The following is a 144,179-nucleotide window of genomic DNA, read 5'->3' as shown; positions in this document are numbered from 1 at the left end:
GAAAAAAAGCACTTCGCTCCGTGTGTGCGCTGCTGATAGGCTGACAGATTGCACCTCCCCACTGTAAATGCGGGAAAGAGAAAAAAAAATGGAGATCTTCATTGTTCCTGCAGAGATCCATCCCCTGCCCCTCCCCCCACCCCGCTGTACACTCAAACTGCGTATTAACATTAATTTTCATCATTACTGAGAAAAAATCCAGTTATGATTTTGGTGCACGAACAGTTATCGAACATAACCTCGAACAGCCGAATTTTTCTCAAATTGTTCGTGTTCGCCGAACGGCTCGAACACCGCCCAAAACAGCTCGAATTTGAGATTGGCGAACAGTTCGAGTAGAACAACGCTCATCTCTAGTAAGGATCATCCCAGAGGCTTACTCACCCACAGGGGTGTTAACCCCACGGGTGCATGTCACCTTCAGCGATGGTCAGTAAGGATCACCCTAGAGGTTGATTCACCCACAGGGGTGTCATCCCCATGGGTGCAAGTCACCTGCAGCGCTGCTCAATAAGGAACACCCCAGAGATTGTCTCACCCACAGGGGTGAAATCCCCATGGGTGCATGTCACCTGTAGCGATGCTTAGTAAGGATCACCCCAAAGAATGACTCGCTCACAGGGGTGTCATCCCCACGGGTGCATGTCACCTGCAGCGATGGTCAGTATGGCTCACCGCTGAGGCTGACTCACCCACAGGGGTGTCATCCCCAAGGGTGCATGTCACCTTCACCGATGGTCAGTAAGGATCACCCCAGAGGCTGACTCACTAACAGAGGTGTCATCCCCAGGTGTGCATGTCACCTGCAGCGGTGCTCAGTAAGGATCACCCCAGAGGCTGACTCACTCACAGGGGTGTCATCCCCATGGGTGCATGTCACCTGCAGCAGAGCTGAGTAAAGATCACCCCAGAGGCTGACTCACCCACAGGTGTGTCATCCCCATGTGTGCATGTCACCTGCAGCAGTGCTCAGTAAGGATCACCCCAGAGGCTAATTCACCCACAGAGGTGTCATCCCCATGGGTGCATGTCACCTGCACCGATGGTCAGTAAGGATCACCCCAGAGGCTGACTCACCCACAGAGGTGTCATCTCCACGGGTGCATGTCACATGCAGCGATGGTCAGTAAGGATCACCCCAGAGGCTGACTCACCCACAGAGGTGTCATCCCCACGGGTGCATGTCACCTTCAGCGATGGTCAGTAAGGATCAACCCAGAGGCTTACTCACCCACAGGGGTTTTATCCCCACGGGTGCATGTCACCTTCAGCGATGGTCAGTAAAGATCACCCCAGAGGCTGACTCACCCACAGTGGTGTCATTCCCATGGGTGCATGTCACCTGCTGCGGTGCTCAAATAGGATCACCCTAGAGGCTGACTCACCCACAGTGTTGTCATTCCCATGGGTGCATGTCACCTGCAGCGGTGCTCAGTTAGGATCACCCCAGAGGCTGACTCACCCACAGGGGTGTCATCCCCAAGGGTGCATGTCACATGCAGCAGTGCTCAGTAAGGTTCACCCCAGAGGCTATGCAGCGTCGGCGTCCCTGCCCTCTGCTAGGCAGGGACGCTGTTCCCCTCACTTCTCCGCTCCGAGTCCGGCGTCCTCCTCCCGCTCTGCTGGCAGCGCGCGCTCCTTCCCGGCCACGGTGCTTAGGGCGTGAGCGCGCGCGCTCCCCCTCTCTTAAAGGGGCCGTGCGCGCCGTCCTAGGAGTCCCCGGCCAATGGCCAGAGGACTTCACCATATATAAGGCACCTCCTCCAAAATGGAGGTGCCCGAGCAATGTTGTTGCACTGTTCACTACTCTGCTTCAGCCCTCAGGTCCCGTTTCCAGTTACCTGCCAGTTACCTGCCAGTTTCCTGCCAGTGTGCTGTCTGATTCCTGCCTGTTATCCGCTTACCTGCTTGCTACCCTGAGGTCCGACGGTCTGCCTTCCAACACCTGTCAGTCTGTCTATGGACCAGCTTGCCCGCTCACCTGGGAGCGCTCACCTGCTACCTGTCTGCTAGCCTACCTGGAGGCTCCTCCGTCACATGCTGTGACCACCTGCCAGTCCAGAGACTCTTGCCCACTCACCTGGGAGCGCTCATCTGCTACCCGCCTGTTAGCCTACCTGGAGGCTCCGCCGTCACGTGCTGTGACCACCTGCCAGTCCAGAGACTCTCGCCTGCTCATCTGGGAGCACACTTCTGCCATCTGCCTGCTAGCCTACCTGGAGGCTCAGCCGTCACAGGTCGTACCTACCCTTTACCCAGAGACTGTCCCGGTCACGTGCCGTGACCTCTTGCCCGTTTACCCAGAGACTGTCCCGGTCACTTGCCGTGACCTCCTGCCCGTTCACCCAGAGACTGCCCCGGTCACCTGCTGTGACTACCTGCCTGTCTTCCCTGGTCGCCACCCGCTTCCTTACAAGGACCGCCCCTTGTATAAGTTGCTCAGAGGTTCCGCCTCCCAGACCCGTTACAGTTTGCTCGGGCCATGGAACCCGGTGGCACCCAAGCTCCCTCGCTCTCGGACCTTTGTCATGAACTGTCCCATCAGAGGTCCCAACAGGAGTCCATCCTGAGTCACCTGCGGAATGTCAATTCTCGCCTGGACACTCTGACTGCTCCACCAGCAACCACCGCTAGTGTCATGACTCGCAACCCGGCAGCTCCGCTGCCCACCAATACTATGGTATCCTGCTCCGGACCCCGGCTTTCTGCACCTCCTCGCTTCGGAGGCGACTCCGCTCAGGCTCGGGGCTTCATAAACCAGTGCACCCTGCACTTTGAACTCCTGTCCCACCAGTTTAACTTCGACCGGGCCAAAGTAGCCTTCGTCATGTCCCATATCACGGGGGATGCACTGGCTTGGCTGAATCCTCTATGGGAGAGAGGAGACCCCCTGGTGTCCGACTTGCCTGCCTTTCTCACGGCTTTCTGGAAAGTCTTCGACGAACCCGGACGGAAGACCTCATCCGCATCGTCTGTGCTATGCCTCCATCAGGGAAGTCTCACCGTGGGCCAATATGCCATACGATTCCGTACCCTTGCCTCGGAGCTGTCCTGGGATAACGACGCTCTGGTATCTGTCTTCTGGTAGGGCCTGTCCGGCCGTATTAAAGATGAACTCGCCGGTCGGGACATTCCTACCACTCTCGATGACTTAATAACTCTTGCCACCCGGATTGACCTACGGTTCCAGGAGCGTGCCAAAGAGGTCACCCGTGAGAGGAGGTTTCCACGTCTAGCTCCTACTTTCCAGAAACCCGTCACTCCCTCCGTTTCTCCCCAGGTACACTCTCCTGAGCCTATGCAGGTCGACCAGACCAAGATGGTCAAAACCCGTCAGGACTTACGCCGTGCCGAGGGGAGCTGCTTCTACTGTGGCAGCAAGGAGCACCGGATCTGTACCTGCCCGGAGAGGTCGGGAAACGCTTGTGTCTAGGTTCGCTCAGAGAGGTCGACTTAGACAAGAATAAATCCTCTCCATCTCTGCTGCTGTCAGTCTCAATTATCTGCGGGGAGAACCGTTATTTCGAACTAGCCCAACTTGACTCTGGAGCAGCCGGGAATCTTATTTCACAGTCCCTGGTAGAAAAATACCGCATTCCCACCAAACCTCTGGCTGTACCCTTATCTGTCGCTGCCGTGGATGGGGGCCTCTTACCACGTCCCATCCAACTCATCACCGAGTCCATTACTCTGCAGGTGGGAATGCTGCATTCTGAGAGCATCTCTTTTCATGTTCTGCCTGGACTCTCTCACGCCCTCTTACTAGGCCTACCTTGGCTCCAGAAACATGCTCCCGTGCTTGACTGGCAGACCGGAGAGGTCCTTCGCTGGGGACAGGACTGCCATAAGACTTGTTTGGTTCCCGTTCATCCCGTCCGTCCTTCTCCTACCCCAACTAATCTACCTGGACTTCCGATTCCTTATTGGTCATTTGCTGATGTCTTTAATAAAAAGGAGGCAGAGACATTACCCCCTCATAGACCATACGACTGTCCTATCGACCTGTTACCCTGTACTACGCCTCCCCGTGGGCGTATTTACCCATTGTCCGCTGCTGAGACCCGGTCGATGTCCGAATATATTGAGGAGAATCTGGCCCGGGGATTCATCCGGAAATCTACCTCCCCGGCGGGAGCAGGCTTCTTTTTCGTTAAAAAGAAGGACGGCTCTCTCCGTCCCTGTATAGACTATAGAGGCCTTAACCAGATCACGGTGAAGAATAAGTACCCCCTTCCGCTCATTCCGGAGTTATTTGATCATCTGAGGGGGGCTAGAATCTTCACCAAACTGGACCTCCGTGGGGCGTACAACCTGGTCCGTATCCGTCAGGGGGATGAATGGAAGACTGCATTCAACACCCGGGACGGCCACTATGAATATCTGGTAATACCCTTTGGTCTCTGTAATGCTCCTGCCGTCTTTCAAGAGTTGGTCAATGACATCTTCCGGGACCTTCTCTACTCCTGCGTAGTGGTGTACCTGGACGACATCTTGGTCTTCTCTCCGGATCTCCAGACTCACCGGAGGGATGTTCGTCAGGTCCTGCTCAGGCTCAGGCAGAATCATCTCTTCGCTAAATATGAGAAGTGCCTCTTTGAGCAGACCTCGCTTCCGTTTTTGGGCTACATTATTTCTCAGACCGGCCTCCGAATGGATCCAGAGAAACTGTCTGCCATCGAGAAATGGCCTCGACCGGAGGGGTTGAAGGCTATTCAGCGGTTCCTGGGCTTCGCCAACTACTACCGCCTCTTCATACCGCACTTCTCTTCCCGGACTGCCCCAATTTCCGCGCTCACCCGTAAGGGCACTAATCCCAGAGAGTGGCCGCCCGAAGCAGAGGAGGCCTTTCTTTCCTTAAAACAGGCCTTCTCTTCCGCCCCGGTGCTGCATCGCCCGGACGGCAACAAGCAGTTCTTCCTGGAAGTTGACGCCTCCTCCTCTGGAGCCGGAGCGGTACTTACCCAAAAATCGTCTTCCGGGAGAATGGTAACTTGTGGCTTCTTCTCCAAACTCTTCTCCTCTTCTGAGCGCAACTATTCCATAGGAGACCGAGAGTTATTGGCCATCAAGCTGGCATTGGAGGAGTGGCGCTACCTACTCGAGGGGGCTCTTCACCCGGTAATAATTTACACTGACCACAAGAACTTGGCTTACCTCCAGCATGCCCAGAGACTTAACCCGCGCCAAGCCCGGTGGTCCTTGTTTTTTGCTCGCTTTGATTTTGCTCTTCATTTTCGCCCGGCTGACAAAAACATCAAAGCAGACGCCTTGTCCCGATCCTTTCTGGTGTCCGATCTCGAGGAAGAACCTAAACATATCATCGATCCCGCCAGAGTAATGCAGGTGGTTTCCGTGAGTCTAAATCGTCTCCCTCCTGGTAAGACGTTCGTTTCAGTAGCTGATCGGGAGAAGATCCTACACTGGGGCCATTCGTCTAAACTAGCTGGCCACGCCGGTCAGAAAAAGACCCTCCAGCTTATTACCCGGCACTACTGGTGGCCTACCCTGCACAAGGACGTAATAGACTTTGTTTCTGCCTGTGTGTCCTGCGCCCGCAACAAAGTCCCGAGACACCTGCCAGCCGGTCGCCTCCTTCCGCTTCCTGTGCCTGCTGCCCCCTGGCAGCATATTGCTATGGACTTCATAACTGATCTCCCCGTCTCTGCCGGTTGTACGGTCATTTGAGTGGTCGCTGACCGCTTTTCCAAGATGGCTCACTTTATTCCCCTGCCAGGCCTCCCGTCTGCACCCGAGCTGGCTAAAGACTTTATCCGCCACATCTTCCGTCTTCATGGCCTGCCCCTCCACATCGTGTCGGATCGTGGGGTACAGTTCACCTCACGTTTCTGGAGAGCCACTTGTAAATTGCTAGACGTCACCCTGGACTTCTCCTCCGCTTACCACCCACAGTCTAATGGTTAAGTGGAGCGGATCAATCAGATCCTGACCAGCTACCTCCGGCACTTCGTTAATGCCCACCATTCTGACTGGGTGGATCTCCTGCCATGGGCCGAATTCTCTTACAACAATCACCTCGGTGGATAATCCGGCTGCGGAATCTCTTGTTAACAAATTTTCCTCCATGTGGGAGAGTACCCGGTCCGCACTCCTTCAGTCGTCCGAGCGTATGAAAAGACATGCTGACAAAAAACGTCTGGATCCTCCTCAATTCCGTCCAGGGGATAAGGTCTGGCTCTCGTCCAAGTATGTCCGGCTCAAGATTCCTTCCTATAAGTTAGGGCCTCGGTTCATCGGTCCTCTGGAGGTCATCAGTCAGATCAACCCGGTGGCCTATAAATTGAAACTCCCGGCCAACTTGCGGATCCCTAACTCCTTCCATGTATCTCTCCTCAAACCCGTGGTACTTAACTCTTTTTCCAAGTCTACAGGTACGCCTCCTGCTCCGGTTTCCGCTGAAAACGAGTTTGAGGTAGAGAACATTCTGGCCACAAAAAGGGTAAGAGGAAAGACCTTTTTTCTAGTAGATTGGAGGGGGTTTGGTCCTGAAGAGAGAACGTGGGAGCCCCGGGAGAACATCCATGCCCCTCTCATCCTTGCTAAATTTCTGTCTGGCCTAAAAAAAGGGGGGCCTAAAGGGGGGGGTACTGTAGCGTCGGCGTCCCTGCCCTCTGCTAGGCAGGGACGCTGTTCCCCTCACCTCTCCGCTCCGAGCCCGGCGTCCTCCTCCCGCTCTGCTGGCAGCGCGCGCTCCTTCCCGGCCACGGTGCTTAGGGCGTGCGCGCGCGCGCTCCCCCCCACTTAGAGGGGCTGCGCGCGCCGTCCTAGGAGTCCCCGGCCAATGGCCGGAGGACTTCACCATATATAAGGCACCTCCTCCAAAATGGAGGTGCCCGAGCAATGTTGTTGCACTGTTCACTACTCTGCTTCAGCCCTCAGGTCCCGTTTCCAGTTACCTGCCAGTTACCTGCCAGTTTCCTGCCAGTGTGCTGTCTGATTCCTGCCTGTTATCCGCTTACCTGCTTGCTACCCTGAGGTCCGACGGTCTGCCTTCCAACACCTGTCAGTCTGTCTATGGACCAGCTTGCCCGCTCACCTGGGAGCACTCACCTGCTACCTGTCTGCTAGCCTACCTGCAGGCTCCGCCGTCACGTGCTGTGACCACCTGCCAGTCCAGAGACTCTTGCCTGCTCACCTGGGAGCGCTCACCTGCTACCTGTCTGCTAGCCTACCTGGAGGCTCCGCCGTCACGTGCTGTGACCACCTGCCAGTCCAGAGACTCTTGCCCGCTCACCTGGGAGCGCTCACCTGCTACTCGCCTGTTAGCCTACCTGGAGGCTCCACCGTCACGTGCTGTGACCACCTGCCAGTCCAGAGACTCTCGCCTGCTCATCTGGGAGCACACTTCTGCCATCTGCCTGCTAGCCTACCTGGAGGCTCAGCCGTCACAGGTCGTACCTACCCTTTACCCAGAGACTGTCCCGGTCACGTGCCGTGACCTCCTGCCCGTTTACCCAGAGACTGTCCCGGTCACTTGCCGTGACCTCCTGTCCGTTCACCCAGAGACTGCCCCGGTCACTTGCTGTGACCTCCTGCCCGTTTACCCAGAGACTGTCCCGGTCACCTGCTGTGACTACCTGCCTGTCTTCCCTGGTCGCCACCCGCTTCCTTACAAGGACCGCCCCCTTGTATAAGTTGCTCAGAGGATCCGCCTCCCAGACCCGTTACAGGCTACTTCACCCACAGAGTTGTCATCCCCATGGGTGCATGTCACCTGCAGCAGTGCTCAGAAAGGATCACCACAGAGGCTAATTCACCCACAGGGGTGTCATCCCCATGGGTGCATGTCACCTGTAGCAGTGCTCAGTAAGTATCACCGCAGAGGGTGACTCACTCACAGGGTTGTCATCCCCACGGGTGCATGTCACCTGCAGCGATGGTCAATAAGGATCACCCCAGAGATTGTCTCACCCACAGGGGTGAAATCCGCATGGGTGCATGTCACCTGTAGCGATGCTTAGTAAGAATCACCCCAGAGGCTGACTCACTCACAGGGGTGTCATCCCCATGGGTGCATGTCAGCGGCAGCGATGTTCAGTAAGGATCACCCCAGAGGTTGACTCACCCACAGGGGTGTCATCCTCAAGAGTGCATGTCACCTTCAGCGATGGTTAGTAAGGATCACCCCAGAGGCTTACTCACTCACAGGGGTGTCATCCCCACAGGTTCATGTCACCTGCAGTGGTGCTCAGTAATGATCACCCCAGAGGCTGACTCACCCACAGAGGTGTCATCCCCATAGGTGCATGTCACCTGCAGCTGTGCTCAGTAAGGATCACCCCATAGGCTGACTCACTCACAGGGGTGTCATCCCCATAGGTGCATGTGTCCTGCAGCGGCGGTGCTCAGTAAGGATCACCCCAGAGGCTGACTCACCCACAGAGGTGTCATCCCCATGGTTGCATGTCTCCTGCAGCGGTGCTCAGTAAGGATCACCCCATAGGCTGATCCACCCACAGAGGTGTCATCCCCATGGGTGCATGTCACCTGCAGCGATGGTCAGTAGGGATCACCCCAGAGGCTGACTCACCTACAGAGGTGTCATCCCCTCGGGTGCATGTCACCTGCAGAGATGGTCAGTAAGGATCACCCCAGAGGCTGACTCACCCACAGAGGTGTCATCCCCACGGGTGCATGTCACCTTCAGCGATGGTCAGTAAGGATCATCCCAGAGGCTGACTCACTCACAGGGGTGTTTATCCCCACAGGTGCATGTCACCTTCAGCGATGGTCAGTAAGGATCACCCCAGAGGATGACTCACCCACACTGGTGTCATCCCCATGTGTGCATGTCATCTGCAGCAGTGCTCAGTTAGGATCACCCCAGAGATTGACTCACCCACAGGGGTGTCATACCCATCGGTGCAGGTCACCTGCAGCAGTGCTCAGGAAGGATCACCCCAGAGATTGACTCACCCACAGGGTTGAACTCCCCATGGGTGCATGTTACCTGCAGCGGTGCTTAGTAAGGATCACCCCAGAGGCTGACTCACCCACAGAGGTATCATCCCCATGGGTGCATGTCACCTGCAGCGGTGCTCAGTTAGGATCACCCCAGAGGCTGACTCACTCAGTGAAGTTTCATCCCCATGGGTGCATGTCTCCTGCAGCGGTGCTCAGTAACGATCACCCCAGAGGCTGTCTCACTCACAGGGGTGTCATCCCCAAGGGTGCATGTCACCTGCAGCAGTCCTCAGTAAGGATTACCCCAGAGATTGTCTCACCCACAGGGTTGAAATCCCCATGGGTGCAAGTCACCTACAGCGCTGCTCAATAAGGATCACCCCAGAGATTGTCTCACCCACAGGGGTGAAATCCGCATGGGTGCATGTCACCTGTAGCGATGCTTAGTAAGGATCACCCCAGAGATTGTCTCACCCACAGGGTTGAAATCCCCATGGGTTCATGTTACCTGCAGCGGTGCTCAGTAAGTATCACCCAAGAGGCTGACTCACCCACAGGGGTGTCATCCCCATGGGTGCAAGTCACCTACAGCGCTGCTCAATAAGGATCACCCCTGAGATTGTCTCACCCACAGTGATGAAATCCGCATGGGTGCATGTCACCTGTAGCGATGCTTAGTAAGGATCACCCCAGAGGCTGGCTCACTCACAGGGGTTTCATCCCCACGGTTGCATGTCAGCCAGCGGCAGAGATTCTCATTAAGGATCATCCCAGACGTTGACTCACCCACAGTGGTGTCATCCTCAAGGGTGCATGTCACCTTCAGCGATGGTTAGTAAGGATCACCCCAGAGTCTTACTCACCAACAGGCGTGTCATCCCCACAGGTTCATGTCACCTGCAGTGGTGCTCAGTAATGAACACCCCAGAGTCTGACTCACCCACAGAAGTGTCATCCCCATGGGTGCATGTCACCTGCAGCGGTGCTCAGTAAGGATCACCCCAGAGGCTGACTCACTCACAGGGGTGTCATCCCCATGGGAGCATGTCTACTGCAGCGGCCGTGCTCAGTAAGGATCAACCCAGAGGCTGACTCACCCACAGAGTTGTCATCCACATGGGTGCAGGTGTCCTGCAGCGGTGCTCGGTAAGGATCACCCCATAGGCTGACTCACCCACAGAGGTGTCATCCCCATGGGTGCATGTCACCTGCAGCGATGGTCAGTAAGGATCACCCCAGAGGATGACTCACTTACAGAGGTGTCATCCCCTCGGGTGCATGTTACCTGCAGCGATGGTCAGTAAGGATCACCCCAGAGGCTGACTCACCCACAGAGGTGTTATCCCCACGGGTGCATGTCACCTGCAGCAGTGCTCAGTAAGGATCACCCCAGAGGCTGACTCAATCACAGAGGTGTCATTCCCATGGGTGCATGTCACCTGCAGCGATGGTCAGTAAGGATCACCCCAGAGGTTGACTCACCCACAGAGGTGTCATCCCCACGCTTGCATGTCACCTGCAGCGATGGTCAGTAAGGATCACCCCAGAGGCTGATTCACCCACAGGGGTGTCATCCCCATGGGTGCAAGTCACCTGCAGCAGTGCTCAGTAAGGATCACCCAAGAGATTGTCTCACCCACATGGGTGAAATCCCCATGGGTGCATGTCACCTGCAGCGGTGCTCAGTAAGGATCACCCCATAGGCTGTCTTACGCACAGGGGTGTCATCCCCATGGGTGCAAGTCACCTGCAGCGCTGCTCAATAAGGATCACCCCAGAGATTGTCTCACCCACAGGGGTGAAACCCCCATGGTTGCATGTCACCTGTAGCGATGCTTAGTAAGGATCACCCCAAAGGCTGACTCGCTTAAAGGTGTGTCATCCGCACGGGTGCATGTCACCTGCAGCGATGGTCAGTAAGGATGACAGCAGAGGCTGAGTCACCCACAGGGGAGTCATCCCCAAGGGTGCATGTCACCTTCACCGATGGTCAGTAAGGATCACCCCAGAGGCTTACTCACCCACAGGGGGATCATCCCGAAGGGTGCATGTCGCCTTCAGCGATGGTCAGTAAGGATCACCCCAGAGGCTTACTCACCAACAGGGGTGTCATCCCCAAGGGTTCATGTCACCTGCAGCGGTGCTCAGTAAGTATCACCCCAGAGGCTGACTCACCCACAGAGGTGTCATCCCCATGGGTGCATGTCACCTGCAGCGGTGCTCAGTAAGGATCACCCCAGATGCTGACTCACCCACAGGGGTGTCATCCCCATGGATGCATGTCACCTGCAGCGGTGCTCAGTAAGGATCACCCCAGAGGTTGACTCACCCACAGAGGTGTCATCTCCATGGGTGCATGTCTCCTGCAGCGGTGCTCAGTAAGCATCACCCCAGAGGCTGACTCACCCACAGAAGTGTCATCCCCACGGGTGCATGTCACCTGCAGCGGTGCTCAGTAAGGATCACACCAGAGGCTTACTCAACCACAGGGTGTTATCCCCAAGGGTGCATGTCACCTTCAGCGATGGTCACTAAGGATCACCCCAGAGGCTTACTCACCCAAAGAGGTGTCATCCCCACGGGTACATGTCACCTGCAGCGTTGCTCAGTAATGATCACCCCAGAGGCTGACTCACCCACAGAGGTGTCATCCCCATGGGTGCATGTCACCTGCAGCGGTGCTCAGTAAGGATCACGCCAGAGGCTGACTCACCCACATGGGTGTCATCCCCATGGGTGCATGTCTCCTGCAGCGGTGCTCAGTAAGCATCAGCCCAGAGGCTGACTCACACAGAGAGGTGTCATCCCCATGGGTGCATGTCACCTGCAGCACTGCTCGGTAAGGATCACACCAGAGCATAACTCACCCACAGGGGTGTCATCCCCACGGTTGCATGTCACCTTCAGTGATTGTCAGTAAGGATCACCCCAGAGGCTGACTCACCCACAGGGGTGTCATCCCTATGGGTGCATGTCACCTGCAGCAGTGCTCAGTAAGGATCACCCCAGAGATTCACTCACCCACAGGGGTGTCATCGCCATGGGTGCAAGTCACCTGCAGCAGTTCTCAGTAAGGATCACCCCAGAGATTTTCTCAGCCACAGGGGTGAAATCCCCATGGGTGCATGTCACCTGTAGTGATACTCAGTAAGGATCACCCCAGAGGCTTACTCACCTACAGAGGTGTTATCCCCATGTCACCTGCAGCGGTGCTCAGTAAGGATTACCCCAGAGGCTGACTCACTCACAGAGGTGTCACCTCCATGGGTGCATGTCACCTGCAGCGGTGCTCAGTAAGGATTACCCCAGAGGCTGACTCACTCACAGAGGTGTCACCTCCATGGGTGCATGTCACCTGCAGCGGTGCACAGTAAGGATCACCCCAGAGGCTGACTCACCCACAGAGGTGTCATCCTCATGGGTGCATGTCTCCTCCAGCGGTGCTCAGTAAGGATCACCCCAGAGGTTGACTCACCCAAAGAGGTGTCATCCCCATGGGTGCATGTCACCTGCAGCGGTGCTCAGTAAGAAGCACGCCAGAGGCTGACTCACCCACAGGGGTGTTATCCCTATGGGTGCATGTCTCCTCCAGCGGTACTCAGTAAGGATCACCCCAGAGGCTGACTCACTCAAAGAGGTGTCATCCCCATGGGTGCATGTCAGCTGCAGCACTGCTGATTAAGGATGACCTCAGAGGCTTACTCACCCACAGGGATGTCATCCCCACAGGTTCATGTCACCTGCAGTGGTGCTCAGTAATGATCACCCCAAAGGCTGACTCACCCACAGAGGTGTCATCCCCATGGGTGCATGTCACCTGCAGCTGTGCTCAGTAACGATTACCCCAGAGGCTGACTCACTCACAGGGGTGTCATCCCCATGGGTGCATGTCTCCTGCAGGGTCGGTGCTCAGTAAGGATCACCCCAGAGGCTGACTCACCCACAGAGGTGTCATCCCCACGGGTGCATATCTCCTGCAGCGGTGCTCAGTAAGGATCACCCCATAGGCTGACTCACCCACAGAGGTGTCATCCCCATGGGTGCATGTCACCTGCAGCGATGGTCAGTAGGGATCACCCCAGAGGCTGACTCACCTACAGAGGTGTCATCCCCTCGGGTGCATGTCACCTGCAGCGATGGTCAGTTAGGATCACCCCAGAGGCTGACTCACCCACAGTGGTGTCATTCCCATGGGTGCATATCACCTGCAGCGGTGCTCAGTTAGGATCACCCCAAAGGCTGACTCACCCACAGGGATGTTATCCACACGGGTGCATGTCACCTTCAGCGATGGTCAGTAAGGATCACTCCAGAGGCTGACTCACCCAAAGTGGTGTTCTCCCCATGGGTGCATGTCACCGGCAGCTGTGCTCAGTTAGGATCACCCCAGTGGCTGCCTCACCCACAGTGGTGTCATCCCCATGGGTGCATGTCACCTGCAGCGGTGCTCAGTTAGGATCACCCCAGATTCTGGCTCACCCACAGGGGTGTCATCCCCATGGGTGCATGTCACCTGCAGCATTGCTCCGTAATGATCACCCCAGAGGCTGACTCACTCACAGAGGTGTCATCCCCATGGGTGCATGTCACCTGCAGCGGTGCTCAGTAAGGATCACCCCAGAGGCTGACTCACTCACAGAGATGTCATCCCCATGGGTGTATGTCATCTGCAGCGGTGCTCAGTAAGGATCACCAAAGAGGCTGACAAACTCACAGAGGTGTCATCTCCATGGGTGCATGTCACCTGCAGCGGTGCTCAGTAATGATCACCCCAGAGGCTGAATCACTCATAGAGGTGTCATCACCATGGGTGCATGTCACCTGCAGCAGTGCTCAGTAAGGATCACCCCAGAGGCTGACTCACTAACAGAGGTGTCATCCCCATGGGTGCATGTCACCTGCAGCGATGCTCAGTAAGGATCACCCCAGAGGCTGACTCACTCTCAGAGGTGTCATCCCCATGGGTGCATGTCACCTGCAGCGATGCTCAGCATTGATCACCCCAGAGGCTGGATCACCCACAGGGGAATCATCCCCATGGGTCCATGTCACCTGCAGCTGTGCTCAGTAAGGATCACCCCAGAGGATGACTCACCCACAGATGTGTCATCCTCATGGGTGCATGTCACATGTGTGACACCCCAGGGGTCTGGTTGCCACAGTAATAGAGATATTATGTTTGAGAACAAGTGGGAGGTTTCTCTGGTCATGATCCCTAAACATGCAACACGGTCCGCCCAGACCTGGGAGGGGAGGAATCTGCCCTTTTAAACTGGGTCTGGGGCGGGATTAGAGCAGACAGAGTCAGAGCCTGGAGAGGGAAAGGAAGAACTAGGAGCTCTGTAGGAGCAGTAGCAGAAGTCCAGGGGCTGGAACTGAGCAGAGCTCGCCCTGGACAAGGACACTAAAACCGGACACAGGAGTCCGAGGCTGTGGGGACTGATATACACCCAGCAGCAGAAACCAGCCGGCAGGGGATTCCAGGTCCTCTGGCCATAGAAGCCCGGAGGCTCAGTCACAGAGAAGGGACCAGCGCCGCCATCCAGGAGCGGAGGCTAACAGAAGGCCCCAAGTCACCAGCCATACGGGTGAGCACCACACGGTATACTCAGGGACGTGGGCTACTTGTAACCGCTGACAGCAAGGTAGCCAGGAAGAGTGCAGATAAACGGGGAGGCCTACAACTCCACCTGGCCAGGGGAACTCCTGCTTGCTCCCAGACTGACCAGGCCCCTTATAATAGCCAGTACTCCCGGGAGGGTCTGCCTTGTACCATCAGTAAAGACCCTGAACTGCACCACACGTCTCTGTGATTCCTTGCCGCACCAGCACCATTAGTACTGGGACGCTCACACCATCACTCCCATCATCTCTCACATTAGCTGCCCTGAGGCAATACTCCTCCCGTGGGGAGTTATCCCATACTCGGCTGCGCAACCAACATCAGCCTCAGCGGTCGGCAGCGCAGCGGCGGTCCCCACTGACCGCAATCCACGGGTGGCGTAGTCGGACACTTATTACAACATTTAGACTGCCACTGGTTTGACCACCCTGGGCACGGACCGGGTCACCGCCACGGAGAACTACAACCCCAGCGATCCGGCTCCGGGTATTCCCCCTGCACAGCAGCAGCAGCACAGGCCCAGGGGGCTCGTCAACTTTGGTGTAGTCGGCAGGATTTCGTGCCCGCAACCACCGGGTACTGCGTGCCTGAAAAAGAGACTTTTATACTTACCTGTGGTGAAGTTTCCCGCCGTCCGGAGTCGTTTCCCGCCGTCCGGAGCCGTTTCCCGCCATTAGACGCCATCTTGGATCGTTTCCCGCCGTCTTCTGCCTTCTTCCCGCCATCCGCAGCTGCTTCCCGCCTTCGGACGCCATCTTCGGGACTCCGCACGGGAAGAAGAGGGGCGTGGACGCCGAAAGCGCGCAAGATCCGAAGCTCCGCCCCACGCTCTGACGCTGCGCAAGGTCCTGGAAGGGAAGAAGAGCGACGCTGACGTCATCGGAGCGCGACGCCAGGTCCTCAACCCCGACGATCGACTGCGGAGCCGCGGCCTACGGAAGAAGAGCATCACAAGGTAGGCCACGGTCCACTAGGGGGGAGGAGGATGCCGGACACCGAGGGGAGCTCCACTGCCACAGCCACCGCCAGCGCAGCCGCTGCAGCAGTCATGCCATTCACCATGCCCTATATCCCGGGGGCAACCTGGCTACCCCAGTACTCAGGGGAGTCACATACTCTAAATGACTTTAGAGAAAGACTGGATAGCCTCTTCCAGGTGTACCCCCTCACAGAAGAGCAAAAAGTGAGCATCCTGGTGGCCCAATTAATCGGGGCAGCCCAAAGGGAGGTAAAGTCCTGGCCACCTGGGAGGAAGAGGACTGTCAGAGACATACTAACCCGGCTGAAAGACACATTTGACACCCGCACCTCAGCTGAAATAAAGCTCAGATTTTACGGGTGCAAACAGCGAGCACATGAGAGTATAAGAGACTATGCTTTAAACCTACAAGAGGCCCTGAGAGCCATTAAGCAGGCAGACCCTGACAGCGTGGGAAATGAAGATAAGCTGTTGACTGAACAATTTATTGAGGGTCTACTGTGCAATGCCCACCGAACCCAGTTGCGGGCAATGGCCTTACAGGACCCTGACCTGGACTTTGCACAGTTCAAGGACAGAGCCATCCGGGTGCTCCGAGAACCGGCACCAGGTGGCGCTGTGACCCACAGGCACTCTGCTATCACTTACCACCAGGAGACAGCGCCCTTGTCTGCAGGGCCTGTGGGAGCTGATGCGCAGGCTTTAAACAGTGACCCGGCTACAGACCTGCACCATCAGGTCCAAGAGCTGACTAAGAGCGTTGCCGCGCTAACCAGAACTGTGCAGTCTTTACAGGTCTCTTCTCCAGGAAAGATCCAGCTGGCATCCGGACCGGAGGACGTCCCGTGGCACCGAATGAGGAGGACCCCACCGGCCAGAGGAAGACCCAGCGACAGATACAACGAGGACGGACGACCCATCTGCCGCCGCTGCAATCAACCCGAACATGTGGCAAGGTACTGTCATTTAAACGGGCACAACCTGGGGTAGAGGGCCAACCCCCAGGCATAAGACCATCAGGCCCATCAAACTGGCGTGATAAATACGTAGGGGGACGTCCAATCTTGCCTGTGGTACTGGATGGCATTCCTATGAGTGCCCTACTAGACACTGGGTCACAGGTGACCACCATTCCGTACGTGCTCTTTAAGCAGTACTGGAATGACTCGTACATAACCCGCTACCCAGATGACGACCTGAGTATCATCGCCAGCAATGGTCAGCCCGTGCCGCAGGTGGGATTCAAGGAGGTGACCATTAAGATCGGTAAAGTCGAACTGGCGGCACAAGGACTGATTATAGTGGACATAGACCGTCATGAGAGTCACCCTAGAATAACCTTGGAAACTAATGTGATTGAAAATTGTCTTGCAGAGGTGATTCTCATTTTACAGCAGGTTGCCAAGAACGCCAGTTCTGGCCAGCAGCGTGTGCTCCAAAAAGAGATCCGGGCACTGATGAAGCGGCAACAGGTGGAACTATCTGGTGGTGAGATAGGTAGCGTGAGAATGTGTGACCCGTTCCCTATTGCCATGCCCCCAAAAAGTGAGATGATGATTTGGTATCGGGCAGCTATTGGTCTAAGAGGTAGAGACTACCAAGCAATGGTAGAACCCGTCTACTCAGACAGTAGGCCCACCATTTTGACAGCACGGGGGGTGGTCGATGTACGCCATGGGAGGGTGCCCGTTCGCATCATAAATATTGGGGAGAGAGAAGTACACCTGCCCCGGTATGCCACGCTAGCCAAATTGTTCACCATAAACCAGAATTCTGTACAGGCCGTGGAACCCTTGCCTCCATCTCAACCAGAGGAAGGTAACGGCTCTAAGAAACCAATGGAGGACTGGTGTCAGCAACTACATTTGGGTACTGACTCCACTCCCTCACACCAGAAACAGGGAGTCTATCTGGTGGTTGAAGAGTACGAGAGAGTGTTTAGTAAACACCCGTTAGACTTCGGGGGAGTAAAGGGGGTAGAACACCACATCCCCACGGGAGACCATCCTCCCATAAAGGAGAGATACCGACCCGTACCCCCGGCACACTACCAACACGCCAAGGGGATGCTTAGAGACATGAAGGAGGCTGGGGTAATCAGGGACAGCTGTAGCCCCTTGGCAGCTCCACTAGTCTTAGTGAAAAAGAAAGACAACACCATGAGAATGTGTGTAGACTACAGGAAGGTCAACAGTATCACACACAAAGATGCGTACCCGTTACCAAGGATAGAAGAGTCCTTAGCTGCATTAAAATCTGCTAACTTCTTCTCTACTTTGGATCTCACTAGCGGGTACTGGCAGGTTCCTGTAGCAGAGGCGGACCGGGAGAAGACCGCATTAACCACCCCGATGGGTCTCAGCGAATTTAACTGTATGCCGTTCGGGCTCTGCAACGCACCAGGAACCTTCCAACGGTTGATGGAATGCTGTCTGGGACACCGGAACTTCGAGACGGTCCTGTTATACCTGGACGATGTCATCGTCTATTCCAAGACCTACGAGGACCACCTGAAACACCTGGCAGAAGTGTTCGAAGCTCTGGCGAATTACGGCCTAAAGGTGAAACCCTCCAAGTGTCACCTCCTGAAACCAAAGGTGCAGTACCTGGGACACGTGGTGAGTGCTGACGGATTGGCTCCCGACCCTGATAAGATCACTGTGATTAAGGACTGGCCAAGACCCTCCAGCATAAAGGAAGTGCGGCAGTTCCTCGGGTTGGTAGGCTACTACCGAAGATTCATTCCCGGTTTCACCAAAATGGCAGCCCCTATGCAGGACCTCCTGATAGGTCAATCTCGGAAAGCCAAAAACCAGAAGCCGCCCTTCAGGTGGGAAAAGCTGGAAGAGGAGTCCTTCTGCCAGCTGAAGATGGCCCTCACGGGGGATGAAATTCTGGCATATCCAGACTACAGCCAGCCCTTTATCCTCCACACGGACGCAAGCAACATCGGGCTAGGAGCCGTACTGTCCCAGATCCAGCAAGGGAAAGAACGGGTAATCGCTTACGCCAGCCGAAAGCTACGGCCCACGGAGAGGAACCCTGAGAATTATAGCTCATTCAAGCTGGAGTTCCTGGCAGTAGTGTGGGCAGTGACCGAACGTTTCAAGCATTACCTTGCCTCCTCCAAATTCACCGTGTACACGGATAACAACCCGTTGACACACCTGGACACTGCAAGGCTAGGTGCCCTGGAACAGAGATTGATGGCCCGCCTGTCCAACTTTGAATTCACCATCAAATACCGGGCAGGACGATCAAATGCCAACGCGGATGCCCTGTCTAGAATGCCGAACTTACCGGACGTAGGGGAAGATCCAGAAGATCTGGAAGAAGTTGAGCTCCCTGCATTCCACCGTCATGGGATTACCCTGTATTCCCACCATGTGAAGGACAGGCGCTCCGTGACGTTCAATCCCTTGCCCCACTACAACTGGGCGGAGACGCAAGACAGTGATCCCGCAGTCCATTTGGTGAAGGAAATGCTGACCCAGGCCGATGCCCGTCTTGACCCAGATGCTCCGGAAGAGACCAAGCAACTGTGGAAGGAGAAAAGTAAGCTGTTCCTCTAGAGGGAGAAGCTGTGCCGGAGAATGGTTAACTCTCGAACGCATGAGTTGACCTGGCAGGTAGTGGTCCCAAGACGAGACGCGGCTATGGTTCTGGAGGCATACCACAACGGAGCAGGGCATTTCGGATGGAAGAAGCTGGAGTTCTTGTTGCGTGAACGGTTCTACTGGGTAGGCATGAGAGGAGCCATCGAGAGGTGGTGCAGAGACTGTGGCCCGTGCCACCTGAGAAGAAAGGACCGTGCTAGCCAGAAGACTCCCTTGCAGCCCATCATCACCAGACAGCCACTGGAACTGGTAGCCCTGGACCATGTGAAACTGGCTCCAAGCAGATCTGGGTATGTCTACGCCCTCACAATCGTAGATCATTACTCCCGGTTTCTGGTGGTGGTCCCGGTCAAGGACTTAACGGCTCAAACAGCAGCTAGAGCCTTCCAGCAGCAATTCTGCCGTCCACACGGGTACCCGGACCAAGTGTTGACAGACCAAGGACCAGCCTTCGAAGCGGAGGTCTTCCAGGAGTTCTGCAACCTGTATGGCTGCAAGAAGATAAGAACAACGCCCTATCACCCTCAAACCAATGGACTCTGCGAGAAGATGAACCAGGTGGTGATAGATCTGCTAAAAACATTGCCCCTGGAAGAACGCAGTCTGTGGCCTGAGAAACTGCCCGATCTGGTGGACCTGTATAACCACATCCCTGTAGGTTCCACCAACTGTACCCCGGCTTACCTAATGAGAGCAAGACCTGGTAAGCTGCCTATTGACCTGGATATGGGAGTCCTGACGCCTGAGGGCACCTCGCCAGAGGCAGAATGGGATACAGAATGGCAGCAGCAGTATCGGAAAGTACAGGAAAGCGTCGAGCGAAGTCTGTCTCAAGCTAGAGAAAGGCAAGAGAAGGCTTATAACCAGTATGCTCCTGCTGTTCCCCTGGTACCTGGAGAGCAGGTCTTGAAGAGGAAGAGGCGGCTCCACAAGTTGGACGACCAGTGGGAGAAGGACCCGTACACCGTACTGCCATCAAGCCATGAGAACCCAAAAATCTGCGTAATCAGTAAGGATGGAGGAGAAACCACAGCCATTGTCTCCAGAGACCACCTGAAGAAGTGTCCCGAGCAGCTGCAAAGCCCTGAAGAAGATCAAGGAAACCCTCAACCCGCAGAGGAAAGGGAAGAAATGATCAGTACCGTACTCGGAGATTTCCCCCGGTCTTGGACACAAGTAAACGGCGCTGTCGTGGTACCCGTCCTCACCTTTCTCCAGCCAGCCCCGCAAGTGCCTACAGAGGAACCGGTAGAGCTGGAAGAGCAGCCAGCCCAAGGGGCAGAAGAGTCCACACCAGCAGTACAGGAGGATCAACCCTCTGCTAGTAGTGAGCCTGCTGTGCCCCTAGTGAGCCAAAGAGTGCGCAGAAAGCTGCCCAGCTTGCCCATAACACCTCCTACACCCTGTAGTGCAGAACCAGTTAGTGAGCTCCGTAGGTCCACTAGAGTCACTAGAGGTCAGATGCCCGCTCGCTGGAAAATCTAAATCAGTGCACTGTAAAGTTGACTGTTTATTGAAAAATGTTTATGGTTTATGTTTGTTGCCTGTTACTAATTATGTTTCTCAGTTACCCTGCAGATTTATTTGGACTAACAGGTTATGGACACTGGATAACCGGAACAGTTTTGTAGATAGTTGCACCTTGGTGCCTCTTGCGAAGACGGCCGCGGAAGAGAAAACCTGTCTGGCGTGGCCTCCTTGCGGCCCAAAGTAGTTAGTCTACCCTTGCAGCCACACCCAAGGACAATGCAAGGGGTTTGCTTTGGACAGGTCCCCTATTCTGTGCCAAGAATTCGCCTTGTTGGGTGACATGGACACCCCCTTTGTTTCATAAACTTCACCTTGGGTGATATGGACACCCGGTCACGGAAACGCCGTGACCTCTACAGACTAAAGCTTCTTGTAAATATGTTATTGTATTATTGTTATACCTTGTATTTATGTTTCTTTAAAAATGTGTTTAGTCCCGGAGTACTAAAATTTACTAGGGGGGAATGTGACACCCCAGGGGTCTGGTTGCCACAGTAATAGAGATATTATGTTTGAGAGCAAGTGGGAGGTTTCTCTGGTCAGGATCCCTAAACATGCAACACGGTCCGCCCAGACCTGGGAGGGGAAGAATCTGCCCTTTTAAACTGGGTCTGGGGCGGGATTAGAGCAGACAGAGTCAGAGCCTGGAGAGGGAAAGGAAGAACTAGGAGCTCTGTAGGAGCAGTAGCAGAAGTCCAGGGGCTGGAGCTGAGCAGAGCTCGCCCTGGACAAGGACACTAAAACCGGACACAGGAGTCCGAGGCTGTGGGGACTGATATACACCCAGCAGCAGAAACCAGCCGGCAGGGGATTCCAGGTCCTCTGGCCATAGAAGCCCGGAGGCTCAGTCACAGAGAAGGGACCAGCGCCGCCATCCAGGAGCGGAGGCTAACAGAAGGCCCCAAGTCACCAGCCATACGGGTGAGCACCACCCGGTATACTCAGGGACGTGGGCTACTTGTAACCGCTGACAGCAAGGTAGCCAGGAAGAGTGCAGATAAACGGGGAGGCCTACAACTCCACCTGGCCAGGGGAACTCCTGCTTGCTCGCAGACTGACCAGGCCCCTTTACTAGCCAGTACTCCCGGGAGGGTCTGCCTTGTACCATCAGTAAAGACCCTGAACTGCACCACACGTCTCTGTGATTCCTTGCCGCACCAGCACCATTAGTACTGGGACGCTCACACCATCACTCCCATCATCTCTCACATTAGCTGCCCTGAGGCAATACTCCTCCCGTGCGGAGTTATCCCATACTCGGCTGCGCAACCAACATCAGCCTCAGCGGTCGGCAGCGCAGCGGCGGTCCCCACTGACCGCAATCCACGGGTGGCGTAGTCGGACACTTATTACAACATTTAGACTGCCACTGGTTTGACCACCCTGGGCACGGACCGGGTCACCGCCACGGAGAACTACAACCCCCAGCGATCCAGCTCCGGGTATTCCCCCTGCACAGCAGCAGCAGCACAGGCCCAGGGGGCGCGTCACATGCAGCAGTGCTCAGTAAGGTTCTCCCCAGAGGATGACTCACCCATAGAGGTGTCATCCCCATGGGTACATGTCACCTGCAGCTGTGCTCAGTTAGGATCACCCCAGAGGCTGACTCACTCACAGGGGTGTCCTCCCCATAGGTACATGTCACCTGCAGCGGTGCTCAGTTAGGAACACCTCAGAGGCTGACTCACTCACAGGGGTGTCATCCCCATGGGTGCATGTAACCTGCAGCATTGCTCAGTAATGATCACCCCAGAGGCTGACTGACTCACAGAGGTATCATCCCCATGGGTGCATGTCACCTGCAGCAGTGCTCAGTAAGGATCACCCCAGAGGCTGACTGACTCAAAGAGGTGTTATCCCCATGGGTGCATGTCACCTGCAGCATTGCTCCTTAATGATCACCCCAGAGGCTGACTCACTCACAGAGGTGTCATCCCCATGGGTGCATGTCACCTGCAGCGGTGCTCAGTAAGGATCACCCCAGAGGCTGACTCACTCACAGAGATGTCATCCCCATGGGTGCATGTCATCTGCAGCGGTGCTCAGTAAGGATCACCAAAGAGGCTGACACACTCACAGAGGTGTCATCTCCATGGGTGCATGTCACCTGCAGCGGTGCTCAGTAAGGATCACCCCAGAGGCAGGCTCACCCACAGGGGAGTAATCCCCATGGGTGCATGTCACCTGCAGCTGTGCTCAGAAAGGATCAGCCCAGAGGCTGTCTCACTCTCAGAGGTGTCATCCCCATGGGTGCATGTCACCTGCAGCAGTGCTCAGTAAGGTTCTCCCCAGAGGATGACTCACCCACAGAGGTGTCATCCCCATGGGTACATAACACCTGCAGCTGTGCTCAGTTAGGATAACCCCAGAGGCGGACTCCCTCACTGAAGTATCAACCCCATGGGGGCATGTCACCTGCAGCAGTGCTCAGTAAGGATCACCCCAGAGGCTGACTCACTCACAGGGGTGTCATCCCCATAGGTACATGTCACCTGCAGCGGTGCTCAGTTAGGAACACCTCAGAGGCTGACTCACTCACAGGGGTGTCATTCCCATGGGTGCATGTAACCTGCAGCGATGCTCAGTAAGGATCACCCCAGAGTCTGACTCACTCACATATGTGTCATCCCCATGGGTGCATGTCCCCTGCAGCATTGCTCAGTAATGATCACCCCAGAGTCTGACTCACTCACAGAGGTATCATCCCCATGGGTGCATGTCACCTGCAGCGGTGCTCAGTAATGATCATCCCAGAGGCTGACTCACTCACAGAGGTGTCATCACCATGGGTGCATGTCACCTGCAGCGGTGCTCAGTAAGGTTCACCCCAGTGGCTGACTCACTCACAGAGGTGTCATCTCCATGGGTGCATGTCACCTGCAGCGGTGCTCAGTAATGATCACCCCAGAGGCTGAATCACTCACAGAGGTGTCATCACCATGGGTGCATGTTACCTGCAGCGATGCTCAGTAAGGATCACCCCAGAGGCTGACTCACCCACAGAGGTGTCATCCTCATGGGTGCATGTCACCTGCAGCGGTGCTCAGTAAGGAGCACCCCAGAGGCTGACTCACTCATAGAGGTGTCATCCCCATGGGTGCATGTCACCTGCAGCGGTGCACAGTAATGATCACCCCAGAGGCTGAATCACTCACAGAGGTGTCATCACCATGGATGCATGTCACCTGCAGTGGTGCTCAGTAAGGATCACCAAAGAGGCTGACTCACTCAACGAGGTATCATCCCCATGGGTGCATGTCACTTGCCGCGGTGCTCAGTTAGGATCACCCCAGAGGTTGTCTCACTCACAGGGGTGTCATCTCCATGGGTGCATGTCACCTGCAGCGGTGCTCAGTAAGGGTCACCCCAGAGGCTGACTCACTCACAGGAGTGTCATCAATCACCACGGGTGCATGTCACCAGCAGCGGTGCTCAGTAAGGATCACCAAAGAGGCTGACTCACTCACTGAGGTTTCATCCCCATGGGTGCATGTCACCTACAGCAGTTTTCAGTAAGGATCACCCCAGAGGCAGAATCACTCCCTGAAGTGTCATCCCCATCGGTGCATGTCACCTGCCACGGTGCTCAGTAAGGATCACCCCAGAGGCTGACTCACTCACAGAGGTGTCATCCTCGTGAGTGCATTTCATCTGCAGCTCTGCTGAGTAAGGATCACCCCAGAGGCTGACTCACTCACAGGGGTGTCATTCCCATAGGTGCATGTCACCTGCAGCAGTGCTCAGTAAGGATCACCCCAGAGGCTGACTCACTCACAGAGGTGTCATCCCCATGGATGCATGTCACCTGCAGCGATGCTCAGTAAGGAACACCCCAGAGGCTGACTCACTCACAGAGATGTCATCCCCATGGTTATGTGGCACCCCAGGGGTCTGGTTTCCACAGTAACAGCCATGTTATGTCTGAGAGCAGGTGGGAGGTCTCTTGGTCAGGGATCCTATGCATGCCACACCTCCTGCCCAGTCCTGGGAGGGGAAGAACTTCCCCTATAAAAACCTAGGGCTGAGGCAGGGTGAGTGAGTAGAGAAAAAGCAGAGAAAAGAAGCAAATATAGGAAGAAACAACAGGAGCTCTGTGGGAGCAGTGTTACAAGGAGTCAGGGGCTGGCAGCTGCATTGCTCGCCCTGACTGAGAAGTTATCACCGGACCCGGAGTCCGAGGCTGTGGGGACTAACTCCTATCCAGCAGCAGAAACCGACCGGCAGGGGATTGCAGGTCCTCTGGCCCAGAAACATGAAGGCCCCGAGTCACCGGCCATACGGGTGAGCACCACACAGTACACTCAGGGACGTGGTCTACTTATACCCGCCTCTAGCAAGGTAGCCAGAAGAGTATCGTTAGTTTGGGAGGCCTACAACTCCGCCTGGCCAGGGGAGATCCCATCTGCTCAAGGACTGACCAGGCCCCAATCGCTAGCCAGTACTCCGGGAGGGTCTATCTTTGTCACCAGTAAAGACCCTGAACTACACAGTACCGTCTCCGAGTGGTTCCTGCTACCCCCATCATCCACGTCGGCTGCCCTGAGGCCATACCCCTCCCGTTGGGGGTTATACTATCACGCTGCACATTCCTACCACCGGCCTCAGCGGTCTGCCCTGCAGCAGCAGCTCCCTGGCTGCACTCAACGGGTGGCGTAGTCGTCCAACATCTACCGCTAAAACAGTGCCACTTAGTCTGACTCCCTGGGCACGGACCGGATCACCGCCACGAGACTACAACCCTCAACAGATCCGGCTCCGGGTAAGCTCCCGCGTGCGCAACGCAGCGCGACACAGGCCCAGGGGCGCGTCAACTTTTGGCGTAGTCGGCAGGATTTCGTGCCCGCAACCACAGGGTACTGCGTGCCTGAAAAAGAGATTTTTAAAACTTACCTGTGGTGAAGATTCCCGCCATCCGGCGCCATCTTCAGCCTTCTTCCCGCCATCGCTGAAGATTCCCGCCATCCGGCGCCATCTTCAGCCTTCTTCCCGCCATCCGTGGAGTTTTCCCGCCGTTGGACGCCATCTTGGGGACGCCGCGCGGGAAGAAGAGGGGCGTGGACTCCGAAAACGCGCGAGAACTGAAGTCCCGCCTCACGTCCGGACGTTGCGTAAGGTCCTGGAAGGAGCCCAGCAGACGCCGACGTCACAGGAGCGCGACGGAAGGTCCTCAACCCTGACGATCCACTGCGGAGCCACGGCCTACGGAAGAGGATCATCGCAAGGTAGGCCACGGTCCACTAGGGGGGAGAAGGATGTCGGATACGGAGGAGAGCTTCACCGCTCCAACCCCCGCCAGCACCACCGCTGTTGCGGTCATGCCTTTCACCATGCCCTATATCCCGGGGGCAGCCTGGCTACCCCAGTACTCAGGGGAGTCACATACCCTGCAGGACTTTAGAGAAAAACTGGATAGCCTCTTCCAGGTGTACCCCCTCACAGAAGAGCAAAAAGTAAGCATCCTGGTGGCCCAATTAACCGGGGCAGCCCAAAGGGAGGTAAAGTCCTGGCCACCTGGGGGGAGGACTGTCGCAGGGATACTAACCCGGCTGGGGGACACCTTTGATACCCGCACCTCAGCCGAGATCAAGCTTAGATTCTACGGGTGCAAACAGCGGGCACATGAGAGTATAAGGGACTATGCCCTGAACTTACAAGAGGCCCTGAGAGCCATTAAGCAGACCGACCCTGACGGCGTGGGAGACGAGGACAGGCTGTTAACTGAACAATTTATAGAGGGTTTATATTGCAATGCCCACCGAACCCAGTTGCGGGCAATGGCCTTACAGGACCCTCATCTGGGATTTGCACAGTTCAAGGACAGAGCCATCCGGGTGCTCCGAGAACCGGCACCAGGTGGTGTTGTGACCCACAGACGCCCCACTACCACCTACCACCAGGAGGCGGCGCCCTTGTCGGCAGGGCCTGTGGGAGCTGATGCGCAGGCTTTGAATAATGACTCGGCTCCAGACCTGCACCATCAGGTCCAAGAGCTAGCTAAAAGCGTTGCTGCGCTAACCCGAACTGTGCAGTCTTTACAGGTTTCCACTCCAAGGAAGATCCAGCTGGCATCCGGACCGGAGGACATCCCGTGGCGTCGACCAAGGAGGACCCCACCGGCCAGAGGAAGACCCAGCGACCGATACAACGAGGACGGACGACCCATCTGCCGCCGCTGTAATCAACCCGGACATATGGCAAGGTACTGTCCTTTAAACTGGCACAACCTAGGGTAGAGGGCCAACCCCTAGGAAAAAGATCATCAGGCCCATCGAACTGGCGCGACAAATATGTGGGAGGACGTCCAGTCTTGCCTGTGGTACTGGATGGCATTCCTATGAGTGCCCTACTGGACACCGGGTCACAGGTCACCACCATCCCGTACGTGCTCTTCAAGCAGTACTGGAATGACTCTGATATTACCCGCTACCCTGACGACGACTTGAGTATCATCGCCAGCAATGGTCAGCCCGTGCCACAGATCGGATTTAAAGAGGTGACCATTAAAATTGGTAGAGTTGAACTGGCAGCACAGGGACTGATCATTGTAGACATTGACAAACACGAGAGTCACCCAAAGATAACTCTAGGAACTAATGTAATTGAAAATTGTCTTGCAGAGGTGATTTTCCTTTTACAGCAGGTTGCCAAGAACGCCAGCTCCGGCGAGCAGCGAGTGCTCCAAAAAGAGATCCGGGCACTGATGCGACGGCAACAGGTGGAACTCTCCGGCGGTGAGATTGGTAGCGTGAGAATGTGTGACCCTTTCCCTATTGCCATGCCCCCAAAAAGTGAAATGATGATTTGGTGCCGGGCAGCTATTGGTCTGAGAGGTAGAGATTACCAGGCAATGGTAGAACCAGTTTACTCAGAAAGTAGGCCCACCATCTTGACAGCACGGGGGGTGGTTAGTACGCCATGGGAGGGTGCCCGTTCGCATTATCAATATCGGGAAGAGGGAAGTGTACCTGCCCCGGTATGCCACGCTAGCCAAATTATATACCATTAACCAAAATGCTATACAATCTGTGGAACCCTTGCCTCCATCTCACCCGGAGGAAGGTAACGGCTCTAAGAAAACAATGGAGGACTGGTGTCAGCAACTACATTTGGGTACTGACTCCACTCCCTCACATCAGAAACAGGGAGTCTATCGGGTGGTTCAAGAGTACGAGAGAGTGTTTAGTAAACACCCGTTAGACTTCGGGCGAGTCAAGGGGGTAGAACACCACATCCCCACGGGAGACCATCCTCCCATAAAAGAGAGGTATCGACCCGTACCCCCTGCACACTACCAACACGCCAAGGGGATGCTTAGAGACATGAAGGAGGCTGGGGTGATCAGGGATAGCTGTAGCCCCTGGGCAGCTCCACTAGTCTTAGTCAAAAAGAAAGACAACACCATGAGGATGTGTGTAGATTACCGGAAAATCAACCGTATCACACACAAGGATGCGTACCCCTTACCAAGGATAGAGGAGTCTTTGGCTGCTTTAAGATCTGCTAACTTCTTCTCTACCTTGGATCTCACTAGTGGGTACTGGCAGGTTCCTGTAGCAGAGGCGGACCGGGAGAAGACCGCATTCACCACCCCGATGGGACTTAGCGAGTTTACCTGCATGCCGTTCGGACTCTGCAACGCACCAGGAACCTTCCAACGATTAATGGAGTGCTGTCTGGGCCATAGAAACTTCGAGACGGTCCTGTTGTACCTGGACGATGTCATCGTATATTCTAAGACTTATGAGGACCACCTGAAACACCTGGCGGAAGTGTTCGAAGCTCTGGCAAGCTGCGGCCTAAAGGTGAAACTCTCCAAGTGTCACCTCCTGAAACCAAAGGTGCAGTACCTGGGACACGTGGTGAGCGCTGACGGAGTGGCTCCCGACCCTGATAAGATCACCGCAATTAAGGAATGGCCAAGTCCCTCCAGTGTAAAGGAAGTGCGGCAGTTCCTCGGGTTGGTAGGCAATACCGCAGGTTCATCCCCGGTTTCACCAAAAAGGCAGCTCCTATGCAGGACCTCCTGATAGGCCAGTCCCGGAAGGCCAAGAACCAGAAGCCGCCCTTCAGATGGGAGAAGTTGGAAGAGGAGTCCTTCCGCCAGCTGAAGATGGCCCTCACGGGGGATGAAATCCTGGCGTACCCGGATTACAGCCAGCCCTTTATCCTCTACACCGACGCAAGTAACATCGGGCTAGGAGCCGTGCTGTCCCAGATCCAGCAGGGGAAAGAACGAGTAATCGCTTACGCCAGCCGAAAACTGCGACCCACCGAGAGAAACCCTGAGAATTACAGCTCATTTAAGCTAGAGTTCCTGGCAGTGGTGTGGGCAGTCACCGAACGCTTTAAGCACTACCTCGCTTCTTCCCGGTTCGTCGTGTACACGGATAACAACCCGTTGACACACCTGGACACGGCAAGACTCGGTGCCCTAGAGCAGAGATGGATGGCCCGCCTGTCCAACTACGAGTTCACCATCAAATACCGGGCAGGACGCTCCAATACCAACGCGGACGCCCTGTCCAGGATGCCAAACCTACCGGACGTAGGAGAAGATCCAGAGGGACTGGAAGAAGTTGAACTCCCCGCGTTTCACCGTCATGGGACTATCCAGTATTCCCATCGGGTAAGGAGTGAGCAAGGCGCTACGCTTAACCCCTTACCTCACTACAACTGGGCGGAAACGCAAGACAGTGACCCTGCCGTCCGGCTGGTGAAGGAGATGCTGACTCGGCCAGAGGCTCGCCTTGACCCAGACGCTCCGGAGGAAGCCAAGCAACTGTGGGCTGAGAAGAGTCGACTGTTCCTTTACAAGGGGAAGTTGTGCCGCAGAATGGTTAACTCCCGGACGCATGAACTAATCTGGCAAGTAGTGGTGCCACGAAGAGACGCAGCCATGGTGATGGAGGCATACCACGACGGGGCTGGACACTTCGGATGGAAGAAGCTGGAGTTCCTGCTGCGCGAGCGGTTCCACTGGGTAGGCATGAGGGGAACCATCGAGAGGTGGTGCAGAGACTGTGGCCCGTGCAACCTAAGAAGGAAGGACCGTGCCAGCCAGAAGACTCCCCTGCAGTCCATTGTCACCCGGCAGCCGTTGGAACTGGTAGCCTTGGATCATGTAAAACTGACCCCAAGCAGAAGTGGCTACGTCTACGCACTAACCATCGTGGATCACTACTCCCGGTTCTTGGTTGTCGTCCCCGTCAAGGACCTAACAGCTCGAACAGCAGCGAGAGCCTTCCAGCAGCATTTCTGCCGTCCACACGGGTACCCGGACCAAGTGTTGACAGACCAGGGACCTGCCTTTGAAGCGGAGGTCTTCCAAGAATTCTGCACTCTGTATGGCTGCCGGAAGATAAGGATGACACCCTATCATCCGCAAACTAATGGACTTTGTGAGAAAATGAACCAGGTGGTAATGGATCTTCTGAAAACGTTGCCCCTGGAAGAACGCGGTCTGTGGCCTGAGAAGCTGCCCGATCTGGTGGACCTATACAACCACATCCCGGTAGGTTCCACCAACTGTACCCCGGCTTACCTAATGAGGGCGAGACCTGGTAAGTTACCTGTTGACCTGGAAATGGGAGTCCTGACACCCGAGGACACTTCACCAGAAGCAGACTGGGACACAGAGAGGCAGCAGCAGTACCGGAGAGTACAGGAGAGCGTGGAGCGAAGTCTCTGTCAGGCTAGGGAAAGACAAGAGAAAACTTACAACCAGTATGCTCCCGCTGTTCCCCTGGTACCCGGAGAGCAGGTCTTGAAGAGAAAAAGACGGCTCCACAAGTTGGACGACCAGTGGGAGAAGGACCCGTACACCGTACTGCCCTCAAGCCACGACAACCCAAAGGTCTGTACCATCAGTAAATACGGAGGGGAAACCACAACCATTGTATCCCGGGATCACCTGAAGAAGTGTCCCGAACAGCTACGGAACCCTGAAGAGGAACAAGAAGACCCTCGACCCGTAGAGGAAAGGGAAGAAATGGTTAGTACTGTGCTCGGAGACTTCCCTCGGTCTTGGACTCAAGTCAATGGCGCAGTTGTGGTACCCGTACTCACCTTCCTCCAACCAGCATCCCAAGTACCTACGGAGCAACAGGTAGAGCTGGAAGAACAGCCGGTCCAGGAGGCAGAAGACTCCACACAAGCAGAACAGGAGGATCAACCCTCTGCTTATAGTGAGCCTGCCGTACCCCTAGTGAGTCAAAGAGCTGGTAGACAGCTGCCCAGTTTACCCTTGACAGCTCCTACACCCTGTAGTTCAGGGCTAGGCAGTCAGCTCCGTAGGTCCACTAGGGCCACTAGGGGCCAGTTACCCGCACGTTGGAGGATTTGAAGTGTATAAATTGTTTTATTTATGGTTACCTGTTTTTCTTGTTGCTTGTGTATAATTATGTGTTTCTAGTTGTTTATAGGAGTCTTTGGTGGATTTACCGGGAATCCTGTGTACATAGTTGGAGCGTAACCCAGGACGGACTAAAGACTGTTAAGGACTCGGGGCAGGACAGACCCCTACCTGGTTACGTCTCCCTGTTTTGGTGAAATGGACACCTTGCTTTCTTCAAAGACTGCACCCGGTTACGGACATGCCGTGACCACCTTTATGTGTTTCTTTATTGTATTGTTATTGTTATATCTTGTTATGTTTTTCTAAAATATGTTTAGTCCCGGAGTACTAAATTTCACTAGGGGGGAATGTGGCACCCCAGGGGTCTGGTTTCCACAGTAACAGCCATGTTATGTCTGAGAGCAGGTGGGAGGTCTCTTGGTCAGGGATCCTATGCATGCCACACCTCCTGCCCAGTCCTGGGAGGGGAAGAACTTCCCCTATAAAAACTAGGGCTGAGGCAGGGTGAGTGAGTAGAGAAGAAGCAGAGAAAAGAAGCAAATATAGGAAGAAACAACAGGAGCTCTGTGGGAGCAGTGTTACAAGGAGTCAGGGGCTGGCAGCTGCAGAGCTCGCCCTGACTGAGAAGTTATCACCGGACCCGGAGTCCGAGGCTGTGGGGACTAACTCCTATCCAGCAGCAGAAACCGACCGGCAGGGGATTGCAGGTCCTCTGGCCCAGAAACCCGAAGGCCCCGAGTCACCGGCCATACGGGTGAGCACCACACGGTACACTCAGGGACGTGGGCTACTTATACCCACCTCTAGCAAGGTAGCCAGAAGAGTATCGTTAGTTTGGGAGGCCTTCAACTCCGCCTGGCCAGGGGAGATCCCATCTGCTCAAGGACTGACCAGGCCCCAATCGCTAGCCAGTACTCCGGGAGGGTCTATCTTTGTCACGAGTAAAGACCCTGAACTACACAGTACCGTCTCCGAGTGGTTCCTGCTACCCCCATCATCCACGTCGGCTGCCCTGAGGCCATACAACTCCCGTTGGGGGTTATACTATCACGCTGCACAATCCTACCACCGCCCTCAGCGGTCTGCCCTGCAGGAGCAGCTCCCTGGCTGCACTCAACGGGTGGCGTAGTCGTCCAACATCTACCGCTAAAACAGTGCCACTTAGTCTGACTCCCTGGGCACGGACCGGATCACCGCCACGAGACTACAACCCTCAACAGATCCGGCTCCGGGTAAGCTCCCGCGTGTGCAACGCAGCGCGACACAGGCCCAGGGGCGCGTCAGTTACATGTCACTTGCAGCGGTGCTCAGTAAGAATCACCCCAGAGGCAGGCTCACTCACAGAGGTGTCATCCCCATGGGTGCATGTCACCTGCAGCAGTGCTCAGTAAGGATCTCCCCAGAGGCTGACTCACTCACAGGGGTGTCATCCCCATGGGTGCATGTCACCGGCAGCTGTGCTCAGTAATGATCTCCCCAGAGGCTGACTCACCCACAGGGGTGTCATCCCCACGGGTGCATGTCAACTGCAGCGGTGCTCAGTAAGGATCTCCCCAGAGGCTGACTCACTCACAGGGGTGTCATCCCCACGGGTGCATGCCACCTGCAGCGGTGTTCAGTAAGGATCTCCCCAGAGGCTGACTCACTCACAGGTGTGTCATCCCCACGGCTGCATGTCACCTGCAGCGGTGCTCAGTAAGGATCTCCCCAGAGGATGGCTCACTCACAGGGGTGGCATCCCTATGGGTGCATGTCACCTGCAGCGGTGCTCAGTTAGGATAACCCCGGAGGCTGACTCACCAACAGAGGTGTCATCCCCATGGGTGCATGTCACCTGCAGCGATGACCAGTAAGGATCACCCCAGAGGCTGACTCACCCACAGAGGGGTCATCACCATGGGTGCATGTCACCTGCAGCGTTGCTCAGTAAGAATCACCTCACAGGCTGACTCACTCACAGGGGTGTCATCCCCATGGGTGCTTGTCACCTGCAGCTGTGCTCAGTTATTATCACCCCAGAGGCTGACTCACTCACAGAGGTGTCATCCCCACGGGTGCATGTCACCTGCAGCAGTGCTCAATAAGGATCACCCCAGAGGCTGACTCACTCACAGAGGTGTCATCACCATGGGTGCATGTCACCTGCAGCGTTGCTCAGTAAGAATCACCTCACAGGCTGACTCACTCACAGGGGTGTCATCCCCATGGGTGCTTGTCACCTGCAGCTGTGCTCAGTTAGGATCACCCCAGAGGCTGACTCACTCACAGAGGTGTCATCCCCACGGGTGCATGTCACCTGCAGCAGTGCTCAGTAAGGATCACCCCAGAGGCTGACTCACCCACAGGGGTGTCATCCCCATGAGTGCATGTCACCTGCAGCATTGCTCAGTAAGGATCAGCCCAGAGGCTAATTCACCCACAGGGGTGTCATCCCCATGGGTGCAAGTCACCTGTAGCAGTGCTCAGTAAGGATCACCCCAGAGGCTGACTTACTCATAGGGGTGTCATACCCACGGGTGCATGTCACCTGCAGCGATGGTCAGTAAGGATCACCCCAGAGGCTGACTCACCTACAGAGGTGTTATCCCCACGGTTGCATGTCACCTGCAGCAGTGCTCAGTAAGGATCACCCCAGAGGCTAATTCACCCACAGGGATGTCATCCCCATGGGTGCAAGTCACCTGTAGCAGTGCTCAGTAAGGATCACCCCAGAGGCTGACTCACTCACAGGGGTGTCATCCCCATGGGTGCATGTCACCTGCAGCGATGGTCAGTAAGGATCACCCAAGAGTCTAACTCACCTAGACAGGTGTTATCCCCACGGTTGCATATCACCTGCAGCGGTGCTCAGTAAGGATCACCCCAGAGGCTGACTCACCCACAGAGGTGTCATCCCCATGGGTGCATGTCACCTGCAGCGATGGTCAGTAAGGATCACCCCAGTAGCTGACTCACATACAGAGGTGTCATCCCCACGGGTGCATGCCACCTTCAGCGATGGTCAGTAAGGATCACCCCAGAGGCTGACTCAACCACAATGGTGTCATCCCCATGGGTGCATGTCACCTGCAATGGTGCTCAGTTAGGATCACCCAGAGGCTGACTCACCCACAGTGGTGTCATTCCCATGGGTGCATGTCACCTGCAGCGGTGCTCAGTTAGCATCACCCAAGAGGCTAACTCACCCACAGGGATGTCATCCTCATGGGTGCATGTCACCCTCAGCAGTGCTCAGTAAGGATCACCCCAGAGGCTGACTCAGTCACAGGGGTGTCATCCCCTTGGGTGCATGTCACCTGCAGCAGTGCTCAGTAAGGATCACCCCAGAGGCTGAGTCACCCACAGGGGTGTCAAAACCATGGGTGCATGTCACCTGTAGCAGTGCTCAGTAAGGATCACCCCAGATGCTAATTCACCCACAGAGGTGTCATACCAATGGGTGCATGTCACCTGCAACGATGGACAGTAAGGATCACCCCAGAGGCTGACTCACCTACAGAGGCGTCATCCCCACGGGTGCATGTCACCTGCAGCGATGGTCAGTAAGGATCACCCCAGAGGCTGACTCACCCACAGAGGTGTCATCCCCACGGCTGCTTGTCATCTGCAGCTGTGATCAGTTAGGATCACCCCAGAGGCTGACTCACTCATAGAGGTGTCATCACCACGGGTGCATGTCACCTGCAGCGGTGCTCAGTAAGAATCAGCCCAGAGGCTTACTCACTCACAGGGGTGTCATCCCCATGGGTGCTTGTCATCTGCAGCTGTGATCAGTTAGGATCACCACAGAGGCTGACTCACTCACAGGGGTGTCATCCCCATGGGTGCATGTCACCTGCAGCGGCAGTGCTTAGTAAGGATCACCCCAGAGGCTGACTCACCCACAGAGGTGTCATCCCCATGGGTGCATGTCACCTGCAGCACTGCTTAGTAAGGATCACCCCAGAGGCTGACTCACCCACAGAGGTGTCATCCCCATGGGTGCATGTCACCTGCAGCAGTGCTCAGTAAGTATCAACCCACTGGCTAACTCACCCAAAGGGGTGTCATCCCCATGGGTGCATGTCACCTGCAGCAGTACTCAGTAAGGATCACCCCAGAGGCTGACTCACTCACAGAGGTGTCATCCCCAGGTGTGCATGTCACCTGCAGCGGTGCTCAGTAAGGATCACCCCAGAGGCTGACTCACTCACAGGGGTGTCATCCCCATGTGTGCATGTCACCTGCAGCGGCAGTGCTCAGTAAGGTTCAACCCAGAGGCTAACTCACCCACAGTGGTGTCATTCCCATGAATTTATGTCACCTGCAGCGGTGCTCAGTAAGGATCACCCCAGAGGCTGACTCACCCACAGAGGTGTCATCCCCATGGGTGCATGTCACCTGCAGCAGTGCTCAGTAAGTATCACCCCAGAGGCTAACTCACCCAAAGGGGTGTCATCCCCATGGGTGCATGTCACTTGCAGCAGTACTCAGTAAGGATCACCCCAGAGGCTGACTCACTCACAGACGTGTCATTCCCGTGGGTGCATGTCACCTGCAGCGATGGTTAGTAAGGATCACCCCAGAGGCTGACTCACCCACAAAGGTGTCATCCCCACGGGTGCATGTCACCTGCAGCGATGGTCAGTAAGGATCATCCCAGAGGCTTACTCACCCACAGGGGTGTTAACCCCACGGGTGCATGTCACCTTCAGCGATGGTCAGTAAGGATCACCCCAGAGGTTGATTCACCCACAGGGGTGTCATCCCCATGGGTGCAAGTCATCTGCAGCGCTGCTCAATAAGGATCACCCCAGAGATTGTCTCACCCACAGGGGTGAAATGCCCATGGGTGCATGTCACCTTTAGCGATGCTTAGTAAGGATCACCCCAAAGAATGACTCGCTCACAGGGGTGTCATCCCCACGGGTGCATGTCACCTGCAGCGATGGTCAGTAAGGATCACCGCAGAGGCTGACTCACCCACAGGGTTGTCATCCCCAAGGGTGCATGTCACCTTCACCGATGGTCAGTAAGGATCACCCCAGAGGCTTACTCACCCACAGGGGTGTCATCACGTAGGGTGCATGTCACCTTCAGCGATGGTCAGTATGGATCACCCCAGAGGCTTACTCACTCACAGGGGTGTCATCCCCACGGGTGCATGTCACCTTCAGCGTTGCTCAGTAAGTATCACCCCAAAGGCTGACTCACCCAAAGAGGTGTCATCCCCATGGGTGCATGTCACCTGCAGCGGTGCTCAGTAAGGATCACCCCAGAGGCTTACTCACCCACAGAGGTGTCATCCCCACGAGTGCATGTCACCTGCAGAGGTGCTCAGTAAGGATCACCCCAGAGGCTGACTCACCCACAGAGGTGTCATCCCCTCGGGTACATGTCACCTGCAGCGGTGCTCAGTAAGGTTCACCCCAGAGGCTGACTCTCACACAGAGGTGTCATCCCCATGGGTGCATGTCTCCTGCAGCGGTGCTCAATAAGGGTCACCCCAGAGCCTGACTCACCAATAGGGGTGTCATCCCCATGGGTGCATGTCACCTGCAGCGGTGCTCAGTAGGGATCAGCCCAGAGGCTGACTCACCCACAGAGGTGTCATCCCCATGGGTGCATGTCTCCTGCAGCGGTGCTCAGTAAGGATCACCCCAGAGGCTGACTCACCCTCAGAGGTGTCATCCCCATGGGTGCATGTCACCTGCAGCGGTGCTCAGTAAGGATCACACCAGAGGCTGACTCACCCACAGAGGTGTCATCCCCACGCGTGCATGTCACCTGCAGTGGTGCTCAGTAAGGATCACCCTAGAGGAAGACTCACCCACAGAGGTGTCATCCCCATGAGTGCAAGTCACCTGCAGCTCTGCTCATTAAGGATCACCCCAGAGATTGTCTCACCCACAGGGGTGAAATCCCCATGAGTGCATGTCACCTGTAGCGATGCTTAGTAAGGATCACCCCAAAGGCTGACTCGCTCACAGGGGTGTCATCCCCACGGGTGCATGTCACCTGCAGCGATGGTCAGTAAGGATCACCGCAGAGGCTGACTCACTCACAGGGGTGTCATCCCCATGGGTGCATGTCACCTTCACCGATGGTCAGTAAGGATCATCCCAGAGGCTTACTCACTCACAAGGGTGTCATCCCCACGGGTTCATGTCACCTGCAGCGGTGTTCAGTAAGGATCACCCCAGAGGCTGACTCACCCACAGAGGTATCATCCCCACGGGTGCATGTCACCTGCAGCGGTGCTCAGTAAGGATCACCCCAGAGGCTGACTCACCCACAGAGGTGTCATCCCCATGGGTGCCTGTCTCCTGCAGCGGTGCTCAGTAAGGATCACCCCAGAAGCTGACTCACCCACAGAGGTGTCATCCCCATGGGTGCATGTCACCTGCAGCGGTGCTCAGTAAGGATCACCCCAGAGGCTGACTCACCCACAGAGTTGTCATCCCCACGGGTGCATGTCACCTGCAGCGGTGCTCAATAAGGATCACCCCAGAGGCTGACTCACCCACAGAGGTGTCATCCCCACGGGTGCATGTCACCTTCTGCGATGGTCAGTAAGGATCACCCCAGAGGCTTACTCACCCAAAGAGGTGTCATCCCCACGGGTACATGTCACCTGCAGCGGTGCTCAGTAAAGACCACCCCAAAGGCAGACTCACCCACAGTTGTGTCATCCCCATGGGTGCATGTCACCTGCAGCGGTGCTCAGTTAGGATCACCCCAGAGGCTGACTCACCCACAGTGGTGTCATTCCCATGGATGTATGTCACCTGCAGCGATGCTCAGTTAGGATCACCCCAGAGGCTGGCTCACCCACAGGGGTGTCTTCCCCATGGGAGCATGACACCTGCAGTAGTGCTCAGTAAGGATCACCCCAGAGGCTAATTCACCCACAGGGGTGTCATCCCCATGGGTGCAAGTTACCTGTAGCAGTGCTCAGTAAGAATCACCCCAGAGGCTGACTCACTCACAGTAGTGTCACCCCCTTGGGTGCATGTCACCTGCAGCAGTTCTCAGTAAGGATCACCCCAGAGGCTAACTTACTCACTGAAGTGTCATCCCCATGGGTGCATGTCACCTGTAGCAGAGCTCAGTAAGGATCACCCCAGAGACTGACTCACCTACAGAGGTGTTATCCCCACGGGTGCATGTCACCTTCACCATTGCTCAATAAGGATCACCCCAGAGGCTGACTCACCCACAGGGGTGTCATCCCCATGGGTGCATGTCACCTGCAGCAGTTCTCAGTAAGGATCACCCCCGAGGCTAATTCACCCACCGGGGTGTCATCCCCATGGGTGCATATCACCTGTATCAGTGCTCAGTAAGGATCACCCCAGAGGCTGACTTACTCACAGAGGTGTCATCCCCACGGGTGCATGTCACCTGCAGCGGTGCTCAGTAAGAATCACCCCAGAGGCTGACTCACACACAGTAGTGTCAACCCCATGGGTGCATGTCTCCTGCAGCGGTGCTTAGTAAGGATCACCCCAGAGGCTGACTTAATCACAGTAGTGTCACCCCCATGGGTGCATGTCTCCTGCAGCGGTGCTTAGTAAGGATCACCCCAGAGGCTGACTCACTCACAGTAGTGTCACCCCCATGGGTGCATGTCACCTGCAGCGGTGCTTAGTAAGGATCACCCCAGAGGCTGATTCACTCACAGTAGTGTCACCCCCATGGGTGCATGTCACCTGCAGCGGTGCTTAGTAAGGATCACCCCAGAGGCTGACTCACTCACAGTAGTGTCACCCCCATGGTTGCATGTCACCTGCAGCGGTGCTTAGTAAGGATCACCCCAGTGGCTGCCTCACCCACAGAGGTGTCATCCCCATGGGTTCATGTCACCTGCAGCAGTGCTCAATACGGATCACCCCAGAGGCTGCCTCACCCACAGGGATGTCATCCCCATGGGTGCATGTCACCTGCAGCAGTGCTCAGTAAGAATCACCCCAGAGGCTGACTCACCCACAGGGATGTTATCCCCATGGGTGCATTTCACGTGCAGCAGTGCTCAGTAAGGATCACCGCAGAGGCTAACTCACCCACAGGAGTGTCATCCCCATGGGTGCATGTCACCTGCAGCAGTGCTCAGTAAGGATTACCCCAGAGGCTGACTCACTCACAGGTGTGTTATCCCCATGGGTGCATGTTACCTGCAGCAGAGCTCAGTAAAGATCACCCCAGAGGCTGACTCACCCACAGGTGTGTCATCCCCATGTGTGCATGTCACCTGCAGCAGTGCTCAGTAAGGGTCACCCCAGAGGCTAATTCACCCACAGAGGTGTCATCCCCATGGGTGCATGTCACCTGCAGCGATGGTCAGTAAGGATCACCCCAGAGGCTGACTCACCCACAGAGGTGTCATCTCCACGGGTGCATGTCACATGCAGCGATGGTCAGTAAGGATCACCCCAGAGGCTGACTCACCCACAGAGGTGTCATCCCCACGGGTGCATGTCACCTTCAGCGATGGTCAGTAAGGATCAACGCAGAGGCTTACTCACCCACAGGGGTTTTATCCCCACGGGTGCATGTCACCTTCAGCGATGGTCAGTAAAGATCACCCCAGAGACTGACTCACACATAGTGGTGTCATCCCCATGGGTACATGTCACCTGCTGCGGTGCTCAGTTAGGATCACCCTAGGGGCTGACTCACCCACAGTGTTGTCATTCCCATGGGTGCATGTCACCTGCAGCGGTGATCAGTTAGGATCACCCCAGAGGCTGACTCACCCACAGGGGTGTCATCCCCAAGGGTGCATGTCACATGCAGCACTGCTCAGTAAGGTTCACCCAGAGGCTACTTCACCCACAGAGGTGTCATCCCCATGGGTGCATGTCACCTAGAGCAGTGCTCAGAAAGGATCACCCCAGAGGCTAATTCACCCACAGGTGTGTCATCCCCATGGGTGCATGTCACCTGTAGCAGTGCTCAGTAAGGATCACCCCAGAGGGTGACTCACTCACAGGGGTGTCATCCCCACGGGTGCATGTCACCTGCAGCGATGGTCAATAAGGATCACCCCAGAGGCTGACTCACCTACAGAGGTGTTATCCCCACGGGTGCATGTCACCTGAAGCGGTGGTCAGTAATTATCACCCCAGAGGCTGACTCACCTACAGAGGTGTCATCCCCATGGATGCTTGTTACCTGCAGCGATGGTCAGTAAGGATCACCCCAGAGGCTTACTCACCCACAAAGGTGTCATCCCCACGGGTGCATGTCACCTTCGGCGATGGTCAGTAAGAATCATCCCAGAGGCTCACTCACCCACAGGGGTTTTATCCCCACGGGTGCATGTCATCTTCAGCGATGGTCAGTAAGGATCACCCCAGAGGCTGACTCACCCTCACTGGTGTCATCCCCATGGGTTCATGTCACCTGCAGCGGTGCTCAGTTAGGATCACCATAGAGTCTTACTCACCCACAGTGGTGTCATTCCCATGGGTGCATGTCACCTGCAGTGGTGCTCAGTTAGAATCACCCCAAAGGCTGACTCACCCACAGAGGTGTTATCCCCACGGGTGCATGTCACCTTCAGCGATGGTCAGTAAGGATCACTCCAGAGGCTGACTCACCCACAGTGGTGTCATCCCCATGGGTGCATGTCACCTGCAGCGGTGCTCAGTTAGGATCACCCCAGAGGCTGACTCACCCATAGTGGTGTCATTCCTATGGGTGCACGTCACCTGCAGCGGTGCTCAGTTAAGATCACCCCAGAGGCTGACTCACACACAGTGGTGTCATCCCCATGGGTGCATGTCACCTGCAGCGGTGCTCAGTTAGGATCACCCCAGAGGCTGACTTACCCACAGGGGTGTCATCCCCATGGGTGCATGTCACCTGCAGCAGTGCTCAGTAAGGATCACCCCAGAGATTGTCTCACCCACAGGGGTGTCATCCCCATGGGTGCAAGTCACCTGCAACGCTGCTCAATAAGAATCACCCCAGAGATTGTCTCACCCAAAGGGGTGAAAACCCCATGGGTGAATGTCACCTGTAGCGATGCTTAGTAAGGATCACCCCAGAGGCTGACTCACTCACAGGGGTGTCATCCCCACTGGTGCATGTCACCTGCAGCGATGGTCAGTAAGGATCACCCCAGAGGCTGACTCACCTATAGAGATGTCATCCCCACGGGTGCAGGTCACCTGCAGCGATGGTCAGTAAGGATCACCCCAGAGGCTGACTCACCCCCAGAGGTATCATCCCCACGGGTGCATGTCACCTTCAGCGATGGTCAGTAAGGATCATCCCAGAGGCTTACTCACCCACAGGGGTGTTATCCTCACGGGTGCATGTCACCTTCAGCGATGGTCAGTAAGGATCACCCCAGAGGCTGACTCACCCACAGTGGTGTCATCCCCATGGGTGCATGTCACCTGCAGCTGTGCTCGGTAAGGATCACCCCAGAGATTGACTCACCCACAGGGGTGTCATACCCATCGGTGCAGGTCACCTGCCGCAGTGCTCAGAAAGGATCACCCCAGAGATTGTCTCACCCACAGGGTTGAAATCCCCATGGGTGCATGTTACCTGCAGCGGTGCTCAGTAAAGATCACCCAAGAGGCTGACTCACCCACAGGGGTGTCATCCCCATGGGTGCAAGTCACCTACAGCGCTGCTCAATAAGGATCACCCCTGAGATTGTCTCACCCACAGGGATGAAATCCGCATGGGTGCATGTCACCTGTAGCGATGCTTAGTAAGGATCACCCCAGAGGCTGACTCACTCACAGTAGTGTCACCCCCATGGGTGCATGTCACCTGCAGCGGTGCTTAGTAAGGATCACCCCAGAGGCTGCCTCACCCACAGAGGTGTCATCCCCATGGGTTCATGTCACCTGCAGCAGTGCTCAATACAGATCACCGCAGAGGCTGCCTCACCCACAGGGATGTCATCCCCATGGGTGCATGTCACCTGCAGCAGTGCTCAGTAAGAATCACCCCAGAGGCTGACTCACCCACAGGGGTGTTATCCCCATGGGTGCATTTCACTTGCAGCAGTGCTCAGTAAGGATCACCGCAGAGGCTAACTCACCCACAGGAGTGTCATCCTCACGGGTGCATGTCACCTTCAGCGATGGTCAGTAAGGATCACCCCAGAGGCTGACTCACCCACAGTGGTGTCATCCCCATGGGTGCATGTCACCTGCAGCTGTGCTCAGTAAGGATCACCCCAGAGATTGACTCACCCACAGGGGTGTCATACCCATCGGTGCAGGTCACCTGCAGCAGTGCTCAGGAAGGATCACCCCAGAGATTGTCTCACCCACAGGGTTGAAATCCCCATGGGTGCATGTTAACTGCAGCGGTGCTTAGTAAGGATCACCCCAGAGGCTGACTCACCCACAGAGGTGTCATCCCCATGGGTGCATGTCACCTGCAGCGGTGCTCAGTTAGGATCACCCCAGAGGCTGACTCACTCAGTGAAGTTTCATCCCCATGGGTGCATTTCACCTGCAGCGGTGCTCAGTAACGATCACCCCAGAGGCTGTCTCACTCACAGGGGTGTCATCCCCAAGGGTGCATGTCACCTGCAGCAGTCCTCAGTAAGGATTACCCCAGAGATTGTCTCACCCACAGGGTTGAAATCCCGATGGGTGCAAGTCACCTACAGCGCTGCTCAATAAGGATCACCCCAGAGATTGTCTCACCCACAGGGGTGAAATCCGCATGGGTGCATGTCACCTGAAGCGATGCTTAGTAAGAATCACCCCAGAGGCTGACTCACTCACAGAGGTGTCATCCCCACGGGTGCATGTCAGCGGCAGCGATGTTCAGTAAGGATCACCCCAGAGGTTGACTCACCCACAGGGGGTCATCCTCAAGGGTGCATGTCACCTTCAGCGATGGTTAGTAAGGATCACCCCAGAGGCTGACTCACCCACAGAGGTGTCATCCCCATGGGTGCATGTCTCCTGCAGCGGTGCTCAGTAAGGATCACCCCAGAGGCTGACTCACCCACAGAGGTGTCATCCCCATGGGTGCATGTCTCCTGCAGCGGTGCTCAGTAAGGATCACCCCATAGGCTGACTCACCCACAGAGGTGTCATCCCCACGGGTGCATGTCACCTGCAGCTGCGCTCAGTAAAGATCACCCCAGAGATTGACTCACCCACAGGGGTGTCATCCCCATGTGTGCAAGTCACCTGCAGCAGTACTCAGTAAGGATAACCCCAGAGATTGTCTCATCCACACGGGTGAAATCCCCATGGGTGTATGTCACCTGCAGAGGTGCTCAGTAAGGATCACCCCAGAGGCTGTCTCACCCACAGGGGTGTCATCCCCATGGGTGCATGTCACCTGCAGCGGTGCTCAGTTAGGATCACCCCAGTGGCTGACTCACCCACAGTGGTGTCATCCCCATGGGTGCATGTCACCTGCAGCGGTGCTCAGTTAGGATCACCTCAGATTCTGGCTCACCCACAGGGGTGTCATCCCCATGGGTGCATGTCACCTGCAGCGGTGCTCAGTTAGGATCTCCTCAGATTCTGGCTCACCCTCAGGGGTGTCATCCCCATGGGTGCATGTCACCTGCAGCTGCGCTCAGTAAAGATCACCCCAGAGATTGACTCACCCACAGGGGTGTCATCCCCATGTGTGCAAGTTACCTGCAGCAGTGCTCAGTAAGGATAACCCCAGAGATTGTCTCATCCACAGGGGTGAAATCCCCATGGGTGTATGTCACCTGCAGAGGTGCTCAGTAAGGATCACCCCAGAGGCTGTCTCACCCACAGGGGTGTCATCCCCATGGGTGCATGTCACCTGCAGCAGTGCTCAGTAAGGATCACCTCAGTGGCTGACTTACCCACAATGGTGTCATCCCCATGGGTGCATGTCACCTGTAGCGATGCTTAGTAAGGATCACCCCAGAGGATGACTCACTCACAGGGTGTCATCCCCACTGGTGCATGTCACCTGCAGCGTTGGTCAGTAAGGATCACCCCAGAGGCTGACTCACCTACAGAGGTGTCATCCCCACGGGTGCAGGTCACCTGCAGCGATGGTCAGTAAGGATCACCCCAGAGGCTGACTCACCCCCAGAGGTGTCATCACCACGGGTGCATGTCTCCTTCAGCGATGGTCAGTAAGGATCTTCCCAGAGGCTTACTCACCCACAGGGGTGTTATCCTCACGGGTGCATGTCACCTTCAGCGATGGTCAGTAAGGATCACCCCAGAGGCTGACTCACCCACAGTGGTGTCATCCCCATGGGTGCATGTCACCTGCAGCTGTGCTCAGTAAGGATCACCCCAGAGATTGACTCACCCACAGGGGTGTCATACCCATCGGTGCAGGTCACCTGCAGCAGTGCTCAGAAAGGATCACCCCAGAGATTGTCTCACCCACAGGGTTGAAATCCCCATGGGTGCATGTTACCTGTAGCGGTGCTCAGTAAGGATCACCCAAGAGGCTGACTCACCCACAGGGGGGTCATCCCCATAGGTGCAAGTCACCTACAGCGCTGCTCAATAAGGATCACCCCTGAGATTGTCTCACCCACAGGGATGAAATCCGCATGGGTGCATGTCACCTGTAGCGATGCTTAGTAAGGATCACCCTAGAGGCTGGCTAACTCACAGGGGTGTCATCCCCACGGTTGCATGTGAGCGGCAGCGATTGTCATTAAGGATCATCCCAGAGGTTGACTCACCCACAGTGGTGTCATCCTCAAGGGTGCATGTCATCTTCAGCGATGGTTAGTAAGGATCACCCCAGAGTCTTACTCACCAACAGGGGTGTCATCCCCACAGGTTCATGTCACCTGCAGTGGTGCTCAGTAATGATCACCCCAGAAGCTGACTCACCCACAGAAGTGTCATCCCCATGGGTGCATGTCACCTGCAGCGGTGCTCAGTAAGGAACACCCTAGAGGCTGACTCACTCACAGGGGTGTCATCCAATTGGGTGCATGTCTACTGCAGCGGCGGTGCTCAGTAAGGATCACCCCAGAGGCTGACTCACCCACAGAGGAGTCATCCCCATGGGTGCAGGTGTCCTGCAGCGGTGCTCGATAAGGATCACCCCATAGGCTGACTCACCCACAGAGGTGTCATCCCCATGGGTGCATGTCACCTGCAGCGATGTTCAGTAAGGATCACCCCAGAGGCTGACTCACTTACAGAGGTGTCATCCCCTCGGGTGCATGTCACCTGTAGCGATCGTCAGTAAGGATCACCCCAGAGGCTGACTCACCCACAGAGGTGTCATCCCCACTGGTGCATGTCACCTTCAGCGATGGTCAGTAAGGATCATCCCAGAGGCTGACTCACCCACAGGGGTGTTATCCCCACGAGTGCATGTCACCTTCAGCGATGGTCAGTAAAGATCACTCCAGAGGCTGACTCACCCACAGTGGTGTCATCCCCATGGGTGTATGTCACCTGCAGCGGTGCTCAGTAAGGATCACCCCAGAGGCTGACTCAACCACAGTGGTGTCATTCCCATGGGTGCAAGTCACCTGCAGCGGTGCTCAGTTAGGATCACCCCAGTGGCTGACTCACCCACAGGGGTGTCATCCCCATGGGTGCATGTCACCTGCAGCGGTGCTCAGTTAGGATCACCCCAGATTCTGACTAACCCACAGGGGTGTCATCCCTATGTGTGCATGTGACCTGCAGCTGTGCTCAGTTAGGATCACCCCAGAGGTTGACTCACTCACAGTGGTGTCACCCCCATGGGTGCATGTCACCTGCAGCGGTGCTTAGTAAGGATCACCCCAGAGACTGACTCACCCACAGAGGTGTCATCCCCATGGGTGCAAGTCACCTGCAGCGCTGCTCAATAAGAATCACCCCAGAGATTGTCTCACCCAAAGGGGTGAAATCCCCATGGGTGCATGTCACCTGTAGCAATGCTTAGTAAGGATCACCCCAGAGGATGACTCACTCACAGGGGTGTCATCCCCACTGGTGCATGTCACCTGCAGCGTTGGTCAGTAAGGATCACCCCAGAGGCTGACTCACCTACAGAGGTGTCATCCCCACGGGTGCATGTCACCTTCAGCGATGGTCAGTAAGGATCATCCCAGAGGCTTTCTCACCCAAAGGGGTGTTATCCTCACGGGTGCATGTCACCTTCAGCGATGGTCAGTAAGGATCACCCCAGAGGCTGACTCACCCACAGTGGTGTCATTCTCATGGGTGCATGTCACCTGCAGCTGTGCTCAGTAAGGATCACCCCAGAGATTGACTCACCCACAGGGGTGTCATACCCATCGGTGCAGGTCACCTGCAGCAGTGCTCAGAAAGGATCACCCCAGAGATTGTCTCACCCACAGGGTTGAAATCCCCATGGGTGCAGGTTACCTGCAGCGGTGCTCAGTAAGGATCACCCAAGAGGCTGACTCACCCACAGGGGTGTCATCCCCATGGGTGCTAGTCACCTACAGCGCTGCTCAATAAGGATCACCCCTGAGATTGTCTCACCCACAGGGATGAAATCCGCATGGGTACATGTCACCTGTAGCGATGGTTAGTAAGGATCACCCCAGAGGCTGACTCACTCACAGGGGTGTCATCCCCAAGGTTGCATGTGAGCGGCAGCGATTGTCATTAAGGATCATCCCAGAGGTTGACTCACCCACAGTGGTGTCATCCTCAAGGGTGCATGTCACCTTCAGCGATGGTTAGTAAGGATCACCCCAGAGGCTGACTTAATCACAGTAGTGTCACCCCCAGGGGTGCATGTCACCTGCAGCGGTGCTTAGTAAGGATCACCCCAGAGGCTGACTCACTCACAGTAGTCTCACCCCCATGGGTGCATGTCACCTGCAGCGGTGCTTAGTAAGGATCACCCCAGAGGCTGACTCACTCACAGTAGTGTCACCCCCATGGTTGCATGTCAACTGCAGCGGTGCTTAGTATGGATCACCCCAGTGGCTGCCTCACCCACAGAGGTGTCATCCCCACGGGTGCATGTCACCTGCAGCTGCGCTCAGTAAAGATCACCCCAGAGATTGACTCACCCACAGGGGTGTCATCCCCATGTGTGCAAGTCACCTGCAGCAGTGCTCAGTAAGGATAACCCCAGAGATTGTCTCATCCACAGGGGTGAAATCCCCATGGGTGTATGTCACCTGCAGAGGTGCTCAGTAAGGATCAGTCCAGAGGCTGTCTCACCCACAGGGGTGTCATCCCCATGGGTGCATGTCACCTGCAGCGGTGCTCAGTTAGGATCACCCCAGTGGCTGACTCACCCACAGTGGTGTCATCCCCATGGGTGCATGTCACCTGCAGCGGTGCTCAGTTAGGATCACCTCAGATTCTGGCTCACCCACAGGGGTGTCATCCCCATGGGTGCATGTCACCTGCAGCGGTGCTCAGTTAGGATCACCTCAGATTCTGGCTCACCCTCAGGGGTGTCATCCCCATGGGTGCATGTCACCTGCAGCTGCGCTCAGTAAAGATCACCCCAGAGATTGACTCACCCACAGGGGTGTCATCCCCATGTGTGCAAGTCACCTGCAGCAGTGCTCAGTAAGGATAACCCCAGAGATTGTCTCATCCACAGGGGTGAAATCCCCATGGGTGTATGTCACCTGCAGAGGTGCTCAGTAAGGATCACCCCAGAGGCTGTCTCACCCACAGGGGTGTCATCCCCATGGGTGCATGTCACCTGCAGCAGTGCTCAGTAAGGATCACCTCAGTGGCTGACTTACCCACAATGGTGTCATCCCCATGGGTGCATGTCACCTGTAGCGATGCTTAGTAAGGATCACCCCAGAGGATGACTCACTCACAGGGTGTCATCCCCACTGGTGCATGTCACCTGCAGCGTTGGTCAGTAAGGATCACCCCAGAGGCTGACTCACCTACAGAGGTGTCATCCCCACGGGTGCATGTCACCTTCAGCGATGGTCAGTAAGGATCATCCCAGAGGCTTTCTCACAGGGGTGTTATCCTCACGGGTGCATGTCACCTTCAGCGATGGTCAGTAAGGATCACCCCAGAGGCTGACTCACCCACAGTGGTGTCATCCTCATGGGTGCATGTCACCTGCAGCTGTGCTCAGTAAGGATCACCCCAGAGATTGACTCACCCAGAGGGGTGTCATACCCATCGGTGCAGGTCACCTGCAGCAGTGCTCAGAAAGGATCACCCCAGAGATTGTCTCACCCACAGGGTTGAAATCCCCATGGGTGCAGGTTACCTGCAGCGGTGCTCAGTAAGGATCACCCAAGAGGCTGACTCACCCACAGGGGTGTCATCCCCATGGGTGCAAGTCACCTACAGCGCTGCTCAATAAGGATCACCCCTGAGATTGTCTCACCCACAGGGATGAAATCCGCATGGGTACATGTCACCTGTAGCGATGGTTAGTAAGGATCACCCCAGAGGCTGACTCACTCACAGGGGTGTCATCCCCAAGGTTGCATGTGAGCGGCAGCGATTGTCTTTAAGGATCATCCCAGAGGTTGACTCACCCACAGTGGTGTCATCCTCAAGGGTGCATGTCACCTTCAGCGATGGTTAGTAAGGATCACCCCAGAGGCTGACTCACCCACAGAGGTGTCATCCCCATGGGTGCATGTCACCTGCAGCTGTGCTCAGTAAGGATCTCCCCATAGGCTGACTCACTCAGAGGGGTGTCATCCCCATGGGTGCATGTCTCCTGCAGCGGTGCTCAGTAAGGATCACCCCATAGGCTGACTCACCCACAGAGGTGTCATCCCCATGGGTGCATGTCACCTGCAGCGATGGTCAGTAGGGATCACCCCAGAGGCTGACTCACCTACAGAGGTGTCATCCCCTCGGGAGCATGTCACCTGCAGAGATGGTCAGTAAGGATAACCCCAGAGGCTGACTCACCCACAGAGGTGTCATCCCCACGGGTGCATGTCACCTGCAGCTGTGCTCAGTAAGGATAACCCCAGAGATTGTCTCATCCACAGGGGTGAAATCCCCATGGGTGTATGTCACCTGCAGAGGTGCTCAGTAAGGATCACCCCAGAGGCTGTCTCACCCACAGGGGTGTCATCCCCATGGGTGCATGTCACCTGCAGCGGTGCTCAGTTAGGATCACCCCAGTGGCTGACTCACCCACAGTGGTGTCATCCCCATGGGTGCATGTCACCTGCAGCGGTGCTCAGTTAGGATCACCTCAGATTCTGGCTCACCCACAGGGGTGTCATCCCCATGGGTGCATGTCACCTGCAGCGGTGCTCAGTAAGGATCACCCCAGAGGCTGACTCACTTACAGAGGTGTCATCCCCTCGGGTGCATGTCACCTGAAGCGATCGTCAGTAAGGATCACCCCAGAGGCTGACTCACCCACAGAGGTGTCATCCCCACTGGTGCATGTCACCTTCAGCGATGGTCAGTAAGGATCATCCCAGAGGCTGACTCACCCACAGGGGTGTTATCCCCACGAGTGCATGTCACCTTCAGCGATGGTCAGTAAAGATCACTCCAGAGGCTGACTCACCCACAGTGGTGTCATCCCCATGGGTGCATGTCACCTGCAGCGGTGCTCAGTTAGGATCACCCCAGAGGCTGACTCAACCACAGTGGTGTCATTCCCATGGGTGCAAGTCACCTGCAGCGGTGCTCAGTTAGGATCACCCCAGTGGCTGACTCACCCACAGGGGTGTCATCCCCATGGGTGCATGTCACCTGCAGCGGTGCTCAGTTACGATCACCCCAGATTCTGACTAACCCACAGGGGTGTCATCCCTATGTGTGCATGTGACCTGCAGCTGTGCTCAGTTAGGATCACCCCAGAGGCTGACTCAACCACAGTGGTGTCATTCCCATGGGTGCATGTCACCTGCAGCGGTGCTTAGTAAGGATCACCCCAGAGACTGACTCACCCACAGAGGTGTCATCCCCATGGGTGCAAGTCACCTGCAGCGCTGCTCAATAAGAATCACCCCAGAGATTGTCTCACCCAAAGGGGTGAAATCCCCATGGGTGCATGTCACCTGTAGCGATGCTTAGTAAGGATCACCCCAGAGGATGACTCACTCACAGGGGTGTCATCCCCACTGGTGCATGTCACCTGCAGCGTTGGTCAGTAAGGATCACCCCAGAGGCTGACTCACCTACAGAGGTGTCATCCCCACGGGTGCATGTCACCTTCAGCGATGGTCAGTAAGGATCATCCCAGAGCTTTCTCACCCACAGGGGTGTTATCCTCACGGGTGCATGTCACCTTCAGCGATGGTCAGTAAGGATCACCCCAGAGGCTGACTCACCCACAGTGGTGTCATCCTCATGGGTGCATGTCACCTGCAGCTGTGCTCAGTAAGGATCACCCCAGAGATTGACTCACCCACAGGGGTGTCATACCCATCGGTGCAGGTCACCTGCAGCAGTGCTCAGAAAGGATCACCCCAGAGATTGTCTCACCCACAGGGTTGAAATCCCCATGGGTGCAGGTTACCTGCAGCGGTGCTCAGTAAGGATCACCCAAGAGGCTGACTCACCCACAGGGGTGTCATCCCCATGGGTGCAAGTCACCTACAGTGCTGCTCAATAAGGATCACCCCTGAGATTGTCTCACCCACAGGGATGAAATCCGCATGGGTACATGTCACCTGTAGCGATGGTTAGTAAGGATCACCCCAGAGGCTGACTCACTCACAGGGGTGTCATCCCCAAGGTTGCATGTGAGCGGCAGCGATTGTCATTAAGGATCATCCCAGAGGTTGACTCACTCACAGTGGTGCCATCCTCAAGGGTGCATGTCACCTTCAGCGATGGTTAGTAAGGATCACCCCAGAGGCTGACTTAATCACAGTAGTGTCACCCCCAGGGGTGCATGTCACCTGCAGCGGTGCTTAGTAAGGATCACCCCAAGGGCTGACTCACTCACAGTACTTTCACCCCCATGGGTGCATGTCACCTGCAGCGGTGCTTAGTAAGGATCACCCCAGAGGCTGACTCACTCACAGTAGTGTCACCCCCATGGTTGCATGTCAACTGCAGCGGTGCTTAGTATGGATCACCCCAGTGGCTGCCTCACCCACAGAGGTGTCATCCCCATGGGTTCATGTCACCTGCAGCAGTGCTCAATAATGATCACCCCAGAGGCTGCCTCACCCACAGGGATGTCATCCCCATGGGTGCATGTCACCTGCAGCAGTGCTCAGTAAGAATCACCCCAGAGGCTGACTCACCCACAGGGGTGTTATCCCCATGGGTGCATTTCACGTGCAGCAGTGCTCAGTAAGGATCACCGCAGAGGCAAACTCACCCACAGGAGTGTCATCCCCATGGGTGCATGTCACCTGCAGCAGTGCTCAGTAAGGATCACCCCAGAGGCTGACTCACTCACAGGTGTGTCATCCCCATGGGTGCATGTCACCTGCAGCAGAGCTCAGTAAAGATCACCCCAGAGGCTGACTCACCCACAGGTGTGTCATCCCTATGTGTGCATGTCACCTGCAGCAGTGCTCAGTAAGGGTCACCCCAGAGGCTAATTCACCCACAGAGGTGTCATCCCCAATGGGTGCATGTCACCTGCAGCGATGGTCAGTAAGGATCACCCCAGAGGCTGACTCACCCACAGAGGTGTCATCTCCACGGGTGCATGTCACATGCAGCGATGGTCAGTAAGGATCACCCCAGAGGCTGACTCACCCACAGAGGTGTCATCCCCACGGGTGCATGTCACCTTCAGCGATGGTCAGTAAGGATCAACGCAGAGGCTTACTCACCCACAGGGGTTTTATCCCCACGGGTGCATGTCACCTTCAGCGATGGTCAGTAAAGATCACCCCAGAGGCTGACTCACACACAGTGGTGTCATCCCCATGGGTACATGTCACCTGCTGCGGTGCTCAGTTAGGATCACCCTAGAGGCTGACTCACCCACAGTGTTGTCATTCCCATGGGTGCATGTCACCTGCAGCTGTGCTCAATAAGGATCACCCCAGAGATTGACTCACCCACAGGGGTGTCATACCCATCGGTGCAGGTCACCTGCAGCAGTGCTCAGAAAGGATCACCCCAGAGATTGTCTCACCCACAGGGTTGAAATCCCCATGGGTGCATGTTACCTGCAGCGGTGCTCAGTAAGGATCACCCAAGAGGCTGACTCACCCACAGGGGTGTCATCCCCATAGGTGCAAGTCACCTACAGCGCTGCTCAATAAGGATCACCCCTGAGATTGTCTCACCCACAGGGATGAAATCCGCATGGGTGCATGTCACCTGTAGCGATGCTTAGTAAGGATCACCCTAGAGGCTGACTAACTCACAGGGGTGTCAAAACCACGGTTGCATGTGAGCGGCAGCGATTGTCATTAAGGATCATCCCAGAGGTTGACTCACCCACAGTGGTGTCATCCTCAAGGGTGCATGTCACCTTCAGCGATGGTTAGTAAGGATCACCCCAGAGTCTTACTCGCCAAAAGGGGTGTCATCCCCACAGGTTCATGTCACCTGCAGTGGTGCTCAGTAATGATCACCCCAGAAGCTGACTCACCCACAGAAGTGTCATCCCCATGGGTGCATGTCACCTGCAGCGGTGCTCAGTAAGGAACACCCCAGAGGCTGACTCACTCACAGGGGTGTCATCCCCTTGGGTGCATGTCTACTGCAGCGGCGGTGCTCAGTAAGGATCACCCCAGAGGCTGACTCACCCACAGAGATGTCATCCCCATGGGTGCAGGTGTCCTGCAGCGGTGCTCGGTAAGTATCACCCCATAGGCTGACTCACCCACAGAGGTGTCATCCACATGGGTGCATGTCACCTGCAGCGATGTTCAGTAAGGATGACCCCAGAGGCTGACTCACTTACAGAGGTGTCATCCCCTCGGGTGCATGTCACCTGCAGCGATCGTCAGTAAGGATCACCCCAGAGGCTGACTCACTCACAGAGGTGTCATCCCCACTGGTGCATGTCACCTTCAGCGATGGTCAGTAAGGATCATCCCAGAGGCTGACTCACCCACAGGGGTGTTATCCCCACGAGTGCATGTCACCTTCAGCGATGGTCAGTAAGGATCACTCCAGAGGCTGACTCACCCACAGTGGTGTCATCCCCATGGGTGCATGTCACCTGCAGCGGTGCTCAGTTAGGATCACCCCAGAGGCTGACTCAACCACAGTGGTGTCATTCCCATGGGTGCAAGTCACATGCAGCGGTGCTCAGTTAGGATCACCCCAGTGGCTGACTCACCCACAGTGGTGTCATCCCCATGGGTGCATGTCACCTGCAGCGGTGCTCAGTTAGGATCACCCCAGATTCTGACTCACCCACAGGGGTGTCATCCCTATGTGTGCATGTGACCTGCAGCTGTGCTCAGTTATGATCACCCCAGAGGTTGACTCACTCACAGTGGTGTCACCCCCATGGGTGCATGTCACCTGCAGCGGTGCTTAGTAACGATCACCCCAGAGACTGACTCACCCACAGAGGTGTCATCCCCATGGGTGCAAGTCACCTGCAGCGCTGGTCAATAAGAATCACCCCAGAGATTGTCTCACCCAAAGGGGTGAAATCCCCATGGGTGCATGTCACCTGTAGCGATGCTTAGTAATTATCACCCCAGAGGATGACTCACTCACAGGGGTGTCATCCCCACTGGTGCATGTCACCTGCAGCGTTGGTCAGTAAGGATCACCCCAGAGGCTGACTCACCTACAGAGGTGTCATCCCCACGGGTGCATGTCACCTTCAGCGATGGTCAGTAAGGATCATCCCAGAGGCTTTCTCACCCACAGGGGTGTTATCCTCACGGGTGCATGTCACCTTCAGCGATGGTCAGTAAGGATCACCCCAGAGGCTGACTCACCCACAGTGGTGTCATCCCCATGGGTGCATGTCACCTGCAGCTGTGCTCAGTAAGGATCACCCCAGAGATTGACTCACCCACAGGGGTGTCATACCCATCGGTGCAGGTCACCTGCAGCAGTGCTCAGAAAGGATCACCCCAGAGATTGTCTCACCCACAGGGTTGAAATCCCCATGGGTGCAGGTTACCTGCAGCGGTGCTCAGTAAGGATCACCCAAGAGGCTGACTCACCCACAGGGGTGTCATCCCCATGGGTGCAAGTCACCTACAGCGCTGCTCAATAAGGATCACCCCTGAGATTGTCTCACCCACAGGGATGAAATCCGCATGGGTACATGTCACCTGTAGCGATGGTTAGTAAGGATCACCCCAGAGGCTGACTCACTCACAGGGGTGTCATCCCCACGGTTGTATGTGAGCGGCAGCGATTGTCATTAAGGATCATCCCAGAGGTTGACTCACCCACAGTGGTGTCATCCTCAAGGGTGCATGTCACCTTCAGCGATGGTTAGTAAGGATCACCCCAGAGGCTGACTTAATCACAGTAGTGTCACCCCCAGGGGTGCATGTCACCTGCAGCGGTGCTTAGTAAGGATCACCCCAGAGGCTGACTCACTCACAGTAGTGTCACCCCCATGGGTGCATGTCACCTGCAGCGGTGCTTAGTAAGGATCACCCCAGAGGCTGATTCACTCACAGTAGTGTCACCCCCATGGGTGCACATCACCTGCAGCGGTGCTTAGTAAGGATCACCCCAGAGGCTGACTCACTCACAGTAGTGTCACCCCCATGGTTGCATGTCACCTGCAGCGGTGGTTAGTATGGATCACCCCAGTGGCTGCCTCACCCACAGAGGTGTCATCCCCATTGGTGCATGTCACCTGCAGCAGAGCTCAGTAAAGATCACCCCAGAGGCTGACTCACCCACAGGTGTGTCATCCCCATGTGTGCATGTTACCTGCAGCAGTGCTCAGTAAGGGTCACCCCAGAGGCTAATTCACCCACAGAGGTGTCATCCCCATGGGTGCATGTCACCTGCAGCGATGGTCAGTAAGGATCACCCCAGAGGCTGACTCACCCACAGAGGTGTCATCTCCACGGGTGCATGTCACATGCAGCGATGGTCAGTAAGGATCACCCCAGAGGCTGACTCACCCACAGAGGTGTCATCCCCACGGGTGCATGTCACCTTCAGCGATGGTCAGTAAGGATCAACGCAGAGGCTTACTCACCCACAGGGGTTTTATCCCCACGGGTGCATGTCACCTTCAGCGATGGTCAGTAAAGATCACCCCAGAGGCTGACTCACACACAGTGGTGTCATCCCCATGGGTACATGTCACCTGCTGCGGTGCTCAGTTAGGATCACCCTAGAGGCTGACTCACCCACAGTGTTGTCATTCCCATGGGTGCATGTCACCTGCAGCGGTGCTCAGTTAGGATCACCCCAGAGGCTGACTCACCCACAGGGGTGTCTTCCCCAAGGGTGCATGTCACATGCAGCAGTGCTCAGTAAGGTTCACCCCAGAGGCTACTTCACCCACAGAGGTGTCATCCCCATGGGTGCATGTCACCTAGAGCAGTGCTCAGAAAGGATCACCCCAGAGGCTAATTCACCCACAGGTGTGTTATCCCCATGGGTGCATGTCACCTGTAGCAGTGCTCAGTAAGGATCACCCCAGAGGGTGACTCACTCACAGGGGTGTCATCCCCACGGGTGCATGTCACCTGCAGCGATGGTCAATAAGGATCACCCCAGAGGCTGACTCACCTACAGAGGTGTTATCCCCACGGGTGCATGTCACCTGAAGCGGTGCTCAGTAACTATCACCCCAGAGGCTGACTCACCCACAGAGGTGTCATCCACATGGGTGCATGTCACCTGCAGCGACGATCAGTAAGGAACACCCCAGAGGCTGACTCACCTACAGAGGTGTCATCCCCATGGGTGCTTGTTACCTGCAGCGATGGTCAGTAAGGATCACCCCAGAGGCTTACTCACCCACAAAGGTGTCATCCCCACGGGTGCATGTCACCTTCAGCGATGGTCAGTAAGGATCATCCCAGAGGCTGACTCACCCACAGGGGTTTTATCAACACGGGTGCATGTCACCTTAAGCGATGGTCAGTAAGGATCACCCCAGAGGCTGACTCACCCTCACTGGTGTCATCCCCATGGGTTCATGTCACCTGCAGCGGTGCTCAGTTAGGATCACCATAGAGTCTTACTCACCCACAGTGGTGTCATTCCCATGGGTGCATGTCCCCTGCAGCGGTGCTCAGTTAGAATCACCCCAAAGGCTGACTCACCCACAGAGGTGTTATCCCCACGGGTGCATGTCACCTTCAGCGATGGTCAGTAAGGATCACTCCAGAGGCTGACTCACCCACAGTGGTGTCATCCCCATGGGTGCATGTCACCTGCAGCGGTGCTCAGTTAGGATCACCCCAGAGGCTGACTCACCCATAGTGGTGTCATTCCCATGGGTGCACGTCACCTGCAGCGGTGCTCAGTTAGGATCACCCCAGAGGCTGACTCACACACACTGGTGTCATCCCCATGGGTGCATGTCACCTGCAGCGGTGCTCAGTTAGGATCACCCCAGAGGCTGACTTACCCACAGGGGTGTCATCCCCATGGGTGCATGTCACCTGCAGCAGTGCTCAGTAAGGATCACCCCAGAGATTGTCTCACCCACAGGGGTGTCATCCCCATGGGTGCAAGTCACCTGCAGCGCTGCTCAATAAGAATCACCCCAGAGATTGTCTCACCCAAAGGGGTGAAATCCCCATGGGTGCATGTCAGCTGTAGCGATGCTTAGTAAGGATCACCCCAGAGGCTGACTCACTCACAGGGGTGTCATCCCCACTGGTGCATGTCACCTGCAGCGATGGTCAGTAAGGATCACCCCAGAGGCTGACTCACCTACAGAGGTGTCATCCCCACGGGTGCAGGTCAACTGCAGCGATGGTCAGTAAGGATCACCCCAGAGGCTGACTCACCCCCAGAGGTATCATCCCCACGGGTGCATGTCACCTTCAGCGATGGTCAGTAAGGATCATCCCAGAGGCTTACTCACCCACAGGGGTGTTATCCTCACGGGTGCATGTCACATTCAGCGATGGTCAGTAAGGATCACCCCAGAGGCTGACTCACCCACATTGGTGTCATCCCCATGGGTGCATGTCACCTGCAGCTGTGCTCGGTAAGGATCACCCCAGAGATTGACTCACCCACAGGGGTGTCATACCCATCGTTGCAGGTCACCTGCCGCATTGCACAGAAAGGATCACCCCAGAGATTGTCTCACCCACAGGGTTGAAATACCCATGGGTGCATGTTACCTGCAGCGGTGCTCAGTAAGGATCACCCAAGAGGCTGACTCACCCACACGGGTGTCATCCCCATGGGTGCAAGTCACCTACAGCGCTGCTCAATAAGGATCACCCCTGAGATTGTCTCACCCACAGGGATGAAATCCGCATGGGTGCATGTCACCTGCAGCAGTGCTCAGTAAGAATCACCCCAGAGGCTGACTCACTCACAGAGGTGTCATCCCCATGGGTTCATGTCACCTGCAGCAGTGCTCAATACGGATCACCCCAGAGGCTGCCTCACCCACAGGGATGTCATCCCCATGGGTGCATGTCACCTGCAGCAGTGCTCAGTAAGAATCACCCCAGAGGCTGACTCACCCACAGGGGTGTTATCCCCATGGGTGCATTTCACTTGCAGCAGTGCTCAGTAAGGATCACCGCAGAGGCTAACTCACCCACAGGAGTGTCATCCTCACGGGTGCATGTCACCTTCAGCGATGGTCAGTAAGGATCACCCCAGAGGCTGACTCACCCACAGTGGTGTCATGCCCATGGGTGCAAGTCACCTGCAGCGGTGCTCAGTTAGGATCACCCCAGAGGCTGACTCAACCACAGTGGTGTCATTCCCATGGGTGCAAGTCACCTGCAGCGGTGCTCAGTTAGGATCACCCCAGTGGCTGACTCACCCACAGTGGTGTCATCCCCATGGGTGCATGTCACCTGCAGCGGTGCTCAGTTAGGATCACCCCAGATTCTGACTCACCCACAGGGGTGTCATCCCTATGTGTGCATGTGACCTGCAGCTGTGCTCAGTTATGATCACCCCAGAGGTTGACTCACTCACAGTGGTGTCACCCCCATGGGTGCATGTCACCTGCAGCGGTGCTTAGTAAGGATCACCCCAGAGACTGACTCACCCACAGAGGTGTCATCCCCATGGGTGCAAGTCACCTGCAGCGCTGGTCAATAAGAATCACCCCAGAGATTGTCTCACCCAAAGGGGTGAAATCCCCATGGGTGCATGTCACCTGTAGCGATGCTTAGTAATTATCACCCCAGAGGATGACTCACTCACAGGGGTGTCATCCCCACTGGTGCATGTCACCTGCAGCGTTGGTCAGTAAGGATCACCCCAGAGGCTGACTCACCTACAGAGGTGTCATCCCTACGGGTGCATGTCACCTTCAGCGATGGTCAGTAAGGATCATCCCAGAGGCTTTCTCACCCACAGGGGTGTTATCCTCACGGGTGCATGTCACCTTCAGCGATGGTCAGTAAGGATCACCCCAGAGGCTGACTCACCCACAGTGGTGTCATCCCCATGGGTGCATGTCACCTGCAGCTGTGCTCAGTAAGGATCACCCCAGAGATTGACTCACCCACAGGGGTGTCATACCCATCGGTGCAGGTCACCTGCAGCAGTGCTCAGAAAGGATCACCCCAGAGATTGTCTCACCCACAGGGTTGAAATCCCCATGGGTGCAGGTTACCTGTAGCGGTGCTCAGTAAGGATCACCCAAGAGGCTGACTCACCCACAGGGGTGTCATCCCCATGGGTGAAAGTCACCTACAGCGCTGCTCAATAAGGATCACCCCTGAGATTGTCTCACCCACAGGGATGAAATCCGCATGGGTACATGTCACCTGTAGCGATGGTTAGTAAGGATCACCCCAGAGGCTGACTCACTCACAGGGGGGTCATCCCCACGGTTGTATGTGAGCGGCAGCGATTGTCATTAAGGATCATCCCAGAGGTTGACTCACCCACAGTGGTGTCATCCTCAAGGGTGCATGTCACCTTCAGCGATGGTTAGTAAGGATCACCCCAGAGGCTGACTTAATCAGAGTAGTGTCACCCCCAGGGGTGCATGTCACCTGCAGCGGTGCTTAGTAAGGATCACCCCAGAGGCTGACTCACTCACAGTAGTGTCACCCCCATGGGTGCATGTCACCTGCAGCGGTGCTTAGTAAGTATCACCCCAGAGGCTGATTCACTCACAGTAGTGTCACCACCATGGGTGCATGTCACCTGCAGCGGTGCTTAGTAAGGATCACCCCAGAGGCTGACTCACTCACAGTAGTGTCACCCCCATGGTTGCATGTCACCTGCAGTGGTGGTTAGTATGGATCACCCCAGTGGCTGCCTCACCCACAGAGGTGTCATCCCCATGGGTGCATGTCACCTGCAGCAGTGCTCAGTAAGAATCACCACAGAAGTTGACTCAACCACATGGGTGTTATCCCCATGGGTGCATGTCACCTGCAGCAGTGCTCAGTAAGGATCACCCCAGAGGCTGACTCACTCATAGGTGTGTCATCCCCATGGGTGCATGTCACCTGCAGCAGAGCTCAGTAAAGATCACCCCAGAGGCTGACTCACCCACAGGTGTGTCATCCCCATGTGTGCATGTCACCTGCAGCAGTGCTCAGTAAGGGTCACCCCAGAGGCTAATTCACCCACAGAGGTGTCATCCCCATGGGTGCATGTCACCTGCAGCGATGGTCAGTAAGGATCACCCCAGAGGCTGACTCACCCACAGAGGTGTCATCTCCACGGGTGCATGTCACATGCAGCGATGGTCAGTAAGGATCACCCCAGAGGCTGACTCACCCACAGAGGTGTCATCCCCACGGGTGCATGTCACCTTCAGCGATGGTCAGTAAGGATCAACGCAGAGGCTTACTCACCCACAGGGGTTTTATCCCCACGGGTGCATGTCACCTTCAGCGATGGTCAGTAAAGATCACCCCAGAGGCTGACTCACACACAGTGGTGTCATCCCCATGGGTACATGTCACCTGCTGCGGTGCTCAGTTAGGATCACCCTAGAGGCTGACTCACCCACAGTGTTGTCATTCCCATGGGTGCATGTCACCTGCAGCGGTGCTCAGTTAGGATCACCCCAGAGGCTGACTCACCCACAGGGGTGTCTTCCCCAAGGGTGCATGTCACATGCAGCAGTGCTCAGTAAGGTTCACCCCAGAGGCTACTTCACCCACAGAGGTGTCATCCCCATGGGTGCATGTCACCTAGAGCAGTGCTCAGAAAGGATCACCCCAGAGGCTAATTCACCCACAGGTGTGTCATCCCCATGGGTGCATGTCACCTGTAGCAGTGCTCAGTAAGGATCACCCCAGAGGGTGACTCACTCACAGGGGTGTCATCCCCACGGGTGCATGTCACCTGCAGCGATGGTCAATAAGGATCACCCCAGAGGCTGACTCACCTACAGAGGTGTTATCCCCACGGGTGCATGTCACCTGAAGCGGTGCTCAGTAACTATCACCCCAGAGGCTGACTCACCCACAGAGGTGTCATCCACATGGGTGCATGTCACCTGCAGCGACGATCAGTAAGGAACACCCCAGAGGCTGACTCACCTACAGAGGTGTCATCCCCATGGGTGCTTGTTACCTGCAGCGATGGTCAGTAAGGATCACCCCAGAGGCTTACTCACCCACAAAGGTGTCATCCCCACGGGTGCATGTCACCTTCAGCGATGGTCAGTAAGGATCATCCCAGAGGCTGACTCACCCACAGGGGTTTTATCAACACGGGTGCATGTCATCTTAAGCGATGGTCAGTAAGGATCACCCCAGAGGCTGACTCACCCTCACTGGTGTCATCCCCATGGGTTCATGTCACCTGCAGCGGTGCTCAGTTAGGATCACCATAGAGTCTTACTCACCCACAGTGGTGTCATTCCCATGGGTGCATGTCCCCTGCAGCGGTGCTCAGTTAGAATCACCCCAAAGGCTGACTCACCCACAGAGGTGTTATCCCCACGGGTGCATGTCACCTTCAGCGATGGTCAGTAAGGATCACTCCAGAGGCTGACTCACCCACAGTGGTGTCATCCCCATGGGTGCATGTCACCTGCAGCGGTGCTCAGTTAGGATCACCCCAGAGGCTGACTCACCCATAGTGGTGTCATTCCCATGGGTGCACGTCACCTGCAGCGGTGCTCAGTTAGGATCACCCCAGAGGCTGACTCACACACAGTGGTGTCATCCCCATGGGTGCATGTCACCTACAGCGGTGCTCAGTTAGGATCACCCCAGAGGCTGACTTACCCACAGGGTTGAAATCCCCATGGGAGCATGTTACCTGCAGCGGTGCTCAGTAAGGATCACCCAAGAGGCTGACTCACCCACAGGGGTGTCATCCCCATGGGTGCAAGTCACCTACAGCGCTGCTCAATAAGGATCACCCCTGAGATTGTCTCACCCACAGGGATGAAATCCGCATGGGTGCATGTCACCTGCAGCAGTGCTCAGTAAGAATAACCCCAGAGGCTGACTCACTCACAGAGGTGTCATCCCCATGGGTTCATGTCACCTGCAGCAGTGCTCAATACGGATCACCCCAGAGGCTGCCTCACCTACAGGGATGTCATCCCCATGGGTGCATGTCACCTGCAGCAGTGCTCAGTAAGAATCACCCCAGAGGCTGACTCACCCACAGGGGTGTTATCCCCATGGGTGCATTTCACTTGCAGCAGTGCTCAGTAAGGATCACCGCAGAGGCTAACTCACCCACAGGAGTGTCATCCTCACGGGTGCATGTCACCTTCAGCGATGGTCAGTAAGGATCACCCCAGAGGCTGACTCACCCACAGTGGTGTCATGCCCACGGGTGCATGTCACCTGCAGCTGTGCTCAGTAAGGATCACCCCAGAAATTGACTCACCCACAGGGGTGTCATACCCATCGGTGCAGGTCACCTGCAGCAGTGCTCAGGAAGGATCACCCCAGAGATTGTCTCACCCACAGGGTTGAAATCCCCATGGGTGCATGTAAACTGCAGCGGTGCTTAGTAAGGATCACCCCAGAGGCTGACTCACCCACAGAGGTGTCATCCCCATGGGTGCATGTCACCTGCAGCGGTGCTCAGTTAGGATCACCCCAGAGGCTGACTCACTCAGTGAAGTTTCATCCCCATGGGTGCATGTCACCTGCAGCGGTGCTCAGTAACGATCACCCCAGAGGCTGTCTCACTCACAGGGGTGTCATCCCCAAGGGTGCATGTCACCTGCAGCAGTCCTCAGTAAGGATTACCCCAGAGATTGTCTCACCCACAGGGTTGAAATCCCCATGGGTGCAAGTCACCTACAGCGCTGCTCAATAAGGATCACCCCAGAGATTGTCTCACCCACAGGGGTGAAATCCGCATGGGTGCATGTCACCTGTAGCGATGCTTAGTAAGAATCACCCCAGCGGCTGACTCACTCACAGAGGTGTCATTCCCACGGGTGCAAGTCAGCGGCAGCGATGTTCAGTAAGGATCACCCCAGAGGTTGACTCACCCACAGGGGTGTCATCCTCAAGGGTGCATGTCACCTTCAGCGATGGTTAGTAAGGATCACCCCAGAGGCTGACTCACCCACAGAGGTGTCATCCCCATGGGTGCATGTCACCTGCAGCTGTGCTCATGAAGGATCACCCCATAGGCTGACTCACTCACAGGGGTGTCATCCCCATGGGTGCATGTCTCCTGCAGCGTCGGTGCTCAGTAAAGATCACCCCAGAGGCTGACTCACCCACAGAGGTGTCATCCCCATGGTTGCATGTCTCCTGCAGCGGTGCTCAGTAAGGATCACCCCATAGGCTGACTCACCCACAGAGGTGTCATCCCCATGGGTGCATGTCACCTGCAGCGATGGTCAGTAGGGATCACCCCAGAGGCTGACTCACCTACAGAGGTGTCATCCCCTCGGGAGCATGTCACCTACAGAGATGGTCAGTAAGGATAACCCCAGAGGCTGACTCACCCACAGAGGTGTCATCCCCACGGGTGCATGTCACCTGCAGCTGCGCTCAGTAAAGATCACCCCAGAGATTGACTCACCCACAGGGGTGTCATCCCCATGTGTGCAAGTCACCTGCAGCAGTGCTCAGTAAGGATAACCCCAGAGATTGTCTCATCCACAGTGGTGTCATTCCAATGGGTGCATGTCACCTGCAGCGGTGCTCAGTTAGGATCACCCCAGTGGCTGACTCACCCACAGTGGTGTCATCCCCATGGGTGCATGTCACCGGCAGCGGTGCTCAGTTATGATCACCTTAGATTCTGGCTCACCCACAGGGGTGTCATCCCCATGGGTGCATGTCACCTGCAGCGGTGCTCAGTTAGGATCACCTCAGATTCTGGCTCACCCACAGGGGTGTCATCCCCATGGGTGCATGTCACCTGCAGCAGTGCTCAGTAAGGATCACCTCAGTGGCTGACTCACTCACAGTGGTGTCATCCCCATGGGTGTATGTCACCTGCAGCTGCGCTCAGTAAAGATCACCCCAGAGATTGACTCACCCACAGGGGTGTCATCCCCATGTGTGCAAGTCACCTGCAGCAGTGCTCAGTAAGGAAAACCCCAGAGATTGTCTCATCCACAGGGGTGAAATCCCCATGGGTGTATGTCACCTGCAGAGGTGCTCAGTAAGGATCACCCCAGAGGCTGTCTCACCCACAGGGGTGTCATCCCCATGGGTGCAAGTCACCTGCAGCGCTGCTCAATAAGAATCACCCCAGAGATTGTCTCACCCAAAGGGGTGAAATCTCCATGGGTGCATGTCACCTGTAGCGATGCTTAGTAAGGATCACCCCAGAGGATGACTCACTCACAGGGTGTCATCCCCACTGGTGCATGTCACCTGCAGCGTTGGTCAGTAAGGATCACCCCAGAGGCTGACTCACCTACAGAGGTGTCATCCCCACGGGTGCAGGTCACCTGCAGCGATGGTCAGTAAAGATCACCCCAGAGGCTGACTCACCCCCAGATCTGTCATCCCCACGGGTGCATGTCTCCTTCAGCGATGGTCAGTAAGGATCATCCCAGAGGCTTACTCAACCACAGGGGTGTTATCCTCACGGGTGCATGTCACCTTCAGCGATGGTCAGTAAGGATCACCCCAGAGGCTGACTCACCCACAGTGGTGTCATCCCCATGGGTGCATGTCACCTGCAGCTGTGCTCAGTAAGGATCACCCCAGAGATTGACTCACCCACAGGGGTGTCATACCCATCGGTGCAGGTCACCTGCAGCAGTGATCAGAAAGGATCACCCCAGAGATTGTCTCACCCACAGGGTTGAAATCCCCATGGGTGCATGTTACCTGCAGCGGTGCTCAGTAAGGATCACCCCAGATTGTGACTCACCCACAGGGGTGTCATCCCTATGTGTGCATGTGACCTGCAGCTGTGCTCAGTTAGGATCACCCCAGAGGTTGACTCACTCACAGTGGTGTCACCCCCATGGGTGCATGTCACCTGCAGCGGTGCTTAGTAAGGATCACCCCAGAGACTAACTCACCCACAGAGGTGTCATCCCCATGGGTGCAAGTCACCTGCAGCGCTGCTCAATAAGAATCACCCCAGAGATTGTCTCACCCAAAGGGGTGAAATCCCCATGGGTGCATGTCACCTGTAGCGATGCTTAGCAAGGATCACCCCAGAGGATGACTCACTCACAGGGGTGTCAACCCCACTGGTGCATGTCACCTGCAGCGTTGGTCAGTAAGGATCACCCCAGAGGCTGACTCACCTACAGAGGTGTCTTCCCCACGGGTGCAGGTCACCTGCAGCGATGGTCAGTAAGGATCACCCCAGAAGCTGACTCACCCCCAGAGGTGTCATCCCCACGGGTGCATGTCACCTTCAGCGATGGTCAGTAAGGATCATCCCAGAGGCTTACTCACCAACAGGGGTGTTATCCTCACGGGTGCATGTCACCTTCAGCGATGGTCAGTAAGGATCACCCCAGAGGCTGACTCACCCACAGTGGTGTCATCCCCATGTGTGCATGTCACCTGCAGCTGTGCTCAGTAAGGATCACCCCAGAGATTGACTCACCCACAGGGGTGTCATACCCATCGGTGCAGGTCACCTGCAGCAGTGCTCAGAAAGGATCACCCCAGAGATTGTCTCACCCACAGGGTTGAAATCCCCATGGGTGCAGGTTACCTGCAGCGGTGCTCAGTAAGGATCACCCAAGATGCTGACTCACCCACAGGGGTGTCATCCCCATGGGTGCAAGTCACCTACAGTGCTGCTCAATAAGGATCACCCCTGAGATTGTCTCACCCACAGGGATGAAATCCGCATGGGTACATGACACCTGTAGCGATGTTTAGTAAGGATCACCCCAGAGGCTGACTCACTCACAGGGGTGTCATCCCCACGGTTGCATGTGAGCGGCAGCGATTGTCATTAAGAATCATCCCAGAGGTTGACTCGCCCACAGTGGTGTCATCCTCAAGGGTACATGTCACCTTCAGCGATGGTTAGTAAGGATGACCCCAGAGTCTTACTCACCAACAGGGGTGTCATCCCCACAGGTTCATGTCACCTGCAGTGGTGCTCAGTAATGATCACCCCAGAGGCTGACTCACCCACAGAAGTGTCATCCCCATGGGTGCATGTCACCTGCAGCGGTGCTCAGTAAGGATCACCCCAGAGGCTGACTCACTCACAGGGGTGTCATCCCCTTGGGTGCATGTCTACTGCAGCGGCGGTGCTCAGTAAGGATCACCCCAGAGGCTGACTCACCCACAGAGGTGTCATCCCCATGGGTGCAGGTGTCCTGCAGCGGTGCTCGGTAAGGATCACCCCATAGGCTGAATCACTTACAGAGGTGTCATCCCCACGGGTGCATGTCACCTTCAGCGATGGTCAGTAAGGATCATCCCAGAGGCTGACTCACCCACAGGGGTGTTATCCCCACGGGTGCATGTCACCCACAGAGGTGTCATCTCCACGGGTGCATGTCACATGCAGCGATGGTCAGTAAGGATCACCCCAGAGGCTGACTCACCCACAGAGGTGTCATCCCCACGGGTGCATGTCACCTTCAGCGATGGTCAGTAAGGATCAACGCAGAGGCTTACTCACCCACAGGGGTTTTATCCCCACGGGTGCATGTCACCTTCAGCGATGGTCAGTAAAGATCCCCCCAGAGGCTGACTCACACACAGTGGTGTCATCCCCATGGGTGCATGTCACCTGCAGCGGTGCTCAGTTAGGATCACCCCAGAGGTTGACTCACCCACAGGGGTGTCATCCCCAAGGGTGCATGTCACATGCAGCAGTGCTCAGTAAGGTTCACCCCAGAGGCTACTTCACCCACAGAGGTGTCATCCCCATGGGTGCATGTCACCTAGAGCAGTGCTCAGAAAGGATCACCCCAGAGGCTAATTCGCCCACAGGTGTGTCATCCCCATGGGTGCATGTCACCTGTAGCAGTGCTCAGTAAGGATCACCCCAGAGGGTGACTCACTCACAGGGGTGTCATCCCCACGGGTGCATGTCACCTGCAGCGATGGTCAATAAGGATCACCCCAGAGGCTGACTCACCTACAGAGTTGTCATCCCCATGGGTGCTTGTTACCTGCAGCGATGGTCAGTAAGGATCACCCCAGAGGCTTACTCACCCACAAAGGTGTCATCCCCACGGGTGCATGTCACCTTCAGCGATGGTCAGTAAGGATCATCCCAGAGGCTGACTCACCCACAGGGGTTTTATCAACACGGGTGCATGTCACCTTAAGCGATGGTCAGTAAGGATCACCCCAGAGGCTGACTCACCCTCACTGGTGTCATCCCCATGGGTTCATGTCACCTGCAGCGGTGCTCAGTTAGGAGCACCATAGAGTCTTACTCACCCACAGTGGTGTCATTCCCATGGGTGCATGTCACCTGCAGCGGTGCTCAGTTAGAATCACCCCAAAGGCTGACTCACCCATAGAGGTGTTATCCCCACGGGTGCATGTCACCTTCAGCGATGGTCAGTAAGGATCACTCCAGAGGCTGACTCACCCACAGTGGTGTCATCCCCATGGGTGCATGTCACCTGCAGCGGTGCTCAGTTAGGATCACCCCAGAGGCTGACTCACCCATAGTGGTGTCATTCCCATGGGTGCACGTCACCTGCAGCGGTGCTCAGTTAGGATCACCCCAGAGGCTGACTCACACACAGTGGTGTCATCCCCATGGGTGCATGTCACCTGCAGCAGTGCTCAGTTAGGATCACCCCAGAGGCTGACTTACCCACAGGGGTGTCATCCCCATGGGTGCATGTCACCTGCAGCAGTGCTCAGTAAGGATCACCCCAGAGATTGTCTCACCCACAGGGGTGTCATCCCCATGGGTGCAAGTCACCTGCAGCGCTGCTCAATAAGAATCACCCCAGAGATTGTCTCACCCAAAGGGGTGAAATCCCCATGGGTGCATGTCAGCTGTAGCGATGCTTAGTAAGGATCACCTCAGAGGCTGACTCACTCACAGGGGTGTCATCCCCACTGGTGCATGTCACCTGCAGCGATGGTCAGTAAGGATCACCCCAGAGGCTGACTCACCTACAGAGGTGTCATCCCCACGGGTGCAGGTCAACTGCAGCGATGGTCAGTAAGGATCACCCCAGAGGCTGACTCACCCCCAGAGGTATCATCCCCACGGGTGCATGTCACCTTCAGCGATGGTCAGTAAGGATCATCCCAGAGGCTTACTCACCCACAGGGGTGTTATCCTCACGGGTGCATGTCACCTTCAGCGATGGTCAGTAAGGATCACCCCAGAGGCTGACTCACCCACAGTGGTGTCATCCCCATGGGTGCATGTCACCTGCAGCTGTGCTCGGTAAGGATCACCCCAGAGATTTACTCACCCACAGGGGTGTCATACCCATCGTTGCAGGTCACCTGCCGCATTGCACAGAAAGGATCACCCCAGAGATTGTCTCACCCACAGGGTTGAAATCCCCATGGGTGCATGTTACCTGCAGCGGTGCTCAGTAAGGATCACCCAAGAGGCTGACTCACCCACAGGGGTGTCATCCCCATGGGTGCAAGTCACCTACAGCGCTGCTCAATAAGGATCAACCCTGAGATTGTCTCACCCACAGGGATGAAATCCGCATGGGTGCATGTCACCTGTAGCGTTGCTTAGTAAGGATCACCCCAGAGGCTGACTCACTCACAGTAGTGTCACCCCCATGGGTGCATGTCACCTGCAGCGGTGCTTAGTAAGAATCACCCCAGAGGCTGACTCACTCACAGAGGTGTCATCCCCATGGGTTCATGTCACCTGCAGCAGTGCTCAATACGGATCACCCCAGAGGCTGCCTCACCCACAGGGATGTCGTCCCCATGGGTGCATGTCTCCTGCAGCAGTGCTCAGTAAGAATCACCCCAGAGGCTGACTCACCCACAGGGGTATTATCCCCATGGGTGCATTTCACTTGCAGCAGTGCTCAGTAAGGATCACCGCAGAGGCTAACTCACCCACAGGAGTGTCATCCTCACGGGTGCATGTCACCTTCAGCGATGGTCAGTAAGGATCACCCCAGAGGCTGACTCACCCACAGTGGTGTCATGCCCATGGGTGCATGTCACCTGCAGCTGTGCTCAGTAAGGATCACCCCAGAGATTGACTCACCCACAGGGGTGTCATACCCATCGGTGCAGGTCACCTGCAGCAGTGCTCAGGAAGGATCACCCCAGAGATTGTCTCACCCACAGGGTTGAAATCCCCATGGGTGCATGTAAACTGCAGCGGTGCTTATTAAGGATCACCCCAGAGGCTGACTCACCCACAGAGGTGTCATCCCCATGGGTGCATGTCACCTGCAGCGGTGCTCAGTTAGGATCACCCCAGAGGCTGACTCACTCAGTGAAGTTTCATCCCCATGGGTGCATGTCACCTGCAGCGGTGCTCAGTAACGATCACCCCAGAGGCTGTCTCACTCACAGGGTTGTCATCCCCAAGGGTGCATGTCACCTGCAGCAGTCCTCAGTAAGGATTACCCCAGAGATTGTTTCACCCACAGGGTTGAAATCCCCATGGGTGCAAGTCACCTACAGCGCTGCTCAATAAGGATCACCCAGAGATTGTCTCACCCACAGGGGTGAAATCCGCATGGGTGCATGTCACCTGTAGCGATGCTTAGTAAGAATCATCCCAGAGGCTGACTCACTCACAGAGGTGTCATCCCCACGGGTGCAAGTCAGCGGCAGCGATGTTCAGTAAGGATCACCCCAGAGGTTGACTCACCCACAGAGGTGTCATCCTCAAGGGTGCATGTCACCTTCAGCGATGGTTAGTAAGGATCACCCCAGAGGCTGACTCACCCACAGAGGTGTCATCCCCATGGGTGCATGTCACCTGCAGCTGTGCTCAGTAAGGATCTCCCCATAGGCTGACTCACTCACAGGGGTGTCATCCCCATGGGTGCATGTCTCCTGCAGCGTCGGTGCTCAGTAAGGATCACCCCAGAGGCTGACTCACCCACAGAGGTGTCATCCCCATGGTTGCATGTCTCCTGCAGCGGTGCTCAGTAAGGATCACCCCATAGGCTGACTCACCCACAGAGGTGTCATCCCCATGGGTGCATGTCACCTGCAGCGATGGTCAGTAGGGATCACCCCAGAGGCTGACTCACCTACAGAGGTGTCATCCCCTCGGGAGCATGTCACCTGCAGAGATGGTCAGTAAGGATAACCCCAGAGGCTGACTCACCCACAGAGGTGTCATCCCCACGGGTGCATGTCACCTGCAGCTGCGCTCAGTAAAGATCACCCCAGAGATTGACTCACCCACAGGGGTGTCATCCCCATGTGTGCAAGTCACCTGCAGCAGTGCTCAGTAAGGATAACCCCAGAGATTTTCTCATCCACAGGGGTGTCATTCCAATGGGTGCATGTCACCTGCAGCGGTGCTCAGTTAGGATCACCCCAGTGGCTGACTCACCCACAGTGGTGTCATCCCCATGGGTGCATGTCACCTGCAGCGGTGATCAGTTATGATCACCTCAGATTCTGGCTCACCCACAGGGGTGTCATCCCCATGGGTGCATGTCACCTGCAGCGGTGCTCAGTTAGGATCACCTCAGATTCTGGCTCACCCACAGGGGTGTCATCCCCATGGGTGCATGTCATCTGCAGCAGTGCTCAGTAAGGATCACCTCAGTGGCTGACTCACTCACAGTGGTGTCATCCCCATGGGTGTATGTCACCTGCAGCTGCGCTCAGTAAAGATCACCCCAGAGATTGACTCACCCACAGGGGTGTCATCCCCATGTGTGCAAGTCACCTGCAGCAGTGCTCAGTAAGGATAACCCCAGAGATTGTCTCATCCACAGGGGTGAAATCCCCATGGGTGTATGTCACCTGCAGAGGTGCTCAGTAAGGATCACCCCAGAGGCTGTCTCACCCACAGGGGTGTCATCCCCATGGGTGCATGTCACCTGCAGCAGTGCTCAGTAAGGATCACCTCAGTGGCTGACTCACCCACAGTGGTGTCATCCCCATGGGTGCATGTCACCTGCAGCAGTGCTCAGTAAGGATCACCCCAGAGATTGTATCACCCACAGGGGTGTCATCCCCATGGGTGCAAGTCACCTGCAGCGCTGCTCAATAAGAATCACCCCAGAGATTGTCTCACCCAAAGGGGTGAAATCCCCATGGGTGCATGTCACCTGTAGCGATGCTTAGTAAGGATCACCCCAGAGGATGACTCACTCACAGGGTGTCATCCCCACTGGTGCATGTCACCTGCAGCGTTGGTCAGTAAGGATCACCCCAGAGGCTGACTCAACTACAGAGGTGTCATCCCCACGGGTGCAGGTCACCTGCAGCGATGGTCAGTAAGGATCACCCCAGAGGCTGACTCACCCCCAGATGTGTCATCCCAACGGGTGCATGTCTCCTTCAGCGATGGTCAGTAAGGATCATCCCAGAGGCTTACTCACCCACAGGGGTGTTATCCTCACGAGTGCATGTCACCTTCAGCGATGGTCAGTAAGGATCACCCCAGAGGCTGACTCACCCACAGTGGTGTCATCCCCATGGGTGCATGTCACCTGCAGGTGTGCTCAGTAAGGATCACCCCAGAGATTGACTCACCCACAGGGGTGTCATACCCATCGGTGCAGGTCACCTGCAGCAGTGCTCAGAAAGGATCACCCCAGAGATTGTCTCACCCACAGGGTTGAAATCCCCATGGGTGCATGTTACCTGCAGCGGTGCTCAGTAAGGATCACCCCAGATTCTGACTCACCCACAGGGGTGTCATCCCTATGTGTGCATGTGACCTGCAGCTGTGCTCAGTTAGGATCACCCCAGAGGTTGACTCACTCACAGTGGTGTCACCCCCATGGGTGCATGTCACCTGCAGCGGTGCTTAGTAAGGATCACCCCAGAGACTAACTCACCCACAGAGGTGTCATCCCCATGGGTGCAAGTCACCTGCAGCGCTGCTCAATAACAATCACCCCAGAGATTGTCTCACCCAAAGGGGTGAAATCCCCATGGGTGCATGTCACCTGTAGCGATGCTTAGTAAGGATCACCCCAGAGGATGACTCACTCACAGGGGTGTCATCCCCACTGGTGCATGTCACCTGCAGCGTTGGTCAGTAAGGATCACCCCAGAGGCTGACTCACCTACAGAGGTGTCATCCCCACGGGTGCAGGTCACCTGCAGTGATGGTCAGTAAGGATCACCCCAGAAGCTGACTCACCCCCATATGTGTCATCCCCACGGGTGCATGTCACCTTCAGCGATGGTCAGTAAGGATCATCCCAGAGGCTTACTCACCCACAGGGGTGTTATCCTCACGGGTGCATGTCACCTTCAGCGATGGTCAGTAAGGATCACCCCAGAGGCTGACTCACCCACAGTGGTGTCATCCCCATGGGTGCATGTCACCTGCAGCTGTGCTCAGTAAGGATCACCCCAGAGATTGACTCACCCACAGGGGTGTCATACCCATCGGTGCAGGTCACCTGCAGCAGTGCTCAGAAAGGATCACCCCAGAGATTGTCTCACCCACAGGGTTGAAATCCCCATGGGTGCAGGTTACCTGCAGCGGTGCTCAGTAAGGATCACCCAAGAGGCTGACTCACCCACAGGGGTGTCATCCCCATGGGTGCAAGTCACCTACAGCGCTGCTCAATAAGGATCACCCCTGAGATTGTCTCACCCACAGGGATGAAATCCGCATGGGTACATGACACCTGTAGCGATGGTTAGTAAGGATCACCCCAGAGGCTGACTCACTCACAGGGGTGTCATCCCCACGGTTGCATGTGAGCGGCAGCGATTGTCATTAAGAATCATCCCAGAGGTTGACTCACCCACAGTGGTGTCATCCTCAAGGGTGCATGTCACCTTCAGCGATGGTTAGTAAGGATCACCCCAGAGTCTTACTCACCAACAGGGGTGTCATCCCCACAGGTTCATGTCACCTGCAGTGGTGCTCAGTAATGATCACCCCAGAGGCTGACTCACCCACAGAAGTGTCATCCCCATGGGTGCATGTCACCTGCAGCGGTGCTCAGTAAGGATCACCCCAGAGGCTGACTCACTCACAGGGGTGTCATCCCCTTGGGTGCATGTCTAATGCAGTGCCGGTGCTCAGTAAGGATCACCCCAGAGGCTGACTCACCCACAGAGGTGTCATCCCCATGGGTGCAGGTGTCCTGCAGCGGTGCTCGGTAAGGATCACCCCATAGGCTGACTCACCCACAGAGGTGTCATCCCCATGGGTGCATGTCACCTGCAGCGATGGTCAGTAAGGATTACCCCAGAGGCTGACTCACTTACAGAGGTGTCATCCCCTCGGTTGCATTTCACCTGCAGTGATCGTCAGTAAGGATCACCCCAGAGGCTGACTCACCCACAGAGGTGTCATCCCCACGGGTGCATGTCACCTTCAGCGATGGTCAGTAAGGATCATCCCAGAGGCTGACTCACCCACAGGGGTGTTATCCCCACGGGTGCATGTCACCTTCAGCGATGGTCAGTAAGGATCCCTCCAGAGGCTGACTCACCCACAGTGGTGTCATCCCCATGGGTGCATGTCACCTGCAGCGGTGCTCAGTTAGGATCACCCCAGAGGCTGACTCAACCACAGTGGTGTCATTCCCATGGGTGCAAGTCACCTGCAGCGGTGCTCAGTTAGGATCACCCCAGTGGCTGACTCACCCACAGTGGTGTCATCCCCATGGGTGCATGTCACCTGCAGCGGTGCTCAGTTAGGATCACCCCAGATTCTGACTCACCCACAGGGGTGTCATCCCTATGTGTGCATGTGACCTGCAGCTGTGCTTAGTTAGGATCACCCCAGAGGTTGACTCACTCACAGTGGTGTCACCCCCATGGGTGCATGTCACCTGCAGCGGTGCTTAGTAAGGATCACCCCAGAGACTGACACACCCACAGAGGTGTCATCCCCATGGGTGCATGTCACCTGCAGCTGTGCTCAGTTAGGATCACCCCAGAGGCTGACTCACTCACAGTGGTGTCATCCCCATGAGTGCATGTCACCTGCAGCTGTGTTCAGTAACGATCACCCCAGAGGCTGTCTCACTCACAGGGGTGTCATCCCCAAGGGTGCATGTCACTTGCAGCAGTCCTCAGTAAGAATCACCCCAGAGGCTGACTCACTCACAGAGGTGTCATCCCCATGGGTGCATGTCACCTGCAGCAGTGCTCAGTAAGGATCACCCCAGAGGCTTACTCACTCACAGAGGTGTGATCCCCATGGGTGTATGTCACTTGCAGGGGTGCTCAGTAGGATCACCCCAGAGGCTGACTCACCCTCAGAGGTGTCATCCCCATGGGTGCATGTCACCTGCAGCGGTGCTCTGTAAGGATCACCCCAGAGGCTGACTCACTCACTGAGTTGTCATCCCCATGGGTGCATGCCACCTGCAGCAGTGCTCAGTAAGGATCACCCCTGAGGCTGACTCACTCACAGAGGTGTCATCACCATAGGTGCATGTCACCTGCAGCTGTGCTCAGTAAGGATCACCAAAGAGGCTGACTCACTCACTGAGGTGTCATCCCCATGGGTGCATGTCACCTGCAGCGCTGCTCAATAAGGATAACCCCAGAGATTGTCTCACCCACAGGGGTGAAATCCCCATGGGTGCATGTCACCTGTAGCGATGCTTAGTAAGGATCACCCTAGAGGCTGACTCACTCACAGTGGTGTCATCCCTACGGGTGCATGTCACCGGCAGCGATGGTCAGTAAGGATCACCCCAGAAGCTGACTCGTCCACAGAGGTGTCATCCCCATGGGTGTATGTCTCCTGCAGCGGTGCTCAGTAAGCAACACCCCAGAGGCTGACTCACCCACAGAGGTGTCATCCCCACGGGTGCATGTCACCTGCAGCGGTGCTCAGTAAGGATCACCCCAGAAGCTGACTCACCCACAGAGGTGTCATCCCCACGGGTGCATGTCAGCTTCAGCGATGGTCAGTAAGGATCACCCCAGCGGCTTACTCTCCCACAGGGTGTGATCCCCATGGTTGTATGTCACCTTCAGCGATGGTCACTAAGGATCACCCCAGAGGCTTACTCACCCAAAGAGGTGTCATCCCCACGGGTACATGTCACCTGCAGCGGTGCTCAATAATGATCACCCCATAGGGTGACTCACTCACAAAGGTGTCATCCCCACGGGTGCATGTCACCTGCAGCGGTGCTCAGTAAGGATCACGCCAGAGGCTGACTCACCCACAGGGGTGTCATCCCCATGGGTGCATGTCTCCTGCAGCGGTGCTCAGTAATCATCAGCCCAGAGGCTGACTCACCCCGAGAGGTGTCATCCCCATGGGTGCATGTCACCTGCAGCACTGCTCAGTAAGTATCACCCCAGAGCATAAATCACCCACAGGGGTGTCATCCCCACTGTAACGGGTCCGGGAGGCGGAACCTCTGAGCTACTATACAAGGGGGCGGCCCTTGTAAGGGAGCGGGTGGCAGTCTCTGGGTGAACGGACAGGGAGTTACGGCAAGTGATCAGGGCAGTCTCTGGATAAGGGGTAGGTACGACCTGTGATGGCAGAGCCTCCGGGTAGGCTAGCAGGCAGATGGTAGATGTGTGCTCCCAGGTGAGCAAGCGAGAGTCTCTGGAATAGCAGGTGGTCACGGCACGTGACGGCGGAACCTCCGGGCTGGCAGGCAGGTAGGTAACGGAGAAGCGCTCCCAGGTGAGCGGGCAAGAGTCTCTGGAATAGCTGGTGGTCACCGCACGTGACAACGGGACCTCCGGGCTGGCAAGCAGGCAGGTAACGGAGATGCGCTCCCAGGTGAGCGGGCAAGAGTCTCTGAGATAGCTGGTGGTCACAGCACGTGACAACGGAGCCTCCGGGCTGGCAAGCAGGCAGATAACGGAGAAGCGCTCCCAGGTGAGCGGGCAAGCTGGTCCATAGACAGACTGACCGGAGTAGTAAGGCAGACCGTCGGACCTCAGGCAAGCAGACAGGTAACAAGTATTCAGGCAGGAATCAGGCAGGTAACTAGCAGGAAACTGGCAGGAAACTGGCAGGAAACTGGCAACGGGACCTGAGGGCTGAAGCACAGGTGAGACACAGGTGCAAACAACATTGCTCGGGCACCTCCATTTTGGAGGAGGTGCCTTATATATGATGAAGTCCTCCGGCCATTGGCCGGGGACTCCTTAGGACGGCGCGCGCGGCCCCTTTAAGAGGAGGGGAGCGCGCGCGCGCGCGCCCTAAGCACAGGGGCCGGGAAGGAGCGCGCGCTGAGAGCAGAGCGGGAGGAGGACGCCGGGAAGGAGCGCGCGCTGACAGCAGAGCGGGGAGAGGACGCCGGGCACGGAGCAGAGCGGTGAGGGGAGCAGCGTCCCTGCCTAGCAGAGGGCAGGGACGCCAGCGCTACACCCACGGTTGGATGTCACCTTCAGTGATGGTCAGTAAGGATCAACCCAGAGGCCGACTCACCCACAGGGGTGTCATCGCCATGGGTGCAAGTCACCTGCAGCAGATCTCAGTAAGGATCACCCCAGAGATTTTCTCAGCCACAGGGGTGAAATCCCCGTGGGTGCATGTCACCTGAAGAGATGCTCAGTAAGGATCACCCCAGAGGCTGACTCACCCACAGAGGTGTCACCCCCATGGGTGCATGTCTCCTCCAGCGGTGCTCAGTAAGGATCACCCCAGATGCTGACTCACCCACAGAGGTGTCATCCCCATGGATGCATGTCACCTGCAGCGGTGCTCAGTAAGAAGCACGCCAGAGGCTGACTCACCCACAGGGGTGTCATTCCCATGGGTGCATGTCTCCTGCAGCGGTGCTCAGTAAGCATCAGCCCAGAGGCTGACTCACCCGCAGAGGTGTCATCCCCATGGGTGCATGTCAGCTGCAGCACTGCTCAGTAAGGATCACCCCAGAGGCTGACTCACCCACAGGGGTGTCATCCCCACGGGTGCATGTCACCTTCAGTGACGGTCAGTAAGGATCATCCCAGAGGCTTACTCACTCACAGAGGTGTCATCCCCATGGGTGCATGTCACCTGCAGCAGTGCTCAGTAACTATCACCCCAGAGGCTGACTATCTCACAGGGGTGTCATCCCTATGGGTGCATGTCACCTGCATCGGTGCTCAGTTAGGATCACCCCAGAGGCTGACTCACCCAAAGAGGTGTCATCCCCATGGGTGCAAGTCACCTGCAGTGATGATCAGTAAGGATCACCCCAGAGGCTGACTCACTCACAGTGGTGTCATCCCCATGGGTGCATGTCACCTGCAGCAGTGCTCAGTAAGGATCACCTCAGTGGCTGACTCACCCACAGTGGTGTCGTCCCCATGGGTGCATGTCACCTGCAGCTGTGCTCAGTAAAGATCACCCCAGAGATTGACTCACCCACAGGGGTGTCATCCCCATGTGTGCAAGTCACCTGCAGCAGTGCTCAGTAAGGATAACCCCAGAGATTGTCTCATCCACAGGGGTGAAATCCCCATGGGTGCATGTCATCTGCAGCGGTGCTCAGTAAGGATCACCCCAGAGGCTGTCTCACCCACAGGGGTGTCATCCCCATGGGTGCATGTCACCTGCAGCGCTGCTCAATAAGGATAACCCCAGAAATTGTCTCACCCACAGGGGTGAAATCCCCATAGGTGCATGTCACCTGTAGCGATGCTTAGTAAGGATCACCCCAGAGGCTGACTCACTCACAGGGGTGTCATCCCCACGGGTGCATGTCACCGGCAGCGATGGTCAGTAAGGATCACCCCAGAAGCTGACTCACTCACAGGGGTGTCATCCCCACCTCTTCATGTCACCTGCATCGGCGTTGCTCAGTAAGGATCACCCCAGAGGCTGACTCGTCCACAGAGGTGTCATCCCCATGGGTGCATGTCTCCTGCAGCGGTGCTCAGTAAGCATCACCCCAGAGGCTGACTCACCCACAGAGGTGTCATCCCCACGGGTGCATGTCACCTGCAGCGGTGCTCAGTAAGGATCACCCCAGAAGCTGACTCACCCACAGAGGTATCATCCCCACGGGTGCATGTCACCTTCAGCGATGGTCAGTAAGGATCACCCCAGTGGCTTACTCACCCACAGGGTGTGATCCCCACGGTTGTATGTCACCTTCAGCGATGGTCATTAAGGATCACCCCAGAGGCTTACTCACCCAAAGAGGTGTCATCCCCATGGGTACATGTCACCTGCAGCGGTGCTCAATAATGATCACCCCATAGGGTGACTCACCCACAGACGTGTCATCCCCACGGGTGCATGTCACCTGCAGCGGTGCTCAGTAAGGATCACCCCAGAAGCTGACTCACCCACAGAGGTGTCATCCCCACGGGTGCATGTCACCTTCAGCGATGGTCACTAAGGATCACCACAGAGGCTTACTCACCCACAGGGTGTGATCCCCACGTTTGTATGTCACCTTCAGCGATGGTCACTAAGGATCACCACAGAGGCTTACTCACCCAAAGAGGTGTCATCCCCACGGGTACATGTCAACTGCAGCGGTGCTCAATATTGATCACCCCATAGGGTGTCTCACTCACAGAGGTGTCATCCCCACGGGTGCATGTCACCTGCAGCGGTGCTCAGTAAGGATCACGCCAGAGGCTGACTCACCCACAGGGGTGTCATCCCCATGGGTGCATGTCACCTGCAGCACTGCTCAGTAAGGATCACCCCAGAGCATAACTCACCCACAGGGGTGTCATCCCCACGGTTAGATGTCACCTTCAGTGATGGTCAGTAGGGATCACCCCAGAGGCTGACTCACCCACAGGGGGGTCATCGCCATGGGTGCAAGTCACCTGCAGCAGTTCTCAGTAAGGATCACCCCAGAGATTTTCTCAGCCACAGGGGTGAAATCCCCATGGGTGCATGTCACCTGAAGAGATGCTCAGTAAGGATCACCCCAGAGGCTGACTCATCTACAGAGGTGTCATCCCCATGGGTGCATGTCACCTGCAGCGGTGCTCAGTAAGGATCACCCCAGAGGCTGACTCACTCACAGAGGTGTCACCCCCATGGGTGCATGTCACCTGCAGTGGTGCACAGTAAGGATCACCCCAGAGGCTGACTCACCCACAGAGGTGTCATCCCCATGGGTGCATGTCTCCTCCAGCGGTGCTCAGTAAGGATCACCCCAGAGGCTGACTCACCCACAGCGGTGTCATCCCCATGGGTGCATGTCACCTGCAGCGGTGCTCAGTAAGAAGCACGCCAGAGGCTGACTCACCCACAGGGGTGTCATTCCCATGGGTGCATGTCTCCTGCAGCGGTGCTCAGTAAGCATCAGCCCAGAGGCTGACTCACCCACAGAGGTGTCATCCCCATGGGTGCATGTCAGCTGCAGCACTGCTCAGTAAGGATCACCCCAGAGGCTGACTCACCCACAGGGTTGTCATCCCCACGGGTGCATGTCACCTTCAGTGATGGTCAGTAAGGATCATCCCAGAGGCTTACTCACTCACAGAGGTGTCATCCCCATGGGTGCATGTCACCTGCAGCAGTGCTCAGTAAGGATCACCCCAGAGGCTGACTATCTCACAGGGGTGTCATCCCTATGGGTGCATGTCACCTGCATCGGTGCTCAGTTAGGATCACCCAGAGGCTGACTCACCCAAAGAGGTGTCATCCCCATGGGTGCATGTCACCTGCAGTGATGATCAGTAAGGATCACCCCAGAGGCTGACACACTCACAGGGGTGTTATCCCCATGGGTGCATGTCACCTGCAGCTTTGCTCAGTAAGGATCACCTCAGAGACTGACTCACTCACAGGGGTGTCATCCCCATGCGTGCTTGTCATCTGCAGCTGTGATCAGTAAGGATCACCCCAGAGGCTGACTCACTCACAGAGGTGTCATCACCACGGGTGCATGTCACCTGCAGCGGTGCTCTGTAAGAATCAGCCCAGAGGCTGACTCACTCACTGTATTGTCATCCCCATGGGTTCATGTCACCTGCAGCTGTGCTCAGTAAGGATCACCCCAGAGGCTGACTCACTCACAGGGGTTTCAGCCCCATGGGTGCATGTCACCTGCAGCACTGCTCAGTAACGATCACCCCAGAGGCTGACTCACCCACAGGGGTGTCATCCCCACGGGTGCATGTCACCTGCAGCGATGGTCTGTAAGGATCACAACAGAGGCTGACTCTCTCACAGGGGTGTCTTCCCCATGGGTGCTTGTCACCTGCATCTGTGCTCAGTTAGGATCACCCCAGAGGCTGACTCACCCACTGGGGTGTCATCCCCAGGTGTGCATGTCACCTGCAGCAGTGCTCAGTAAGGATCACCCCAGAGATTGACTCACTCACAGAGGTGTCTTCCCCATGGGTTCATGTCACCTGCAGCGGTGCTCAGTAAGGATCACCCCAGAGGCTGACTCACTCACAGGGGTGTCATCCCCATGGGTGCATGTCACCTGCAGCGGAAGTGCTCAGTAAGGTTCAACCCAGAGGCTAACTCACCCACAGTGGTGTCATTCCCATGAATGCATGTCACCTGCAGGGGTGCTCAGTAAGGATCACCCCAGAGGATGACTCACCCACAGGGGTGTCATCCCCATGGTTGCATGTCACCTGCAGCAGTGCTCAGTAAGTATCACCCCAGAGGCTAACTCACCTTATGGGGTGTTATCCCCATGGGTGCATGTCACCTGCAGCAGTACTCAGTAAGGATCACCTCAGAGGCTGACTCACCTATAGAGGTGTCATTCCCATGGGTGCATGTCACCTGCAGCAGTGCTCAGTAAAGATCACCCCAGAGGCTGACTCACTCACAGAGGTGTCATTCCCATGGGTGCATGTCACCTGCAGCGATGGTCAGTAAGAATCACCCCAGAGGTTGACTCACCCAGAGAGGTGTCATCCCTACGGGTGCATGTCACCTGCAGCGATGGTCAGTAAGGATCATCCCAGAGGCTTACTCACCCACAGGGGTGTTATCCCCACGGGTGCATGTTACCTTCAGCGATGGTCAGTAAGGATCACCCCAGAGGCTGATTCACCCACAGGGGTGTCATCCCCATGGGTGCAAGTAACCTGCAGCAGTGCTCAGTAAGGATCACCCCAGAGATTGTCTCACCCACAGGGGTGTCATCCCCATGGGTGTAAGTCACCTGCAGCGCTGCTCAATAAGGATCACCCCAGAGATTGTCTCACCCACAGGGGTGAATTCCCCATGGGTGCATGTCACCTGTAGCGATGCTTAGTAAGGATCACCCCAAAGGCTGACTCGCTCACAGTGGTGTCATCCCCACGGGTGCATGTCACCTGCAGAGATGGTCAGTAAGGATCACCGCAGAGGCTGACTCACCCACAGAGGTGTCATTCCCATGAATGCATGTCACCTGCAGGGATGCTCAGTAAGGATCACTCCAGAGGATGACTCACCCACAGGGGTGTCATCCCCATGGGTGCATGTCACCTGCAGCAGTGCTCAGTAAGTGTCACCCCAGAGGGTAACTCACCTTATGCGGTGTCATCCCCATGGGTGCATGTCACCTGGAGCAGTACTCAGTAAGGATCACCCCAGAGGCTGACTCACCTATAGAGGTGTCATTCCCATGGGTGCATGTCACCTGCAGCAGTGCTCAGTAAAGATCACCCCAGAGGCTGACTCACTCACAGAGTTGTCATTCCCATGGGTGCATGTCACCTGCAGCGATGGTCAGTAAGAATCACCCCAGAGGTTGACTCACCCACACAGGTGTCATCCCTACGGGTGCATGTCACCTGCAGCGATGATCAGTAAGGATCATCCCAGAGGGTTACTCACCCACAGGGGTGTTATCCCCACGGGTGCATGTTACCTTCAGCGATGGTCAGTAAGTATCACCCCAGAGGCTGATTCACCCACAGGGGTGTCATCCCCATGGGTGCAAGTAACCTGCAGCAGTGCTCAGTAAGGATCACCCCAGAGATTGTCTCACCCACGGGGGTGAATTCCCCATGGGTGCATGTCACCTGTAGCGATGCTTAGTAAGGATCACCCCAAAGGCTGACTCGCTCACAGGGGTGTCATCCCCACGGGTGCATGTCACCTGCAGAGATGGTCAGTAAGGATCACCGCAGGGGCTGACTCACCCACAGGGGTGTCATCCCGAAGGGTGTATGTCACGTTCAGCGATGGTCAGTAAGGATCACCCCAGAGGCTTACTCACTCACAGGGGTGTCATCCCCACGGGTTCATGTCACCTGCAGCGGTGCTCAGTAAGTATCACCCGAGAGGCTGACTCACCCAAAGAGGTGTCATCCCCATGGGTGCATGTCACCTGCAGCGTTGCTCAGTAAGTATCACCCCATAGGCTGACTCACCCACAGAGGTGTCATCCCCATGGGTGCATGTCACCTGCAGTGGTGCTCAGTAAGGATCACCCCAGAGGCTTACTCACCCACAGAGGTGTCATCCCCATGGTTGCATGTCACCTGGAGAGGTGCTCAGTAAGGATCACCACAGAGGCTGACTCACCCACAGAGGTGTCATCCCCACTGGTGCATGTCACCTGTAGCGATGCTTAGTAAGGATCACCACAAAGGCTGACTCGCTCACAGGGGTGTCATCCCCACGGGTGCATGTCACCTGCATCGATGGTCAGTAAGGATCACCGCAGAGGCTGACTCACCCACAGGGGTGTCATCCCCAAGGGTGCATGTCACCTTCACCGATGGTCAGTAAGGATCACCCCAGAGGCTTACTCACCCACAGGGGTGTCAACCCGAAGGGTGCATGTCACCTTCAGCGATGGTCAGTATGGATCACCCCAGAGGCTTACTCACTCACAGGGGTGTCATCCCCACGGGTTCATGTCATCTGCAGCGGTGCTCAGTAAGTATCACCCCAGAGGCTGACTCACCCACAGAGGTGTCATCCCCATGGGTGCATGTCACCTGCAGCGGTGCTCAGTAAGTATCACCCCAGAGGCTGACTCACCCACAGAGGTGTCATCCCCATTTGTACATGTCACCTGCAGTAGTGCTCAGTAAGGATTACAGCAGAGGCTGACTCACCCACAAAGGTGTCATCCCCACGGGTGCATGTCACCTGCAGCGGTGCTCAGCAAGGATCACCCCAGAGGCTGACTCTCCCACAGGGGTGTCATCCCCATGGGTGCATGTCTCCTGTAGCGGTGCTCAGTAAGGATTACCCCAGAGGCTGGCTCACCCACAGGGGTGTCATCCCCATAGGTGCATGTCACTTGCAGCAGTGCTCAGTAAGGATCACCCCAGAGGCTGACTCACTCACAGAGGTGTCATCCCCATGGGTGCATGTCACCTGCAGCGTTGCTCAGTAAGTATCACCCCATAGGCTGACTCACCAACAGAGGTGTCATCCCCATGGGTGCATGTCACCTGCAGTGGTGCTCAGTAAGGATCACCCCAGAGGCTTACTCACCCACAGAGGTGTCATCCCCATGGTTGCATGTCACCTGGAGAGGTGCTCAGTAAGGATCACCACAGAGGCTGACTCACCCACAGAGGTGTCATCCCCACTGGTGCATGTCACCTGTAGCGATGCTTAGTAAGGATCACCCCAAAGGCTGACTCGCTCACAGGGGTGTCATCCCCACGGGTGCATGTCACCTGCAGCGATGGTCAGTAAGGATCACCTCAGAGGCTGACTCACCCACAGGGGTGTCATCCCCAAGGGTGCATGTCACCTTCACCGATGGTCAGTAAGGATCACCCCAGAGGCTTACTCACCCACAGGGGTGTCAACCCAAAGGGTGCATGTCACCTTCAGCGATGGTCAGTATGGATCACCCCAGAGGCTTACTCACTCACAGGGGTGTCATCCCCACGGGTTCATGTCATCTGCAGCGGTGCTCAGTAAGTATCACCCCAGAGGCTGACTCACCCACAGAGGTGTCATCCCCATGGGTGCATGTCACCTGCAGCGGTGCGCAGTAAGTATCACCCCAGAGGCTGACTCACCCACAGAGGTGTCATCCCCATTTGTACATGTCACCTGCAGTAGTGCTCAGTAAGGATTACAGCAGAGGCTGACTCACCCACAAAGGTGTCATCCCCACGGGTGCATGTCACCTGCAGCGGTGCTCAGTAAGGATCACCCCAGAGGCTGACTCACCCACAGGGGTGTCATCCCCATGGGTGCATGTCACCTTCAGCGGTGCTCAGTAAGGATTACCCCAGAGGCTGGCTCACCCACAGGGGTGTCATCACCATAGGTGCATGTCACTTGCAGCAGTGCTCAGTAAGGATCACCCCAGAGGCTGACTCACTCACAGAGGTGTCATCCCCATGGGTGCATGTCACCTGCAGCGGTGCTCAGTAAGGATCACCCCAGAGGCTGACTCACCCATTGAGCTGTCATCCAAATGGATGCATGTCACCTGCAGCGGTGTTCGGTAAGGATCACCACAGAGGGTGAATAACCCACAGAGGTGTCATCCCCACGGGTGCATGTCACCTGCAGCAGTGCTCAGTAAGGATCACCCCAGAGGCTGACTCACCCACAGAGGTAACATCCCCATGGGTGGATGTCATCTGCAGCGGTGCTCAGTAAGGATCACCCCAGAGGCTGACTCACCCACAGAGGTGTCATTCCCACGGGTGCATGTCATCTTCAGCGATGGTCAGTAAGGATCACCCCAGAGGCTTACTCACCCACAGGGCGTCATCCCCACGGGTGCATGTCACCTTAAGCGATGGTCACTAAGGATCACCCCAGAGGCTTACTCACCCAAAGAGGTGTCATCTCCACGGGTACATGTCACCTGCAGCGGTGCTCAGTAATGATCACCCCAGAGGCTGACTCACCCACAGAGATGTCATCCCCATGGGTGCATGTCACCTGCTGCGGTGCTCAGTAAGGATCACCCCAGAGGCTGACTCACTGTCAGGGTTGTCATCCCCACGGGTGCATGTCACCTGCAGCGGTGCTCAATAAGGATCACGCCAGAGGCTGACTCACCACAGGCGTGTCATCCCCATGGGTGCATGTCTCCGGCAGCGGTGCTCAGTAAGCATCAGCCCAGAGGCTGACTCACCCACAGAGGTGTCATCCCCATGGGTGCATGTCACCTGCAGCACTGCTCAGTAAGGATCACCCCAGAGGATAACTCACCCACAGGGGTGTCATCCCCACGGGTGCATGTCACCTTCAGTGATTGTCAGTAAGGATCACCCCAGAGGCTGACTCACCCACAGGGGTGTCATCCGCACGGGTGCATGTCACCTGCAGCAGTGCTCAGTAAGGATCACCCCAGAGATTCACTCACCCAGAGGGGTGTCATCGCCATGGGTGCAAGTCACCTGCAGAAGTTCTCAGTAAGGATCACCCCAGAGATTGTCTCAGCCACAGGGGTGAAATCCCCATGGGTGCATGTGACGCGCCCCTGGGCCTGTGTCGCGCTGCGTGAGCTTACCCGGAGCCTGATCTGTTGAGGGTTGTAGTCTCGTGGCGGTGACCCGGTCCGTGCCCAGGGAGTCAAACTGGACGGCAGTCTGTTAGCGGTAAATGGTTGATGACTACGCCACCCGTTGAGTGCAGCCAGGGGGCTGCTGCTGCAGGGCAGACCGCTGAGGCCGATGGTGGGATTGTGCAGCGTGATAGTATAACCCCCAACGGGAGGGGTATGGCCTCAGGGCAGCCGACGTGGATGATGGGGGTAGCAGGAACCACTCAGAGACGGTACGGTGTAGTTCTGGGTCTTTACTGGTAACAACAAAAGACCCTCCCGGAGTACTTGCTAGCGGATGGGGCCTGGTCAGTCCTTGAGCAGATGGGATCTCCCCTGGCCAGGCGTAGTTGTAGGCCTCCCAAACTGACTGTACTCTTCTGGCTACCTTGCTAGGAGCTGATGTAAGTAGCCCACGTCCCTGAGTGTACCGTGTGGTGCTCACCCGTATGGCCGGTGACTCGGGGCCTTCTAATGGCTTCCGCTCCACGATGGCGGTGCTGGTCCCACGCATGTGACCGTGCCTTCGGGCTTCTGGGCCAGAGGACCTGAAATCCCCTGCCTGACGGATTCTGCTGCTGGGTAGGAATTAGTCCCCACAGCCTCGGACTCCGGGTCCGGTAAAAAGTCTTCTTAGTCAGGGCGAACTCTGCAGCTGCCAGCCCCTGACTCCTTGTAACTGCTGTTTCTTCCTATGCTGTCTCTACTTCTTCTCTTCTTCTACTCACTCACCCTGCCTCAGCCCCAGGTTTTTATAGGGGAAGTTCTTCCCCTCCCAAGACTGGGCAGGAGGTGTGGCATGCACAGGATCCCTGACCAAAGGACCTCCCACCTGCTCTCAGACATAACATTACGTTACTGTGGCAACCAGACCCCTGGGGTGTCACACATGTCACCTGTAGCGATGCTAAGAAGGATCACCCCAGAGGCTGACTCACCTACAGAGGTGTTATCCCCATGGGTGCATGTCACCTGCAGCGGTGCTCAGTAAGGATCACCCCAGAGGCTGACTCATAGACAGAGGTGTCATCCCCATGGGTCCATGTCTCCTCCAGCAGTGCTCAGTAAGGATCACCCCAGAGGCTGACTTACCCACAGTGGTGTCATCCCCATGGGTGCATGTCACCTGCAGCGGTGCTCAGTAAGAAGCACGCCAGAGGCTGACTCACCCACAGGGGTGTCATCCCCATGGGTGCATGTCTCCTGCAGCGGTGCTCAGTAAGCATCATCCCGGAGGCTGACTCACCCACAGAGGTGTCATCCCCATGGGTGCATGTCACCTGCAGCACTGCTCAGTAAGGATCACCCCAAAGATTCACTCACCCACAGGGGTGTCATCGCCATGGGTGCAAGTCCCCTGCAGCAGTTCTCAATAAGGATCACCCCAGAGATTGTCTCAGCCACAGGGGTGAAATCCCCATGGGTGCAGGTCACCTGTAGCGATGCTCAGTAAGGATCACCCCAGAGGCTGAATCACCTACAGACGTGTCATCCCCATGGGTGCATGTCACCTGTAGCGGTGCTCAGTAAGGATCACCCCAGAGGCTGACTCACCCACAGAGGTGTCATCCCCATGGTTGCATGTCACCTGCAGCAGTGCTCAGTAAGGATCACCCCAGAGGCTGACTCACCCACAGGGGTGTCATCCCCATGGGTGCATGTCAACTGCAGCGATGGTTAGTAAGTATCACCCCAGAGGCTGACTCGCCTACAGAGGTGTTATCCCCACGGGTGCATGTCACCTGCAGCGATGATCAGTAAGGATCACCCCAGAGGCTGACTCACTCACAGAGGTGTCATCCCCATGGGTGCATGTCACCTGCAGCGGTGCTCAGTAAGGATCACCCCAGAGGCTGACTCACCCACAGAGGTGTCATCCCCATGGGTGCATGTCACCTGCAGCGATGATCAGTAAGAATCACCCCAGAGCTTGACTCTAGTCTGACACTGTGAAGAGACATGAGAGGTGTAGAATAAGTGAGAGGCCCCCGTCCCATCCATCTCCCCTCCCCGGGGGGGGTGGCGAAAAAGGGGATGCCGCCGGTGAAATACCACTACTCTTATCGTTTTTTCACTTACCCGGTGAGGCGAGTCCCGAGGGGCTATCGCTTCTGGCTCCAAGCGCACTTTTCCCCCCTTCCCCAGCTACCCACGCCGCGGGCTGGGCGGGAGCGCGACCCGCTCCGGGGACAGTGGCAGGTGGGGAGTTTGACTGGGGCGGTACACCTGTCAAACCGTAACGCAGGTGTCCTAAGGCGAGCTCAGGGAGGCCAGAAACCTCCCATGGAGCAGAAGGACAAAAGCTCGCTTGATCTTGATTTTCAGTTTGAATACAGACCGTGAAAGCGGGGCCTCATGATTAGTGTTGAGCCACCCCCGTAGTGTTCGAGTTCGGTTCGTCGAACACCCGTGTGTTCGCCGAACTGTTCGTCGAACTGTTCGTCGAACACCTTCGAACACCGTTAAAACCAATGGCAGGCAAACAAAAACACATAGAAACACATAGAAAACACCTTCAAAGGTGTCCAAAAGCTGACAAACTGCTCAGAAGACATAACTAACACATGGAAAAGTGACAAGTACATATAGTCATGCGAAAATAAAAGAGGTGGAGGAGTAAAAGGAGGGGGAGACACAGATATAGGCATGTCATGCCCTTCTAAAATCCAAAAAGTGAGAAGCCGACACGGCCAGTCCGCTCCTGCCCGTGCCACCTCCGTGTCGCCGGGTTTGTGCCAGAGCCGCGGTGAACCCTGATGGCCAGCCCCCCTCTCCCAATACTGGGGCCTGTCCGCTGGTTGGTCGAGCGAGCCCCCCTGTGGTGGAGGCAGCTCTAAGCTTTTTAATTTAAATTATCTCTCTAATTTGAATGAATACACTTTAAATCCATTTACAAGGATCTATTGGAGGGCAAGTCTCATGCCAGCAGCCGCGTAATTCCAGCTCCAGTAGCGTCCACAAAAGCTGCTGCAGTTAAAAAGCTTTTATAAGGATCGAGCTCGGCTGTCCACCGCAAGGCATCCTACTGCCAGTCCCAGCCCCTATGCCTTGGGGTGCCTCCTGATGCTCTTCACTGAGTATCCCATGGTCCCGAAGCATTTCCTTTGAAAAAATTAAGTGTCTAAACTACAGGTGGTGTAGCTTGCTTAACAGCCGGGATAATCCGCTGACTAGCAGACACTGCTACTAGGCACAAAGTATTTCCTGGGCTAGATGCAGTTAAAAATTTGTAATTAGATACTCTCGTTGGATGCTGAGAAAGCATTCCATAGAGTCTCCTGGCACGCCATATATGATTCTCTTAAAAAGCTTGGGGTAGGGGTCTAGGGGACCCTTTTATAGCCAAAATCACGGCCCTGTATCACAATACGTCACCTAGGCTGAAGATAAATGGAACTGTAGCACCCTGAGGGCTCGGTTGCTACTGAGGTATTGCACCTCACCCAGAGGTGTGATATCTCACTCTCAGGTAAGGATGGAGTGTGGATCAGGACCCAACACCTGCATGCATTACACCACATTGCCGTGGGGCAGGGCGACCAATATGCCTCTGAGATGGGCACGACAGTCCCTGTCCCTGGCTGGAGTGGGGGGAGGGAACACTGAGGAAGGGGAACCCTGTAGTGCAGGAGCAGGGAGGAAGCAGTTCCTGGGTGCATTGAGAAGGGAGTATAAAAGGTGGGCACCATCTTAGTTCAGTGCAGAGAAGTCTGAGCAGAAGTGGCAGGGAGCCGGGGCTCTGCATGAGCTCTGCTCCGGAGGCGGGCCTAGTAACAGAGGCCCAGGCCTGGAAGAGGGAGAAGGAAGGAAGAGGAGCGGAGAAGGCTCCAGGAACGAGGAATGAAGGGATCCCAGGGGTGCGGACGGGCGAGTCGCCACCGCACGCCCGAATCCACCTGCGTGGAGGGGTCAGGCCAAAGGGGGAGACCGGTCCCCGAAACTAGTGGAGGCAGTAAACGACCGTCAGCTAGAAACCGGAGGCTGTGACATTTTATGTGGCGCAGCCCCTCGCTACACCCGCTAGGAAGGCACCACATAGGGTCAGGGAAACTGGCGCCAAGTTTACCAAGAGGAGGCCCGAGGCAGCCGGACAGAAGGGTTGGTAAGAAAGGCCAGACAAAGGACACACAAAGGGGGTCCTGTGAAGCGCTCCAAAGTTATCTGGGAGTTGTCTGAGCCCCTCACCTGGTGAGCACAGTACGACGTGGGCAGCCGTTACCTGCAGACGTGGTCTGGATAATAAGAACTGTGAGTAAAGGCCCTGGACTGCATCAATGACTCCGTGTCGTTACTGCTGCTGCCCTGCACCATCACCCCCATCCTCCGCATACACTGCCCTGAGGCTATACTCCTCCCGTGGGGAGTTATGCTACGCTCTGCTGCACCCACAACAGCAGCCTCAGCGGTCTGCCCTGCAGCGGCGGTTCACTCTGACCGCAATCCACGGGTGGCGTAGTCGGACATTTAAACATCAAAAACACATAAATAGTTCCGCCACTGGTTTGACCACCCTGAGCCACGGAACCGGGTCGCCGCCACGAAGACTACAACCACCAGCATCCACCAAAAAGGGTCCGGCTCCGGGTGTCCCAAGGCCCAGGGGGTGCATCAGAACATTTTCATCACCTTTCACAATCACCAATGGGACAAGGCAGGGATGTCCTCTGTCCCCTCTCTTATACATCCTAGTGACGGAGCACCTGCTCTCATCAATTCGCCATAACCCCAATATTAGGTGGATTGAGGTGGGAGGCACCGAGTACAAGTGCTCTCTATTTGCTGATGATGTCCTAGTATATATCACTCAATCACATATATCCATGCATGCTGTTATGGCTGAAATAGATCACTTTGTTACATGGTCAAATTTTAAAATCAATGCAGCGAAGTCTGAGGCCCTCGATGTCTCCCTCCCCAAATCCATATAGGATTCCATCCAGTCCAACTTTCCCTTTGCCTGGCCCTCACAGGGTATCAAATACTTAGGAATTCCTATTCATAGAGACCTCTCCCATCTATGTTATCTTAATTTTGGGCCCTTTATTGAACAACTCCATACAGACCACGGTTGGCAAGTTAGAACTGTAAGATTCACTACGTGAACCACTGGTGTTTTGTGGAAAAGCACATGTACACTGCTTTCCAAATCATTATGCAAAAAGTGTTTAGGAGTGATAAGGGAAGAATTTGTTTGTTTGTCAGTTAAACTCATTGATGGTGATGTGTGTCAGGGCTCTTTATATCACTGTAAGCAATTGCAGACACCTGTGCTAATTAGTTTGGCAGGTGTGTCCAATGAAAGGCAAGAATACTTAAGAAGGCTGTCTCACATTATTAAGCAGCCTACATTTTCTGCCAAAATGGGAAAGGAAAAGGATGTGTCGGCTGCTGAGAAGCAACAAATTGTGGAGTGTTTAGGTCAAGGCATGACTACAATCAACATTGTGCGATGATCAGGATGAAGTGTCTTGGCAATCAAGAAGTATGTAGCTGATTCACAGTACACACGTGTGCGTGCTGATAAGGGCAAATTGAGGACTCTTTCCTACAGGCAATTACGTCAGGTTGAAAGAGCAGCGGCAAAAAAGCCTTGTCATAGCAGCAGACAAGTTTTTGAAGCTGCTTGTGCCTCCAACGTCCCCCGAACAACAAGATGCAGGGTCCTTCAGAGGTTTGCAGCTGTGCATACGCCATCCTGTCGACCTCCTCTATCCACTTCACACAAGCAGAAACGGCTCCAGTGGGCCAAACATTACATGAAGACTGATTTCAAAACTGTTTTGTTCACGGATGAGTGCCGTGCAGCGCTCGATGGTCCAGATGGATGGAGCGGAGGATGGCTGGTTGATGGATACCCCACGCAAACACGGCTACAGCGCCAACAAGGAGGAGGTGGAGTAATGTTTTGGGCTGGAATCATGGGGAGAGAGATTGTCGGCCCCTTTAGGATCCCTGAAGGCGCTAAAGATGAACTCCATAATGTATGTGGATTTTCTCAAACAGCACTTCCTGCCATGGTTCAAGAAGAAGAACCGTGTATTTCACTGCAAGATCATTTTTCTGCATGATAATGCACCATCTCATGCTGCACATAAAACATCTGCATCTCTGGCTGATATGGGCATAAAAGGGGACAAACTTATGGTGTGACCCCCATGCTCCCCTGACCTGTACCCCATTCAGAACCTTTGAAGCATCATTAAAAGGAGTGTCTATGATGGCGGGAGGCAGTTCACATCTAAGCAACAGCTCTGGGAGGGTATTCTGTCCTCATGCAAAACAATTGAAGCAGAAACCATCCAAAACCTGACAAATTCAATGGACGAGAGAGTTCAGAAGCTCCTTTCGAACAAGGGGTCCTATGTGAAAATGTAACATCACCTAGAATAAAGTTTTGAGTTGAAAACTGTTTGATTTCAGTTTCTAACAACCTGCTAATGCTTATAATTTCAAAAATGACCATTTTTTTGGTCTTTATTAAAATGAAAAGGTTGATCGAAAAGTTTGGGGGATCTAAGAGTGTGGCAACCCACTAGTCATGATTACTTCGAATTCTGACAATATGAGGGTCATGCTGCAGGTAGTGCAGCAAGAAGGCACTTATGTGTCTTGCGCATCTCGGAGCCGCAAAATTATTTTCCGGGCTAGATGCAGCTAAAAATTATTATTAATTTTAAATCTGGTGTAGCTTTAGTATAGATGGCCTAATAGGATCAGTGCTGCACACTGCTACAAAGCCCAAATTATTTTCCAGCCAAGATACAGATAAACATGATTAGTAATTTGAAAGCTTAAAACGGTTGGTAGGGTGATTTTAACCAATCATCAAGCTTTTACTCTTCCCAGGATGACACAGGGGTAGAAAAGTCGTTTCGGATCCATGATTTGTTCATCTTTATGAACGTGAGTCTGTCTACATTATCAGTGGAGAGCCGCGTGCGCTTATCTGTCAGCACACCACCAGCAGCGCTGAACACACGTTCAGACAGAACGCTGGCTGCCGGGCATGACAAGATCTCCAAGGCGTAAGTGGCTAGCTCCGGCCATTTATCCAGATTGGAAGCCCAAAAAGAGCAAGGGTCCAGTGACACAGTCGTGGCTTCAATGTTTACTTGGAGATACTCCTGTACCATCGTCTCTAGGCGTTGACTATGTGTCAGACTTCTTGTCTCCTGTGGCCTTGCAAAGGATGGGCTAAAAAAGTGGTGAAATGATTCCGCAAAATTGATGTTACCAGCAGATACTGTGGTTCTGTTACGGTTTGAGTGCTGAACACTTGACGGTCCCACGGTTGGCAAGTTGGAACTGTGAGATTCACTACGTGCACCACTGGTATTTTGTGGAAAAGCACATGTAAGATTCTGCAACAGTCTCTGCTGATACTCCTGCATGCGTGCATCCCTTTCTATGGCAGGAATAATTTCTGCAAATTTACTTTTGTACCGGGGATCTAACAGTGTGGCAACCCAGTAGTCAGGATTATTTCTAATTCTCACAATTCGAGGGTCATGTTGCAGGTAGTGCAGCAAGAAGGCACTCATGTGTGTTGCGCATCCAGGAGCACCAAGTCCCTGTTGTGTTGGTGGCGAGGTAACAATCATGCTTCCTTCCTCTGTCCTCTCCCCCCAACCTCGCACAACAGAAATGTGATCAAGGTCTCCCTCATCTGATGAGTCTTCCATCAGTTCGTCCTCCACTTCTTCCTGGGCTCCTGCACCTTCCTCACTAGTTTGGCTGCTACCATGCGCCCTGGTAAAACCATCTCCCCCACCCTCACATGCCTGCCGCCTTGGTGCTGCCGACCGTCTGGACCTTGCAGATGTTAGAACCTTCCGCATACAACTCCTCTTCCTCTACTTCCTCCATCTCCTCTTGTGCCACCACCTGACTCAGAATTCTGTTTAACATGTGCTCCAGCATGTAAATCACCGGAATAGTCATGCTGATAATGGCATCGTCAGCACTAAACATCTTCGTCGCCATTTCAAAACTGTGCAGAAGGGTGCATAGGTCCCTGATCTGAGACCACTCCTCCAGCGTGATTTGCCCCACCTCTGAATCTCGTTGGCCCAGGCTATACGTCAGAACGTATTGCACCGGGGCTTGTCGATGCTGCCACAGTCGCTGCAACATGTGCAGAGTTGAATTCCACCGGGTAGGCACATCGCATTTTAGCCGGTGAAGTGGCAGGACAAACGACTTCTGTAGCGATGTAAGTCGCTGAGCTGCGGGATGCGAACGGCGGAAGTGAGCACACAGCGACCGTGCCCTCTGCAGAAGGCCATCTAGTCTGGGATAGTGGGCTAAAAATTGCTGGACAACCAGGTTCAACACGTGAGCCATACAAGGCACGTGTGTGACATTGCCCCGGCGAAGGGCCGCACCCAGGTTTGCAGCATTGTCGCACACGGCCTTCCCTGGTTTCAGGTCCAGTGGAGACAACCATTCATGAAATTGGTTCTCCAGAGCTGACCACAACTCCTCAGCTGTGTGACTCACATTTCCCAGACATTTCAAAGTAAAAACCGCCTGATGACGTTGAGCCCTACTGCCAGCATAGTAAGGAGGTGTGCAGGATCCCTTCTGCGCAGTTAGAAAGCTTGTGGCATGACCAGACAGGCTTTGGGTGCAGGTGGAAGACCGAGAGGAGGTTGAGGAGGCAGAAGCAGTGGAGAAACTTTGACATAAAGAGGATTGACGCACAACTCGTGGGGACGGCAAGACTTGGACAGCAGCCCCTTGTCCTGCTGTCACCATAGTTACCCAGTGCCCAGTCAGCGACATGTAACGCCCCTGTCCATGCCTACTCATCCAAGTGTCTGTGGTGAAATGCACCCTGTCACACACAGAGTTTCTCAAAGAAGCGGTGATGTTGTGTGCGACATGCTGGTGGAGCGCAGGCACACCTTTCTTTGAGAAGTAGTGCCGACTGGGCATCTGGTACTGGGGCACTGCGACGGACATAAGGTCTCGAAAATCCTCTGTGTCCACCAGGCAGAAAGGCAGCATTTCTGTAGCCAAGAGCTTGCAGATGGTGAAATTCAACCTCTTAGCTTTCTCATGGCTAGGAGGAAATGGTCTTTTACTTGTCCACATCTGAGGGACCGAGGGCTGGCTATTGTGCTTAGACGGGGTTGATAAGGTTGTCCCCGGCAAACTGCCGGTCTGTGAGGAAGATGCAGGCGGACATGTTAGGTTGCCTTGATCCAAAGGTGGTGCTATCGATGTCGGACAGCGCTCAACACCAGCTGGTGTTACCACCTCCAAAGAAAATGATGACCTGCCAATCACGCTGGCTGTTGCGGGTAAAGAGGTGGCAGGTCTGCGCCCCAAAACAGGTGTGACTGCTGTCCCCCCAGTCACAGAGGATGAAGAGGCCGCGGATGCACAAGATATGGCAGACGGTGGTTGGCCCGGCCGGCTAGGCCACATTGTAGCACACTGAGCTTCCCACTGCAACTTATGCTTCATGTCCATGTGCCGGTTCATGCATGAAGTACTCAAACTATGTATTTTTTGGCCTCTACTTAGCTTTTGCTGACAAATGTTACAGATAACACGAGTTGGGTCATCTTTATCGATCTGAAAAAATGCCCAGGCTATGCAAGGCTTAGCACCCATGCGACCTGAAGAGCCACCACGACTTGTGGTGAGAGGCAGAGTTGTGTTTGAGGATGCAGTTGTTGACGTGCTTCCAGTACTACGTCTCTGTCCAGGAAGGCGCAACCTGACCTCGTCGTCACTAGCATCTTCCTCCACCTCCTCTGCTGACCTCATCTCTTGGCTGACTGTGGGTTGACAGTAAGTGGGATCTCCAACCTCATCATCATCACCCTGTGCGTTATCACACCCGTCGTCCTCAGAGCCAACCTGTTCCTGCCTTGACAAAAAACTAAAGTTGTCGCTCCAATCAGGTATTTGAGTCTTATCATCATCTTCCTCATTGTCTCCACCAACAGGAGTTACAGTTTGGGAATGAGGGTCTACATTATGGTCAGAACCTTCTGCGTCTGGTCCTGGATCCGACTCATAAAGATTCTGGGCATCAGTGCAGATCATTTCCTCGTCTGGATTCACAGAAGCGCTGGAGTCGACCTCTGATTCCCAGGCTATAGTATGAGTAAACAGCTCTGCAGACTCAACCATCTGTTCTACCTCATACTCATACGGGCAGCTGGAGATTTGGGAGCTGTGAGGAAGCAAGTGCGATTGGGGTGACACCTTTGAGGACTGGAGTATTTGTGATGTTGAAGTTGATGTGGAGGAGAGCCCACTTAAAGGAGCACTTGATATCCGTTGAAGCACCTGCTGTTTTTGTGCCTCATCTGGAATTTGTAGCGATTGGCGTGGCCGTAAGAAAGGGATCTTATCACATTGTCCGCTAAAAGAAGTAGACATTTTAGTTTGGCTGGAAGATGGTCTTTCTTCTGCAGATGTTACTGTTGCTTTAACACCAACCCCATGGACACAACCTTTTTTCCCCTTCCCAACACGCCTATTCCCCTTTCCACCAGCAGCAGGCCTTTTTCCACTCATTTTGGTGGTTAACTAATTCACAACTCTGGAGTTGTTTGCACAAAAAAACAATGGATGGTAACCGAGCAGAGCTGGGTGGCCAAACTGTGGTATTAGGCCAAAACTTTTGGCTGGGTTAGATGCAGAAAAAAATTATATTCAATTTGCAACCTGATGGAGGTCTGTATAGATGGATTAATAGAACAAGTCCCACACACAGCTAGAAGCCCAATATTTTTTCAGAGGTAGATGCAGAAAAAAATATATTCAGTTTGCAACCTGATGGAGGTCAGTATAGATGGACTAATACAACAAGTCCCACACACAGCTAGAAGCCCAATATTTTTTCAGAGGTAGATGCAGAAAAAAATATATTCAGTTTGCAACCTGATGGAGGTCTGTATAGATGGATTAATAGAACAAGTCCCACACACAGCTAGAAGCCCAATATTTTTTCAGAGCTAGATGCAGAAAAAAATATATTCAGTTTGCAACCTGATGGAGGTCTGTATAGATGGATTAATAGAACAAGTCCCACACACAGCTAGAAGCCCAAATATTTTTTCAGAGCTAGATGCAGATAAAAATTATTTTTAATTTGCAACCTGATGGAGGTCAGTATAGATGGACTAATAGAGAAAGTCCCACACACTGCTAGAAGGCCAAATATTTTTTCAGAGATAGATGCAGAAAAAAATTATATTCAGTTTGCAACCTGATGGAGGTCTGTATAGATGGATTAATAGAACAAGTCCCACACACAGCTAGAAGCCCAATATTTTTTCAGAGGTAGATGCAGAAAAAAATATATTCAGTTTGCAACCTGATGGAGGTCAGTATAGATGGACTAATACAACAAGACCCACACACAGCTAGAAGCCCAATATTTCTTCAGAGCTAGATGCAGAAAAAAATTATATTCAATTTGCAACCTGATGGAGGTCAGTATAGATGGAGTAATATAACAAGTCCCACACACAGCTAGAAGCCCAAATAATTTTTCAGAGGTAGATGCAGATAAAAATTATTTTTAATTTGCAACCTGATGGAGGTCAGTATAGATGGACTAATAGAGAAAGTCCCACACACTGCTAGAAGGCCAAATATTTTTTCAGCGCTAGATGCAGAAAAAAATTATATTCAATTTGCAACCTGATGGAGGTCTGTATAGATGGATTAATAGAACAAGTCCCACACACAGCTAGAAGCCCAATATTTTTTCAGAGGTAGATGCAGAAAAAAATATATTCAGTTTGCAACCTGATGGAGGTCAGTATAGATGGACTAATACAACAAGACCCACACACATCTAGAAGCCCAATATTTCTTCAGAGCTAGATGCAGAAAAAAATTATATTCAATTTGCAACCTGATGGAGGTCAGTATAGATGGAGTAATAGAACAAGTCCCACACACAGCTAGAAGCCCAAATATTTTTTCAGAGGTAGATGCAGATAAAAATTATTTTTAATTTGCAACCTGATGGAGGTCAGTATAGATGGACTAATAGAGAAAGTCCCACACACTGCTAGAAGGCCAAATATTTTTTCAGAGCTAGATGCAGAAAAAAATTATATTCAATTTGCAACCTGATGGAGGTCAGTATAGATGGACTAATAGAATGATGCTATGCCCAAAAGATTTTACTTCACTAGGTGCAGTAAAAAAATTGGTATTCTATACACAGGTGGTATATCTTGCAACACAGATAGGCTACTCCACTGACTAACACACTCTGCAATAGGCCAAAAAGGATTAGCTTTGCTAGATTCAGCCAAATACTGTGAAAAAAACTTGCACAGCACTGGCACAGACCTGCCTGGCAAAAACTGATAGGAACTGATGTAACCTAGTCCTGAAAAGGACTCCAATTACAATTAGTCTTTACTCCCACAACCTATCTATTTAAGAGCACAGACCTGCCTGATAAAAGTCGTAGGAATTGCTGTAACCTAGTCCTTAAAAGGACTGCAATCACAACTATTCCCTACTCCCAAGCTATCTGTAGATTTGTGCGAAAATTGGCTTGAAATTAACAAGGTATAGCGCACACAGCAACAGCGGTGCCGTCTAACACGCAGCTGCAGCAGTGAGAAAATGGTGGCGACGGGGAAAATGGCTTGGTCTTATAGGGCAAGGACATGTGACATACACTGCCAATGACACATGCCCTTGCTTGTGTGAAAAAAAGCACTTCGCTCCGTGTGTGTGCTGCTGATAGTCTGACAGATTGCACCTCCCCACTGTAAATGCGGGAAAGAGAAAAAAAAATGGAGATCTTCATTATTCCTGCAGAGATCCATCCCCTGCCCCTCCCCCCACCCCGCTGTACACTCAAACTGCGTATTAACATTAATTTTCATCATTACTGAGAAAAAATCCAGTTATGATTTTGGTGCACGAACAGTTATCGAACATAACCTCGAGCAGCCGAATTTTTCTCAAATCGTTCGTGTTCGCCGAACGGCTCGAACACCGCCCAAAACAGCTCGAATTTGAGATTGGCGAACAGTTCGAGTAGAACAACGCTCATCTCTAGTTATAGTATGTTAGAGGGCATCCCAGGAGGGCTCCAAATGTGTGGGTAAAATATATATCCCTTGGGGGAAATTTGAAAAAAAGTTGAAAAATTTTTTTTTTCTGGACTTAGAAAATTTTCACACATGTCTCAGACTTCCAGAGAGGGTAGCATGTCACTGCGCGCATCCGATTTCAGTTCCAGAGCGATTCACCCGATGAGTCCTTCATACTTAGTCGTTTTTTGCAAAATTGCTGACTTTTTGAAAATTTAACTTTTTTGTGAAAATCTCCGCTAAATGAGGTTATAGTATGTTAGAGGGCATCCCAGGAGGGCTCCAAATGTGTGGGTAAAATATATATCCCTTGGGGGGAAATTTGAAAAAAAGTTGAAAATTTTTTTTTTTTCTGGACTTAGAAAATTTTCACACATGTCTCAGACTTCCAGAGAGGGGAGTATGTATGTAAGCGCATCCGATTTCAGTTCCAGAGCGTTTCACCCGATGAGTCCTTCATACTTAGTCGTTTTTTGGAAAAATTTTCACTTTTTGAAAATTTCACTTTTTTGTGAAAATCTCCGCTAAATGAAGTTATAGTATGTTAGAGGACATCCCAGGAGGGCTCCAAATGTGTGGGTAAAATATATATCCCTTGTGGGGAAATTTGAAAAAAAGTTGAAAAATTTTTTTTTTCTTTTCTTAGAAAATTTTCACACATGTCTCAGACTTCCAGAGAGGGGAGCATGTCAGTGCGCGCATCTGATTTCAGGTCCAGAGCGATTCACCAGATGAGTCCTTCATACTTAATCGTTTTTTGCAAAATTTCTGACTTTTTGAAAATTTCACTTTTTTGTAAAAATCTCCGCTAAATGAGGTTATAGTATGTTAGAGGGCATCCCAGGAGGGCTCCAAATGTGTGGGTAAAATATATATCCATTGTGGGGAAATTTGAAAAAAAAGTAAAAAAAAATTTTTTTTCTGGACTTAGAAAATTTTCACACATGTCTCAGACTTCCAGAGAGGGGAGCATGTCAGTGCAGGCATCCGATTTCAGTTCCAGAGCGATTCACCCGATGAGTCCTTCATACTCAGTCGTTTTTTGCAAAATTTCTGACTTTTTGAAAATTTCACTTTTTTGTGAAAATCTCTGCTAAATGAGGTTATAGTATGTTAGAGGGCATCCCAGGAGGGCTCCAAATGTGTGGGCAAAATATATATCCCTTGGGGGGAAATTTGAAAAAAAGTTGAAAAAATTTTTTTTTCTGGACTTAGAAAATTTTCACACATGTGTCAGACTTCCAGAGAGGGGAGCATGTCTGTAAGCGCATCCGATTTCAGTTCCAGAGTGTTTCACCCGATGAGTCCTTCATACTTAGTCGTTTCTTGCAAAATTTCTGACTTTTTGAAAATTTCACTTTTTTGTGAAAATCTCCGCTAAATGAGGTTATAGTATGTTAGAGGGCATCCCAGGAGGGCTCCAGATGTGTGGGTAAAATATATATCCCTTGGGGGGAAATTTGAAAAAAAGTTGAAAAAATGTTTTTTCTGGACTTAGAAAATTTTCACACATGTCTCAGACTTCCAGAGAGGGGAGCATGTCTGTAAGCGCATCCGATTTCAGTTCCAGAGCGTTTCACCCGATGAGTCCTTCATACTTAGTCGTTTTTTGGAAAAATTTTAACTTTTTGAAAATTTCACTTTTTTGTGAAAATCTCCGCTAAATGAGGTTATAGTATGTTAGAGGGCATCCCAGGAGGGCTCCAAATGTGTGGGTAAAATATATATCCCTTAGGGGGAAATTTGAAAAAAAGTTGAAAAATTTTTTTTTCTGGACTTAGAAAATTTTCACACATGTCTCAGACTTCCAGAGAGGGGAGCATGTCAGTGCGCGCATCCGATTTCAGTTCCAGAGCGATTCACCCGATGAGTCCTTCATACTTAGTCGTTTTTTGCAAAATTTCTGACTTTTTGAAAATTTCACTTTTTTGTGAAAATCTCCGCTAAATGAGGTTATAGTATGTTAGAGGGCATCCCAGGAGGGCTCCAAATGTGTGGGTAAAATATATATCCCTTGTGGGGAAATTTGAAAAAAAGTTGAAAAATTTTTTTTTTCTTTTCTTAGAAAATTTTCACACATGTCTCAGACTTCCAGAGAGGGGAGCATGTCAGTGCGGGCATCCGATTTCAGTTCCAGAGCGATTCACCCGATGAGTCCTTCATACTTAGTCATTTTTTGCAAAATTTCTGACTTTTTGAAAATTTCACTTTTTTGTGAAAATCTCCGCTAAATGAGGAAATAGTATGTTAGAGGGCATTCCAGGAGGGCTCCAAATGTGTGGGTAAAATATATATCCCTTGGGGGGAAATTTGAAAAAAAGTTGAAAAAATGTTTTTTCTGGACTTAGAAAATTTTCACACATGTCTCAGACTTCCAGAGAGGGGAGCATGTCAGTGCGGGCATCCGATTTCAGTTCCAGAGCGATTCACCCGATGAGTCCTTCATACTTAGTCATTTTTTGCAAAATTTCTGACTTTTTTAAAATTTCACTTTTGTGTGAAAATCTCCGCTAAATGAGGTTATAGTATGTTAGAGGGCATCCCAGGAGGGCTCCAAATGTGTGGGTAAAATATATATCCCTTGGGGGGAAATTTGAAAAAAAGTTTTAAATTTTTTTTTTTCTGGACTTAGAAAATTTTCACACATGTCTCAGACTTCCAGAGAGGGGATCATGTCTGTAAGCGCATCCGATTTCAGTTCCAGAGCGTTTCACCTGATGAGTCCTTCATACTTAGTCGTTTTTTGGAAAAATTTCCACTTTTTGAAAAATTCACTTTTGTGTGAAAATCTCCGCTAAATGAGGTTATAGTATGTTAGAGGGCATCCCAGGAGGGCTCCAAATGTGTGGGTAAAATATATATCCCTTGGGGGGAAATTTGAAAAAAAAGTTAAAAATTATTTTTTTTCTGGACTTAGAAAATTTTCACACATGTTTCAGACTTCCAGAGAGGGGAGCATGTATGTAAGCGCATCCGATTTCAGTTCCAGAGCGTTTCACCCGATGAGTCCTTCATACTTAGTCGTTTTTTGGAAAAATTTTCACTTTTTGAAAATTTCACTTTTTTGTGAAAATCTCCGCTAAATGAGGTTATAGTATGTTAGAGGGCATCCCAGGAGGGCTCCAAATGTGTGGGTAAAATATATATCCATTGTGGGGAAATTTGAAAAAAAAGTAAAAAAAAATTTTTTTTCTGGACTTAGAAAATTTTCACACATGTCTCAGACTTCCAGAGAGGGGAGTATGTATGTAAGCGCATCCGATTTCAGTTCCAGAGCGTTTCACCCGATGAGTCCTTCATACTTAGTCGTTTTTTGGAAAAATTTTCACTTTTTGAAAATTTCACTTTTTTGTGAAAATCTCCGCTAAATGAAGTTATAGTATGTTAGAGGACATCCCAGGAGGGCTCCAAATGTGTGGGTAAAATATATATCCCTTGTGGGGAAATTTGAAAAAAAGTTGAAAAATTTTTTTTTTCTTTTCTTAGAAAATTTTCACACATGTCTCAGACTTCCAGAGAGGGGAGCATGTCAGTGCGCGCATCTGATTTCAGGTCCAGAGCGATTCACCAGATGAGTCCTTCATACTTAATCGTTTTTTGCAAAATTTCTGACTTTTTGAAAATTTCACTTTTTTGTAAAAATCTCCGCTAAATGAGGTTATAGTATGTTAGAGGGCATCCCAGGAGGGCTCCAAATGTGTGGGTAAAATATATATCCATTGTGGGGAAATTTGAAAAAAAAGTAAAAAAAATTTTTTTTTCTGGACTTAGAAAATTTTCACACATGTCTCAGACTTCCAGAGAGGGGAGCATGTCAGTGCAGGCATCCGATTTCAGTTCCAGAGCGATTCACCCGATGAGTCCTTCATACTCAGTCGTTTTTTGCAAAATTTCTGACTTTTTGAAAATTTCACTTTTTTGTGAAAATCTCTGCTAAATGAGGTTATAGTATGTTAGAGGGCATCCCAGGAGGGCTCCAAATGTGTGGGCAAAATATATATCCCTTGGGGGGAAATTTGAAAAAAAGTTGAAAAAATTTTTTTTTCTGGACTTAGAAAATTTTCACACATGTGTCAGACTTCCAGAGAGGGGAGCATGTCTGTAAGCGCATCCGATTTCAGTTCCAGAGTGTTTCACCCGATGAGTCCTTCATACTTAGTCGTTTCTTGCAAAATTTCTGACTTTTTGAAAATTTCACTTTTTTGTGAAAATCTCCGCTAAATGAGGTTATAGTATGTTAGAGGGCATCCCAGGAGGGCTCCAGATGTGTGGGTAAAATATATATCCCTTGGGGGGAAATTTGAAAAAAAGTTGAAAAAATGTTTTTTCTGGACTTAGAAAATTTTCACACATGTCTCAGACTTCCAGAGAGGGGAGCATGTCTGTAAGCGCATCCGATTTCAGTTCCAGAGCGTTTCACCCGATGAGTCCTTCATACTTAGTCGTTTTTTGGAAAAATTTTAACTTTTTGAAAATTTCACTTTTTTGTGAAAATCTCCGCTAAATGAGGTTATAGTATGTTAGAGGGCATCCCAGGAGGGCTCCAAATGTGTGGGTAAAATATATATCCCTTAGGGGGAAATTTGAAAAAAAGTTGAAAAATTTTTTTTTCTGGACTTAGAAAATTTTCACACATGTCTCAGACTTCCAGAGAGGGGAGCATGTCAGTGCGCGCATCCGATTTCAGTTCCAGAGCGATTCACCCGATGAGTCCTTCATACTTAGTCGTTTTTTGCAAAATTTCTGACTTTTTGAAAATTTCACTTTTTTGTGAAAATCTCCGCTAAATGAGGTTATAGTATGTTAGAGGGCATCCCAGGAGGGCTCCAAATGTGTGGGTAAAATATATATCCCTTGTGGGGAAATTTGAAAAAAAGTTGAAAAATTTTTTTTTTCTTTTCTTAGAAAATTTTCACACATGTCTCAGACTTCCAGAGAGGGGAGCATGTCAGTGCGGGCATCCGATTTCAGTTCCAGAGCGATTCACCCGATGAGTCCTTCATACTTAGTCATTTTTTGCAAAATTTCTGACTTTTTGAAAATTTCACTTTTTTGTGAAAATCTCCGCTAAATGAGGAAATAGTATGTTAGAGGGCATTCCAGGAGGGCTCCAAATGTGTGGGTAAAATATATATCCCTTGGGGGGAAATTTGAAAAAAAGTTGAAAAAATGTTTTTTCTGGACTTAGAAAATTTTCACACATGTCTCAGACTTCCAGAGAGGGGAGCATGTCAGTGCGGGCATCCGATTTCAGTTCCAGAGCGATTCACCCGATGAGTCCTTCATACTTAGTCATTTTTTGCAAAATTTCTGACTTTTTTAAAATTTCACTTTTGTGTGAAAATCTCCGCTAAATGAGGTTATAGTATGTTAGAGGGCATCCCAGGAGGGCTCCAAATGTGTGGGTAAAATATATATCCCTTGGGGGGAAATTTGAAAAAAAGTTTTAAATTTTTTTTTTTCTGGACTTAGAAAATTTTCACACATGTCTCAGACTTCCAGAGAGGGGATCATGTCTGTAAGCGCATCCGATTTCAGTTCCAGAGCGTTTCACCTGATGAGTCCTTCATACTTAGTCGTTTTTTGGAAAAATTTCCACTTTTTGAAAAATTCACTTTTGTGTGAAAATCTCCGCTAAATGAGGTTATAGTATGTTAGAGGGCATCCCAGGAGGGCTCCAAATGTGTGGGTAAAATATATATCCCTTGGGGGGAAATTTGAAAAAAAAGTTAAAAATTATTTTTTTTCTGGACTTAGAAAATTTTCACACATGTTTCAGACTTCCAGAGAGGGGAGCATGTATGTAAGCGCATCCGATTTCAGTTCCAGAGCGTTTCACCCGATGAGTCCTTCATACTTAGTCGTTTTTTGGAAAAATTTTCACTTTTTGAAAATTTCACTTTTTTGTGAAAATCTCCGCTAAATGAGGTTATAGTATGTTAGAGGGCATCCCAGGAGGGCTCCAAATGTGTGGGTAAAATATATATCCATTGTGGGGAAATTTGAAAAAAAAGTAAAAAAAAATTTTTTTTCTGGACTTAGAAAATTTTCACACATGTCTCAGACTTCCAGAGAGGGGAGCATGTCAGTGCAGGCATCCGATTTCAGTTCCAGAGCGATTCACCCGATAAGTCCTTCATACTCAGTCGTTTTTTGCAAAATTTCTGACTTTTTGAAAATTTCACTTTTTTGTGAAAATCTCTGCTAAATGAGGTTATAGTATGTTAGAGGGCATCCCAGGAGGGCTCCAAATGTGTGGGCAAAATATATATCCCTTGGGGGGAAATTTGAAAAAAAGTTGAAAAAATTTTTTTTTCTGGACTTAGAAAATTTTCACACATGTGTCAGAATTCCAGAGAGGGGAGCATGTCTGTAAGCGCATCCGATTTCAGTTCCAGAGTGTTTCACCCGATGAGTCCTTCATACTTAGTCGTTTCTTGCAAAATTTCTGACTTTTTGAAAATTTCACTTTTTTGTGAAAATCTCCGCTAAATGAGGTTATAGTATGTTAGAGGGCATCCCAGGAGGGCTCCAAATGTGTGGGTAAAATATATATCCATTAGGGGGAAATTTGAAAAAAAGTTGAAAAATTTTTTTTTCTGGACTTAGAAAATTTTCACACATGTCTCAGACTTCCAGAGAGGGGAGCATGTCAGTGCGCGCATCCGATTTCAGTTCCAGAGCGATTCACCCGATGAGTCCTTCATACTTAGTCGTTTTTTGCAAAATTTCTGACTTTTTGAAAATTTCACTTTTTTGTGAAAATCTCCGCTAAATGAGGTTATGGTATGTTAGAGGGCATCCCAGGAGGGCTCCAAATGTGTGGGTAAAATATATATCCCTTGTGGGGAAATTTGAAAAAAAGTTGAAAAATTTTTTTTTTCTTTTCTTAGAAAATTTTCACACATGTCTCAGACTTCCAGAGAGGGGAGCATGTCAGTGCGGGCATCCGATTTCAGTTCCAGAGCGATTCACCCGATGAGTCCTTCATACTTAGTCATTTTTTGCAAAATTTCTGACTTTTTGAAAATTTCACTTTTTTGTGAAAATCTCCGCTAAATGAGGTAATAGTATGTTAGAGGGCATTCCAGGAGGGCTCCAAATGTGTGGGTAAAATATATATCCCTTGGGGGGAAATTTGAAAAAAAGTTGAAAAAATGTTTTTTCTGGACTTAGAAAATTTTCACACATGTCTCAGACTTCCAGAGAGGGGAGCATGTCAGTGCGGGCATCCGATTTCAGTTCCAGAGCGATTCACCCGATGACTCCTTCATACTTAGTCATTTTTTGCAAAATTTCTGACTTTTTTAAAATTTCACTTTTGTGTGAAAATCTCCGCTAAATGAGGTTATAGTATGTTAGAGGGCATCCCAGGAGGGCTCCAAATGTGTGGGTAAAATATATATCCCTTGGGGGGAAATTTGAAAAAAAGTTTTAAATTTTTTTTTTTCTGGACTTAGAAAATTTTCACACATGTCTCAGACTTCCAGAGAGGGGATCATGTCTGTAAGCGCATCCGATTTCAGTTCCAGAGCGTTTCACCTGATGAGTCCTTCATACTTAGTCGTTTTTTGGAAAAATTTCCACTTTTTGAAAAATTCACTTTTGTGTGAAAATCTCCGCTAAATGAGGTTATAGTATGTTAGAGGGCATCCCAGGAGGGCTCCAAATGTGTGGGTAAAATATATATCCCTTGTGGGGAAATTTGAAAAAAAGTTAAAAATTATTTTTTTTCTGGACTTAGAAAATTTTCACACATGTTTCAGACTTCCAGAGAGGGGAGCATGTTAGTGCGCGCATCCGATTTCAGTTCCAGAGCGATTCACCCGATGAGTCCTTCATACTTAGTCGTTTTTTGCAAAATTTCTGACTTTTTGAAAATTTCACTTTTTTGTGAAAATCTCCGCTAAATGAGGTTATAGTATGTTAGAGGGCATCCCAGGAGGGCTCCAAATGTGTGGGTAAAATATATATCCCTTGGGGGAAATTTGAAAAAAAAGTTTTTAAATTTTTTTTTTCTGGACTTAGAAAATTTTCACACATGTCTCAGACTTCCAGAGAGGGGAGCATGTATGTAAGCGCATCCGATTTCAGTTCCAGAGCGTTTCACCCGATGAGTCCTTCATACTTAGTCGTTTTTTGGAAAAATTTTCACTTTTTGAAAATTTCACTTTTTTGTGAAAATCTCCGCTAATTGAGGTTATAGTATGTTAGAGGGCATCCCAGGAGGGCTCCAAATGTGTGCGTAAAATATATATCCATTGTGGGGAAATTTGAAAAAAAAGTAAAAAAAAATTTTTTTTCTGGACTTAGAAAATTTTCACACATGTCTGAGACTTCCAGAGAGGGGAGCATGTCAGTGCAGGCATCCGATTTCAGTTCCAGAGCGATTCACCCGATAAGTCCTTCATACTCAGTCGTTTTTTGCAAAATTTCTGACTTTTTGAAAATTTCACTTTTTTGTGAAAATCTCTGCTAAATGAGGTTATAGTATGTTAGAGGGCATCCCAGGAGGGCTCCAAATGTGTGGGCAAAATATATATCCCTTGGGGGGAAATTTGAAAAAAAGTTGAAAAAATTTTTTTTTCTGGACTTAGAAAATTTTCACACATGTGTCAGAATTCCAGAGAGGGGAGCATGTCTGTAAGCGCATCCGATTTCAGTTCCAGAGTGTTTCACCCGATGAGTCCTTCATACTTAGTCGTTTCTTGCAAAATTTCTGACTTTTTGAAAATTTCACTTTTTTGTGAAAATCTCCGCTAAATGAGGTTATAGTATGTTAGAGGGCATCCCAGGAGGGCTCCAAATGTGTGGGTAAAATATATATCCCTTAGGGGGAAATTTGAAAAAAAGTTGAAAAATTTTTTTTTCTGGACTTAGAAAATTTTCACACATGTCTCAGACTTCCAGAGAGGGGAGCATGTCAGTGCGCGCATCCGATTTCAGTTCCAGAGCGATTCACCCGATGAGTCCTTCATACTTAGTCGTTTTTTGCAAAATTTCTGACTTTTTGAAAATTTCACTTTTTTGTGAAAATCTCCGCTAAATGAGGTTATAGTATGTTAGAGGGCATCCCAGGAGGGCTCCAAATGTGTGGGTAAAATATATATCCCTTGTGGGGAAATTTGAAAAAAAGTTGAAAAATTTTTTTTTTCTTTTCTTAGAAAATTTTCACACATGTGTCAGACTTCCAGAGAGGGGAGCATGTCAGTGCGGGCATCCGATTTCAGTTCCAGAGCGATTCACCCGATGAGTCCTTCATACTTAGTCATTTTTTGCAAAATTTCTGACTTTTTGAAAATTTCACTTTTTTGTGAAAATCTCCGCTAAATGAGGTAATAGTATGTTAGAGGGCATCCCAGGAGGGCTCCAAATGTGTGGGTAAAATATATATCCCTTAGGGGGAAATTTGAAAAAAAGTTGAAAAACTTTTTTTTCTGGACTTAGAAAATTTTCACACATGTCTCAGACTTCCAGAGAGGGGAGCATGTCAGTGCGCGCATCCGATTTCAGTTCCAGAGCGATTCACCCGATGAGTCCTTCATACTTAGTCGTTTTTTGCAAAATTTCTGACTTTTTGAAAATTTCACTTTTTTGTGAAAATCTCCGCTAAATGAGGTTATAGTATGTTAGAGGGCATCCCAGGAGGGCTCCAAATGTGTGGGTAAAATATATATCCCTTGTGGGGAAATTTGAAAAAAAGTTGAAAAATTTTTTTTTTCTTTTCTTAGAAAATTTTCACACATGTCTCAGACTTCCAGAGAGGGGAGCATGTCAGTGCGGGCATCCGATTTCAGTTCCAGAGCGATTCACCCGATGAGTCCTTCATACTTAGTCATTTTTTGCAAAATTTCTGACTTTTTGAAAATTTCACTTTTTTGTGAAAATCTCCGCTAAATGAGGTAATAGTATGTTAGAGGGCATTCCAGGAGGGCTCCAAATGTGTGGGTAAAATATATATCCCTTGGGGGGAAATTTGAAAAAAAGTTGAAAAAATGTTTTTTCTGGACTTAGAAAATTTTCACACATGTCTCAGACTTCCAGAGAGGGGAGCATGTATGTAAGCGCATCCGATTTCAGTTCCAGAGCGTTTCACCCGATGAGTCCTTCATACTTAGTCGTTTTTTGGAAAAATTTTCACTTTTTAAAAATTTCACTTTTTTGTGAAAATCTCAGCTAAATGAAGTTATAGTATGTTAGAGGACATCCCAGGAGGGCTCCAAATGTGTGGGTAAAATATATATCCCTTGTGGGGAAATTTGAAAAAAAGTTGAAAAATTTTTTTTTTCTGGACTTAGAAAATTTTCACACATGTCTCAGACTTCCAGAGAGGGGAGCATGTCAGTGCGCGCATCCGATTTCAGTTCCAGAGCGATTCACCCGATGAGTCCTTCATACTTAGTCGTTTTTTGCAAAATTTCTGACTTTTTGAAAATTTCACTTTTTTGTGAAAATCTCCGCTAAATGAGGTTATAGTATGTTAGAGGGCATCCCAGGAGGGCTCCAAATGTGTGGGTAAAATATATATCCCTTGTGGGGAAATTTGAAAAAAAGTTGAAAAATTTTTTTTTTCTTTTCTTAGAAAATTTTCACACATGTCTCAGACTTCCAGAGAGGGGAGCATGTCAGTGCGCGCATCTGATTTCAGTTCCAGAGCGATTCACCAGATGAGTCCTTCATACTTATTCGTTTTTTGCAAAATTTCTGACTTTTTGAAAATTTCACTTTTTTGTAAAAATCTCCGCTAAATGAGGTTATAGTATGTTAGAGGGCATCCCAGGAGGGCTCCAAATGTGTGGGCAAAATATATATCCCTTGGGGGGAAATTTGAAAAAAAGTTGAAAAAATTTTTTTTTCTGGACTTAGAAAATTTTCACACATGTGTCAGACTTCCAGAGAGGGGAGCATGTCTGTAAGCGCATCCGATTTCAGTTCCAGAGTGTTTCACCCGATGAGTCCTTCATACTTAGTCGTTTCTTGCAAAATTTCTGACTTTTTGAAAATTTCACTTTTTTGTGAAAATCTCCGCTAAATGAGGTTATAGTATGTTAGAGGGCATCCCAGGAGGGCTCCAGATGTGTGGGTAAAATATATATCCCTTGGGGGGAAATTTGAAAAAAAGTTGAAAAAATGTTTTTTCTGGACTTAGAAAATTTTCACACATGTCTCAGACTTCCAGAGAGGGGAGCATGTCTGTAAGCGCATCCGATTTCAGTTCCAGAGCGTTTCACCCGATGAGTCCTTCATACTTAGTCGTTTTTTGGAAAAATTTTAACTTTTTGAAAATTTCACTTTTTTGTGAAAATCTCCGCTAAATGAGGTTATAGTATGTTAGAGGGCATCCCAGGAGGGCTCCAAATGTGTGGGTAAAATATATATCCCTTAGGGGGAAATTTGAAAAAAAGTTGAAAAATTTTTTTTTCTGGACTTAGAAAATTTTCACACATGTCTCAGACTTCCAGAGAGGGGAGCATGTCAGTGCGCGCATCCGATTTCAGTTCCAGAGCGATTCACCCGATGAGTCCTTCATACTTAGTCGTTTTTTGCAAAATTTCTGACTTTTTGAAAATTTCACTTTTTTGTGAAAATCTCCGCTAAATGAGGTTATAGTATGTTAGAGGGCATCCCAGGAGGGCTCCAAATGTGTGGGTAAAATATATATCCCTTGTGGGGAAATTTGAAAAAAAGTTGAAAAATTTTTTTTTTCTTTTCTTAGAAAATTTTCACACATGTCTCAGACTTCCAGAGAGGGGAGCATGTCAGTGCGGGCATCCGATTTCAGTTCCAGAGCGATTCACCCGATGAGTCCTTCATACTTAGTCATTTTTTGCAAAATTTCTGACTTTTTGAAAATTTCACTTTTTTGTGAAAATCTCCGCTAAATGAGGAAATAGTATGTTAGAGGGCATTCCAGGAGGGCTCCAAATGTGTGGGTAAAATATATATCCCTTGGGGGGAAATTTGAAAAAAAGTTGAAAAAATGTTTTTTCTGGACTTAGAAAATTTTCACACATGTCTCAGACTTCCAGAGAGGGGAGCATGTCAGTGCGGGCATCCGATTTCAGTTCCAGAGCGATTCACCCGATGACTCCTTCATACTTAGTCATTTTTTGCAAAATTTCTGACTTTTTTAAAATTTCACTTTTGTGTGAAAATCTCCGCTAAATGAGGTTATAGTATGTTAGAGGGCATCCCAGGAGGGCTCCAAATGTGTGGGTAAAATATATATCCCTTGGGGGGAAATTTGAAAAAAAGTTTTAAATTTTTTTTTTTCTGGACTTAGAAAATTTTCACACATGTCTCAGACTTCCAGAGAGGGGATCATGTCTGTAAGCGCATCCGATTTCAGTTCCAGAGCGTTTCACCTGATGAGTCCTTCATACTTAGTCGTTTTTTGGAAAAATTTCCACTTTTTGAAAAATTCACTTTTGTGTGAAAATCTCCGCTAAATGAGGTTATAGTATGTTAGAGGGCATCCCAGGAGGGCTCCAAATGTGTGGGTAAAATATATATCCCTTGGGGGGAAATTTGAAAAAAAAGTTAAAAATTATTTTTTTTCTGGACTTAGAAAATTTTCACACATGTTTCAGACTTCCAGAGAGGGGAGCATGTATGTAAGCGCATCCGATTTCAGTTCCAGAGCGTTTCACCCGATGAGTCCTTCATACTTAGTCGTTTTTTGGAAAAATTTTCACTTTTTGAAAATTTCACTTTTTTGTGAAAATCTCCGCTAAATGAGGTTATAGTATGTTAGAGGGCATCCCAGGAGGGCTCCAAATGTGTGGGTAAAATATATATCCATTGTGGGGAAATTTGAAAAAAAAGTAAAAAAAAATTTTTTTTCTGGACTTAGAAAATTTTCACACATGTCTCAGACTTCCAGAGAGGGGAGCATGTCAGTGCAGGCATCCGATTTCAGTTCCAGAGCGATTCACCCGATAAGTCCTTCATACTCAGTCGTTTTTTGCAAAATTTCTGACTTTTTGAAAATTTCACTTTTTTGTGAAAATCTCTGCTAAATGAGGTTATAGTATGTTAGAGGGCATCCCAGGAGGGCTCCAAATGTGTGGGCAAAATATATATCCCTTGGGGGGAAATTTGAAAAAAAGTTGAAAAAATTTTTTTTTCTGGACTTAGAAAATTTTCACACATGTGTCAGAATTCCAGAGAGGGGAGCATGTCTGTAAGCGCATCCGATTTCAGTTCCAGAGTGTTTCACCCGATGAGTCCTTCATACTTAGTCGTTTCTTGCAAAATTTCTGACTTTTTGAAAATTTCACTTTTTTGTGAAAATCTCCGCTAAATGAGGTTATAGTATGTTAGAGGGCATCCCAGGAGGGCTCCAAATGTGTGGGTAAAATATATATCCATTAGGGGGAAATTTGAAAAAAAGTTGAAAAATTTTTTTTTCTGGACTTAGAAAATTTTCACACATGTCTCAGACTTCCAGAGAGGGGAGCATGTCAGTGCGCGCATCCGATTTCAGTTCCAGAGCGATTCTCCCGATGAGTCCTTCATACTTAGTCGTTTTTTGCAAAATTTCTGACTTTTTGAAAATTTCACTTTTTTGTGAAAATCTCCGCTAAATGAGGTTATGGTATGTTAGAGGGCATCCCAGGAGGGCTCCAAATGTGTGGGTAAAATATATATCCCTTGTGGGGAAATTTGAAAAAAAGTTGAAAAATTTTTTTTTTCTTTTCTTAGAAAATTTTCACACATGTCTCAGACTTCCAGAGAGGGGAGCATGTCAGTGCGGGCATCCGATTTCAGTTCCAGAGCGATTCACCCGATGAGTCCTTCATACTTAGTCATTTTTTGCAAAATTTCTGACTTTTTGAAAATTTCACTTTTTTGTGAAAATCTCCGCTAAATGAGGTAATAGTATGTTAGAGGGCATTCCAGGAGGGCTCCAAATGTGTGGGTAAAATATATATCCCTTGGGGGGAAATTTGAAAAAAAGTTGAAAAAATGTTTTTTCTGGACTTAGAAAATTTTCACACATGTCTCAGACTTCCAGAGAGGGGAGCATGTCAGTGCGGGCATCCGATTTCAGTTCCAGAGCGATTCACCCGATGACTCCTTCATACTTAGTCATTTTTTGCAAAATTTCTGACTTTTTTAAAATTTCACTTTTGTGTGAAAATCTCCGCTAAATGAGGTTATAGTATGTTAGAGGGCATCCCAGGAGGGCTCCAAATGTGTGGGTAAAATATATATCCCTTGGGGGGAAATTTGAAAAAAAGTTTTAAATTTTTTTTTTCTGGACTTAGAAAATTTTCACACATGTCTCAGACTTCCAGAGAGGGGATCATGTCTGTAAGCGCATCCGATTTCAGTTCCAGAGCGTTTCACCTGATGAGTCCTTCATACTTAGTCGTTTTTTGGAAAAATTTCCACTTTTTGAAAAATTCACTTTTGTGTGAAAATCTCCGCTAAATGAGGTTATAGTATGTTAGAGGGCATCCCAGGAGGGCTCCAAATGTGTGGGTAAAATATATATCCCTTGTGGGGAAATTTGAAAAAAAGTTGAAAAATTTTTTTTTTCTGGACTTAGAAAATTTTCACACATGTCTCAGACTTCCAGAGAGGGGAGCATGTCAGTGCGCGCATCCGATTTCAGTTCCAGAGCGATTCACCCGATGAGTCCTTCATACTTAGTCGTTTTTTGCAAAATTTCTGACTTTTTGAAAATTTCACTTTTTTGTGAAAATCTCCGCTAAATGAGGTTATAGTATGTTAGAGGGCATCCCAGGAGGGCTCCAAATGTGTGGGTAAAATATATATCCCTTGTGGGGAAATTTGAAAAAAAGTTGAAAAATTTTTTTTTTCTTTTCTTAGAAAATTTTCACACATGTCTCAGACTTCCAGAGAGGGGAGCATGTCAGTGCGCGCATCTGATTTCAGTTCCAGAGCGATTCACCAGATGAGTCCTTCATACTTATTCGTTTTTTGCAAAATTTCTGACTTTTTGAAAATTTCACTTTTTTGTAAAAATCTCCGCTAAATGAGGTTATAGTATGTTAGAGGGCATCCCAGGAGGGCTCCAAATGTGTGGGCAAAATATATATCCCTTGGGGGGAAATTTGAAAAAAAGTTGAAAAAATTTTTTTTTCTGGACTTAGAAAATTTTCACACATGTGTCAGACTTCCAGAGAGGGGAGCATGTCTGTAAGCGCATCCGATTTCAGTTCCAGAGTGTTTCACCCGATGAGTCCTTCATACTTAGTCGTTTCTTGCAAAATTTCTGACTTTTTGAAAATTTCACTTTTTTGTGAAAATCTCCGCTAAATGAGGTTATAGTATGTTAGAGGGCATCCCAGGAGGGCTCCAGATGTGTGGGTAAAATATATATCCCTTGGGGGGAAATTTGAAAAAAAGTTGAAAAAATGTTTTTTCTGGACTTAGAAAATTTTCACACATGTCTCAGACTTCCAGAGAGGGGAGCATGTCTGTAAGCGCATCCGATTTCAGTTCCAGAGCGTTTCACCCGATGAGTCCTTCATACTTAGTCGTTTTTTGGAAAAATTTTAACTTTTTGAAAATTTCACTTTTTTGTGAAAATCTCCGCTAAATGAGGTTATAGTATGTTAGAGGGCATCCCAGGAGGGCTCCAAATGTGTGGGTAAAATATATATCCCTTAGGGGGAAATTTGAAAAAAAGTTGAAAAATTTTTTTTTCTGGACTTAGAAAATTTTCACACATGTCTCAGACTTCCAGAGAGGGGAGCATGTCAGTGCGCGCATCCGATTTCAGTTCCAGAGCGATTCACCCGATGAGTCCTTCATACTTAGTCGTTTTTTGCAAAATTTCTGACTTTTTGAAAATTTCACTTTTTTGTGAAAATCTCCGCTAAATGAGGTTATAGTATGTTAGAGGGCATCCCAGGAGGGCTCCAAATGTGTGGGTAAAATATATATCCCTTGTGGGGAAATTTGAAAAAAAGTTGAAAAATTTTTTTTTTCTTTTCTTAGAAAATTTTCACACATGTCTCAGACTTCCAGAGAGGGGAGCATGTCAGTGCGGGCATCCGATTTCAGTTCCAGAGCGATTCACCCGATGAGTCCTTCATACTTAGTCATTTTTTGCAAAATTTCTGACTTTTTGAAAATTTCACTTTTTTGTGAAAATCTCCGCTAAATGAGGAAATAGTATGTTAGAGGGCATTCCAGGAGGGCTCCAAATGTGTGGGTAAAATATATATCCCTTGGGGGGAAATTTGAAAAAAAGTTGAAAAAATGTTTTTTCTGGACTTAGAAAATTTTCACACATGTCTCAGACTTCCAGAGAGGGGAGCATGTCAGTGCGGGCATCCGATTTCAGTTCCAGAGCGATTCACCCGATGACTCCTTCATACTTAGTCATTTTTTGCAAAATTTCTGACTTTTTTAAAATTTCACTTTTGTGTGAAAATCTCCGCTAAATGAGGTTATAGTATGTTAGAGGGCATCCCAGGAGGGCTCCAAATGTGTGGGTAAAATATATATCCCTTGGGGGGAAATTTGAAAAAAAGTTTTAAATTTTTTTTTTTCTGGACTTAGAAAATTTTCACACATGTCTCAGACTTCCAGAGAGGGGATCATGTCTGTAAGCGCATCCGATTTCAGTTCCAGAGCGTTTCACCTGATGAGTCCTTCATACTTAGTCGTTTTTTGGAAAAATTTCCACTTTTTGAAAAATTCACTTTTGTGTGAAAATCTCCGCTAAATGAGGTTATAGTATGTTAGAGGGCATCCCAGGAGGGCTCCAAATGTGTGGGTAAAATATATATCCCTTGGGGGGAAATTTGAAAAAAAAGTTAAAAATTATTTTTTTTCTGGACTTAGAAAATTTTCACACATGTTTCAGACTTCCAGAGAGGGGAGCATGTATGTAAGCGCATCCGATTTCAGTTCCAGAGCGTTTCACCCGATGAGTCCTTCATACTTAGTCGTTTTTTGGAAAAATTTTCACTTTTTGAAAATTTCACTTTTTTGTGAAAATCTCCGCTAAATGAGGTTATAGTATGTTAGAGGGCATCCCAGGAGGGCTCCAAATGTGTGGGTAAAATATATATCCATTGTGGGGAAATTTGAAAAAAAAGTAAAAAAAAATTTTTTTTCTGGACTTAGAAAATTTTCACACATGTCTCAGACTTCCAGAGAGGGGAGCATGTCAGTGCAGGCATCCGATTTCAGTTCCAGAGCGATTCACCCGATAAGTCCTTCATACTCAGTCGTTTTTTGCAAAATTTCTGACTTTTTGAAAATTTCACTTTTTTGTGAAAATCTCTGCTAAATGAGGTTATAGTATGTTAGAGGGCATCCCAGGAGGGCTCCAAATGTGTGGGCAAAATATATATCCCTTGGGGGGAAATTTGAAAAAAAGTTGAAAAAATTTTTTTTTCTGGACTTAGAAAATTTTCACACATGTGTCAGAATTCCAGAGAGGGGAGCATGTCTGTAAGCGCATCCGATTTCAGTTCCAGAGTGTTTCACCCGATGAGTCCTTCATACTTAGTCGTTTCTTGCAAAATTTCTGACTTTTTGAAAATTTCACTTTTTTGTGAAAATCTCCGCTAAATGAGGTTATAGTATGTTAGAGGGCATCCCAGGAGGGCTCCAAATGTGTGGGTAAAATATATATCCATTAGGGGGAAATTTGAAAAAAAGTTGAAAAATTTTTTTTTCTGGACTTAGAAAATTTTCACACATGTCTCAGACTTCCAGAGAGGGGAGCATGTCAGTGCGCGCATCCGATTTCAGTTCCAGAGCGATTCACCCGATGAGTCCTTCATACTTAGTCGTTTTTTGCAAAATTTCTGACTTTTTGAAAATTTCACTTTTTTGTGAAAATCTCCGCTAAATGAGGTTATGGTATGTTAGAGGGCATCCCAGGAGGGCTCCAAATGTGTGGGTAAAATATATATCCCTTGTGGGGAAATTTGAAAAAAAGTTGAAAAATTTTTTTTTTCTTTTCTTAGAAAATTTTCACACATGTCTCAGACTTCCAGAGAGGGGAGCATGTCAGTGCGGGCATCCGATTTCAGTTCCAGAGCGATTCACCCGATGAGTCCTTCATACTTAGTCATTTTTTGCAAAATTTCTGACTTTTTGAAAATTTCACTTTTTTGTGAAAATCTCCGCTAAATGAGGTAATAGTATGTTAGAGGGCATTCCAGGAGGGCTCCAAATGTGTGGGTAAAATATATATCCCTTGGGGGGAAATTTGAAAAAAAGTTGAAAAAATGTTTTTTCTGGACTTAGAAAATTTTCACACATGTCTCAGACTTCCAGAGAGGGGAGCATGTCAGTGCGGGCATCCGATTTCAGTTCCAGAGCGATTCACCCGATGACTCCTTCATACTTAGTCATTTTTTGCAAAATTTCTGACTTTTTTAAAATTTCACTTTTGTGTGAAAATCTCCGCTAAATGAGGTTATAGTATGTTAGAGGGCATCCCAGGAGGGCTCCAAATGTGTGGGTAAAATATATATCCCTTGGGGGGAAATTTGAAAAAAAGTTTTAAATTTTTTTTTTCTGGACTTAGAAAATTTTCACACATGTCTCAGACTTCCAGAGAGGGGATCATGTCTGTAAGCGCATCCGATTTCAGTTCCAGAGCGTTTCACCTGATGAGTCCTTCATACTTAGTCGTTTTTTGGAAAAATTTCCACTTTTTGAAAAATTCACTTTTGTGTGAAAATCTCCGCTAAATGAGGTTATAGTATGTTAGAGGGCATCCCAGGAGGGCTCCAAATGTGTGGGTAAAATATATATCCCTTGTGGGGAAATTTGAAAAAAAGTTAAAAATTATTTTTTTTCTGGACTTAGAAAATTTTCACACATGTTTCAGACTTCCAGAGAGGGGAGCATGTTAGTGCGCGCATCCGATTTCAGTTCCAGAGCGATTCACCCGATGAGTCCTTCATACTTAGTCGTTTTTTGCAAAATTTCTGACTTTTTGAAAATTTCACTTTTTTGTGAAAATCTCCGCTAAATGAGGTTATAGTATGTTAGAGGGCATCCCAGGAGGGCTCCAAATGTGTGGGTAAAATATATATCCCTTGGGGGAAATTTGAAAAAAAAGTTTTTAAATTTTTTTTTTCTGGACTTAGAAAATTTTCACACATGTCTCAGACTTCCAGAGAGGGGAGCATGTATGTAAGCGCATCCGATTTCAGTTCCAGAGCGTTTCACCCGATGAGTCCTTCATACTTAGTCGTTTTTTGGAAAAATTTTCACTTTTTGAAAATTTCACTTTTTTGTGAAAATCTCCGCTAATTGAGGTTATAGTATGTTAGAGGGCATCCCAGGAGGGCTCCAAATGTGTGCGTAAAATATATATCCATTGTGGGGAAATTTGAAAAAAAAGTAAAAAAAAAATTTTTTTCTGGACTTAGAAAATTTTCACACATGTCTGAGACTTCCAGAGAGGGGAGCATGTCAGTGCAGGCATCCGATTTCAGTTCCAGAGCGATTCACCCGATAAGTCCTTCATACTCAGTCGTTTTTTGCAAAATTTCTGACTTTTTGAAAATTTCACTTTTTTGTGAAAATCTCTGCTAAATGAGGTTATAGTATGTTAGAGGGCATCCCAGGAGGGCTCCAAATGTGTGGGCAAAATATATATCCCTTGGGGGGAAATTTGAAAAAAAGTTGAAAAAATTTTTTTTTCTGGACTTAGAAAATTTTCACACATGTGTCAGAATTCCAGAGAGGGGAGCATGTCTGTAAGCGCATCCGATTTCAGTTCCAGAGTGTTTCACCCGATGAGTCCTTCATACTTAGTCGTTTCTTGCAAAATTTCTGACTTTTTGAAAATTTCACTTTTTTGTGAAAATCTCCGCTAAATGAGGTTATAGTATGTTAGAGGGCATCCCAGGAGGGCTCCAAATGTGTGGGTAAAATATATATCCCTTAGGGGGAAATTTGAAAAAAAGTTGAAAAATTTTTTTTTCTGGACTTAGAAAATTTTCACACATGTCTCAGACTTCCAGAGAGGGGAGCATGTCAGTGCGCGCATCCGATTTCAGTTCCAGAGCGATTCACCCGATGAGTCCTTCATACTTAGTCGTTTTTTGCAAAATTTCTGACTTTTTGAAAATTTCACTTTTTTGTGAAAATCTCCGCTAAATGAGGTTATAGTATGTTAGAGGGCATCCCAGGAGGGCTCCAAATGTGTGGGTAAAATATATATCCCTTGTGGGGAAATTTGAAAAAAAGTTGAAAAATTTTTTTTTTCTTTTCTTAGAAAATTTTCACACATGTCTCAGACTTCCAGAGAGGGGAGCATGTCAGTGCGGGCATCCGATTTCAGTTCCAGAGCGATTCACCCGATGAGTCCTTCATACTTAGTCATTTTTTGCAAAATTTCTGACTTTTTGAAAATTTCACTTTTTTGTGAAAATCTCCGCTAAATGAGGTAATAGTATGTTAGAGGGCATCCCAGGAGGGCTCCAAATGTGTGGGTAAAATATATATCCCTTAGGGGGAAATTTGAAAAAAAGTTGAAAAATTTTTTTTTCTGGACTTAGAAAATTTTCACACATGTCTCAGACTTCCAGAGAGGGGAGCATGTCAGTGCGCGCATCCGATTTCAGTTCCAGAGCGATTCACCCGATGAGTCCTTCATACTTAGTCGTTTTTTGCAAAATTTCTGACTTTTTGAAAATTTCACTTTTTTGTGAAAATCTCCGCTAAATGAGGTTATAGTATGTTAGAGGGCATCCCAGGAGGGCTCCAAATGTGTGGGTAAAATATATATCCCTTGTGGGGAAATTTGAAAAAAAGTTGAAAAATTTTTTTTTTCTTTTCTTAGAAAATTTTCACACATGTCTCAGACTTCCAGAGAGGGGAGCATGTCAGTGCGGGCATCCGATTTCAGTTCCAGAGCGATTCACCCGATGAGTCCTTCATACTTAGTCATTTTTTGCAAAATTTCTGACTTTTTGAAAATTTCACTTTTTTGTGAAAATCTCCGCTAAATGAGGTAATAGTATGTTAGAGGGCATTCCAGGAGGGCTCCAAATGTGTGGGTAAAATATATATCCCTTGGGGGGAAATTTGAAAAAAAGTTGAAAAAATGTTTTTTCTGGACTTAGAAAATTTTCACACATGTCTCAGACTTCCAGAGAGGGGAGCATGTATGTAAGCGCATCCGATTTCAGTTCCAGAGCGTTTCACCCGATGAGTCCTTCATACTTAGTCGTTTTTTGGAAAAATTTTCACTTTTTAAAAATTTCACTTTTTTGTGAAAATCTCAGCTAAATGAAGTTATAGTATGTTAGAGGACATCCCAGGAGGGCTCCAAATGTGTGGGTAAAATATATATCCCTTGTGGGGAAATTTGAAAAAAAGTTGAAAAATTTTTTTTTTCTGGACTTAGAAAATTTTCACACATGTCTCAGACTTCCAGAGAGGGGAGCATGTCAGTGCGCGCATCCGATTTCAGTTCCAGAGCGATTCACCCGATGAGTCCTTCATACTTAGTCGTTTTTTGCAAAATTTCTGACTTTTTGAAAATTTCACTTTTTTGTGAAAATCTCCGCTAAATGAGGTTATAGTATGTTAGAGGGCATCCCAGGAGGGCTCCAAATGTGTGGGTAAAATATATATCCCTTGTGGGGAAATTTGAAAAAAAGTTGAAAAATTTTTTTTTTCTTTTCTTAGAAAATTTTCACACATGTCTCAGACTTCCAGAGAGGGGAGCATGTCAGTGCGCGCATCTGATTTCAGTTCCAGAGCGATTCACCAGATGAGTCCTTCATACTTATTCGTTTTTTGCAAAATTTCTGACTTTTTGAAAATTTCACTTTTTTGTAAAAATCTCCGCTAAATGAGGTTATAGTATGTTAGAGGGCATCCCAGGAGGGCTCCAAATGTGTGGGTAAAATATATATCCATTGTGGGGAAATTTGAAAAAAAGTAAAAAAAAATTTTTTTTCTGGACTTAGAAAATTTTCACACATGTCTCAGACTTCCAGAGAGGGGAGCATGTCAGTGCAGGCATCCGATTTCAGTTCCAGAGCGATTCACCCGATGAGTCCTTCATACTTAGTCGTTTCTTGCAAAATTTCTGACTTTTTGAAAATTTCACTTTTTTGTGAAAATCTCCGCTAAATGAGGTTATAGTATGTTAGAGGGCATCCCAGGAGGGCTCCAAGTGTGTGGGTAAAATATATATCCCTTGGGGGGAAATTTGAAAAAAAGTTGAAAAATTTTTTTTTCTGGACTTAGAAAATTTTCACACATGTCTCAGACTTCCAGAGAGGGGAGCATGTCTGTAAGTGCATCTGATTTCAGCTCCAGAGCGTTTCACCCGATGAGTCCTTCATACTTAGTCGTTTTTTGCAAAATTTCTGACTTTTTGAAAATTTCACTTTTGTGTGAAAATCTCTGCTAAATGAGGTTATAGTATGTTAGTTGGCATCCCAGGAGGGCTCCAGATATGTGGGTAAAATATATATCCCTTGGGGGGAAATTTGAAAAAAAGTTGAAAAAATGTTTTTTCTGGACTTAGAAAATTTTCACACATGTCTCAGACTTCCAGAGAGGGGAGCATGTCTGTAAGCGCATCCGATTTCAGTTCCAGAGCGTTTCACCCGATGAGTCCTTCATACTTAGTCGTTTTTTGGAAAAATTTTAACTTTTTGAAAATTTCACTTTTTTGTGAAAATCTCCGCTAAATGAGGTTATAGTATGTTAGAGGGCATCCCAGGAGGGCTCCAAATGTGTGGGTAAAATATATATCCCTTAGGGGGAAATTTGAAAAAAAGTTGAAAAATTTTTTTTTCTGGACTTAGAAAATTTTCACACATGTCTCAGACTTCCAGAGAGGGGAGCATGTCAGTGCGGGCATCCGATTTCAGTTCCAGAGCGATTCACCCGATGAGTCCTTCATACTTAGTCATTTTTTGCAAAATTTCTGACTTTTTGAAAATTTCACTTTTTTGTGAAAATCTCCGCTAAATGAGGTAATAGTATGTTAGAGGGCATTCCAGGAGGGCTCCAAATGTGTGGGTAAAATATATATCCCTTGGGGGGAAATTTGAAAAAAAGTTGAAAAAATGTTTTTTCTGGACTTAGAAAATTTTCACACATGTCTCAGACTTCCAGAGAGGGGAGCATGTCAGTGCGGGCATCCGATTTCAGTTCCAGAGCGATTCACCCGATGAGTCCTTCATACTTAGTCATTTTTTGCAAAATTTCAGACTTTTTTAAAATTTCACTTTTGTGTGAAAATCTCCGCTAAATGAGGTTATAGTATGTTAGAGGGCATCCCAGGAGGGCTCCAAATGTGTGGGTAAAATATATATCCCTTGGGGGGAAATTTGAAAAAAAGTTTTAAATTTTTTTTTTTCTGGACTTAGAAAATTTTCACACATGTCTCAGACTTCCAGAGAGGGGATCATGTCTGTAAGCGCATCCGATTTCAGTTCCAGAGCGTTTCACCTGATGAGTCCTTCATACTTAGTCGTTTTTTGCAAAATTTCTGACTTTTTGAAAATTTCACTTTTTTGTGAAAATCTCCGCTAAATGAGGTTATAGTATGTTAGAGGGCATCCCAGGAGGGCTCCAAATGTGTGGGTAAAATATATATCCCTTGGGGGGAAATTTGAAAAAAAAGTTTTTAAATTTTTTTTTTCTGGACTTAGAAAATTTTCACACATGTCTCAGACTTCCAGAGAGGGGAGCATGTCTGTAAGCGCATCCGATTTCAGTTCCACAGCGTTTCACCCGATGAGTCCTTCATACTTAGTCGTTTTTTGGAAAAATTTTCACTTTTTGAAAATGTCACTTTTTTGTGAAAATCTCCGCTAAATGAGGTTATAGTATGTTAGAGGGCATTCCAGGAGGGCTCCACATGTGTGGGTAAAATATATATCCCTTGGGGGGAAATTTGAAAAAAAGTTGAAAATTTTTTTTTTTCTGGACTTAGAAAATTTTCACACATGTCTCAGACTTCCAGAGAGGGGAGCATGTCTGTAAGCGCATCCGATTTCAGCTCCAGAGCGTTTCACCCAATGATTCCTTCATACTTAGTCGTTTTTTGCAAAATTTCTGACTTTTTTAAAATTTCACTTTTGTGTGAAAATCTCCGCTAAATGAGGTTATAGTATGTTAGAGGGCATCCCAGGAGGGCTCCAAATGTGTGGGTAAAATATATATCCCTTGGGGGGAAATTTGAAAAAAAAGTTTTTAAATTTTTTTTTCTGGACTTAGAAAATTTTCACACATGTCTCAGACTTCCAGAGAGGGGAGCATGTCTGTAAGCGCATCCGATTTCAGTTCCAGAGCGTTTCACCCAATGAGTCCTTCATACTTAGTCGTTTTTTGGAAAAATTTTCACTTTTTGAAAATTTTACTTTTTTGTGAAAATCTCCGCTAAATGAGGTTATAGTATGTTAGAGGGCATCCCAGGAGGGCTCCAAATGTGTGGTTAAAATATATATCCCTTGGGGGGAAATTTGAAAAAAAGTTGAAAAATTTTTTTTTCTGGACTTAGAAAATTTTCACACATGTCTCAGACTTCCAGAGAGGGGAGCATGTCAGTGCGCGCATCCGATTTCAGTTCCAGAGCGATTCACCCGATGAGTCCTTCATACTTAGTCGTTTTTTGCAAAATTTCTGACTTTTTGAAAATTTCACTTTTTTGTGAAAATCTCCGCTAAATGAGGTTATAGTATGTTAGAGGGCATTCCAGGAGGGCTCCAAATGTGTGGGTAAAATATATATCCCTTGGGGGGAAATTTGAAAAAAAGTTGATAAAATGTTTTTTCTGGACTTAGAAAATTTTCACACATGTCTCAGACTTCCAGAGAGGGGAGCATGTCAGTGCGGGCATCCGATTTCAGTTCCAGAGCGATTCACCCGATGAGTCCTTCATACTTAGTCATTTTTTGCAAAATTTCTGACTTTTTTAAAATTTCACTTTTGTGTGAAAATCTCCGCTAAATGAGGTTATAGTATGTTAGAGGGCATCCCAGGAGGGCTCCAAATGTGTGGGTAAAATATATATCCCTTGGGGGGAAATTTGAAAAAAAGTTTTAAATTTTTTTTTTTCTGGACTTAGAAAATTTTCACACATGTCTCAGACTTCCAGAGAGGGGATCATGTCTGTAAGCGCATCCGATTTCAGTTCCAGAGCGTTTCACCTGATGAGTCCTTCATACTTAGTCGTTTTTTGGAAAAATTTCCACTTTTTGAAAAATTCACTTTTGTGTGAAAATCTCCGCTAAATGAGGTTATAGTATGTTAGAGGGCATCCCAGGAGGGCTCCAAATGTGTGGGTAAAATATATATCCCTTGTGGGGAAATTTGAAAAAAAGTTAAAAATTATTTTTTTTCTGGACTTAGAAAATTTTCACACATGTTTCAGACTTCCAGAGAGGGGAGCATGTTAGTGCGCGCATCCGATTTCAGTTCCAGAGCGATTCACCCGATGAGTCCTTCATACTTAGTCGTTTTTTGCAAAATTTCTGACTTTTTGAAAATTTCACTCTTTTGTGAAAATCTCCGCTAAATGAGGTTATAGTATGTTAGAGGGCATCCCAGGAGGGCTCCAAATGTGTGGGTAAAATATATATCCCTTGGGGGGAAATTTGAAAAAAAAGTTTTTAAATTTTTTTTTTCTGGACTTAGAAAATTTTCACACATGTCTCAGACTTCCAGAGAGGGGAGCATGTCTGTAAGCGCATCCGATTTCAGTTCCACAGCGTTTCACCTGATGAGTCCTTCATACTTAGTCGTTTTTTGGAAAAATTTTCACTTTTTGAAAATGTCACTTTTTTGTGAAAATCTCCGCTAAATGAGGTTATAGTATGTTAGAGGGCATTCCAGGAGGGCTCCACATGTGTGGGTAAAATATATATCCCTTGGGGGGAAATTTGAAAAAAAGTTGAAAAATTTTTTTTTTCTGGACTTAGAAAATTTTCACACATGTCTCAGACTTCCAGAGAGGGGAGCATGTCTGTAAGCGCATCCGATTTCAGCTCCAGAGCGTTTCACCCGATGAGTCCTTCATACTTAGTCGTTTTTTGGAAAAATTTTCACTTTTTGAAAATTTTACTTTTTTGTGAAAATCTCCGCTAAATGAGGTTATAGTATGTTAGAGGGCATCCCAGGAGGGCTCCAAATGTGTGGGTAAAATAAATATCCCTTGGGGGAAATTTGAAAAAAAGTTGAAATTTTTTTTTTTTCTGGACTTAGAAAATTTTCACACATGTCTCAGACTTCCAGAGAGGGGAGCATGTTAGTGTGCGCATCTGATTTCAGTTCCAGAGCGATTCACCCGATGAGTCCTTCATACTTAGTCGTTTTTTGCAAAATTTCTGACTTTTTGAAAATTTCACTTTTTTGTGAAAATCTCCGCTAAATGAGGTTATAGTATGTTAGAGGGCATCCCAGGAGGGCTCCAAATGTGTGGGTAAAATATATATCCCTTGGGGGGAAATTTGAAAAAAAGTTGAAAAAATTTTCTTTTCTGGACTTAGAAAATTTTCACACATGTGTCAGACTTCCAGAGAGGGGAGCATGTCTGTAAGCGCATTCGATTTCAGTTCCAGAGTGTTTCACCCGATGAGTCCTTCATACTTAGTCGTTTCTTGCAAAATTTCTGACTTTTTGAAAATTTCACTTTTTTGTGAAAATCTCCACTAAATGAGGTTATAGTATGTTAGAGGGCATCCCAGGAGGGCTCCAAATGTGTGGGTAAAATATATATCCCTTGTGGGGAAATTTGAAAAAAAGTTGAAAAATTTTTTTTTTCTTTTCTTAGAAAATTTTCACACATGTCTCAGACTTCCAGAGAGGGGAGCATGTCAGTGCGGGCATCCGATTTCAGTTCCAGAGCGATTCACCCGATGAGTCCTTCATACTTAGTCATTTTTTGCAAAATTTCTGACTTTTTGAAAATTTCACTTTTTTGTGAAAATCTCCGCTAAATGAGGTAATAGTATGTTAGAGGGCATTCCAGGAGGGCTCCAAATGTGTGGGTAAAATATATATCCCTTGGGGGGAAATTTGAAAAAAAGTTGAAAAAATGTTTTTTCTGGACTTAGAAAATTTTCACACATGTCTCAGACTTCCAGAGAGGGGAGCATGTCAGTGCGGGCATCCGATTTCAGTTCCAGAGCGATTCACCCGATGAGTCCTTCATACTTAGTCATTTTTTGCAAAATTTCTGACTTTTTTAAAATTTCACTTTTGTGTGAAAATCTCCGCTAAATGAGGTTATAGTATGTTAGAGGGCATCCCAGGAGGGCTCCAAATGTGTGGGTAAAATATATATCCCTTGCGGGGAAATTTGAAAAAAAGTTTTAAATTTTTTTTTTTCTGGACTTAGAAAATTTTCACACATGTCTCAGACTTCCAGAGAGGGGATCATGTCTGTAAGCGCATCCGATTTCAGTTCCAGAGCGTTTCACCTGATGAGTCCTTCATACTTAGTCGTTTTTTGGAAAAATTTCCACTTTTTGAAAAATTCACTTTTGTGTGAAAATCTCCGCTAAATGAGGTTATAGTATGTTAGAGGGCATCCCAGGAGGGCTCCAAATGTGTGGGTAAAATAAATATCCCTTGGGGGAAATTTGAAAAAAAGTTGAAAAATTTTTTTTTTCTGGACTTAGAAAATTTTCACACATGTCTCAGACTTCCAGAGAGGGGAGCATGTTAGTGCGCGCATCTGATTTCAGTTCCAGAGCGATTCACCCGATGAGTCCTTCATACTTAGTCGTTTTTTGCAAAATTTCTGACTTTTTGAAAATTTCACTTTTTTGTGAAAATCTCCGCTAAATGAGGTTATAGTATGTTAGAGGGCATCCCAGGAGGGCTCCAAATGTGTGGGTAAAATATATATCCCTTGGGGGGAAATTTGAAAAAAAGTTGAAAAAATTTTCTTTTCTGGACTTAGAAAATTTTCACACATGTGTCAGACTTCCAGAGAGGGGAGCATGTCTGTAAGCGCATTCGATTTCAGTTCCAGAGTGTTTCACCCGATGAGTCCTTCATACTTAGTCGTTTCTTGCAAAATTTCTGACTTTTTGAAAATTTCACTTTTTTGTGAAAATCTCCGCTAAATGAGGTTATAGTATGTTAGAGGGCATCCCAGGAGGGCTCCAAATGTGTGGGTAAAATATATATCCCTTGTGGGGAAATTTGAAAAAAAGTTGAAAAATTTTTTTTTTCTTTTCTTAGAAAATTTTCACACATGTCTCAGACTTCCAGAGAGGGGAGCATGTCTGTAAGCGCATCCGATTTCAGCTCCAGAGCGTTTCACCCGATGAGACCTTCATACTTAGTCGTTTTTTGCAAAATTTCTGACTTTTTTAAAATTTCACTTTTGTGTGAAAATCTCCGCTAAATGAGGTTATAGTATGTTAGAGGGCATCCCAGGAGGGCTCCTAATGTGTGGGTAAAATAAATATCCCTTGGGGGAAATTTGAAAAAAAGTTGAAAAATTTTTTTTTTCTGGACTTAGAAAATTTTCACACATGTCTCAGACTTCCAGAGAGGGGAGCATGTTAGTGCGCGCATCTGATTTCAGTTCCAGAGCGATTCACCCGATGAGTCCTTCATACTTAGTCGTTTTTTGCAAAATTTCTGACTTTTTGAAAATTTCACTTTTTTGTGAAAATCTCCGCTAAATGAGGTTATAGTATGTTAGAGGGCATCCCAGGAGGGCTCCAAATGTGTGGGTAAAATATATATCCCTTGGGGGGAAATTTGAAAAAAAGTTGAAAAAATTTTCTTTTCTGGACTTAGAAAATTTTCACACATGTGTCAGACTTCCAGAGAGGGGAGCATGCCTGTAAGCGCATTCGATTTCAGTTCCAGAGTGTTTCACCCGATGAGTCCTTCATACTTAGTCGTTTCTTGCAAAATTTCTGACTTTTTGAAAATTTCACTTTTTTGTGAAAATCTCCGCTAAATGAGGTTATAGTATGTTAGAGGGCATCCCAGGAGGGCTCCAAATGTGTGGGTAAAATATATATCCCTTGTGGGGAAATTTGAAAAAAAGTTGAAAAATTTTTTTTTTCTTTTCTTAGAAAATTTTCACACATGTCTCAGACTTCCAGAGAGGGGAGCATGTCTGTAAGCGCATCCGATTTCAGTTCCAGAGCGTTTCACCCAATGAGTCCTTCATACTTAGTCGTTTTTTGGAAAAATTTTCACTTTTTGAAAATTTTACTTTTTTGTGAAAATCTCCGCTAAATGAGGTTATAGTATGTTAGAGGGCATCCCAGGAGGGCTCCAAATGTGTGGTTAAAATATATATCCCTTGGGGGGAAATTTGAAAAAAAGTTGAAAAAATTTTTTTTCTGGACTTAGAAAATTTTCACACATGTCTCAGACTTCCAGAGAGGGGAGCATGTCAGTGCGCGCATCCGATTTCAGTTCCAGAGCGATTCACCCGATGAGTCCTTCATACTTAGTCATTTTTTGCAAAATTTCTGACTTTTTTAAAATTTCACTTTTGTGTGAAAATCTCCGCTAAATGAGGTTATAGTATGTTAGAGGGCATCCCAGGAGGGCTCCAAATGTGTGGGTAAAATATATATCCCTTGGGGGGAAATTTGAAAAAAAGTTTTAAATTTTTTTTTTTCTGGACTTAGAAAATTTTCACACATGTCTCAGACTTCCAGAGAGGGGATCATGTCTGTAAGCGCATCCGATTTCAGTTCCAGAGCGTTTCACCTGATGAGTCCTTCATACTTAGTCGTTTTTTGGAAAAATTTCCACTTTTTGAAAAATTCACTTTTGTGTGAAAATCTCCGCTAAATGAGGTTATAGTATGTTAGAGGGCATCCCAGGAGGGCTCCAAATGTGTGGGTAAAATATATATCCCTTGTGGGGAAATTTGAAAAAAAGTTAAAAATTATTTTTTTTCTGGACTTAGAAAATTTTCACACATGTTTCAGACTTCCAGAGAGGGGAGCATGTTAGTGCGCGCATCCGATTTCAGTTCCAGAGCGATTCACCCGATGAGTCCTTCATACTTAGTCGTTTTTTGCAAAATTTCTGACTTTTTTAAAATTTCACTTTTGTGTGAAAATCTCCGCTAAATGAGGTTATAGTATGTTAGAGGGCATCCCAGGAGGGCTCCAAATGTGTGGGTAAAATATATATCCCTTGGGGGGAAATTTGAAAAAAAAGTTTTTAAATTTTTTTTTTCTGGACTTAGAAAATTTTCACACATGTCTCAGACTTCCAGAGAGGGGAGCATGTCTGTAAGCGCATCCGATTTCAGTTCCAGAGCGTTTCACCCAATGAGTCCTTCATACTTAGTCGTTTTTTGGAAAAATTTTCACTTTTTGAAAATTTTACTTTTTTGTGAAAATCTCCGCTAAATGAGGTTATAGTATGTTAGAGGGCATCCCAGGAGGGCTCCAAATGTGTGGTTAAAATATATATCCCTTGGGGGGAAATTTGAAAAAAAGTTGAAAAAATTTTTTTTCTGGACTTAGAAAATTTTCACACATGTCTCAGACTTCCAGAGAGGGGAGCATGTCAGTGCGCGCATCCGATTTCAGTTCCAGAGCGATTCACCCGATGAGTCCTTCATACTTAGTCGTTTTTTGCAAAATTTCTGACTTTTTGAAAATTTCACTTTTTTGTGAAAATCTCCGCTAAATGAGGTTATAGTATGTTAGAGGGCATCCCAGGAGGGCTCCAAATGTGTGGGTAAAATAAATATCCCTTGGGGGAAATTTGAAAAAAAGTTGAAAATTTTTTTTTTTCTGGACTTAGAAAATTTTCACACATGTCTCAGACTTCCAGAGAGGGGAGCATGTTAGTGCGCGCATCTGATTTCAGTTCCAGGGCGATTCACCCGATGAGTCCTTCATACTTAGTCGTTTTTTGCAAAATTTCTGACTTTTTGAAAATTTCACTTTTTTGTGAAAATCTCCGCTAAATGAGGTTATAGTATGTTAGAGGGCATCCCAGGAGGGCTCCAAATGTGTGGGTAAAATATATATCCCTTGGGGGGAAATTTGAAAAAAAGTTGAAAAAATTTTCTTTTCTGGACTTAGAAAATTTTCACACATGTGTCAGACTTCCAGAGAGGGGAGCATGTCTGTAAGCGCATTCGATTTCAGTTCCAGAGTGTTTCACCCGATGAGTCCTTCATACTTAGTCGTTTCTTGCAAAATTTCTGACTTTTTGAAAATTTCACTTTTTTGTGAAAATCTCCGCTAAATGAGGTTATAGTATGTTAGAGGGCATCCCAGGAGGGCTCCAAATGTGTGGGTAAAATATATATCCCTTGTGGGGAAATTTGAAAAAAAGTTGAAAAATTTTTTTTTTCTTTTCTTAGAAAATTTTCACACATGTCTCAGACTTCCAGAGAGGGGAGCATGTCAGTGCGGGCATCCGATTTCAGTTCCAGAGCGATTCTCCCGATGAGTCCTTCATACTTAGTCATTTTTTGCAAAATTTCTGACTTTTTGAAAATTTCACTTTTTTGTGAAAATCTCCGCTAAATGAGGTAATAGTATGTTAGAGGGCATTCCAGGAGGGCTCCAAATGTGTGGGTAAAATATATATCCCTTGGGGGGAAATTTGAAAAAAAGTTGAAAAAATGTTTTTTCTGGACTTAGAAAATTTTCACACATGTCTCAGAGTTCCAGAGAGGGGAGCATGTCAGTGCGGGCATCCGATTTCAGTTCCAGAGCGATTCACCCGATGAGTCCTTCATACTTAGTCATTTTTTGCAAAATTTCTGACTTTTTTAAAATTTCACTTTTGTGTGAAAATCTCCGCTAAATGAGGTTATAGTATGTTGGAGGGCATCCCAGGAGGGCTCCAAATGTGTGGGTAAAATATATATCCCTTGGGGGGAAATTTGAAAAAAAGTTTTAAATTTTTTTTTTTCTGGACTTAGAAAATTTTCACACATGTCTCAGACTTCCAGAGAGGGGATCATGTCTGTAAGCGCATCCGATTTCAGTTCCAGAGCGTTTCACCTGATGAGTCCTTCATACTTAGTCGTTTTTTGGAAAAATTTCCACTTTTTGAAAAATTCACTTTTGTGTGAAAATCTCCGCTAAATGAGGTTATAGTATGTTAGAGGGCATCCCAGGAGGGCTCCAAATGTGTGGGTAAAATATATATCCCTTGTGGGGAAATTTGAAAAAAAGTTAAAAATTATTTTTTTTCTGGACTTAGAAAATTTTCACACATGTTTCAGACTTCCAGAGAGGGGAGCATGTTAGTGCGCGCATCCGATTTCAGTTCCAGAGCGATTCACCCGATGAGTCCTTCATACTTAGTCGTTTTTTGCAAAATTTCTGACTTTTTGAAAATTTCACTTTTTTGTGAAAATCTCCGCTAAATGAGGTTATAGTATGTTAGAGGGCATCCCAGGAGTGCTCCAAATGTGTGGGTAAAATATATATCCCTGGGGGGGAAATTTGAAAAAAAAGTTTTTAAATTTTTTTTTTCTGGACTTAGAAAATTTTCACACATGTCTCAGACTTCCAGAGAGGGGAGCATGTCTGTAAGCGCATCCGATTTCAGTTCCACAGCGTTTCACCCGATGAGTCCTTCATACTTAGTCGTTTTTTGGAAAAATTTTCACTTTTTGAAAATGTCACTTTTTTGTGAAAATCTCCGCTAAATGAGGTTATAGTATGTTAGAGGGCATTCCAGGAGGGCTCCACATGTGTGGGTAAAATATATATCCCTTGGGGGGAAATTTGAAAAAAAGTTGAAAATTTTTTTTTTCTGGACTTAGAAAATTTTCACACATGTCTCAGACTTCCAGAGAGGGGAGCATGTCTGTAAGCGCATCCGATTTCAGCTCCAGAGCGTTTCACCCGATGAGTCCTTCATACTTAGTCGTTTTTTGCAAAACTTCTGACTTTTTTAAAATTTCACTTTTGTGTGAAAATCTCCGCTAAATGAGGTTATAGTATGTTAGAGGGCATCCCAGGAGGGCTCCAAATGTGTGGGTAAAATATATATCCCTTGGGGGGAAATTTGAAAAAAAAGTTTTTAAATTTTTTTTTTCTGGACTTAGAAAATTTTCACACATGTCTCAGACTTCCAGAGAGGGGAGCATGTCTGTAAGCGCATCCGATTTCAGTTCCAGAGCGTTTCACCCAATGAGTCCTTCATACTTAGTCGTTTTTTGGAAAAATTTTCACTTTTTGAAAATTTTACTTTTTTGTGAAAATCTCCGCTAAATGAGGTTATAGTATGTTAGAGGGCATCCCAGGAGGTCTCCAAATGTGTGGTTAAAATATATATCCCTTGGGGGGAAATTTGAAAAAAAGTTGAAAAAATTTTTTTTCTGGACTTAGAAAATTTTCACACATGTCTCAGACTTCCAGAGAGGGGAGCATGTCAGTGCGCGCATCCAATTTCAGTTCCAGAGCGATTCACCCGATGAGTCCTTCATACTTAGTCGTTTTTTGCAAAATTTCTGACTTTTTGAAAATTTCACTTTTTTGTGAAAATCTCCGCTAAATGAGGTTATAGTATGTTAGAGGGCATCCCAGGAGGGCTCCAAATGTGTGGGTAAAATAAATATCCCTTGGGGGAAATTTGAAAAAAAGTTGAAAATTTTTTTTTTCTGGACTTAGAAAATTTTCACACATGTCTCAGACTTCCAGAGAGGGGAGCATGTTAGTGCGCGCATCTGATTTCAGTTCCAGAGCGATTCACCCGATGAGTCCTTCATACTTAGTCGTTTTTTGCAAAATTTCTGACTTTTTGAAAATTTCACTTTTTTGTGAAAATCTCCGCTAAATGAGGTTATAGTATGTTAGAGGGCATCCCAGGAGGGCTCCAAATGTGTGGGTAAAATATATATCCCTTGGGGGGAAATTTGAAAAAAAGTTGAAAAAATTTTCTTTTCTGGACTTAGAAAATTTTCACACATGTGTCAGACTTCCAGAGAGGGGAGCATGTCTGTAAGCGCATTCGATTTCAGTTCCAGAGTGTTTCACCCGATGAGTCCTTCATACTTAGTCGTTTCTTGCAAAATTTCTGACTTTTTGAAAATTTCACTTTTTTGTGAAAATCTCCGCTAAATGAGGTTATAGTATGTTAGAGGGCATCCCAGGAGGGCTCCAAATGTGTGGGTAAAATATATATCCCTTGTGGGGAAATTTGAAAAAAAGTTGAAAAATTTTTTTTTTCTTTTCTTAGAAAATTTTCACACATGTCTCAGACTTCCAGAGAGGGGAGCATGTCAGTGCGGGCATCCGATTTCAGTTCCAGAGCGATTCACCCGATGAGTCCTTCATACTTAGTCATTTTTTGCAAAATTTCTGACTTTTTGAAAATTTCACTTTTTTGTGAAAATCTCCGCTAAATGAGGTAATAGTATGTTAGAGGGCATTCCAGGAGGGCTCCAAATGTGTGGGTAAAATATATATCCCTTGGGGGGAAATTTGAAAAAAAGTTGAAAAAATGTTTTTTCTGGACTTAGAAAATTTTCACACATGTCTCAGACTTCCAGAGAGGGGAGCATGTCAGTGCGGGCATCCGATTTCAGTTCCAGAGCGATTCACCCGATGAGTCCTTCATACTTAGTCATTTTTTGCAAAATTTCTGACTTTTTTAAAATCTCACTTTTGTGTGAAAATCTCCGCTAAATGAGGTTATAGTATGTTAGAGGGCATCCCAGGAGTGCTCCAAATGTGTGGGCAAAATATATATCCCTTGGGGGGAAATTTGAAAAAAAGTTTTAAATTTTTTTTTTTCTGGACTTAGAAAATTTTCACACATGTCTCAGACTTCCAGAGAGGGGATCATGTCTGTAAGCGCATCCGATTTCAGTTCCAGAGCGTTTCACCTGATGAGTCCTTCATACTTAGTCGTTTTTTGGAAAAATTTCCACTTTTTGAAAAATTCACTTTTGTGTGAAAATCTCCGCTAAATGAGGTTATAGTATGTTAGAGGGCATCCCAGGAGGGCTCCAAATGTGTGGGTAAAATATATATCCCTTGTGGGGAAATTTGAAAAAAAGTTAAAAATTATTTTTTTTCTGGACTTAGAAAATTTTCACACATGTTTCAGACTTCCAGAGAGGGGAGCATGTTAGTGCGCGCATCCGATTTCAGTTCCAGAGCGATTCACCCGATGAGTCCTTCATACTTAGTCGTTTTTTGCAAAATTTCTGACTTTTTGAAAATTTCACTTTTTTGTGAAAATCTCCGCTAAATGAGGTTATAGTATGTTAGAGGGCATCCCAGGAGTGCTCCAAATGTGTGGGTAAAATATATATCCCTGGGGGGAAATTTGAAAAAAAAGTTTTTAAATTTTTTTTTTCTGGACTTAGAAAATTTTCACACATGTCTCAGACTTCCAGAGAGGGGAGCATGTCTGTAAGCGCATCCGATTTCAGTTCCACAGCGTTTCACCCGATGAGTCCTTCATACTTAGTCGTTTTTTGGAAAAATTTTCACTTTTTGAAAATGTCACTTTTTTGTGAAAATCTCCGCTAAATGAGGTTATAGTATGTTAGAGGGCATTCCAGGAGGGCTCCACATGTGTGGGTAAAATATATATCCCTTGGGGGGAAATTTGAAAAAAAGTTGAAAAATTTTTTTTTTCTGGACTTAGAAAATTTTCACACATGTCTCAGACTTCCAGAGAGGGGAGCATGTCTGTAAGCGCATCCGATTTCAGCTCCAGAGCGTTTCACCCGATGAGTCCTTCATACTTAGTCGTTTTTTGCAAAATTTCTGACTTTTTTAAAATTTCACTTTTGTGTGAAAATCTCCGCTAAATGAGGTTATAGTATGTTAGAGGGCATCCCAGGAGGGCTCCAAATGTGTGGGTAAAATATATATCCCTTGGGGGGAAATTTGAAAAAAAAGTTTTTAAATTTTTTTTTTCTGGACTTAGAAAATTTTCACACATGTCTCAGACTTCCAGAGAGGGGAGCATGTCTGTAAGCGCATCCGATTTCAGTTCCAGAGCGTTTCACCCAATGAGTCCTTCATACTTAGTCGTTTTTTGGAAAAATTTTCACTTTTTGAAAATTTTACTTTTTTGTGAAAATCTCCGCTAAATGAGGTTATAGTATGTTAGAGGGCATCCCAGGAGGGCTCCAAATGTGTGGTTAAAATATATATCCCTTGGGGGGAAATTTGAAAAAAAGTTGAAAAAATTTTTTTTCTGGACTTAGAAAATTTTCACACATGTCTCAGACTTCCAGAGAGGGGAGCATGTCAGTGCGCGCATCCGATTTCAGTTCCAGAGCGATTCACCCGATGAGTCCTTCATACTTAGTCGTTTTTTGCAAAATTTCTGACTTTTTGAAAATTTCACTTTTTTGTGAAAATCTCCGCTAAATGAGGTTATAGTATGTTAGAGGGCATCCCAGGAGGGCTCCAAATGTGTGGGTAAAATATATATCCCTTGGGGGGAAATTTGAAAAAAAGTTGAAAAAATTTTCTTTTCTGGACTTAGAAAATTTTCACACATGTGTCAGACTTCCAGAGAGGGGAGCATGTCTGTAAGCGCATTCGATTTCAGTTCCAGAGTGTTTCACCCGATGAGTCCTTCATACTTAGTCGTTTCTTGCAAAATTTCTGACTTTTTGAAAATTTCACTTTTTTGTGAAAATCTCCGCTAAATGAGGTAATAGTATGTTAGAGGGCATTCCAGGAGGGCTCCAAATGTGTGGGTAAAATATATATCCCTTGGGGGGAAATTTGAAAAAAAGTTGAAAAAATGTTTTTTCTGGACTTAGAAAATTTTCACACATGTCTCAGACTTCCAGAGAGGGGAGCATGTCAGTGCGGGCATCCGATTTCAGTTCCAGAGCGATTCACCCGATGAGTCCTTCATACTTAGTCATTTTTTGCAAAATTTCTGACTTTTTTAAAATTTCACTTTTGTGTGAAAATCTCCGCTAAATGAGGTTATAGTATGTTAGAGGGCATCCCAGGAGGGCTCCAAATGTGTGGGTAAAATATATATCCCTTGGGGGGAAATTTGAAAAAAAGTTTTAAATTTTTTTTTTTCTGGACTTAGAAAATTTTCACACATGTCTCAGACTTCCAGAGAGGGGATCATGTCTGTAAGCGCATCCGATTTCAGTTCCAGAGCGTTTCACCTGATGAGTCCTTCATACTTAGTCGTTTTTTGGAAAAATTTCCACTTTTTGAAAAATTCACTTTTGTGTGAAAATCTCCGCTAAATGAGGTTATAGTATGTTAGAGGGCATCCCAGGAGGGCTCCAAATGTGTGGGTAAAATATATATCCCTTGTGGGGAAATTTGAAAAAAAGTTAAAAATTATTTTTTTTCTGGACTTAGAAAATTTTCACACATGTTTCAGACTTCCAGAGAGGGGAGCATGTTAGTGCGCGCATCCGATTTCAGTTCCAGAGCGATTCACCCGATGAGTCCTTCATACTTAGTCGTTTTTTGCAAAATTTCTGACTTTTTGAAAATTTCACTTTTTTGTGAAAATCTCCGCTAAATGAGGTTATAGTATGTTAGAGGGCATCCCAGGAGTGCTCCAAATGTGTGGGTAAAATATATATCCCTGGGGGGGAAATTTGAAAAAAAAGTTTTTAAATTTTTTTTTTCTGGACTTAGAAAATTTTCACACATGTCTCAGACTTCCAGAGAGGGGAGCATGTCTGTAAGCGCATCCGATTTCAGTTCCACAGCGTTTCACCCGATGAGTCCTTCATACTTAGTCGTTTTTTGGAAAAATTTTCACTTTTTGAAAATGTCACTTTTTTGTGAAAATCTCCGCTAAATGAGGTTATAGTATGTTAGAGGGCATTCCAGGAGGGCTCCACATGTGTGGGTAAAATATATATCCCTTGGGGGGAAATTTGAAAAAAAGTTGAAAAATTTTTTTTTTCTGGACTTAGAAAATTTTCACACATGTCTCAGACTTCCAGAGAGGGGAGCATGTCTGTAAGCGCATCCGATTTCAGCTCCAGAGCGTTTCACCCGATGAGTCCTTCATACTTAGTCGTTTTTTGCAAAACTTCTGACTTTTTTAAAATTTCACTTTTGTGTGAAAATCTCCGCTAAATGAGGTTATAGTATGTTAGAGGGCATCCCAGGAGGGCTCCAAATGTGTGGGTAAAATATATATCCCTTGGGGGGAAATTTGAAAAAAAAGTTTTTAAATTTTTTTTTTCTGGACTTAGAAAATTTTCACACATGTCTCAGACTTCCAGAGAGGGGAGCATGTCTGTAAGCGCATCCGATTTCAGTTCCAGAGCGTTTCACCCAATGAGTCCTTCATACTTAGTCGTTTTTTGGAAAAATTTTCACTTTTTGAAAATTTTACTTTTTTGTGAAAATCTCCGCTAAATGAGGTTATAGTATGTTAGAGGGCATCCCAGGAGGGCTCCAAATGTGTGGTTAAAATATATATCCCTTGGGGGGAAATTTGAAAAAAAGTTGAAAAATTTTTTTTTCTGGACTTAGAAAATTTTCACACATGTCTCAGACTTCCAGAGAGGGGAGCATGTCAGTGCGCGCATCCAATTTCAGTTCCAGAGCGATTCACCCGATGAGTCCTTCATACTTAGTCGTTTTTTGCAAAATTTCTGACTTTTTGAAAATTTCACTTTTTTGTGAAAATCTCCGCTAAATGAGGTTATAGTATGTTAGAGGGCATCCCAGGAGGGCTCCAAATGTGTGGGTAAAATAAATATCCCTTGGGGGAAATTTGAAAAAAAGTTGAAAATTTTTTTTTTTCTGGACTTAGAAAATTTTCACACATGTCTCAGACTTCCAGAGAGGGGAGCATGTTAGTGCGCGCATCTGATTTCAGTTCCAGAGCGATTCACCCGATGAGTCCTTCATACTTAGTCGTTTTTTGCAAAATTTCTGACTTTTTGAAAATTTCACTTTTTTGTGAAAATCTCCGCTAAATGAGGTTATAGTATGTTAGAGGGCATCCCAGGAGGGCTCCAAATGTGTGGGTAAAATAAATATCCCTTGGGGGAAATTTGAAAAAAAGTTGAAAATTTTTTTTTTTCTGGACTTAGAAAATTTTCACACATGTCTCAGACTTCCAGAGAGGGGAGCATGTTAGTGCGCGCATCTGATTTCAGTTCCAGAGCGATTCACCCGATGAGTCCTTCATACTTAGTCGTTTTTTGCAAAATTTCTGACTTTTTGAAAATTTCACTTTTTTGTGAAAATCTCCGCTAAATGAGGTTATAGTATGTTAGAGGGCATCCCAGGAGGGCTCCAAATGTGTGGGTAAAATATATATCCCTTGGGGGGAAATTTGAAAAAAAGTTGAAAAAATTTTCTTTTCTGGACTTAGAAAATTTTCACACATGTGTCAGACTTCCAGAGAGGGGAGCATGTCTGTAAGCGCATTCGATTTCAGTTCCAGAGTGTTTCACCCGATGAGTCCTTCATACTTAGTCGTTTCTTGCAAAATTTCTGACTTTTTGAAAATTTCACTTTTTTGTGAAAATCTCCGCTAAATGAGGTTATAGTATGTTAGAGGGCATCCCAGGAGGGCTCCAAATGTGTGGGTAAAATATATATCCCTTGTGGGGAAATTTGAAAAAAAGTTGAAAAATTTTTTTTTTCTTTTCTTAGAAAATTTTCACACATGTCTCAGACTTCCAGAGAGGGGAGCATGTCAGTGCGGGCATCCGATTTCAGTTCCAGAGCGATTCACCCGATGAGTCCTTCATACTTAGTCATTTTTTGCAAAATTTCTGACTTTTTGAAAATTTCACTTTTTTGTGAAAATCTCCGCTAAATGAGGTAATAGTATGTTAGAGGGCATTCCAGGAGGGCTCCAAATGTGTGGGTAAAATATATATCCCTTGGGGGGAAATTTGAAAAAAAGTTGAAAAAATGTTTTTTCTGGACTTAGAAAATTTTCACACATGTCTCAGACTTCCAGAGAGGGGAGCATGTCAGTGCGGGCATCCGATTTCAGTTCCAGAGCGATTCACCCGATGAGTCCTTCATACTTAGTCATTTTTTGCAAAATTTCTGACTTTTTTAAAATCTCACTTTTGTGTGAAAATCTCCGCTAAATGAGGTTATAGTATGTTAGAGGGCATCCCAGGAGTGCTCCAAATGTGTGGGCAAAATATATATCCCTTGGGGGGAAATTTGAAAAAAAGTTTTAAATTTTTTTTTTTCTGGACTTAGAAAATTTTCACACATGTCTCAGACTTCCAGAGAGGGGATCATGTCTGTAAGCGCATCCGATTTCAGTTCCAGAGCGTTTCACCTGATGAGTCCTTCATACTTAGTCGTTTTTTGGAAAAATTTCCACTTTTTGAAAAATTCACTTTTGTGTGAAAATCTCCGCTAAATGAGGTTATAGTATGTTAGAGGGCATCCCAGGAGGGCTCCAAATGTGTGGGTAAAATATATATCCCTTGTGGGGAAATTTGAAAAAAAGTTAAAAATTATTTTTTTTCTGGACTTAGAAAATTTTCACACATGTTTCAGACTTCCAGAGAGGGGAGCATGTTAGTGCGCGCATCCGATTTCAGTTCCAGAGCGATTCACCCGATGAGTCCTTCATACTTAGTCGTTTTTTGCAAAATTTCTGACTTTTTGAAAATTTCACTTTTTTGTGAAAATCTCCGCTAAATGAGGTTATAGTATGTTAGAGGGCATCCCAGGAGTGCTCCAAATGTGTGGGTAAAATATATATCCCTGGGGGGAAATTTGAAAAAAAAGTTTTTAAATTTTTTTTTTCTGGACTTAGAAAATTTTCACACATGTCTCAGACTTCCAGAGAGGGGAGCATGTCTGTAAGCGCATCCGATTTCAGTTCCACAGCGTTTCACCCGATGAGTCCTTCATACTTAGTCGTTTTTTGGAAAAATTTTCACTTTTTGAAAATGTCACTTTTTTGTGAAAATCTCCGCTAAATGAGGTTATAGTATGTTAGAGGGCATTCCAGGAGGGCTCCACATGTGTGGGTAAAATATATATCCCTTGGGGGGAAATTTGAAAAAAAGTTGAAAAATTTTTTTTTTCTGGACTTAGAAAATTTTCACACATGTCTCAGACTTCCAGAGAGGGGAGCATGTCTGTAAGCGCATCCGATTTCAGCTCCAGAGCGTTTCACCCGATGAGTCCTTCATACTTAGTCGTTTTTTGCAAAATTTCTGACTTTTTTAAAATTTCACTTTTGTGTGAAAATCTCCGCTAAATGAGGTTATAGTATGTTAGAGGGCATCCCAGGAGGGCTCCAAATGTGTGGGTAAAATATATATCCCTTGGGGGGAAATTTGAAAAAAAAGTTTTTAAATTTTTTTTTTCTGGACTTAGAAAATTTTCACACATGTCTCAGACTTCCAGAGAGGGGAGCATGTCTGTAAGCGCATCCGATTTCAGTTCCAGAGCGTTTCACCCAATGAGTCCTTCATACTTAGTCGTTTTTTGGAAAAATTTTCACTTTTTGAAAATTTTACTTTTTTGTGAAAATCTCCGCTAAATGAGGTTATAGTATGTTAGAGGGCATCCCAGGAGGGCTCCAAATGTGTGGTTAAAATATATATCCCTTGGGGGGAAATTTGAAAAAAAGTTGAAAAAAATTTTTTTCTGGACTTAGAAAATTTTCACACATGTCTCAGACTTCCAGAGAGGGGAGCATGTCAGTGCGCGCATCCGATTTCAGTTCCAGAGCGATTCACCCGATGAGTCCTTCATACTTAGTCGTTTTTTGCAAAATTTCTGACTTTTTGAAAATTTCACTTTTTTGTGAAAATCTCCGCTAAATGAGGTTATAGTATGTTAGAGGGCATCCCAGGAGGGCTCCAAATGTGTGGGTAAAATATATATCCCTTGGGGGGAAATTTGAAAAAAAGTTGAAAAAATTTTCTTTTCTGGACTTAGAAAATTTTCACACATGTGTCAGACTTCCAGAGAGGGGAGCATGTCTGTAAGCGCATTCGATTTCAGTTCCAGAGTGTTTCACCCGATGAGTCCTTCATACTTAGTCGTTTCTTGCAAAATTTCTGACTTTTTGAAAATTTCACTTTTTTGTGAAAATCTCCGCTAAATGAGGTAATAGTATGTTAGAGGGCATTCCAGGAGGGCTCCAAATGTGTGGGTAAAATATATATCCCTTGGGGGGAAATTTGAAAAAAAGTTGAAAAAATGTTTTTTCTGGACTTAGAAAATTTTCACACATGTCTCAGACTTCCAGAGAGGGGAGCATGTCAGTGCGGGCATCCGATTTCAGTTCCAGAGCGATTCACCCGATGAGTCCTTCATACTTAGTCATTTTTTGCAAAATTTCTGACTTTTTTAAAATTTCACTTTTGTGTGAAAATCTCCGCTAAATGAGGTTATAGTATGTTAGAGGGCATCCCAGGAGGGCTCCAAATGTGTGGGTAAAATATATATCCCTTGGGGGGAAATTTGAAAAAAAGTTTTAAATTTTTTTTTTTCTGGACTTAGAAAATTTTCACACATGTCTCAGACTTCCAGAGAGGGGATCATGTCTGTAAGCGCATCCGATTTCAGTTCCAGAGCGTTTCACCTGATGAGTCCTTCATACTTAGTCGTTTTTTGGAAAAATTTCCACTTTTTGAAAAATTCACTTTTGTGTGAAAATCTCCGCTAAATGAGGTTATAGTATGTTAGAGGGCATCCCAGGAGGGCTCCAAATGTGTGGGTAAAATATATATCCCTTGTGGGGAAATTTGAAAAAAAGTTAAAAATTATTTTTTTTCTGGACTTAGAAAATTTTCACACATGTTTCAGACTTCCAGAGAGGGGAGCACGTTAGTGCGCGCATCCGATTTCAGTTCCAGAGCGATTCACCCGATGAGTCCTTCATACTTAGTCGTTTTTTGCAAAATTTCTGACTTTTTGAAAATTTCACTTTTTTGTGAAAATCTCCGCTAAATGAGGTTATAGTATGTTAGAGGGCATCCCAGGAGGGCTCCAAATGTGTGGGTAAAATATATATCCCTGGGGGGAAATTTGAAAAAAAAGTTTTTAAATTTTTTTTTTCTGGACTTAGAAAATTTTCACACATGTCTCAGACTTCCAGAGAGGGGAGCATGTCTGTAAGCGCATCCGATTTCAGTTCCACAGCGTTTCACCCGATGAGTCCTTCATACTTAGTCGTTTTTTGGAAAAATTTTCACTTTTTGAAAATGTCACTTTTTTGTGAAAATCTCCGCTAAATGAGGTTATAGTATGTTAGAGGGCATTCCAGGAGGGCTCCACATGTGTGGGTAAAATATATATCCCTTGGGGGGAAATTTGAAAAAAAGTTGAAAAATTTTTTTTTTCTGGACTTAGAAAATTTTCACACATGTCTCAGACTTCCAGAGAGGGGAGCATGTCTGTAAGCGCATCCGATTTCAGCTCCAGAGCGTTTCACCCGATGAGTCCTTCATACTTAGTCGTTTTTTGCAAAATTTCTGACTTTTTTAAAATTTCACTTTTGTGTGAAAATCTCCGCTAAATGAGGTTATAGTATGTTAGAGGGCATCCCAGGAGGGCTCCAAATGTGTGGGTAAAATATATATCCCTTGGGGGGAAATTTGAAAAAAAAGTTTTTAAATTTTTTTTTTCTGGACTTAGAAAATTTTCACACATGTCTCAGACTTCCAGAGAGGGGAGCATGTCTGTAAGCGCATCCGATTTCAGTTCCAGAGCGTTTCACCCAATGAGTCCTTCATACTTAGTCGTTTTTTGGAAAAATTTTCACTTTTTGAAAATTTTACTTTTTTGTGAAAATCTCCGCTAAATGAGGTTATAGTATGTTAGAGGGCATCCCAGGAGGGCTCCAAATGTGTGGTTAAAATATATATCCCTTGGGGGGAAATTTGAAAAAAAGTTGAAAAAAATTTTTTTCTGGACTTAGAAAATTTTCACACATGTCTCAGACTTCCAGAGAGGGGAGCATGTCAGTGCGCGCATCCGATTTCAGTTCCAGAGCGATTCACCCGATGAGTCCTTCATACTTAGTCGTTTTTTGCAAAATTTCTGACTTTTTGAAAATTTCACTTTTTTGTGAAAATCTCCGCTAAATGAGGTTATAGTATGTTAGAGGGCATCCCAGGAGGGCTCCAAATGTGTGGGTAAAATATATATCCCTTGGGGGGAAATTTGAAAAAAAGTTGAAAAAATTTTCTTTTCTGGACTTAGAAAATTTTCACACATGTGTCAGACTTCCAGAGAGGGGAGCATGTCTGTAAGCGCATTCGATTTCAGTTCCAGAGTGTTTCACCCGATGAGTCCTTCATACTTAGTCGTTTCTTGCAAAATTTCTGACTTTTTGAAAATTTCACTTTTTTGTGAAAATCTCCGCTAAATGAGGTTATAGTATGTTAGAGGGCATCCCAGGAGGGCTCCAAATGTGTGGGTAAAATATATATCCCTTGTGGGGAAATTTGAAAAAAAGTTGAAAAATTTTTTTTTTCTTTTCTTAGAAAATTTTCACACATGTCTCAGACTTCCAGAGAGGGGAGCATGTCAGTGCGGGCATCCGATTTCAGTTCCAGAGCGATTCACCCGATGAGTCCTTCATACTTAGTCATTTTTTGCAAAATTTCTGACTTTTTGAAAATTTCACTTTTTTGTGAAAATCTCCGCTAAATGAGGTAATAGTATGTTAGAGGGCATTCCAGGAGGGCTCCAAATGTGTGGGTAAAATATATATCCCTTGGGGGGAAATTTGAAAAAAAGTTGAAAAAATGTTTTTTCTGGACTTAGAAAATTTTCACACATGTCTCAGACTTCCAGAGAGGGGAGCATGTCAGTGCGGGCATCCGATTTCAGTTCCAGAGCGATTCACCCGATGAGTCCTTCATACTTAGTCATTTTTTGCAAAATTTCTGACTTTTTTAAAATTTCACTTTTGTGTGAAAATCTCCGCTAAATGAGGTTATAGTATGTTAGAGGGCATCCCAGGAGGGCTCCAAATGTGTGGGTAAAATATATATCCCTTGGGGGGAAATTTGAAAAAAAGTTTTAAATTTTTTTTTTTCTGGACTTAGAAAATTTTCACACATGTCTCAGACTTCCAGAGAGGGGATCATGTCTGTAAGCGCATCCGATTTCAGTTCCAGAGCGTTTCACCTGATGAGTCCTTCATACTTAGTCGTTTTTTGGAAAAATTTCCACTTTTTGAAAAATTCACTTTTGTGTGAAAATCTCCGCTAAATGAGGTTATAGTATGTTAGAGGGCATCCCAGGAGGGCTCCAAATGTGTGGGTAAAATATATATCCCTTGTGGGGAAATTTGAAAAAAAGTTAAAAATTATTTTTTTTCTGGACTTAGAAAATTTTCACACATGTTTCAGACTTCCAGAGAGGGGAGCACGTTAGTGCGCGCATCCGATTTCAGTTCCAGAGCGATTCACCCGATGAGTCCTTCATACTTAGTCGTTTTTTGCAAAATTTCTGACTTTTTGAAAATTTCACTTTTTTGTGAAAATCTCCGCTAAATGAGGTTATAGTATGTTAGAGGGCATCCCAGGAGGGCTCCAAATGTGTGGGTAAAATATATATCCCTTGGGGGGAAATTTGAAAAAAAAGTTTTTAAATTTTTTTTTTCTGGACTTAGAAAATTTTCACACATGTCTCAGACTTCCAGAGAGGGGAGCATGTCTGTAAGCGCATCCGATTTCAGTTCCACAGCGTTTCACCCGATGAGTCCTTCATACTTAGTCGTTTTTTGGAAAAATTTTCACTTTTTGAAAATGTCACTTTTTTGTGAAAATCTCCGCTAAATGAGGTTATAGTATGTTAGAGGGCATTCCAGGAGGGCTCCACATGTGTGGGTAAAATATATATCCCTTGGGGGGAAATTTGAAAAAAAGTTGAAAAATTTTTTTTTTCTGGACTTAGAAAATTTTCACACATGTCTCAGACTTCCAGAGAGGGGATCATGTCTGTAAGCGCATCCGATTTCAGTTCCAGAGCGTTTCACCTGATGAGTCCTTCATACTTAGTCGTTTTTTGGAAAAATTTCCACTTTTTGAAAAATTCACTTTTGTGTGAAAATCTCCGCTAAATGAGGTTATAGTATGTTAGAGGGCATCCCAGGAGGGCTCCAAATGTGTGGGTAAAATATATATCCCTTGTGGGGAAATTTGAAAAAAAGTTAAAAATTATTTTTTTTCTGGACTTAGAAAATTTTCACACATGTTTCAGACTTCCAGAGAGGGGAGCATGTTAGTGCGCGCATCCGATTTCAGTTCCAGAGCGATTCACCCGATGAGTCCTTCATACTTAGTCGTTTTTTGCAAAATTTCTGACTTTTTGAAAATTTCACTTTTTTGTGAAAATCTCCGCTAAATGAGGTTATAGTATGTTAGAGGGCATCCCAGGAGGGCTCCAAATGTGTGGGTAAAATATATATCCCTTGGGGGGAAATT

The sequence above is a fragment of the Phyllobates terribilis genome, unplaced genomic scaffold (genome assembly GCF_046119375.1).
Source record: "Phyllobates terribilis strain yellow unplaced genomic scaffold, ASM4611937v1 Scaffold_109__1_contigs__length_5621821, whole genome shotgun sequence".
Taxonomy (NCBI): domain Eukaryota; kingdom Metazoa; phylum Chordata; class Amphibia; order Anura; family Dendrobatidae; genus Phyllobates; species Phyllobates terribilis.
Note: the sequence above shows the minus strand (reverse complement) of the source record.